Source organism: Hypanus sabinus, chromosome 29, assembly GCF_030144855.1.
Source record: "Hypanus sabinus isolate sHypSab1 chromosome 29, sHypSab1.hap1, whole genome shotgun sequence".
Taxonomy (NCBI): Eukaryota; Metazoa; Chordata; class Chondrichthyes; order Myliobatiformes; family Dasyatidae; genus Hypanus; species Hypanus sabinus.
The window spans coordinates 16,934,234-17,053,197 of record NC_082734.1 but is presented as its reverse complement, the minus strand read 5'-3'; the positions used below and the strand labels follow the sequence as shown (position 1 = coordinate 17,053,197).

The 118,964-nt window shown below is 45.4% G+C and overlaps 2 protein-coding genes across 7 annotated transcripts; one reads left to right on the top strand and one right to left on the bottom strand.

The window, feature by feature from the left end:
- Positions 1–16,747: 16,747 nt before the first annotated feature.
- Positions 16,748–28,059, bottom strand: mb (myoglobin). The gene is made up of 3 exons (XM_059953799.1): positions 27,901–28,059; positions 19,812–20,031; positions 16,748–18,587 (listed from the first exon to the last, which is right to left on the bottom strand). The coding sequence occupies exons 1-3, from the start codon at positions 27,981–27,983 to the stop codon at positions 18,441–18,443; spliced, it is 450 nt and encodes a 149-aa protein (XP_059809782.1). The 5' UTR covers positions 27,984–28,059; the 3' UTR covers positions 16,748–18,440.
- Positions 24,212–105,872, top strand: serhl (serine hydrolase like). 6 transcript variants are annotated; one of them, XM_059953796.1, is made up of 17 exons: positions 24,212–25,311; positions 45,349–45,580; positions 55,783–55,888; positions 58,948–59,076; positions 63,617–63,695; positions 65,071–65,220; positions 66,673–66,786; positions 74,993–75,034; positions 77,820–77,839; positions 79,167–79,241; positions 81,239–81,342; positions 86,931–87,010; positions 90,019–90,053; positions 90,883–90,959; positions 92,296–92,389; positions 101,457–101,577; positions 104,494–105,872. In XM_059953796.1, the coding sequence occupies exons 5-17, from the start codon at positions 63,623–63,625 to the stop codon at positions 104,631–104,633; spliced, it is 1,125 nt and encodes a 374-aa protein (XP_059809779.1). In that variant the 5' UTR covers positions 24,212–25,311; positions 45,349–45,580; positions 55,783–55,888; positions 58,948–59,076; positions 63,617–63,622; the 3' UTR covers positions 104,634–105,872. The 6 variants fall into 6 exon arrangements, with proteins under 6 accessions (XP_059809779.1, XP_059809780.1, XP_059809776.1 ...); XM_059953797.1 differs by having other exon boundaries at positions 101,873–104,633; XM_059953793.1 differs by having other exon boundaries at positions 45,386–45,580; positions 101,457–104,633.
- The last annotated feature ends 13,092 nt before the right edge of the window (positions 105,873–118,964 follow it).

Below are 118,964 nucleotides of genomic sequence, written 5' to 3'. Positions count from 1 at the left end.
ACTACATATGCTTGAGTTCTGTTTGCTTATTCTCTTATAGTTAATTACTAATACTTTTCTATCTCTAGTATGTTTAGGGTTAAGTATCTGGTCAGGCTTGATTCCAACTGTCGCTCATATTCTACATCCAAGGTTCTTTATCTTCCTTGTTAATTGTTGGTCTCCAGAGTTGTAGCTGACAAGGTAATCAATGTTTCTTTTTATGTTCTGGCAAGAGCATTTCAGAATATTTGAGATCCTCAAAACCCTGAGACATAGGGGAGCATGGAATTGATTGCGCATGACAGTTTTCCCATGTTGGGTCTCATGACCAAGTTTTCCTGACAAGTTTACCTCACTGTTTAAATCTAAGCCTCCAGTTATCCTTTATCGTCATAACGCCATACTAATTACCATGGTAACAACAACTTCTGTTGCCCGGTGCTGAAGCCTTGGATGCCATGGAAGATGTTTCAGGATGGACTTCATTATCACAAGATGGCTGCTGTCTTACTGTACTCAATTTACTACGTCTCCTTGAGTTTGGGTACCTTCGAAGCTAGGCAACTCAAGAGACAATAATGAATATTAGATAAAGCTGCTTTGTAAATCTGCTTCTTTGCTTCTTGAAGGTCTCTTTATAGTAAATTATACAGTTTAATTGCAGCAGATGGCTTCTTAAAACAATTAGTGATTCATAATTCTGTGATCAACACTGGAGAACACACTTCCAATGACATTATCAACATAGAAACATAAAAAAACTTACAGCACAATACAGCTGTACCGAACATGTACGTACTTTAGAAATTACCTATGGTTACCCATAGCCCTCTATTTTTCTAAGCTACATGTACCTATCCAGGAGTCTTTTAAAAGACCCTATCGTATCCGCCTCCACCACTGTCACCAGCAGCCCATTCCAAGCACTCAAAAGCTGTGTTTTTTAAAAATATTTAACCCTGACATCTCCTCTGTACCTGCTTCCAAGCACCTTAAAACTGTGCCCTCTCATGCTAGCCATTTCAGCTCTGGAAGAAAGCCTCTGACTATCCACACAATCAATGCCTCTCATCATCTTATATACCTCTATCAGTTCACCTCTCATCCTCCGCTGCTCCAAGAGAAAAGGCAAAGTTCGCTTAACCTATTCTCATAAGGCATGCTCCCCGATCCAGGTAACATCCTAGTAAATCAATGTTTGAAACAAGTGACATATCATGAAATCTGCTTTGCAGCAACAGTACAGTGCAAGACATAAAAATTATTATAAGTTAGAAAATAATTATTGCAAATGACAAGTACCAATATTATTGTCTTTAAGTATTCTTAGAAAACTTCACAGACCACTAACAGCTACATAGCTCCAACGTGAAAAACGATGAGTCTTCTAGGATTGTAAGTCATCTTCATATTGTTCTGATTTCCCCACAAGAGTATGTTGCTTATGTAAAATTGGCTCCTTTTCCCATTGATTGTAGGGGTTTAGTTGTCAAGTACAAGGTTACAGTCATAGTCTTGCTATGTTAATGATAAATTTTCTGCTAGATGCTCTAAACTGGCAAAGCATTGTTAACCTATGCATATTTATGCAGGTGCTGCCGCTATCTAGGCCACTATCTTAGTTTGAACTATTGTTACTGCAGCAGCATGTGTACTTCCTCTCAGTGGATGCTGTTTTCCAGGTGACTGCAGAGTGTACCTATTACGCTGTGCATCTGTAAAGCTGTGGTCTGCGCAAATTGATGTCTTTATTCTGGATCAAAGGGCATTTAATTATTGGTTGAAAACATTTTGAATGTTTGAACTGGGCAATGAGGAATAGAGTATCGACTGAAGCAAATTCAGACAGTAACATTAGCATCCTGGTTACTGAGGCAGTATGCCTTATACACCAGTGGTACCCAAGGTGTCACTTTATATTACCTGAGGTGGAACTGGGAAGAAGTCACCAAAGACCTCCAATCAATTCCAGCAGAATTCCACTCCCTTATTTGTTTGGTCAAAGTTAATAATTTGACTTTTTTAAAAGCCCAGCAGACAAGGGCAACATTGCAATAGTCCCCTCCATTCACATAGTTGGTAGTTGTATAGCTAGCTAGTTCATATAGCAGTCACATTATATAATGCAATCATACACTTAGTGCATCCTCACCAATGTGGTACTCTCAATTCATCCATACAGCTGAGGCAGTGTCTCAGGGCTGTGAAAATCTTCATGAAGAGTTATGACTTGAAGCATCAGCAGTTCCTTTCCTCCCACATATGTTCCTTGACCTGCTGAGTTCCTTCAGCAGATTGTTCATCCTAACAGCTATTTCATTATGGCAGCCATTTTCTATCAACACATTGATAATATAAACAGAAAATCTGCAGATGCTGGAAATCCAAAGCAACACACACAAAAAGCTGGAGGAACTCAGCAGGCCAGGCAGCATCTATGGAAAAGATGAAGGGTCTCAGCCTAAAACATTGATGATATACTCTTGCTGAGTTCCTCCAGCATTTTATGTGTATTACATTGATATTATTCTCCCCTAACCTTTGATGTCCTTACTAATCAAATACGAGTCAACCTGCACATTAAATATACCTGATGAATGAGCAAAGAAGTGTATGGTCATACACATTGGTACAAAAATAAAGGTGCAAACTTTTCAAATGGGGAGAAAATTCAGGTGCAAAAGGGACTTGGGGCTTCTAGTGCAGAATGCCTTAAAGGTTAACTTGCAGGTTGAGTCTAGTAAGGAAGGCATGCAACGTTAGCATTTATTTTGAAAGAACTAGAAAATAAAAGTACGGATGTAATGCTGAGGCTGTGGAGCATAGTGAACAGCTTTGGGCACCTTATTTAAGAAAAGATGTGCTGGCATTGGAAAGAAACAGATACAGTTCATGATAATTATCCTGGGAATGGAAGGGTAAATTTAGAGGAGCATTTGATGGAGTTATGAAGAATGATGTATCTCATTGAGACCTATGTAATAGGTCACTGTTCATCAGTCACTGAAAGTAAGCATGCAAGTAGTGAAGAAAGCTAATGACATGTTGGCCTTCATAACAAGGGGAGTTGAGTATAGGAACAGAGGTCCTCCTGCAGTTGTACAGGGCCCTGGTGAGACCGCACCTGGAGTATTGTGTGCAGTTTTGGTCTCCAAATTTGGGGAAGGACATTCTTGCTATTGAGGGAGTGCAGCGTAGGTTCACAAGGTTAATTCATATGTTGAAAGATTGGAGCGACTGGGCTTGTATACACTGGTATTTAGAAGGATGAGAGGGGATCTGATTGAAACATATAAGATTATTAAGGGATTGAACACACTGGAGGCAGGAAGCATGTTCCCTCTGATGGGTGAGTCCAGAACTAGAAGCCACAGTTTAAGAATAAGGGGTAGGCCATTTAGAACTGAGATGCGGAAAAACTTATTCACTCAGAAAGTGGTGGATATGTGGAATGCTCTGCCCCAGAAGGCAGTGGAGGCCAAGTCTCTGGAGGCATTCAAGAGAGAGTTAGATAAAGCTCTTATAGATAGAGGAGTCAAGGGATATGGGGAGAGGGCAGGAACGGGGTACTGATTGTGGATGATCAGCCATGATCACAGTGAATGGCGGTGCTGGCTAGAAGGGTCAAATGGCCTACTCCTGCACCTACTGTCTATTGTAATGTTGAAAATTCTATATAGACCAGGCATGGAGAGGATGTTTTCTGTAGTGGGGGACCCTAAGATCAGAGGGCTTAGAATTTAAGGATGTCACTTTAGAACAGAAATGAGAAGGAATTTCTTTAGATGGAGAATAGGGAATCTGGAATTCATTGCCATGAGCAGTGTGAAAGCCAAGGCATTGAGTATATTTAAAGCAAAGGTTGATAGATTTTTGATAGTAAGGGTGTCAAAGGTTATGGGGAGAAGGTAGGAGAGTGGGGTTGATTGGGGATAATAAATCAGTCATGATAGACTGGATGGGCCCAATGCCGTAATTCTGCTTCTATGTTTTATCTTGTTCAGCAGCTTCATGCAATACCCTATCACCTTAAAATCCAAGTAAACAACATCCACTGATGCTCCTTTGTCTATCCTGCCTGTTACTTCCTCAAAGAATAACAACAAATTTGTCGGGCAAAATTTCCCCTTCAGAAAGCCAAGCTGACTTTGGCCTATTTTATCATGTGCCACCAAGTACCCCATCCTTAATATTGGAATCCAACATCTTCCCAACCTTTCAAGTCAGACTAATTGACTTAATAGTTTTCTGTCTCTCCTATCTTAAGAGTTGAGTGACATTTGCAACATTGTAGATGTTTGCTTGGTCTTTAAGAGGACTATGATGGGATAAACTCAATGTGTCAGATGCATGGCAATGTGGAGACGGGCAGTAGTGAAAGTACTGTTTGAATAGATTTCACTGATCCCAGCTAAAGTCTGTGCAAGTTCCCTCTGCTCCCAACAGAAGTCTCTTTAAACTGTAGGGCACAGACAATAACATCTCCCTCATTAAATTAATTATTCACGTGGATTTAGCGGCTATGGCAGCAGTGATTTGATCTGACTCAGTGGATTGCAAAGCTGTGGAGACCCACCTTGAAAGAGAATCAGTGGCTACATGAAATAGCAAAGTGCAACCTTTTATGATATGATAGCAGTTTTATTCCAAGCAATCTTTCCCAAACTGCTACTGCTCACTGCAGTATAGTTTAATACCCAAGCAGGCCAGATTAGCCATCACATATGTTTGCAGCTCTAGCACCAAGGACTACAACTACAGTAAGAAGCACTGCATTAGAAGCAAATCATCTTTGAAAGCTATCAGAGAAGAGAGGATAAAAGGTGATTAGTCTTGGCATTTACACGGGGGGGGGGGGTGAAATCCCTCCACCCCTTTTAGGCCTCTCGTTTTATTATCTTTTATCAGTCTTTATATTCTCTAACCCTCAACCATCATGCTCTTGAATCAGAGAGTTGACTTCATGCACCCCAACACTCAACTGTTCCCACAACATAGGACAAATGAGAAAATCTACAGATGCTGGAAATCCAAACAAAAACACAAAGTGCTGGAGGAATGCAGCAGGCCAGGCAGCATCTATGGAAAAAGTACAGTCAATGTTTCGGACTGAAACGCTTTGATAGAACTGCCAACTGAGCCCACAATACATGGAAATAAAATGCTGGCAGAACACAGCAGGCCAGACAGCATCTATGGGAGGAGGTAGTGAGGACGTTTTGGGCTGAAACCCTTCATCAGGAGTGAAGTAACATGGGATGGTCGAGGGGGGATAAGAAGTGGGGGGAGGGATAAAGTAGAGAGCTAGGAAGTGATAGGCTGGAGGGAAATGGGCTAGAGGGAAGGTGGAGAATTATGGGAAATAAAAGAGAAAGAAAGGTAGGGCTGGGAAGAGATAATAGTGAGGGGGGGGGGAAGAGAGAAAGAGAACCAGACTAAAATAATAGATAGGGATGGGGGTAAGGGGAGGGGCAGGGGTATCAACAGAAGTCTATGAGTTGGATGTTCATGCCGGCAGGTAGGAGGCTACATAGGCGGAAGATGGAGCAATACTTTATCTCCCGCCTAGGTAGCCTCCTACCTGCCGGCATGCACAGGTCGATGGAGCAATACCTTATCTCCCTGTCTGGCCTGCTGAGTTCTGCCAGCATTTTGTGTTTTTTTTTATCTCCAGCATCTGCAGATTCACTCGTGTTGCCATAATATATGGACTCATTTTCAAGGACGCTTCATCTCATGATCGCAATATTTACTGCTTACTAATTTTTAATTATATTTTTCTTTTTGTGTTTGCACAGTTTATTCTCTTGCACTGGTTGTCCACCCTGTTGGTGTGGTCTTTCATTGATTCTATTATGGTTGTTGGAACATATCAATGATGGGGTAAGTGAAGTTGAGTAAAGTTATCCCCTTTGGTTCAAGAGGCTGATTGTTGAGCGGTACTAACTGTTCCTGAGGCTCCTGTACCTTCTTCCTAGAAGTGGCAAGAAGAGAGCATGTCCTGGGTGGAGGCGGGGCGGGGGGTCCTTGATGATGGATGCTGCTTTTCTGTGACAGCATTTCATGGAAATGTGTTCAAAGGTGAGGAGGCCTTTACCCATGATGGACTGGGCTGTAATCTTTTTCTAAGATTTTCCATTCAAGGGCATTGGTGCTTCCATACCAGATTGTGATACAGCCAGTCAATATACTCCCCACAGCACATCTGTAGAAGTCTGTCTCAGTTTTAGATGTCATGCTGCATCTCCATAAACTCCTAAGGAAGTGGAGGTACAGCCATGCTTTATTTGTCATTGCACTCATGTGCTGGGCCTGGACAGATCCTCTGAAGTAATGTCACCAAGGAATTTAAAGTTGCTGACCCTCTCCACCTCTGATCCTCCGATATAGGCTGGCTCATGGACCTTGGGTACATGAGGTGAGCTAAAAGGATAAACAAGTTTTCTTTATTTCTCCATTTCTAGCAAAGAGTCTTCAAACATTTTCTGTTTCCATTTCTATGGTTTTCCTGGCTTGAATATTGCCAGCATTTTCTGTTTCTGGTTCAGGTATACTCCATCTGTCTATTTTCTTCAATCCCCGCTGCTACTGCTACTGAAATTAAAATTATACTCCCCAACAGATTTTTCAGTTTGGGGATTGAAAAACTGTTCATCTATCAGTAGCTCAGCAAATCCTGCTCATTATTTATGTCAAGTACAAAATTCTGTGTTGTATGCTTCTGTGGTTCATCTGTTTGTATTCAGCAAGGTCAGCCAAGTGCCTCTGTGACAACAGTTGCTACATTAATAAATAACTTGTGTCACAAGGCCTGCCTCTCCAAATTCTTTAAATTTAGTCAGCGTGCTTCAGGATGAGCTCTCCTTTCCCTGTGTTGGCTGGATAACCTTTGGAGTTGATTAAATGTTGGCCAGGAAAACCTTACTATCTTGTCTACTTTCTTAACAAGCTGTTTGCAGTCTTTGCTTAACAGTTACCTGCATCAGTTTGCACCATTAGTGATAAAAGGAGAGTAAGAAGTGGAAAAATTCTTAAATGCATTTATTTTAATGCTTGGAGCATTGTAAGAAAGGTGTATGAGCTTAGAGCATGGATTGATACCTGGAAATATGATGTAGCTATTAGTGAATCATGGTTGCAGGAGGGGCATGATTGGCAACTAAATATTCCTGGATTTCGTTGCTTCCGGTGTGATAGAATCGGAGGGACAAGAGGGGGAGGTGTTGCATTGCTTGTCAGAGAAAATATTACAGCGGTGATCTGGCAGGGTAGATTAGAGGACTCATCTAGGGAGACTATTTGGGTGGAATTGAGGAATGGGAAAGGTGTAGTAACGTTTAGAGGGGTGTATTATAGACCACCTAATGGGGAGTGAGAATTGGAGGAGCAAATTTGTAAGGAGATAGCAGATATTTGTAGTAAGCACAGGGTTGTGATAGTGGGAGATATTAATTTTCCACACATAGACTGGGAAGCCCATACTGTAAAAGGGCTGGATGGTTTGGAGTTTGCAAAATGTGTGCAGGATAGTTTTTTGCAGCAATACATAGAGGTCAGGTGACAGAGGTATGTGTTGGGGAGCTCTTCGGTCGAGTGATTGCAATGCCATTAGTTTCAATATATTTATGGAGAAGGATAGCCCTGGACCCAGGGTTGAGATTTTTGATTGGAGAAAGGCTAACTTTGTGGAGATGTGAAAGGATTTAGGAGTGGATTGGGACAATTTGTTTTATGGAAAGAATGTAATAGAGAAATTTAAAGGTGAAATTTTGAGGGTACAGAATCTTTATGTTCCTGTTAGGTTGAAAGGAAAGGTTAAAAGTTTGTGAGAGCCATGGTTTTCAAGGGATATTGGAAACTTGGTTGGGAAAAAGATATCTACAATAAATATAGGCAGCATTGAGTAAATGAGGTGCTCAAGGAATATAAAGAATGTAAAAAGAATCTTAAGAAAGAAATTAGAAAAGCTAAAAGAAGATATGAGGTTGCTTTGGCAAGTAAGGTGAAAATAAATCCAAAGGGGTTCTACAGTTATATTAATAGCAAAAGGATAGTGAGGGATAAAATTGGTCCCTTAGAGAATCAGAGTGGATAGCTATGTGTGGAGCCATAAGAGATGGGGGAGATTTTGAACAATTTCTTTTCTTCAGTATTCACTAAGGAGAAGGATACTGAATTGTGTAAGGTAAGAGAAACAAGTAGGGTAGTTGTGGAAACTATGATGATTAATGAAAAGGAAGTACTGGCGCTTTTAAAGAATATAAAAGTGAATAAATCTCTGGGTCCTGACTGGATATTCCCTAGGACCTTGAGGGCAGTTAGTGTAGAAAGAGTAGGTCTCTGACAGAAATATTTCAAATGTCATTAGAAACAGGGATGGTGCTGGAGGATTGGCATATTGCTCATGTTGTTCCATTGTTTTAAAAAGGGTTCTAAAAGTAAACCTAGCAATTATAGGCCTGTAAATTTGACGCCAGTGGTGGGTAAATTAATGGAAAGTATTCTTAGAGATGGTATATATAATTATCTGGATAGACAGGGTCTGATTAGGAACAGTCAACATGGATTTGTGCGTGGAGGGTCATGTTTAACAAATTTTATTGAATTTTTTGAAGAGGTTATGAGGAAAGTTGACAAGGGTAAAGCAGTGGATGTTGTCTATATGGACTTCAATAAGGCCTTTGACAAGGTTCCACACAGAAGGTTAGTTAGGAAGGTTCAATCATTAGGTATTAATATTGAAGTAGTAAAATGGATTCAACAGTGGCTGGATGGGAGATGCCAGAGGGTAGTAGTGGATATCTGTTTGTCAGGTTGGAGGCCGGTGACTTGTGGTGTGCCTCTGGGATCTGTACTGGGTTCAATGTTGTTTGTCATATACATTAGTGATCTGGATGATGGGGTGGTAAATTGGATTAGTAAATATGCAGATGATACTAAGATAGGTGGCGTGGATAATGGAGTAGGTTTTCAAAGCTTGCTGAGAGATTTAGGCCAGTTAGAAGAATGGGCTGAAAGATGGCAGATGGAGTTTAATGCTGATAAGTGTAAGGTGCTACAATTTGGTAGGACTAATCAAAATAGGACATACATGGTAAATGATAGGGCATTGAAAAATGCAGTAGAACAGAGTGATCTAGGAATAATGGTGCATAGTTCCTTGAAGGTGGAATCTCATGTGGATAGGGTGGTGAAGAAAGCTTTTGGTATGGTGGCCTTTATAAACCAGAGCATTGAGTATAGGAGTTGGGATGTAATGTTGAAATTGTACAAGGCATTGGTAAGGCCAAATTTGGAGTATTGTGTACACTTCTGGTCACCGAATTATAGGAAAGATTTCAACAAAATAGAGGGAGTATAGAGAAGATTACTAGAATGTTACCTGGGTTTCAGCACCTAAGTTACAGGGAAAGGCTGAACAAGTTAGGTCTTTATTCTTTGGAGCATAGAAGGTTGAGGAGGACTTGATAGAGGTATTTAAAATTATGAGGGGGATAGATAGAGTTGACGTGGATAGGCTTTTTCCATTGAGAGTAGGGGAGATTCAAACAAGAGGACATGAGTTGAGAGTTAGGTGGCAAAAGTTTAGGGGTAACACAAGGGGGAACTTCTTTACTCAGAGAGTGGTAGCTGTGTGGAATGAGCTCCCGGTCAAAGTAGTAGAGGCAGGTTCGATATTGTCATTTTGGATAGGTATATGGACAGGAAAGGAATGGAGGGTTATGGGCTGAGTGCAGGTCAGTGGAACTAGGTAAGAGTAAGCGTTCGGCATGGACTAGAAGGGCCGAGATGGCCTGTTTCCATGCTGTAACTGTTATATGGTTATATCAGAAGAAAGTGCCTCTAAAAATTAAGAATTGTATTTTCTCCATAGGGTGTTAGTATCCCTTGCACTGAGATTTGTTTAGATGGTCATAGCAAAGCCACCAAAAATCTACAAAGGGACAGTATTTTCTAGTCCTTAGTTTTCTCCATGCTACTACAGTTTCTCATTAGAACATGTACAACACCCACAGTTAATTCAATGTCATGCATGCATTTTTGTATCAGTCATACTGCATGGAAACAGGCCTTTTGGCCCAACTTGTTCACACTAATGTATTGCCCAGTGAACTAGACCCATCTGGACACATTTGGCAATAGCCCTCTTAAACCTCTCCTATTTATGTGCTTGTCTAGATATCTTTTAAATGTTGCTAATGGGACCACTACTTCTGGCAGCTCATTCAAAATCCACACCATCCTTTGTGTGAAAAAGGTGCCCCTGATGTCCCTTTCAAGACTCTCACCTCTGACCTTAAATTCATGCTTCTTATTTTTTATCACCCCCCCATGAAAAAAACTGTGCTTTCACCCTCTATTTGCTCCCCATAATCCTATATACCTCTATCAGGTTACCCCCTCAATCTCCTACATTCCAGGGAGTAAAGTTCTAGTCAACCTCTCCTTGCAACTCAGGCCCTGAAGTCCAAGCAATATCCTGGTAAATCTTTTTTGCATTCTTTGTCTCTCATTCTTTTCTCTATCAGGGTGGCCAACTACTCGCTACTCCAGGTGAGGCCTCACCAGCCTCTTGTATAGTTACAATATGATTTCTGGCCCTGATTGATGAAGACCACCATTTCAAATGCCTTCACTGCATCTACTGTCCTTGTGACACTGTTTTCAGCAAGCTACATATGCATCTGCACATCCATGTCCCACTGTTCCCCTCTACTCCCCAGGGCCCTAACCTAACTTTTATAGTCCTACCCCAGTTATTCTCCCAAAATTCAGTAACTCATATGATCTGCATTGAAAGCCATTTGCCTATCCTCAGCCCACATATCTGATCAAGATACCCCTGTAATTTTTCATTATCTTCAACACTACACCATCATAGAATATTACAGCACAGAAACAGGCCTTCTGGCCATTCTTGGCTGTACTGAACCATTTTTCTGCCTTCTATCAATCTTAGTATCATCTGCAAACATACTAACATTCATATACAAATGTTTCTATAAAGTACAATCCTATTCACATCCAAGTCATTATGTAAATTACAAATTCGACTATAATAATTTACAAACAATCCCAGCCTTTGTATGTGACTTAAAAATCAGTTTCAGACAACAAAAAGCTGGATTTATTATCATTGGCCTATATGATGTGAAATTTGTTGTTTCTGCTGTAGCGGGACAGTTCAAAAATACTATAAATTACTAAGATAAATATTGCAAAAAGAAAGGAATAACGTGGTAGGTTCTTGAGTTCATGGACTGCTCAGAATTCGAATGGTGGAGGGGAAGAAGCTATTTCTGAATCATTAAGTGGGGGCCTTCAGGCTCCTGTACCTCCTCCCCAATGGTAGTAATGAGAAGAGGGATGTACCAGATGGTGAAGGTCCTTAGTGATGGATCCAGTTTCCTGAGGCACGCTTCTTGAAGATGTCCTTGATGATAGTGAGGATTCTACCCGTGATGAAGCTGGCGAGGCTACGCCTTCTGCAGCATCTTGAAATCATGTTCATTGGAGCCTCCATACCAGACTGTGATGAAAGCAGTTGGAATACTCCTCTTTATACTGTATTTAACCATTAATTTTCTATATTTTGTAGCCTCTGCAACATCAGGAACTTCAGGAATTAATTCCATTGTGTTAAGACTTATGTCAAAGGGCAGTGTTACAAATGTGCCATTGAAAATTTGTCTGTCAACACAAGGACTATATTGGTGTCATGATAGATATCCAAGTCTAATTTTCTGAAATCTGCTGTTGAATTACACTACTAATATTAACATTTTGAGACCATGTCTAAAAATTGATGTGTTTTAGAAAGGCATTTATCAAATACAGGGGATGCCCATGTAATGCTGTTCAGGTAATGGAAATTTACCATTGGAAAATTCACAAATCACCCTCCAAAAATTTGAGATGTGAAATAAAATTCACTGTCACAAAATCTATGTTGAAACTAAATAATTCATTGTTTTCACCTCTCTTGAGATGCGCAGATGGCACATACACATCTTCATGTATGACAGAATAGCAATATGGACCGGTTTCTAGGAATGCAACCCCAACCCTGCCTGTTTGTAATGGACTTTATAATAATCATCTATTCTTGTCGATTGTAGTTCACACATTCACACCTTCAGGATTTCACTACTCTTGGAAATTAATTCTTTAGCCACCTTGAATTTAGTAAATTGCTCAGTCATTAATCATTTTTTTTAAATTGAGATACAGCACGGAATAGGCCCTTCAAGACATGACGCCTGGCTACATCCAGATTTAATCCTGGCCTAATCACGGGACAATTAACCCACCAACCGGTCAGTCTTTGGATTGTGGTGAGAGACCAGAGGAAACATGTGGTTACGGGGAGAATGTACCAACTCCTTACAAACAGTGATGGGAATTGAACCCGGGTTGCCTGCATTGTAAAGTGTTGTGCTAACCACTACGCTACCATGTTGCCCCAAGTTCTTATTGTCAACTCTTGAAAATTAAACGGACTTGCAAAAGAAGATTGCACAGTGGCGTTTTTCTTGGACCAAATACAACTGAAATGACTGAATTATGGCACAGGTTCATCCTTTGGCATTATATCATTGCAAAGAATTACTCAATATTATGCTGTCCAGTTGCAGTAGAGTTTCACAAGAAGAACAGTGTGCAAATCCACTAAGCATATAACATGGAAATGTTTCTGAACATATTCACCCTTTCTGGTGACAGCTTCCTTCTCCACTTTCCCCATGGACAGTTTTTTTGTCCTTGCAATGACCGACATTCTATTCAGCCTTTAAACTGGATTTAATTTACAGTCAGAATGAGCCTGGACACAGAGAGAACTTCTACTTTTTGCTCCAATTGCCTGTTTACTCTTTTTGCAGGAAGAAAGTGAAAGGCATTCCATATATAAAAGGAAGTTCTGCTTATTGATATTGTAAACATGTGACTGTACTTATTTATAAAGTTGTTTATTTTTAAGGTCATGGACAATATTAAATTTATTTAGAAAGAGCTGTCCCTGTTTGCCCTCAGCCTGAATACAGTATTTAACTCCAATCTAACTCTGACATATGCAGACTGGTCTTGTAAGGCTCAGGGCATGAAGCCAGGCTCTATTACTGTACAAGAATCTGTCTACCTCAGGCTATGAAGTATGTGATGACTCAATCTCTGAGCCTCTCTAGGGTAAAGAATTCAAGAGATTCATGAACATCAGAGAAGAAATTTCTCCTCATCTCCATTTTTAGTCATAGACCCCTTAGACCAGGGTTTCCCAACCTTTTTATGCCCTTTTTATATTCCCCTCTCTGCTACAAAAGAAGCACTTTCTTGTCATCTATCTTGTCAAGGCCCCTGCTGAACCTTATATGCATTTTTTTTTAAAAAAATCACTTCTCATTCTAATCTAGATTCAGCATAGGGCCAATCTGCTTAAACTTTTCTCATTATCATTAAAGCTTCTCAGTGTAGAAAAAAAAAGTACAAGGATGTTGCCAGGACTTGAGGACGTGAGTTATAGAGAAAAGTTTAATAGCTTAGGACTTAATTCTTGATTGGTCAGGGCATGAAGGGATATGATAGAAGGCAGGAGATTGGGACTGAGAGAAAAAATGGATCAATCATGATGAAATGATTCTTTGGTTCATTGAACTATCTCCAATGCAAGGTAAAGCTGAATTCTAACCAACCTGATGGCACTATTTTGCACCTCTCTAATTTGATGATACACCCTTTGCATGAAGAAGTTATTTCCTGGCATTATCCCTAAACAACCAGACTCCACTTTTAACATTATGGTCCTTTATTCTGAAAGCCTTTACCATGGGAAATATCTCCTCTCTTCCAGCAACATTGCATTATATAATGCCTCCAGAACTATTAACCAAGAATTTTGACTGAGCCAAATCAGTGCCAAGATGGGTGTACAAAGAGTTGATCCAGGAGACTCTTGGAGGAGAAGCCTTGGGGTGGGGCAGTAGCGTAGTGGTTAGCACAATGCTTTACAGTACCAGTGACCCAGGTTCAAGTCTCACCACTTAGTAGGTTAATTATATATTGTCCTGTGATTAGGCCAGGGTTAAATTAGGGGTTGCTGGGCAACGGGACTGGAAGGACTTATTTAATAAGTAGGAAGCAGAAGCTAAGTGAAGAAATTCCAGAGCCTGGTATACAAGTAACTGTAAACATCACAGCTAGTGACAGAGCAATTAGAACTAGCAGAATAACATTTATTTATTAACTTGTCCATTCGTACATTAATTGTCCATCCTCACTTCTGATCCTTATGACTGGTGGTGTGATTGATTGAATCAAGCTGACCCATTAGGAACAAACATGGCAGGTGCAATAAATTGATTTCCTTTCTATGTCTGGCCTATATCCATGCTTCTTCCTGGAATCTGTAGTCAATGTTGAGAATTCCTGGGGTCCATTCCCTCCCGACCATATACCACTCTGCCAGCATATCTTGTGAAAGCCATACAGGAAACTGGACCACACCTTGGTTGCTATGACCTTATCAGGTTAGAGTGTGCAATAGTGCTCCCCCCGTACTATAACGAATTGATGGATGGGAGAGGGGGTACGAGTGGTCTGGCCTTAATTCATCTGCATTGCTTCTAATCTAGCTTTATCCTAATCTAGCTTTAAGAGTCTTGGGGTTATGTATAGATCAGACTGTGTGAGGACTGCAGCTTTTCGGATTTTGTGACAAACTAGGATTACATGGTCACTAATTCCAATACCAGCCTTTTAAAAAAGAATGAACTAAATTCATATCCACAAATTGCTTTGTTAGGATTTTAACTTGCATTTCTGAATTATACATTCAGTAGATTATGAGACAAAAGCTCAGGTATTTTGGCCACATCATGAGAAGACAGGATTCCTTGGAGAAGACTCTCATATTAGGTTAAACAGAAGGTAAAAGGAGAGGATGACATAGATAATATACTCAATGTGTATGACCTTGGAGGAGCTTAGAGAGGCAGTCTCTAACAAGAAAGTCTGGGGTGCAGGTGTCCATTAGGTCACTCGACATAATGACTGAACAACAAAGTGTAGATGTCAACACAATGCTTTTCAGTCGAGGCGACCCAGGTTCAATTCCTGTTGTTGCCTGTAATTCCCATGACTGCATGGGTTTTCTCAGGGTGTTCCAGTTTCCTCCCAGTATAAAGGTGAAATGGTTACTGTAAATTGTCCTGTGATTAGGCTAGTATTAAATCAGGGGATTGCTGGGCAGCACTGTTTGAAAGGCTGAAAGGGCCTATTCCGCACTGTATCTCAATGAATAAATAAGGTATTTGATCAGTAATGGGGAATTAGCTACAGTGTGTAGTAGGTAACAGAACTGACCACACAAATTTGCACTGACCTGGTGATAACCAGCTGAATTCCATGCATTAGCAGTGCAGCTAAAAAGTATGGCAATATACAGATGACGGGTGGTGTAGTGGTCTCAGCAGATGGTCAAGAGTTCGAATGCAGCCGGTTCCCAACCTGGGCGGAGGAAGGCCTGGCAATCTGTATCTTGCCACGAAGACCCTAATGAACAACTACACCGTCCACAAGGTCAGCAGGAGTGGAAGATTCAACAGCACTCAACAACAACAAAGAGCTTGAATGTGACAAAGGTGATGGAGATATGTCAAAGTAACATGAATTACCCAGATTCAACCTTTATTTATGGGTCTATCATCCTAACCAGTGGTGTTCTTACCGCCCAGACCGAGTGAACTGGTTTGGTTTCCACCTTAATAGAAATACTCTGCTATACAACGCTATGCAATTCAGAAAAAAACGCGTTAGCAATTATCAAAATAATTCCAACTGCCTGAAGTTGACCCTCACCAAGAGCTCAAATAATGGTTTCAGCTCTTACTTGGCCTGTGTAGAGGCTAATCACCATTGCTCTTGCTAGTTGAAATCTCTCCCAGCACAAAGACCTGGGCAGCGTATTGGTTAAGTCAAGCACTAAGGCTGTTGAACGATCAGGCATTAAGAAAAGAGTGGATGGAAGTGTACCAGTTCACAGAAATGGAGAGAGTTTGGATGGGAAAACTTGATATTTTATTACACCCTCTCACAAATCCCATTATGATAGAAACCTCCCTGTTTGCTGGAGAAATTGTGGAAATCAAAATGCAAATCATTATCATATTTTTTGGGACTGCCCTGTTATCAAAAACTATTGGAGGGGGATACACAATGCCCTGCAAGACATCTTTAAATGTGAAATACCCTTGGAGAGTAAGACCATATATTTTGGATATATACCTCAAGAATGGTTGAAAAGAGATAAATATTTAATGAATATACTATTGGTGGCTGGTAAAAAGACTCTTACTAGGAAATGGTTATCACAGGAGAGCCCAACTTTAAATGCATGGATGGAAATTACAATGGACATTTACAAAATGGAGCATCTGTTAATCATAAGCTGGAACAATTTGATTCATACTGGGAAAAATGGTTTAACTATATAATGCCTCATAGGCCTGATTCTCACAAATCAATTAATCTGTTGTTTAAAAAAAGGATCTTTCCTTTTGCTTGTTTTTTCTTTCCACTCTTTTTTATAAGTGTATACCCCAGATAAATACTTTGTGGAGATGTGTGATATATATGATTATATGATGTATATGCACAATGTCTGAAATACATGTTATGGAAATGTTTGTTTGATGAACTTCAATAAAAAATAAATTACAAAAAGGAAGAGTGGATGATATTGTGGCTTTCACAAATAAAAATGGCGGAGGCGTTTTATGTTTACGAAAAGCCATAGCAAGTCATTTATTGAACACCAAAAACCGAACACAAAGCGCAGTAAAAGGCCTTAACGTCATTACCTCATCACATCAGACCCGGCTCTTAAAGTGAGCCCCAACCCAACATCAGTGGTTGTGAATTCTGAACGTTTCCACCAATTATATTACCCTACAATATTATATCTATAGCCCAGGCAAGCTACGTGTTTCTTCCTGTAAATAGAGAAGGTAGAATTGGAGTTAACATATTGCGCTGCTAAAAAAAAATTATAAGTTGTACATTACACGACTCGATCTGTTTACATGCAAATAGACGAGCAGAATCAAAGTATCTATTCCCAAAATGTTTTGTTCATTTACTCATTCAGCAAAACCCGGGAGCTCTGCATATGAAGAACCATTCCTGCTTACTTGTAAACGATGACACCAACAGTATGTAAGACTTGCCCAGTGTCTCAAGCGATATCCCCAGAGAAGGTTTTAGGATTTCGATTAGAACTGACTCTGCTTCTGAAAGTGTTAGAAGAATGGCTGATCCCGATTTACTAAGATTTATAAGGAATTAAAATATCTTTTTAATTAATATTTAAAAAGCAATAGCCAAAAAGAAAGGTATTTAAGCGATGAAATTTGAACCAGACATGCGCCTCTCTGTTACACAGTTCTACATCAACTGTCGGCATCAGGTCTATTCTCTAAATCCGGAATAATTTTGCCATATTTGATCATCAGTTTATCCGGGATAGTTAAGGAAAAAAGGACATTCTGCATAATTCCTTTAATTAATGGAAATTAAGTCCTTTTTTTAAGTAGAATCGCTGTTGTTATGTAGAATTCCGTGCAGAGCAAAGTTTCCCAATCGGTGTTAGTGACAGGTTTGTCTTGTTTGTTGAAAGATAAATATTAACCAGCTCCGAGTTTTTACCAACACATGAATTGCCTTATAAATGTTTACCGGAGGGCAAACAGGACTTTGTTACAGCGCATTATCTGAAATGCGACTCCTGCCGGACGTGCACAGGGAGCGTGTCGCCTCAGGTTGTGAGGAGGAAGCCTTGGACCCAATCACCTTCAGACCCAGGCCGATGAAGGACACATTCCTGGCTGGTTCCATGGGTAGCATCCAGTTGTGGGAAATGAATGCACACAGCTTTCCCGTTTATAAGCGCAGGGCGATCAATTCATTCATGAACATGTTGTACTTGTTCATTCCACCTCCAGTTTACAGAGACAAGTGAACCAAGACTTGCCTGATGCCCGCTGCTATCTAATTAATTTAAATTCTACCCACACGCTTAAACTTCACGACCTATTTTGGAGAGCAGTGATCAGATGTTAACTGTGCTTCAAGTATTAGCGCAGGTGGGTGTCCTGCTCCACCCATACTCACTCTGAGTGCAGAATCCCAGAGCTGGGCTCTAGGTTAGCATGGGAATACAGTACTGGCTGGGACATAGTCTATGCAAGAATAATGTTAATTCAGATGTGTATGAATGGGAAAGTAGTTAATGGTCTAACCGCATTTGCATACATTCATTATGTTGTAGGCTCATTCACAAAGAAATCATTATATTGCGAACTAAAACAAAAGATCTACAGTCAATTAAAGGCTAAATAGCTACTTCGCCTGAACTATTATCGTCACACTATTTAATGCAGTGTCGGCACTGTTATTCAGGAGGGCGCCTAGCCTTGGAAGTTAGCCTCCTTGTACAGTTTGTCGAGGTCGGAGCAGATTATCTGAAACGCCTTCGAGAATGATTCCTTTGCAGTTGTGGTCATCTGGCTGGGGTATTTCTCACTGAGGACGCTCAACATAACGCCGGTGATCAACTAGAAGACAATGTAAAGTGAACAAGAATGGTGTTAATTCCATGGGATGGTGCATTGCGTCAGTGCGCGTGTGGGGCTAGCATACCAAAGGCTGATAATTACGGGGTTGGTGTCAACACTGTTATATTCGTGTAAACAAAATCATTCTTTTTAGAGAGAGAGAGCAGGGTTACCCACTGCAGTCAAACAGCTCGCAAATACCTACCGGCTACAATCACAAATTAGGATCGATTCTTTATCGTCGCAGGATGTTGAGTGTTGACAGCCATCAGCACCAGGTTCAGGAGAGGAGAGGGGGGCTCAGGGGCAAGGGGAAGCACCTGGTTAAACAGCTTTCAACTGTGTCTCCACTCGCTAGTGGCGGTTAGGACGGTCGTCACCTGATCGAGATGCATCGTTTGCTTCAAGAAGCAACACGGTCCAAGGGGCAGTTCCGCAAGTGTCGGCAAGCTTGTGGTGCCCACTAACCCGTACGTCCTCGGAATACAACCATATAACAGTTACAGCACGGGAACAGGCCATCTTGGCCCTTCTAGTCCATGCCGAATGCTTACTCTCACCTAGTCCCACCGACCTGCACTCAGCCCATAACCCTCCATTCCTTTCCTGTTCATATACCTACCCAATTTTACTTTAAATGACAATATCGAAACTGCCTCTACCACTTCTACTGGAAGCTCATTCCACACAGCTACCACTCTCTGAGTAAACAAGTTACCCCTCATGTTACCCCTAAACTTTTGCCCCTTAACTCTCAACTCATGTCCTCTTGTTTGAATCTCCCCTACTCCCCTACTATCCACATCAACTCTATCTATCCACCTCATAATTTTAAATACCTCTATCAAGTCCCCCCTCAACCTTCTACCCTCCATAGAATAAAGACCTGACTTGTTCAACCTTTCTCTTAAGTGCTGAAACCCAGGTAACATTCTAGTAAATCTCCTCTGTTCTCTCTCTATTTTGTTGACATCTTTCCTATAATTCTGTTACCAGAACTGTACACAAATCTCCAAATTTGGCCTCACCAATGCCTTGTACAATTTTAACATTACATGTGGGAGGAAACCAGAGCACCCAGAGGAAACTCAGCAGACAGCGGCAGGAATTGAACCCATATTGCTGTAAGGAGTATCGCTAACTGGCATGCTCCCCGTATTCCTTCACGGAGCAGCAGAAGTTGCCGGAAGTAATCAGTCAGGAAGATAGTAGTGTGGTACTCACAGTGAAGTTGGCTGGTGGGATTTTGTGCTTGTGGATGTGAGTCTCGGCCATTGCCTTCACCTCACTGGCATGGTCGCCCTTCTTCTTCAGCATTTTGCCCACCGCCTGGAGCACGGTGTTGCCATGGTTGCGGACAGCGTCGTTGTTCTCCACCTGGTCAAGAGTCAAGTCCTTGAACTTGGGGAAAAGCTTTTGAGTGTTTGGGTACTCCTTGAATAACCTGGAGTGAAAAAAGAGCAGAGAGTGAGAGGGAGGGTTTAAAATGGCCTTCAGGTATTTTCCAACTGAAAGCAAGGAGGAAGTCCTGGAATTAGAAGCGACAGAGTGTACGGTAAATATATGAGAAGGAGTCCTGGGTGGGAGGAGATGGCACAGAGACACAGTGGTTAGTGCTGCTTCCCTCCCAGCTCCAGAAATTCAGGTTCAACCATGACTTTGGCTGCTGCCGGTGTGGAGTTTGTCCACTCTCCCTGTGATACGTGGGTCCCAGACATCGGTGTCTGCTGGTGTGGGTCAGTGGGTCCCAGACATGGGTAGGTTCGGTGTCTGCTGGTGTGGGTCAGTGGGTCCCAGACATGGGTAGGTTCGGTGTCTGCTGGTGTGGGTCAGTGGGTCCCAGACATCGGTGTCTGCTGGTGTGGGTCAGTGGGTCCCAGACATGGGTAGGTTCGGTGTCTGCTGGTGTGGGTCAGTGGGTCCCAGACATGGGTAGGTTCGGTGTCTGCTGGTGTGGGTCAGTGGGTCCCAGACATCGGTGTCTGCTGGTGTGGGTCAGTGGGTCCCAGACATGGTTAGGTTCGGTGTCTGCTGGTGTGGGTCAGTGGGTCCCAGACATGGGTAGGTTCGGTGTCTGCTGGTGTGGGTCAGTGGGTCCCAGACATCGGTGTCTGCTGGTGTGGGTCAGTGGGTCCCAGACATGGTTAGGTTCGGTGTCTGCTGGTGTGGGTCAGTGGGTCCCAGACATGGGTAGGTTCGGTGTCTGCTGGTGTGGGTCAGTGGGTCCCAGACATCGGTGTCTGCTGGTGTGGGTCAGTGGGTCCCAGACATCGGTGTCTGCTGGTGTGGGTCAGTGGCGGGAGGTCTGCTGGTGTGGGTCAGTGGGTCCCAGACATGGGTAGGTTCGGTGTCTGCTGGTGTGGGTCAGTGGCGGGAGGTCTGGGAAAGGGACGGTTGGCGAGAGACAAGAGGAAAAACTGGGTTGGTGTAGATGGACACATTGGCCTGAAGGATAGTACTGCCCTCTATCCAGACGCTCTTTCCTTATGGAGCTGTTCTCCCCATGCCCCTCCAGATCACACAGTCAGAAAGAAGTGCGATTCTGCATTTTTGGATGCAGGAACCGTAACAGATCATACTTGATTAGTACGAGTGTCAGCTGTTCTGCAGAAAAGGCAGAAGAATAGCATTGAGATGGAAAAGTAAATTGGTTAATCTGGCGGGGTTTTTTCTCTTTATTAATAAAATTTCCAGTCTTTTTGTTTTATTTACGATTTGTTAAGAGTTGTGGTTTCTTGTTTATATACTGTTTACAACAGCTTAACATTATACTTAATTGACCTTGACAGTACATATGTTTTTTGTTGTTTCTACGTTCTTTGTACTATGTGTTTGCTAAAACTTCTCCTCTGATTTGTATTGTTTTCTCTGCTGGAAAATTAATTAAAGAAAGACTGAAAATGAAAGTAAATTGGTCGTGATGGAACGGAAGGGCAGGCCCAATGGGTGAAATAATCTAATCCCGCTCCCACAGCCCCTTCCGCCTGCACCTCCGTTCGACACGCTGATCTGCGCACAAAGCTTCGCACCTTTTGGTTTTCTCAACCGACCTCTCAAATGCAAAGTTAGCATCGATTCCTTTCTACAAAAGGGGGGGGGGGGGGTCCATCATCAGCAAGTACGGCCTTCTGAATGAGCCGGTTCTCTGTGTTGCAGTCTGCTGTCTTTTCATTTATTGACATACAGAGTGGAATAGGCCCTCCCAGTCCTGCCCAGTGATCCCCCCAATTTAACCCTAGCCTAATCACCGGACGCTTTATGATGACCAATTAACCCACTAACCGGTACATTTTGGACCGTGGGAGGAAACCCACGCAGTCACGGAGAGAGCGTGCGAACTCCTCATCTCACCAACCAGCAGACACGGCTCTCTCTCTCTCCACGTCTTACAACGTATCACTCCTTCGTCTTTTAAAACGTAAGGAATGTTGTGCCGAGTTGTTTAATCGTTGTAATTATTGCAGTTATTCAGCAGACTAGGCCCCTCGAGCCACGCCGCCCCGCAAACCCGATCACGGGACAATTTATAATGGGTCTTTGAATCGTGGAACACGGAGGACATGGGCGGGGGTCGCACTCCTCCCGGCGCTGGAACTGGACTTTGAACTTCCCCGAGTTGTAATCCCCGTCGCTACCGTGGCGTTTGTGTACCCCTCCGAGGGAAACTGCCCCAGAGACTCCTCAAAGTGCCCCGTGTTTGTATAAGTTCCTCCCCGCGCCTCATTTAGAGTTTCGGGCGGCAGGATTGCCATTTATTTAGTCCATCTTTCGGGATGTCAGCACGGGCGGAGCCGGCCGGATTCGAACCCGCGACCTCTCCGCTCCGAGGTCCCATGTGGATCCGCTACACCGGCACTGACACGGCTTTGCGTAGCCGCAGCGGAATTTAGGCCTTAAATCCGCCAATCTATTCACTTTCTCAATAGTTTCTGTATCGGTCCAGAACAGTTAAATTAACTGTGTACCAGGATCCGCCACCAGACCAGTTTCGGGTGCATCACGGGCTCCCTTTCACCGAGCTGATGGTCTTCCCGCAGCAACTAGAGTCTGTCCCCTGGACAGCCCAGGGTTCTGTGTGAGGGTGGCGGGTGTGGGTGAACCCGCTCCGTCCACGGGAGCTGTCCAGCAGGAAGGGGTGGGGGTTCCTACCACCAAATGCTTGAGATTGGAGCGGCTTTTGAGTGGACAATGTACTTGTGGCAACGCGACGATAACCAGCTCAACTCTCTGCACCACGGAACCGTTCACATCACAACATCCTCGCCCGTTCACACTCCACACAGAATGCCACACTGTGTATGTAATACCGTGCGTATACACAGATCCCAACAGTCGGCCCACTGGGCTCACCGTGGTCGTAGTGTTGACAACAGTCTCTCTCACACACACACACACACACACACGCCAACAGTTTCTCTATATCCCCCTCTCTCTTTCTCTCCCCTCTCCCTCTCTCCCCCTTTCTATCTATAGCTCTCTATCTCCCTCCCTCCCTCCCCATTCTATCTATCTCCCTTACTCTCTTCCCCATCCCTCACCCGATCTCTCATCTCTCTCCCTCTCATCCCCCCGCCATCGGATTTCTAAATGAACATGGAACCCATGAACACTACTTAACTTTATATTTATGTTTTTGCGCTACTTAGTTTAATTTAACTATTTAACAGCCCCCAGAGTAGCTCAGTTTTTCTCTATTTATTTACTATGTATTGCATTGTACTGCTGCTGTAGTGTTAACAAATTTCACGACATATGCCGGTGGTACTAATTTTTTTCTCTCCCTCTTTTTCTCTCTCCCACTCCCTCTCCCTCCCTCTCCCTCTCTCCTATCTCTCTCCGTTAATCTCTATCTCTGTATCGCTCTGTCCTCTCTCCCATCTCTCTCACTCTCTCCCTCACTCTCACTCTCACTCTCACCCTCTCTCCCTCACTCTCACCCTCTCTCTCACTCTCTCACTCTCTCTCTCTCTCTCACTCCCTCACTCACTCACTCACTCACTCTCACGCTCTCCCCTCTCTCCCCTTTCTCTCTCACTCTCACTCTCCCTCTCTCTCTCACTCTCACTCTCTCTTACACTCACTCTCTCTCACCCTCTCTCTCTCTCACTCTTCCTCTCTCTCTCACTCCCTCACTCACTCTCACGCTCTCCCCCTCTCTCTCATTCTCTCTCACTCTCACTCTCTTACTCTCACTCTCTCTCACTCTCACTCTTCCTCTCTCTCTCACTCTCCCTCTCTCTCTCATTCTCTCTCACTCTCTCTCTCTCTCACTCTCACTCACTCTCTCTCACTTTCACTCTCTCTCACTCTCACTCTCTTACTCTCACTCTCTCTCACTCTCACTCTTCCTCTCTCTCTCACTCTCCCTCTCTCTCTCTCATTCTCTCTCACTCTCTCTCTCTCATTCTCTCTCACTCTCTCTCTCTCTCTCACTCTCACTCTTTCAAACGCACATAATTCACAGCAGAAGAACTGCTGGAGGAACCAGGTCAGACTGCGGGATCTGTGACGGGTCTCGTCCTGAAAGGATGACTCGTTATTCCTCTCCGTAGAGTTCCTCCAGCATTTTGCCTGCTGTAATCCCACCATTCGGCACTGGTAACGGGGTGACAGAAATTCGGAGGGTCTGCAACAAGGAAATACAATAACGGGTAAAAAAAAAATCGTCGTGATAGTTCGGAGAATCAATTCAGGGAGTGTCCAGGATCAGTTTTCCTTAACCAGGGGGGTTAAGGAATTGCAAAAAGACTTAAATCGAGTAATGTGCAGCGAGAGACTTCATAAATATTCCGACGGTCAGTGGATACTTAGGGAATAGTGTTCATAGTTCTTAAAACTTTTGGGGAAAAAAACTACAAAAGTTGGTTTTCTAGGTGAGCTTGGGAAACTGTATTACAACTCATTACTGTAAACTGGCAATTGTCAATATTTAATTGATACATTTATGACGGCAATTTAACTTGTCAGCAGACCAGTGTTTATTGCTCATTGACTGCGTTCCATGCTGGGCTGCTTCACTGCAGTTGAACCGACCAGGCAAAGACGACAGACTTTCCATTTTGTTTCCAAATGATGTAGAAAGAAACCATTTCGACCTGTGTTTATTTGCCGACTCACCGAAAAACCTCAGAAGCCCCCCCCCCCACTAACTTTCCGTGTAACCTATTCCACACTCGGATTCCGTTCACCTCATCCCGAGGGGCAACTCCCAGCGGCCAATTAACCCACCGATCCTGCGCGTCTTTGGGATGTGGGAGGGAACAGGAACGCCCGGGGGAGGGGGTGGTCAGCGAACACAACTCCACTCAGGCAGCACCAGGGGTCAGGATTAAACCCGGGTCACCGGAGCTGGAAGCGGAGGCCCCGCTAACCGCGCCTCTGGGCCGCCCGCTGTTCCCTTCCTCCCCCGAGGAACGCGAGGGAACAGGTGGACTTTTTATTAAGCAACAGTCCGCGGTTATTTTTGCGATTATATTGACAAACTGACCTTCCATTAAATAATGTTTTAATTGAATCTAAATCCCACACTGACAGATCTCCGGATTTTTGGGCCAGGCCCCTGAACCATTAATTCAGTACTCACTTGCTAGCGGTGCTTAAGAACATCAGAGGAAAGGAAGCGGCTGACAAGGTGCCAAAAAAGACCGGAGCCCGAACATTTGAAACGTTCGGGAATTCAACAGACGTGGATAAAGTGGAGTGCAAGAATTAACTTAAGTGAAAGGTAAAGGCAGACGGTCTCTCTTTGGTTTACTTAATATTTGAGAATAAGAAATTAACGATACTTGGGACCCGTCCTCACGGAGGAAGACGGGCATATCGCCCAAATATTGCGGGGAAAGTCCAAGTCGAGAGCAACTTGCGCTGAAAGATACTAGTGAAAATGATAGTTTGGGAGAATTTACCGAGGTTGAAGATAATTAAGTTCACAGAACCTAATGACGTGTATCCAATGTTTTGAAAACTATTGCAATGGGGTTAGATGCATTGCTTCAAATCTGCGGGACCAGCGGGGAGAAGGTGCAGGAGACTGATGACCTACTCTCTCTCCATTATTTAGGGACCGCTTCTTCCCCTCTGCCGGCAGATTTCTGAACGGACAGAGAACACCGCCTCGTTCTTTTCTCTATTTATTTTGTAATTTATAATCATTCAATGACTTTGCCACAAAACAGCGCATCCCCTGCCGCCTTGCGCAGTGATAATAATTCTGATCTTCCAAACTTCCGCAGATCCTGGGGCGGTTCAAGGTAGCAAAGACAACTCCATTAATTGAGATAGAGAAAGGGAATAGGTAATCCTGCATCTGCAGTAAAAACAGAAAATGCTGGAAGCAGTCAACAATTCAGCCAGCATCTGAGGAAAGAAAAAGCGAATAATCTTTTCGATTCGGATATCTTCCGTCGGACTTCCAGCATCTATAGTTTTTTTAAAAAATTTCAGCTCAGATCTGTAGAGCGGAAAATGCTGGCGGTAATAGGACACGGAACATAACGAACGAACAGGACACAGAAAAAAAATAATGGCATCAGGCAGCAAAATGGGTTAGTGAAAGGGCAATCGCGTTTGATAAAACCTGTTGGGAACTTTTGAGGTTGGAACTGGCGGAATAAATAAGCAGTTTGTATGTTCTCCCTGTGACCGGCGTGGGTTCCTTCCGGGTGCTTCGTTTTCCTCCCACAGACCAAAGACACACCGGTAGGTAGGTTAATTGTTTATTGTAAATTGTCCCGTGATTAGGCTGGGATTAAATCGGGAGTTGTTGGGCGGCGTGGTTCGAAGTGGAAAAGGGCCAATTCCGCCTTGTATCTCAGTAAATAATCTTAAAAAACAGTTGGCTATCCACAAGGTGACATATAGGTTATTAGAGTGCAAGGTAATGGCGTGGATAGAGGTTAATAAATAGAAAACAGAGTAAATTGGTGGTATTTCAATTGGAACTGCATAACAACAGGGATCAGTGCTGGAGCCAAGTTGAAGTCCGTGCTGCCCTCTGGTGTTCACTCTGCAAAAGACAAGCCTTATTCCAGTGCAGACTGCTGTGTCGTTCATGGACTCAGGGCTTTTTTGTGTGTGTCTGTATTTTTCTGATCCCTTGTATGTGCTGCGTGTGCTTTGTGCTATGTATGACTATTGGTAATGCGTTTGGCATGTTGACCCTGTAGTAACGCTTGTCTTGTTTGGCTGTATTCATGTAAGGTTGAATGAGAATTGATCTTGAATTGAACTGAATTTGGCTGGGGGAGGTCGAGTGTTAATATATCCTGGTTTTTCCAGCAATAAAAAGGCTGTGAGGGGGACGCTGAGAGGCTTCAGAGGGATATTTATTACAAGTTCAGTGTTAGTGACGAACATAAAGTGGAAATATGTGACATCATCCACTTTAGAAATAAAAGGACACGTGAACTTTAAAAAAAAAATAAGGTGAGGGATAGAATGCATCGGTGTTCGGAAGACCTTGGGTGTCCTTGCAGACTCACCACTCAAGATTACATGCAGGCACAGCAAACATTCGGAAGACAAAAAAACCCTTTATTACAAGAGGAATTGAGTGCAAAAGGATAAAATTCTTGGTCCCAATTCCATAGTGTCCTGGTGACCATATCTGAGCAGAGCATACGGGTTTGGTCTCCGGACGTGTGGAAGGATAGAGGAAGTGTAGTGAAGATTCACCAGTTTGGTTCCTAGATGGAAAGCTTTGCCCTTGGGGAGAGATTGAACGCACTCCAGCTTCTGTTTTGAGACTCAGTAATCAATCTGGCGAATCTCTGCTGCACTCCCTCTGTCCTTCCTTGTGTAGAGAATCTTTAGAGAGGTGCCTTTGCTGAGAAGTACGACGTTCTTACAGGGCAGAAGTGCGTTTGTGATTTTGCAAGGCTAGAGTGTCACACTTTCAAAATAATGGACCGGTCATTCAGGAGAGCAGCTGGGGCTGGATTGTTAGAGGGCACGGAGTCAGAGAATTAGAGGGCGCAGAGGTTAGAGAGGACCTGGAACTGGATTGATCAGGGTGCACTCAGGGTAGGGTAATCGGGGGGTGATCAGTCTGGGTAAATGAGAGCATGCAGGCTTGTGGGAGGACACTGTTAGAGCATAGCTACCGAGAAGCACATTGCTGACCGACACTTAGCATGGGGAAATGGGAAAGTGAACTCGGCACTCTATAAGGTCCTTCCACAACCTTCAGAAACATTCACAGCCATTGAGAGCCCGCAGTCCTACCCACTGATACAACTATCACCCGCAGAGACATAGCAAAAAGTAAAATAGAAGTGTTTCTCTGAACGGAAAGATTGCTGCCCAACTGACTTACCTGTAGAGAACTATTTGCCCGAGACTGGGCAGGTCCCCCTCCACACCTGCCCACACCTTATTTATTTCATCCCAGTTGGCCATTATCCAGACTCCTGGAAATACCACTTGCTTCTTGAGAATGATGGCAGAGATGAGCGGGGCAATTGTGGTCGCAGTTACAGCTTAGACCTTTTATACTCCACTGCATTATCTGTCTCCTCCCCTCAGTCAGCTAATCCCACCCACCCAGCCGTGTCTCCCCCCCCACAGCCTATTTTGATCTGCATTTTAGGATGGGTGGAGGGATTCTGGTCAATCCTTAACAGTACGTAACGCCTATGGACGGCTGATGAGCTTGTCCATGTTCAGCCCCCTCCAGGCTCCGGCCCCTCTCTCCCCCTGTGACATTCTGACTGACATTTACTTTCACCAGGCACAGGGCTTTTGGCAAACAAAGGGAACTCAAGTGAACGTTTAGACCTCTGGAATTGAGATGTCCTGAGAGAGTTCTCAGTAAGTGCTCTCTGTGTGGACTGCTTGAATTCTTTATTTTTTTATCTTATCATTGCCTCGCTCCGCTTTGATGTTGGCATTGTTCATGAGAAGACTCAGGTGCCCGACTTTAGTCAGTCCCAGGGAACTGTCTGTCCCGGCTTATTGTGAGAGCAAAGCGAAAGGCCTGGCCAAACCACCCAGGCGACAGGCAGGGGACGTGATCACCGCCACACACAACAGTGGGGAGATGTGGGAAAGGTAAGAGGGTTACTTAACCATCCTGGTATCGGGCAGGGAGCATGATCACCACCACACACTGTGGAGGGGAAGCAAATTTGAGACCGCATCTATTGTCCCCCTTTCCCCCAAACTCCAGGCAAGAAGACACCAGTGGAGATTAGTTTCAGAAAGCTCTCTTTGCAGCAGGAGCCTTGATAAAGCGAATGTCCTTGGACAAAGCTCTCCCAGCGTTCGCTGTCAGCTCTGCCACTTCTACCCACCTGTGAGGGCTGAGAGAGTCACAAGGCAGATTTTCTCCCCCACCCCCACTCACCAAAATATAATTTATTCATAGTATCCACGGTTAAGTACAATATGCCCATTGGCCGTGCTGTCATCGTCGTTATGTTCCGTGTCGTATGACATCAGCAGTCGTGACCGTTCTTGGAAAAATTCAATACACTTCCCTTTAATAAGTGAATGTCACCAGGGTTTCAGATGTCGCACTGGTGAGATGCCCGGGAGACTGTTTTGCCCCCTGGACCTGGTCCCTCATTATCCAGTGACGGCCGGACCCTCGCCTGCGACCCTTCCCCACAGAGCCGAGGTGGGGGTGGGGGGGTGCACTGAGCTTCTGAGCAGCTGCCGATCGGTTTATTATCCTCAGCTGTACTGAGACACAATGAAAAACATTCTTTTGTGTGCTGGCTGCATAGGCCGTTCCCAAATGTAAATAAGCCGAGGCAATACCAAGAGCAATAACAAGGTCATTGAGATTGAGAGGTCAAGGGCTTATCTGTATCATTATAAAATGCGTCTCTCCGTGTACACTCCTGTGCCTTGGAACTGCCATTTGGCCAGTCCAGATGAAGGGCCTTGACCTGAAACATCAACTGTTTATTATAACCATATAACATATAACAATTACAGCACGGAAACAGGCCATCTCGGCCCTTCTATCCCTTGCCAAATGCTTACTCTCACCTAGTCCCAGTGACCTGCACTCAGCCCATAACCCTCCATTCCTTTCCTGTCCATATACCTATCCAATTTTACTTTAAATGACAATATCGAACCTGCCTCCACCACTTCCACTGGAAGCTCATTCCACACAGCTACCACTCTCTAAGTAAACAAGTTCCCCCTCATGTTACCCCTAAACTTTTGCCCCTGAACTCTCAACTCATGTCCTCTTGTTTGAATCTCCCCTGCTCTCAATGGAAAAAGCTTATCCACGTCAACTCTATCTATCCCCCTCATAATTTTAAATACCTCTATCAAGTCCCCCCTCAACCTTCTACGCTCCAAAGAATAAAGACCTAACTTGTTCAACCTTTCTCTTAGGCGCCAAAACCCAGGTGGCATTCTAGTAAAACTTCTCTGTACGCTCTCTATTTTGTGGATATCTTTCCTATAATTTGGTGACCAGAACTGTACACAATACACCAAATTTGGCCTCACTAATGCCTTGTACAATTTTAACATTACATCACAACTCCTATTCTCAATGCTCTGATTTATAAAGGCCAGCATACCAAAAGCTGTCTTCACCATCCTATCCACGTGAGATTCTACCTTCAGGGAACTATGCACCATTATTCCTAGATCACTCTGTTCTACTGCATTCCTCAATGCCCTACCATTTACCATGTATGTCCTATTTTGATTAGTCCTACCAAAATGTAGCACCTCACACTTAAACCCTCCACAGATGCTGCCTGACTTGCTGAGTTCCTCCACCATTTTGTGTGTGTTGCTATGTGGGAGGGAAGGGCTGGGCTGGCCTTTTGGAGTAGGTTAGAAGGACAGCACAACATTGTGGGCCGAAGGGCCTGTGCTGTTCAATGTTCTTTGTTCTGTGTGTAGGTAGAAGGGCTTCTCCCGGCTTCATTCAGTGCGTCCCTCAGCCTGGAACGTGCCAGTCAGCAGCGACCCCCCTGTGCTGGGATATCATCAGGTTGACCAAAGGCTGTCTTTCACCAAGTTGATATATTCCAGCAGCACTTGAGGTCTGTCTCGGTGTGTTTCCCTGGAAACGCAGCCCAAGCTCAGGGAGCCCTCTGTCACACAACTGCAGGGGATGGACCTGGACAAGGACCAGTGCCTCCTTTCCTGGAACATGCGTGGTCTGCTCTCTCCCCCTGCCAGTGCGATAATGCTTCCAGTGCCGTGGGTCTCCGTTCAAAAGCCCCCATGGAAACACCTGGACGACACTGTGACACATTCCATGCACCTGAAGCCCCCGGTGCAGGAGAGGCTGGGCCGTTTAAGCCCCTCTCTCCCAGGCCTGGGGCTCAACACCCCCCCAACTCCAGCGGAGGGCAGCAGGGTGGGGTGATGCCGTGCTGAACGGGAGGGGCGGTGAGGGAGCAGCTCTGCGAAGCAACGCGAACCGTAAGAATCGCAGGGCTGAGAGAGGTCCAAGGCGAAGGAAAACCGACGCTCAGGAGTGCATCGGGGGATGCAAGGGGAAAACAGGAGGGATGGGACAGAGCAGGGGGAGCACAGGAGTTATGGGAGCAGTGAATTACAGAACTCCTGCAGAATGAATGGATACCATTCTGCCCATCAAGTCCAAGCTAGCTGATGGTGGTGCTGACTTCAGAATGTTAATATTTAAGGCCCTGTTGACAGCTGAGCAGTAACATTTGTCTCTGGCTTTTGGCAAGTGAAACGGTCGCCGTTGCCAGTTGTGGGATCTTGCTGTGTGTTTCTCCATTTATTCTCAGTACACAAGACCACAGCGCAGGGGCAGCAATGCTTTGGGAGAATCTGGATAACAATGAGTCAGCTCCCCCTGCATAAGGACAAACGGGGAGGGAACTTTTCAATCTCCAAGCATTTACTTTTGCTAGGGAAATGAATAAGCTGTTAATCTCAAAAACGAGGGTGAAGAGTAAAGCGAAGAATGTTTGCAGGGCGCTGCTCTGCTGTGTGTATACCCTGAGTGCCCTTGATAATGAACTGGAACGTGGGAAAAGCTCACTGGCATTAGCCCCTCTCACAGAGTTAGCTGATAGCTCTGGATCCCAGCCCTGAAGGCACTTGTACTATTCCTCTCTGAAAGCTTCTGCTGGATTTCCATAGCTAGCCCCTTTTACAGTTGCTGGCTATAACTCAGTGAGTGAAGCCTTATCACCGCCCTCCGATTCTTTACGAAGTTGTCCTCACCTGTCCTTCCAGCACAAACATTTCTTCATCAGTTTCCCTGTCTGAACCTCTCCTTGATTTTGGACAGTGTGATAATCCCGGGGGTGGGGTGGGGTACCCGTAGGGGACTGCTTGGCCCCAATTCCCCCGGCCTCCTGCTACCCGAGCCAGAGTCCATGATACACACACGTCATATTGGAATGTGTAACCTTCCAGCCCGGAACGATGCTCTTCAAAACAATGGCCCAGAGATTCTTGTGTGGACATTAACATTCCCAACACCAGCTCCTGTGGACGGGAGCAGCAAGCGCCTCTGGGCGATTGTTATGTCATCACTGATGCACCAAATTCCAATCTATATTCAGACCTCCCTTGGCACATCATGATGAGGGTGGACGGACCGGGCTCCAGGGTCATTGTCCTTGCCCCATCTGAGGACATCCTGGAGCAAAGTACAGCCAGCGGCGGGCGTAAGTGTCCACAATGACGGACAAGCAATCATTTTTGGAGTCGCCGGAGAGTAGTGCTTCATTTCTTCCTCGCCACCTCCCTCCTGCCTCTCCAGCAGAGGGGCACTCCTTCGGGTCTGCCAGCTGACAGTGAAGCACTCTCTGAGGACTGCACTTCTAAAGTGTGGCGCTGCAGGTTGCTTGGGTATGAGGTCCGCTGCCCCATGCCCCCTCCTGCCACTGATCCTCACTGACTTACCCTGGCCTGCATTGACGTAACTAGTCTCGTCTACACTCGTCTACATTGACCTACGGTTGTCTAGAACTACCCTGGACTAATTGATTGACATGGGATCTTTTAAATCTTTTTATTAATTTTCAAACAAACATAAGAAGAAAAACAGCAAGTACAGAGAGCTTGAGAGTACATAATTAATAAGGTTGGAATGCAAATACAAACAGTTAATCACACAGATATAATAACCTCCCAAACTCAGACTATATTACAAAAGTAGAAACACTCCCCAAATAAAACAACAGCTAACCTAACCGACAGGCTATTGTATCCTATCTGGTATACACAGTGGTGTCAATAACTCCACACCTCTATCCAAATAACTAAAGGTGATAAGAAAAAGGTTTGGGAAAGGTCAGTTTAACTCGTATGAAAATGTTGGATAAATGGTCTCCAGGTTTCTTCAAATTTGACCGAAGGGTCAAAAATGACACTTCTGATTTTTTTCTAAACTCAAACAATATATAGTTTGGGAGAACCATTGAAATGTAGTTGGGGGATTAATTTCTTTTCAGTTCAGTAGAATGGATCTCCTAGCCATTGGTGTGACAAACGCAATCATCCAGCAAGCTGAGGGGAATAAATAACTGTTATCCACCATTGGTAAGCCAAAAGTTGCAGTAATAGGATGAGGTTGCAAATTAATACTCAAAACTGTTGAAATGATACCAAAAATATCTTTCCAGTATTTTTGCACGCAAGGGCAAGACCAAAACAAGTGGGTCAAAGAGGCTACTTCAGAAAGGCAACCATCACAAATTGGATTAACATGAGAATAAAATCAAGCAAGTTTGGCCTGAGACATATGGGCCCTATGTACCACCTCGAATTGTATCAGGGCATGTTTGACACAAATAGAAGAGGAGTTAACAAACTGTGAAAATTCCTCCCATTGCTCTGTAGGTAACGGACATTGGAGTTCTTTTTCCCATTCATTCTTAACTTTATCTGACAACCCTGGCTGTATTTTCATGATCATATTATAAATGACGGCTATTAAACCCTTCTGATAGGGATTTGATTTGCATGGGATCTATATTAACCTACACTGGTCTACACGGACTCACACTGGTCTACACTGGCTCACGCTGGTCTACACCGACACACACTGGTCTACACCGACTCACACGGTCTACACCGACTCACTCTGGTCTACAGGGACTCACACTGGTCTACAGGGACTCACACTGGTCTACAGGGACTCACACTGGTCTACAGGGACTCACACTGGTCTACAGGGACTCACTCTGGTCTACACCGACTCACACTGGTCTACACCGACACACACTGGTCTACACCGACTCACACGGTCTACACCGACTCACTCTGGTCTACAGGGACTCACACTGGTCTACAGGGACTCACACTGGTCTACAGGGACTCACACTGGTCTACACGGACTCACACTGATCTACACGGACTCACTGTGGTCTACACCGACTCACACTGGTCTACACCGGCTCACTCTGGTCTACACGGACTCACACTGGTCTACATGGACTCACACTGGTCTACACGGGCTCACACTGGTCTACATGGACTCACACTGGTCTACACTGACTCACACTGGTCTACACTGGCTCACACTGCTCTACACCGACTCACTCTGGTCTACACCAACTCACACTGGTCTACACGGACTCACACTGGTCTACACCGACTCACACTGGTCTACACAGACTCACTCTGGTCTACACGGACTCACACTGGTCTACACCGACTCACACTGGTCTACACAGACTCACTCTGGTCTACACGGACTCACACTGGTCTACACCGACTCACTCTGGTCTACACGGACTCACACTGGTCTACAGGGACTCACACTGGTCTACACAGGCTCACACTGGTCTACACGGGCTCACACTGGTCTACACTGGCTCACACTGCTCTACATGGACTCACACAGGTCTACACGGACTCACACTGGTCTACACTGGCTCACGCTGGTCTACACCGACACACACTGGTCTACACCGACTCACTCTGGTCTACAGGGACTCACACTGGTCTACAGGGACTCACACTGGTCTACAGGGACTCACACTGGTCTACACGGACTCACACTGATCTACACGGACTCACTGTGGTCTACACCGACTCACACTGGTCTACACCGGCTCACTCTGGTCTACACGGACTCACACTGGTCTACATGGACTCACACTGGTCTACACGGGCTCACACTGGTCTACATGGACTCACACTGGTCTACACTGACTCACACTGGTCTACACTGGCTCACACTGGTCTACACCGACTCACTCTGGTCTACACCAACTCACACTGGTCTACACCGACTCACACTGGTCTACACGGACACACACTGGTCTACACCGACTCACATTGGTCTACACCGACTCACACTGGTCTACACGGACACACACTGGTCTACACTGACTCACACTGGTCTATACCGACTCACACTGGTCTACACCGACACACACTGGTCTACACCGACTCACACTGGTCTACACCGACTCACACTGGTCTACACGGACACACACTGGTCTACACCGACTCACACTGGTCTACACAGACTCACTCTGGTCTACACCGACTCACACTGGTCTACACCGGCTCACTCTGGTCTACACGGACTCACACTGGTCTACATGGACTCACACTGGTCTACACGGGCTCACACTGGTCTACATGGACTCACACTGGTCTACACTGGCTCACACTGGTCTACACTGGCTCACACTGGTCTACACCGACTCACTCTGGTCTACACCAACTCACACTAGTCTACACCAACTCACTCTGGTCTACACAGACTCACACTGGTCTACACGGACTCACACTGGTCTACATGGACTCACAATGGTCTACACGGACTCACACTGGTCTACACCGACTCACACTGGTCTACACAGACTCACTCTGGTCTACACGGACTCACACTGGTCTACACCGACTCACACTGGTCTACACAGACTCACTCTGGTCTACACGGACTCACACTGGTCTACACCGACTCACTCTGGTCTACACGGACTCACACAGGTCTACACGGACTCACACTGGTCTACACGGACTCACACTGGTCTACAAGGACTCACACTGGTCTACACAGGCTCACACTGGTCTACACGGGCTCACACTGGTCTACAAGGACTCACACAGGTATACACTGGCTCACACTGGTCTACACTGGCTCACACTGCTCTACATGGACTCACACAGGTCTACACGGACTCACACTGGTCTACACTGGCTCACGCTGGTCTACACCGACACACACTGGTCTACACCGACTCACACTGGTCTACACCGTCTCACTCTGGTCTACACCAACTCACACTGGTCTACACCGGCTCACTCTGGTCTACACGGACTCACACTGGTCTACATGGACTCACACTGGTCTACACGGGCTCACACTGGTCTACATGGACTCACACTGGTCTACACTGACTCACACTGGTCTACACTGGCTCACACTGGTCTACACCGACTCACTCTGGTCTACACCAACTCACACTAGTCTACACCAACTCACTCTGGTCTACACAGACTCACACTGGTCTACACGGACTCACACTGGTCTACATGGACTCACACTGGTCTACACGGACTCACACTGATCTACACCGACTCACTCTGGTCTACACGGACTCACACTGGTCTACACGGACTCACACTGGTCTACACGGACTCACACTGGTCTACACCGACTCACACTGGTCTACACAGACTCACTCTGGTCTACATGGACTCACACTGGTCTACACTGACTCACACTGGTCTACACTGGCTCACACTGGTCTACACCGACTCACTCTGGTCTACACCAACTCACACTAGTCTACACCAACTCACTCTGGTCTACACAGACTCACACTGGTCTACACGGACTCACACTGGTCTACATGGACTCACACTGGTCTACACGGACTCACACTGATCTACACCGACTCACTCTGGTCTACACGGACTCACACTGGTCTACACGGACTCACACTGGTCTACACGGACTCACACTGGTCTACACCGACTCACACTGGTCTACACAGACTCACTCTGGTCTACACGGACTCACACTGGTCTACACCGACTCACACTGGTCTACACAGACTCACTCTGGTCTACACGGACTCACACTGGTCTACACCGACTCACTCTGGTCTACACGGACTCACACAGGTCTACACGGACTCACACTGGTCTACACGGACTCACACTGGTCTACACGGACTCACACTGGTCTACAGGGACTCACACTGGTCTACACAGGCTCACACTGGTCTACACGGGCTCACACTGGTCTACAAGGACTCACACAGGTATACACTGGCTCACACTGGTCTACACTGGCTCACACTGCTCTACATGGACTCACACAGGTCTACACGGACTCACACTGGTCTACACTGGCTCACGCTGGTCTACACCGACACACACTGGTCTACACCGACTCACACTGGTCTACACCGACTCACTCTGGTCTACAGGGACTCACACTGGTCTACAGGGACTCACACTGGTCTACAGGGACTCACACTGGTCTACACGGACTCACATTGATCTACACGGACTCACTGTGGTCTACACGGACTCACTGTGGTCTACACGGACTCACACTGGTCTACACAGACTCACTCTGGTCTACACCAACTCACTCTGGTCTACACAGACTCACACTGGTCTACAGGGACTCACACTGGTCTACACAGGCTCACACTGGTCTACACCGACTCACTCTGGTCTACACCAACTCACACTAGTCTACACCAACTCACTCTGGTCTACACAGACTCACACTGGTCTACACGGACTCACACTGGTCTACATGGACTCACACTGGTCTACACTGACTCACACTGGTCTACACTGGCTCACACTGGTCTACACCGACTCACTCTGGTCTACACCAACTCACACTGGTCTACACGGACTCACACTGGTCTACACCGACTCACACTGGTCTACACCGACTCACACTGATCTACACCGACTCACACTGGTCTACACGGACTCACTCTGGTCTACACAGACTCACATTGGTCTACACCGACTCACACTGGTCTACACTGACTCACACTGGTCTACACCGACTCACTCTGGTCTACACAGACTCACACTGGTCTACACGGACTCACTCTGGTCTACACAGACTCACACTGGTCTACACGGGCTCACACTGGTTTACAAGGACTCACACAGGTATACACTGGCTCACACTGGTCTACACTGGCTCACACTGCTCTACATGGACTCACACAGGTCTACACGGACTCACGCTGGTCTACACTGACTCACGCTGGTCTACACCGACACACACTGGTCTACACCGACTCACACTGGTCTACACCGTCTCACTCTGGTCTACAGGGACTCACACTGGTCTACAGGGACTCACACTGGTCTACACGGACTCACACTGATCTACATGGACTCACTGTGGTCTACACCGACTCACACTGGTCTACACCGGCTCACTCTGGTCTACACGGACTCACACTGGTCTACACGGACTCACACTGGTCTACACGGGCTCACACTGGTCTACATGGACTCACACTGGTATACACTGACTCACACTGGTCTACACTGGCTCACACTGGTCTACACCGACTCACTCTGGTCTACACCAACTCACACTGGTCTACACCGGCTCACTCTGGTCTACACGGACTCACACTGGTCTACATGGACTCACACTGGTCTACACGGGCTCACACTGGTCTACATGGACTCACACTGGTCTACACTGACTCACACTGGTCTACACTGGCTCACACTGGTCTACACCGACTCACTCTGGTCTACACCAACTCACACTAGTCTACACCAACTCACTCTGGTCTACACAGACTCACACTGGTCTACACGGACTCACACTGGTCTACATGGACTCACACTGGTCTACACCGACTCACACTGGTCTACACCGTCTCACTCTGGTCTACACGGACTCACACTGATCTACACCGACTCACTCTGGTCTACACGGACTCACACTGGTCTACACGGACTCACACTGGTCTACACGGACTCACACTGGTCTACACCGACTCACACTGGTCTACACAGACTCACTCTGGTCTACATCGACTCACACTGGTCTACACTGACTCACACTGGTCTACACCGGCTCACTCTGGTCTACACCGACTCACTCTGGTCTACACCAACTCACACTAGTCTACACCAACTCACTCTGGTCTACACAGACTCACACTGGTCTACACGGACTCACACTGGTCTACATGGACTCACACTGGTCTACACGGACTCACACTGATCTACACCGACTCACTCTGCTCTACACGGACTCACACTGGTCTACACGGACTCACACTGGTCTACACGGACTCACACTGGTCTACACCGACTCACACTGGTCTACACAGACTCACTCTGGTCTACACGGACTCACACTGGTCTACACCGACTCACACTGGTCTACACAGACTCACTCTGGTCTACACGGACTCACACTGGTCTACACCGACTCACTCTGGTCTACACGGACTCACACAGGTCTACACGGACTCACACTGGTCTACACGGACTCACACTGGTCTACACGGACTCACACTGGTCTACAGGGACTCACACTGGTCTACACAGGCTCACACTGGTCTACACGGGCTCACACTGGTCTACAAGGACTCACACAGGTATACACTGGCTCACACTGGTCTACACTGGCTCACACTGCTCTACATGGACTCACACAGGTCTACACGGACTCACACTGGTCTACACTGGCTCACGCTGGTCTACACCGACACACACTGGTCTACACCGACTCACACTGGTCTACACCGACTCACTCTGGTCTACAGGGACTCACACTGGTCTACAGGGACTCACACTGGTCTACAGGGACTCACACTGGTCTACACGGACTCACACTGATCTACACGGACTCACTGTGGTCTACACGGACTCACTGTGGTCTACACGGACTCACACTGGTCTACACGGACTCACACTGGTCTACACAGACTCACTCTGGTCTACACCGACTCACACTGGTCTACACGGGCTCACACTGGTCTACACGGACTCACACTGGTCTACAGGGACTCACACTGGTCTACACGGACTCACTGTGGTCTACACTGACTCACTGTGGTCTACACGGACTCACACTGGTCTACACAGACTCACTCTGGTCTACACCGACTCACACTGGTCTACACGGTCTCACACTGGTCTACACGGACTCACTCTGGTCTACACGGACTCACTCTGGTGTACATGGACTCACACAGGTCTACACGGGCTCACACTGGTCTACACTGGCTCACGCTGGTCTACACCGACACACACTGGTCTACACCGACTCACTCTGGTCTGCACCGACTCACACTAGTCTACACCGACTCACACTGGTCTACACCGACTAACACTGGTCTACACTGACTCACTCTGGTCTGCACCGACTCACACTAGTCTACACAGACTCACACTGGTCTACACGGACTCACACTGGTCTACACCGACTCACACTGGTCTACACAGACTCACTCTGGTCTACACCGACTCACACTGGTCTACACGGACTCACTCTGGTCTACACCGACTCACACTGGTCTACACCGACTCACACTGGTCTACACAGACTCACTCTGGTCTACACCGACTCACACTGGTCTACACGGACTCACTCTGGTCTACACCGACTCACACTGGTCTACACCGACTCACACTGATCTACACCGACTCACACTGGTCTACACGGACTCACTCTGGTCTACACAGACTCACATTGGTCTACACCGACTCACACTGGTCTACACCGACTCACACTGGTCTACACCGACTCACTCTGGTCTACACAGACTCACACTGATCTACACCGACTCACTCTGGTCTACACGGACTCACTCTGGTCTACACAGACTCACACTGGTCTACACCGACTCACTCTGGTCTACACGGACTCACATTGGTCTACACCGACTCACACTGATCTACACCGACTCACTCTGGTCTACACGGACTCACACAGGTCTACACGGACTCACACTGGTCTACAATGACTCACACAGGTATACACTGGCTCACACTGGTCTACACGGACTCACTATGGTCTACACCGACTCACACTGGTCTACACGGACTCACACTGGTCTACACAGACTCACTCTGGTCTACACCGACTCACACTGGTCTACACGGACTCACACTGGTCTACACAGACTCACTCTGGTCTACACCGACTCACACTGGTCTACACGGACTCACTCTGGTCTACACAGACTCACACTGGTCTACACGGACTCACACTGGTCTACACTGGCTCACACTGGTCTACACGGACTCACACTGGTCTACACCGACTCACACTGGTCTACACCGACTCACACTGGTTTACACCAACTCACACTGGTCTTCACTGACTCACACTGGTCTACACTGACTCACACTGGTCTACACGGACTCACACTGGTCTACAGTGACTCACACTGGTCTACACAGACTCACACTGGTCTACACCGACTCACACTGGTCTACACCGACTCACACTGATCTACACGGACTCACACTGGTCTACGCTTGCTCACACTGGTGTACATGGGCGCACACTGGTCTACAAGGACTCACACAGGTATACACTGGCTCACACTGGTCTACACTGGCTCACACTGGTCTCCATGGACTCACACAGGTCTACACGGACTCACACTGGTCTGCACTGGCTCACGCTGGTCTACACCGACACACACTGGTCTACACCGACTCACTCTGGTCTACACGGACTCACACTGGTCTATATGGACTCACACTGGTCTACACGGACTCACACTGGTCTACACGGACTCACATTGGTCTACACCAACTCACACTGGTCTACACTGACTCACACTGGTCTACACCAACTCACACTGGTCTACACGGACTCACTCTGGTCTACATGGACTCACACTGGTCTACACCGACTCACACTGGTCTACACCGACTCACTCTGGTCTACACCGACTCACACTGGTCTACACGGACTCACTCTGGTCTACACGGACTCACACTGGTCTACACGGACTCACACTGGTCTACACCGACTCACACTGGTCTACACGGGCTCACACTGGTCTACATGGACTCAGACTGGTCTACACCAACTCACACTGGTCTACACAGACTCACTCTGGTCTACACCGACTCACACTGGTGTACACAGACTCACTCTGGTCTACACTGACTCACACTGGTCTACACGGACTCACTCTGGTCTAGACGGACTCACTCTGGTCTACACCGACTCACACTGGTCTAGACGGACCCACACTGGTCTACACCGACACACGCAGTCTTGCGAAAAGGAAAGTTGAATGTGTCTCTCCCTGCTAGTACATAGCGTCTCCGACAGTAAACCTCATGTCGTGCCTCCTCACTGGTGACACGTGGAAACTGAACTCCTTTCGGACTCAGGCTGAACTACAGAGGACAGGGAGAAGGTCTCTGGCCCCTGCACACACAGCAGACTGGTGTGTGGATACACCCTAGTGGTTGTGATCCAGATCCCCAGCAATGGTTATGGGCAGCCTCGGGAGAGACGAAGGCTATGGGTGTTAACCCAGACAGCAAATCCGGAGTGGAGCCCCTAAGCCAACTGGTCATCATTGAACATCCTTCCAACAGCTCCTGTAGCCAAGCTGGTGCCAAACACATTGCTTCATAAGCTTTCCTTTGGAATACACTGGTGAGGGTGAGAGAGGGATGGATAACTGGGCATCTGTGGACCTCCATACCATCTGCTCAGGCTTGTGATGATGATCATCACCCATTGTCCTTTGAGACAGACAGATGACAATCATTAGGCAAAACTTTCAATTTAAGAGATAATATTTATTTTTGAAAATAGATGGTACTGGAGACACTTTGTAGGGAAGGCAGTGTCCAGTGACAAAGAAACAAAGTTAACATTTCAGGTTGAGGATCATTTATCATGACAGAAAACTGCTAGTTTGAAGTAGCAGAGAAGACGGGGAAGGCACAGGTGAAGAAAGTAATATCTCTCATAGGGCAAAACTAACTGTGTGGCTAGGCATAACTTAAATGCCATCTATAAATTTGCTGATGATACACCCATTGTTGGTAGAATCTCAGATGGAGATGAGAGGCCGTACAGGAGTGAGATATGCCAACTAGTGGTGTCGCAGCAACAACCTGGCACTCAACGTCAGTAAGATGAAAGAGCTGATTGTGGACTTCAGGCAGGGTGAGATGAAGGAACACATATCAATCCTCACAGAGAGATCAGAAATGGAGAGAGTGAGCAGTTTCAAGTTCCTGGGTGTCACGGATCTCTGAGGACCTAAGCTGGTACCAATGTATCTAAGCTAAGGTGAGTGGGAGGACAGATGATTGGGAAATTTTTAAGGAACAACAGAACTTAACTAAAAAGGCAATAGGGGAGAAAAAATGAGGTACGGACGCAAGCTAGCCAGGAATTTAAAGGAGGATAGCAAAAGCTATTTTAGGTATGTGAAGAGAAAGAAGATAGTTAAGAACAATGTTGGGCCCTTGAAGAATGAATTGGGTGAAATTGTTATGGGAAGCAGAGAAATGGCAGAAGAATTTAATGAGTACTTTAGATCTGTCTTCACTAAGGAAGACACAAGCAATCTCCCAGATGTATGGATGGGCCAAGGACATAGGGTAACAGAGGAAATGAAACAGATTGACATTCGGAAGGAAACGGTGATGAGTAGACTGATGGGACTGAAAGATAACAAATCCCCAGGTCCAAATGGTCTGCATCCTAGGGTACTAAAGGAGGTGGCCCTGGAAATTGCGGATGCATTGGTAATCATTTTCCAATGTTCCTTAGATTCAGGATCAGTTCCTGAGGATTGGAGAATGGCTTACGTTATCCCACTTTTTAAGAAAGGAGGGAGGGAGAAAACAGAGAACTATCGACCTGTCAGCCTGACATCGGTGGTGGGGAAGATGCTAGAGTCCATTATTAAAGATGAAATAGTGGCATATCTAGATAGCAGTGATAGGATTGGGCCAAGCCAGCATGGATTTACCAAGGGTAAATCATACTTGACTAATCTATTGGAGTTTTTCGAGGATGTAACCAGGAAGTTAGACGGGGGACATCCAGTGGATGTAGTGTACCTCGATTTTCAGAAAGCATTTGATAAGGTCCCACGTAGGAGATTGGTGGGTAAAATCAGAGCTCAGGGCATCGGGGGGAAGACATTGACATGGATAGAAAACTGGTTGGCAGATAGAAAGCAAAGGGTAGCGGTGAATGGGTGTTTCTCGGAATGGCAGGTGGTGACTAGTGGGGTGCCACAGGGCTCGGTATTGGGACCACAGCTGTTTACCATTTACATTAACGATTTGGATGAAGGCATTAAAAATAACATCAGCACATTTGCTGATGATATGAAGCTGGGTGGCAGTGTGACATGTGATGAGGATGTTAGGAGAATTCAGGGTGACTTGGATAGGCTGGGTGAGTGGGCAGATACTTGGCAGATGGCATTCAATGTGAATAAGTGTGAGGTTATCCACTTTGGGAGTAAGAACAGGAAGGCAGATTATTAACTGAACGGTGTAGAGTTGGGTAAGGGAGAAATACAAAGAGATCTCGGAGTCCTTGTTCATCAGTCACTGAAGGTGAATGAGCAAGTGCAGCAGGCAGTGAAGAAGGCTAATGGAATGTTGGCCTTTATTACAAAGGGAATTGAGTACAAGAGCAAGGAAATCCTTTTGCATTTGTACAGGGCCCTGGTGAGACCACACCTGGAGTATTGTGTACAGTTTTGGTCTCCAGGGTTAAGGAAGGACATCCTGGCTGTAGAGCAAGTGCAGTGTAGATTCACAAGGTTAATTCCTGGGATGTCTGGACTGTCTTATGCAGAGAGGTTAGAGAGACTGGGCTTGTACACGCTGGAATTAAGGAGATTGAGAGGGGATCTGATTGCAACATATAAGATTATTAAGGGATTGGACAAAATAGAGGCAGGAAATATGTTCCAGATGCTGGGAGAGTCCAGTACCAGAGGGCATGGTTTGAGAATAAGGGGTAGGTCATTTAGGACAGAGTTAAGGAAAAACTTCTTCTCCCAGAGAGTTGTGGGAGACTGGGATGCACTGCCTCGGAAGGTAGTGGAGGCCAATTCTCTGGGTGCTTTCAAGAAGGAGCTAGATAGGTATCTCATGGATAGGGGAATCAAGGGATATGGGGACAAGGCAGGAACCAGGTATTGATAGTAGATGATCAGCCATGATCTCAAAATGGCGGTGCAGGCTCGAAGGGCCGAATGGTCTACTTCTGCGCCTATTGTCTATTGTCTATATCGATGCAGCTATAAAGGAGGGAAGACAATGACAGTACTTCATTAGTAGTTTGAAGAGATTTGGTATATCAACAAAAACACTCAAAAACTCTATAGCTGTTCTGTGGAGAACATTTTGACAGGCTGCATCACTGTCTGGTATTGGGGGGGGGGGCGTACTAGCTGCAGAGGGTTATAAATCTAGTCAGCTCCATCTTGGGTACAAAGTACCCAGGACATCTTTAGGGAGCAGTGTCTCAGAAAGGCAGCGTCCATTATTAAAGACCTCCAGCACCCAGGGCATGCCCTTTTCTCATTGTTCCCATCAGGGAGGAGGTACAGAAGCCTGAAGACACACACTCAGTGATTCAGGAACAGCTTCTTCTCCTCTGTCATCCGATTCCAAAATGGACATTGAACCCATGAACACTATCTCACTTTTTAAATAAAAGTTATTTCTATTTTTGCATGAGTTTTAATCCATTCAATAGATTAAACTGTAACTGATTTACTTACTTGTTTATTTTTACTTTTTTTCTGTATTTTTATGTATTGCATTGAACTGCTGTGCTAAGTTAACAAATTTCATGGTATTTTGCACCGAGACCCTTCACTGGGGCTTCGTCTATCATCCCCTGAAAGACAGAGCCACTGAAAGCAGCTCTTGGCTCAGAGGAAGGAAGCTGCCGAATGATTTGTGCATCTCCGCTGCTCTGGAGGAGGCAGAAAGTGTCGGTCCTCACCACAAAACTGCTGCTGCTTACAGGACGATTGGGTCCCGTCCATAAAGTGTGCAGGTCGGGGCTCGAGAATGGAGTCTTCGTTCATGGAATGCAGGTATGACCGATGACCAGCGTGGGGCAGACCCGGTCCAGTCACCGCTACTGTGAATTCACTGCTTAGACATAGCCTGGCCCTGTAAATGCCAACTGTCCTCAATGTCCAGTCCATACCCCTCCACCCTGTTGGGCGACCAGGTCATTTTCCACAAGGAAGTGAATCTCAGGGTTGAATATGGTGACGTATATGTACGTTGATGATAAACCTTGAGCTTGAGATGGCTGATGTGCAGACAAGACCATCATCCACTTCTTGGTGGAAGTCTAGAAAAGCACGTGGCGTCCTCGTCAAGGTCTGCCCCGAGCGGGTACATAATAGCGGACTGTCTGATCTGTACGTACCTGGGACACACACATACGGTTTCTGGTAGATCATCAGCTTGGTGAAAGGCACTCCGTGGCCTACCCAAGACTTCCAGAGGAAGGAGTTGTCCCTGGTGGAAGGAGGCCAAATGGTACATTTCAGGGTGAGGGAGTGCGTGCTGAGAGACTTTATATCTTACTGTATTTATGATTGAGAATGATCTGTATGGATGGCATAAAGCAGTTCCTTTTATTGTACCTTGGTATATGTGACAATAATAAACCAAATATTGATCAGATTCAGATTTATTGATCACACGTTTGATCTAGACTATCTAATCATCTATACTTTGCTCAAAATATGCCCCATCATATTAGCCATGGGAAAAGGTCTCTGACAGTCTACTCGATCTATGTCTCTACCAAGACACCTCTCATCCTCCTTCGCTCCGAAGAGGAAAGCCCTAACTCACTCGTATTTCATGCCCTCATATTGGTAAACAAAGGATGTATTAGTTATAATCATTGATCGATAGGATCTGTTAGTGGTCAGTACTGGTTGATAGAGGATGTATTGGTGGTCATCCTCCAAGATTCCACAGATTATGGAACTACTCCTGTGAAGGAGAGGATGGAGACTTCTATTGCGAAAAGGAGGGCCAGCAAACTGTAGACGTTTACCCTAACACCAGAAGTGAGAAAATTGCTGGAGGCTATTACAAAGGATAACATGACATCACACTTACAGAATATAAAAAGGATCGGGCAAAGTCAGCATTGATTTCACATTCAGATTTATTTATTGAAACGTATCGCTTGTTCAACAACCAACGCACCCAAGGGTGTGGCTGGGGCTGCGCATTCCAGCGCCCACATAGCGCGTCCACCAGGCTCGGCAGAACAAGACAGAACGCAGCAAGCAACAGAACAACAGGAAGACAAGCCCCTTCCTTCCCCCCCCACCCCCAACTCCCACAGACAGTCCTCCAACTCCAGGACAGATCTCTGGGCCTCCAGTCTCCAATCTCTAGGCTTCAGCCACCGAACTTTGACAACCTGATCTGATGACAGGACCCTGTGCTCCATGCTGAAACTCTGGAAGTGCCAACCGCTCGCAAGGACGCCCAATCCTGGGACCTTAGCGCACAGAGCGGAGGCCGAGTCTCTGACGTCCTTCATCCCCCGAATGGGGGCAGTTAGGTAGGACCTTAGGGTAACAGCCTCTCTCACACTTCATGGAAGCATTGTTTAAGGAGGAAACAGGAGTAGTGTTAATGACTTTTAAGAATATGATGTCACATTGAGTTTAGATTACAGGGAGCCTGCGGAGGCTTTGGAGAGGGTTCAGAGGAGGCTGCCTAGTTTGGAGGGTGGAGAAGAGGTTGGAGAAACTGGACTGTTTTCTTTGGAACAGCAAAGTTTGAGGGGAGATTTGATAGAAGTTTATAAAATTATGCAAGACATGGATAGATATTCAGTTTGTTTCTCCCCAAGGAGAAAGTGCTTTGTACGACAAGGCTTGTGTTTAAAGTGGGGGTGGGGGAAGTACAAAGGAAACATGGGGCAAAGTTTTTACACAGAGTAGTGGGAAGGGCTGCATTGCCGGGGGGGTGGTGGAGGCAGAGGCAGATAGCGCAGGACATGCGTTAGGGACAAGGGAGGGATGCAGTCAATATCCGAGGAAGAGGGATGAGATTAATTTGGAGTTATCGGTTTAATAGTGGGCCAAAGGACTGTCTTTTGTTGTGCTCCCGATGTGGCCATTTATTATCCGGTGCTCCCGATGTGGCCATTTATACATTGGGGAGACCTGCCGCAGACTGGGAGACCGTTTTGCCAAACGCCGGCGCTCGGTCCTCCAGCAGTGGCGGGATCTCCCTGTGGCCACTCACTTCAATTCCCCAGACCACTCCCACTCCGACATGTCTGTCCACGGCCTCCTCTACCGTCAAGATGAGGCCACACGCAGGTCAATGGAGCAATACCTCATCTCCCGCCTAGGTAGCCTCCTTCCTGCCATCATGAACATCCAACTCACTGACCTCTGCTGATACCCCTGCCCACCACCCTTACCCCCAACCCTACCTATTATTTTAGTCGTTCTCTTTCTCTCTCTTTTCCCCCCCTCACTATAATCTCTCCCCTCCTACCTTTCTTTCTCTTTCATTTCCCATAATTCTCCACCTTCCCTCTAGCCTATTTCCCTCCAGCCTATCACTTCCCAGCTCTCTACTTTATCCACCTCCCCCCACTTCTTATCCCCCCTCGACCATCCCATGTTACTTCACTCCTGATGAAGGGTTTCGGCCCGAAACGTCGTTATTACCTCCTGCCATAGATGCTGTCTGGCCTGCTGAGTTCTGCCAGCATTTCGTGGTTTTTTAAATTTATTTCCAGCATCTGCAGATTCACTCGTGTTGTTTTGTTGTACAGTTTTGTGGAGATTCGAGTCATACAACACCGAATTAGGCCCTTTGGCCCATCTGATCCATGCCAACCAAAATTCTCGTCGGAGTCAGTCCCATTTGCCTGCATTTGGCCCATATTCTGATCCAAGTTCCTGGGTGTTAATATCTCTGAGGATACAATCCAGGACCCAGCATTTTGATGCAGTTACAAAGAAGGCACGACAGCAGATATATCTCATTAGGAGTTTGAGGAGATTTGATATGTCACCAAAGGCACTCGCAAATTTCTACAGACGTGCTGTGGAGGGCATTCTCAGTGGCTGCATCACCGTCTGGTGAAGGGTGGGTCTGGGGTGAAGGTGCTGCACAGGATGAAAGTAAGCTGCAGACAGTTGTAAACTTGGTCATCTCCATCATGGGCACCAGCCTCCACAGTATACAGGACACCTTCAACAAGCGATGGTTTAAGGGCCCCCATCACCCGGGACATGCCTTGCTACCATCAGGGAGGGGGCACACACTCAACGATTCAGGAACAGCTTCTTCCCCTCTGCCATCAGGGAGGAGGTACAGGAGCCTGAAGGCACACACTCAACGATTCAGGAACAGCTTCTTCCCCTCTGCCATCAGGGAGGAGGTACAGGAGCCTGAAGTCACACACTCAACGATTCAGGAACAGCTTCTTCCTTTCTGCCACCCAGTTTCTAAATAGACATTGAACCCATGAACACTACCTCACTACTTCTTTATTTCTATTTTTGCACTACTTATAGAATATTATGTTTAAGACCATTACGTTTAGAAGCAGAATTACGCCACCTGGTCCATCAAGTCTGTACCGCCATTTCATCATGGCTGATCCATTTTTCCTCTCAGCCCCAATCTCCTGCCTTCATCACCCCATATCCCTTCATGTCCTGACTGATCAGGAATCTATCAACCTCTGCATTAAATATACATAAAGACTTGGCCTCCACGGCTGTCTATGGCAAAGAATCCCACAGATTCACCACTCTCTGGCTAAAGAAATTCCTCCTCCCCTCCGTTCTAAATGGATGCCCCTCTATTCTGAGGCTGGGTCCTCCGGTTTTAGACACTTCCACAATAGGCAACATCCTCTCCAAATCCAATCTGTCAAGGCCTTTCACTATTTGATAGGTTTCAATGAGATCACCCCTCATTCTTCTGAATTCCAGTGAATACAGGCCCAGAGCCATTAAACACTCTTCATATGACAAGCGATTCAATCCTGGAATCATTTTTGTGTATCTCCTTTGAACCCTCTCCAGTTTCAGCACATCCTTTCTAAGATACGGGCCCAAACCTACTCACAATACTCCAAGTGAGGCCTCACCAGTGCTTTATAAAGACTCAACATTACATCCTTGCTTTTATATTCTAGTCCTCTTGAAATGAATCCTAACATCACATTTGCTTTCCTCACCACAGACTCAACCTGTAAATTAACCTTTAGAGAATCCTGCACGAGAACTCCCAAATCCCTTTGCACCTCAGTTTTCTTTTGTATTTTCTCTCCATTTGCATAATAGGCAACTCTTTTATTTCTTCAACTAAAGTGCATGACCATACATTTCCCAACTCTGTATTCCATCCGCCATTTCTTTGCCCATTCTCCTAATCTGTCCTTCTGTAGCCTCTATTTCCTCAAAACTACCTGCCCCTCTACCTAACTTCATATCGTCTACAAACTTTGCAACCAAGCCTTCAATTGAATCATCCAAATCATTTACAAGTAGTGTAAAAAGAATTGGTCCCATCATAGACCCCTGTGGAACACCACTGGTCACTGTCAGCCAGTCAGAAAAGGCTCCCTTTTTCCCACTCTTTGTTTCCTGCCAATCAACCACTGCTTCATCCATGCTAGAATCTTTCCTGTAATACCACGGGCTCGTAGCTTGCTAAACAGCCTCATGTGTGGCTCCTTGTCAAAGGCCTTCTGAAAATCCAAATGCACAACATCTTTTTCTATCCCGCTTGTTATTTCTTCAAAGAATCCCAAAAGATTAGTCAAGCAAGAATTCCCCTTGAGGAAACCATGCTCCCTATGGCCTAAATAAAAAACACAAAATGCTGGCAGAACTCAGCAGGCCAGACAGCATCTATGAGAGGAGGTAATAATGACGTTTCGGGACGAAACCCTTCATCATGCTCTCTATGGTCTATTTTATCGTGTGCCTCCAAGTACCCTTTAACCACATCCTTAACAATCAACTCCAACATCTTCCCACCCTCTAACTGACCTATAATTTCTTTCTTTTGCTTCTCTCCTTTCTTGAAGAGTGGAGTGACATTTGCAATTTTCCAGTCTTCCGGAACCATTCCAGAATCAAGTGATTCTTGAAAGATCATTATGAACGGCCCCATTATCCCTTCAGCTACCTTTTTCAGAACCCAGGGGTATACACTGTCTGGTCCATGTGACTTATCTACCTTCAGACCTCGCAGTTTCCCACGAACCTTCTCCCTAGTTATGGTAACTTCACACACTTCATGACCCCTGACACCTGGAACTTCCATTGTACTGCTAGTGTCTTCCTGAGAGATGCAAAACACTTACTTAGTTCATCTGCTATTTCCTTGTCCACCATTACTGCCTCTCCAGCATCGTTTTCCAATGGTCTGATATCCACTTTCGCCTCTCTTTTACACTTTATGTATCTGAAAAAACTTTTGGTATGCTCCTTAATATGATTGGCTAGCTTACTGATGCACCATCAATGACTCTCGGAGTCATGAGTCGAGATAGGCTTTTATTAGCTGGAAGAAAGCACCGTCAGCAGCAAGTGCCCACCACACAACATCCTGGAGATTGAGGGGGGAGCAGTGCCTCCAATCGCCTTTATACCGGGGTCTGTGGGAGGAGCCGCAGGAGCAGTCAGAGGGAGGGGGGGGGTGTCAAGACAGGTATATGTAGTTCACCACACTTACCTTCATATTCCATCTTTACCTTCTTATTGACTTTTTAAGTTGCCTTCTGTTGGTATTTAAAACCCTCCCAGTCTTCTAACTTCTCACTAATATTTGTTCTATTATATGCCCTTTAGCTTTTACGTTGGTTTTGACTTCCCTTGTTAGCCACGGTTGAGTCATCTTGCCTCTAGAATACTTCTTCCTCTTTGAGATGCATATATCCTGTGCCTTCCAAATTGCTTCCAGAAATTCCAACCATTCCTGCTCTGCCGTCATCCCTGCCAGTGTTCTTTTCCAAACAATTCTGGCCAACTCCTCTGTCATGCCTCAATAATTTCCTTTACTGCACTGTTATACTGACTTTAGTTTCTCCTTCTCATATTTCAGGGTGAATTTGATCTTATTATGATCAATTGCCCCTAAGAATTCTACCTTAAGATCTCTAATCAATTCTGGTTCATTGCACAGCACCCAATCCAGAAGAGTTGACCCCTAGGGGGCTTAACCACAAACTGCTCTAAAATGCCATCTCGTAGGCACTCTAGAAATTCCCCCACTTGAAATCCCGCACCAACCTGATTTTCTATTGAAATCCCCTGTGGCTGTTGTAATGTTGCCTTTTTGGTGTGCAATTTCTATCTCCCGTTGTAAACTACGTCCTTACTACTGTTTGTGAGCTCCATCAAGATCTTTTTACCCTGGCAGTTCCTTAGCTCCACGACGATTCAACACCTTCTGACCCTATGCCACCTCTTTCTAATGATTTGATTTCATTTTTTTACCAACAGAGCCACGCCACCTCCTCCACCCACCTGATGCAGTTTGTATCCTTGGACATTAAGCTCCCAGCAATGATTCAGAGATGCCTACAACATCATACCTGCCAATCAGTAACTGCTATGAGTTCATCGACCCTATTCTGTATACTGGGCGCATTCAAATCTAACGCATTTAGTCCTGTGTTCACCCTTTTTGATTCTCTCCACCTTTTACATTGCAACTCATCCTGTTGACTGCTATTTTGCCCTGTCAGCAGCCTGTCCTTGCTCGGCGTCTCACTATACACTGCCTCTCTTTGTAAACCAACTCCCTCATATTCAGCACTATCACCCCGGGTTCCATACCCTGCCGGATTAGCTTAAACCCACCCAACCAACTCTAGCCAACCAGCCTGCAAAGGTATTGGTCCCCCTCGGGTTCAGGTGTAGCTCATCCCTTTTGTACAGGTCATACCTTCCCCAGAAGAGATCTGGATGGTTCATAAATCTGAACCCCATCCTCTGCACCGGTTCCTCAGCCATGCATTCATCTGTCAAATCATCCCATTCACATATACAGTGTACATATTTTCTGTAATTCATGTTTTTTCCATAATTATTGTACTGTTGTCGCAAGGACAACAAATTTCACAACATATGCCAGTGATATTAAAGCTGATTTTGATTCTGATTCCACTATCATGGACCTGTCCAAGAGCCTTATAAACATATTAATTATACCTGCCGCTAACATTTCCTCGCCTTGTTCCTTGTATTTACTGTGCATAGTGTTAATAAAGTACATTTTTTTAAATGAAGGCCCCAAGCCAATCAATTAGTTCAGAGGTCGAAAAGGCAACTCTGTCACTGACTAGCAATGGGTTTCTGGACTGTGACCTCCCACTGGTTCTGACCCGCAACTGCAACTGTGAGATAGCACTGCCCCCTGGTGGACAGCTCCAGATTACAACAGCTAATGACCTCCAAGCCCTTTAGGGGCTGTTGGCACCTAGTCTCACCAACGTCTGCACACTCACACAGCAGCAGCTCCCAGCTGTGAAACGCAGATGACCAAGCCCCCTCAGGCTGCTCTGCCACTGGCAGCAGGGTCCAGTGCGGGAGCTCAGTCTCTCTGAGGTTCTCCAGTATTTCAGAAGGCATTTGATAAGGTGCCACACATGAGGCTGCTTAACGATTTAAAATCCTATGGCACTACAGGAAAGATGCTGGTGTGGATAGAGGAATGGCTGATAGGCAGGAGGCAGCAAGTGGGAATAAAGGGGGCCTTTTCTGTTTGGATGCCGGTGGCTAGTGGTGTTCCTCATGGGTTAGTATTGGGTCCACTACTTTTCACATTGTTTGTCAATGATTTAGACAGGGGAATTGATGGCTTTGTGGCAACATTTGCAGATGATACGAAGAAGGGTGGAGGGGCAGGTACTGCTGAGAAGCAATGTGATTGCAGTAGGACTTAGACAAATTGGAAGAATGGGCAAAAAAGTGGCAGATGGAATACAGTGTTGGGAAATGTATTTTGGTAAAAGGAACAATAGTGTGGACTATTATCTAAAACCTATCAAATGGTGAAAGGCCTTGATAGAGTGGATGTGGAGAGGATGTTTCCTACCGAGGGAGTGTCCGTGACCAGAGAACCCAACCTCAGAATAGAGGGGCATCCATTTAGTACGGAGATGAGGAGGAATTTCTTTAGCCAGAGAGTGGAGAATCTGTGGGAATTCGTTGCCACAGACAGCTGTGGAGGCCAAATCTTTATGTCTATTTAAGGCAGAGGTTGATAGATTCTTGATTGGTCAGGGCATGAAGGGATACAGGGTGAGGGCAGGAGATTGGGGGCTCTCAACAAAATAGAGAGTACAGAGAAGATTTACTAGGATGTTACCTGGGTTTCAGCACCTAAGTTACAGAGAAAGGTTGAACAAGTTAGGTCTTTATTCTTTGGAGCATAGAATGTTGAGGGGGGTGTATTTAAGGCGGAGATTGATAGGTTCTTGATTGGCCACAGCATCAAAAGTTATGAGGTGAAGGCTGGGGAGTGGGGCTGAGGAGGAGAAAAAAAATCAGCCATAATTGAATGGGGGAGCAGATTCGATGGGCCAAATGGCCTAATTCTGCTCCTATGTCTAATGGTCTTATGGTCAAAGGCACCCCCTCCTCCCTCCCAAGCTGCAGCAGGAGCATCGGCCGTCTCCCCACCCCACCATGCATGCAATAGCAAAAGCCCCCCCACTTCAGAATATACAACATGGAGCAGTACATCACTGTGCAGGCTCTTTGGCCCACAATGCCGTGCTGACTTTGTAACCTACTTTAATATCCAACTGATGCTTCCCTCACAAACAGCCCTCCGTTTTTCTGTCATCCATGTGTCCGTCTTTGAGTTTCTGAAATATCCCATTTGTACCTGCCTTTCCTCTACCACCCTGGCAATATATTCCATGCACCTCTATCATACTCCCATGCACTAATTTCTTCCAATTACTTTTAAATTGTGCCCCTTTGTCTAAGCCATTTCTACCCTCTGGCTATCCACTCTATTAATATCTCTTAGCTTATTCTGGATTTTTTTTTTGTTATTTGTTCTGCTTCAGCGCTCTGTGTAGTGAGTTGAGACGTAGGAACTGTACCTAAGACAAACTTTTCACTGTACCTCTGTACATGTGACAATAATAAACCAATTCCAATATCACAGAGTTGCTCCCCACCTGTGGGCACACTTGAGGCCTGGGTCCCCATTAAGTAGGAGGAATTCCTTGTCTGCCACTTTCTCCAGTGAAGCAGAGCGCTCCATTACTGTCCCCTCACTACAGACAGAAGCTTGGCCTCCATGCCAACATGATGTGGTGTCTGCTTCCAGCTCTCTCCCTACCCTGCTGAGTGAACTCGGCCTTTTCTCCTTGGAGCGACGGAGGATGAGAGGTGAGCTGATGGAGGTACGCAAGATGATGAGAGGCATTGATCGTGTGGATAGTCAGAGGCTTTTCCCCAGGGCTGAAATGGCTAGCGCAAAGGGGCACAGATTTATGGTGCTTGGAAGTACGTACAGAGGAGACTTCAGGGGTAAGTTTTTCACGCAGAGTGGTGAATGCGTGGGATGGGTTGTCGGCGATGGTGGTGGAGGCAGATACGATAGGGTCTTTTAAGAGACTCCTGGATAGGTACATGGAGCTCAGAAAAATAGAGGGCTATGGGTAACCCAAGGTAATTTCTCAGGTAAGGACTTGGTGGGCCAAAGGGCCTGTATTGAGCTGTAGGTTTTCCACATTTCTACACAGCTCCTCAAAGTTCAAAATAAATTGATCATCCATGTACATAAACTACCCTGAGATTTATTTTCTTGTGGGCATTCACAGTAGAACATAGCAATACAATGGAGTCAGTGAAAACTACACAAAGTAAGGACGGACAAGGACCAGTGTGTAAAGAAAAGCAAACTGACAAATACAAAAACATGCATACATACATAAGTAGATAGATAGATAGAAAATAAATAGATAAATAATACTGAGAATATGAGTTGTCCAATACTTGAAAGTGTGTCCATGAGTGGCAGGCTCAGTTCAGTGTTGTGAGTTGGTTCGTTATTGTCACATACACCGAGATACAATGAAAAACTTTGTGTTGCATCTCATCCAGACAGGTAAGTAGGTCGACGTAGAACAAAGGGAAAGTAATAATCGAATGCAGAATATAGTGTTGCATTACAGCGCAAGTACAAAGTTTAAAGTTCAAAGTGCAAGATGCGTCTACATCACGTGAGCTTGTGATTTGTCTCCTTACAGGCAGCCACAAAACAAAGAGACCCAGAAGAATGCATAAAATCAAAGAAGTCCATCGAACAGCCAATGTGCAGAGAGAAAAAAAACACAAATTGTGCATTCATTAAAAGTAAGTAAATAGAAAGTGAGGCCACAGGCATGAGCTGGAGCTGGAGCGGGCCACAGCCACAGGTCGGTGCAGAGCTGAGTCAGTGTTGTGGAGCAGGGAGCAGACGCGGCTGGACCCTCGCCTCTGGTCCTGGCGCCCTGCCGTTTCAATCTGGCCCGCGCTCAAATCATCCAACCATTGGCTCGTTCCTTGCTCTAGGACCCAGGCCCTGTCACTTCAATACGCTCCAGCCCTGTACCCGACCAAGATGTGCTTGGTGATGGGATCCCATTGGAGGTGATGGAAATTTCAAAGAATTATAGTAGCCACCCATTTTAATTTCAATTCCCATTCCCATTCTGATATGTCTATCCATGAACTCCTCCACAGTCATGATGAGGCCACACTCAGGTTGGAGGAACACCACCTTATATTCCGTCTGGGTAGCCTTCTGATGGCATGAACATCTATTTCTCTAAGTTTTAGAGTACCTCAACCCCTCTTTGCCATTTCCCTCTCTCACCTTATCTCCTTGCTCACCCATCGCCTCCCTCTGGTGCTCCTCCCCCCTTTTCATTCTTCCATGGCCTTCTGTCTCTTTCACCAATCAACTTCCCAGCTCTTTACTTCATCCCTCCCCTCCTGGTTTCATCTATCACCTTGTGTTTATCTCTCCCTCCCCCCACCTTTTAAATCTACTCCTCAGCTTTTTACCAAAGGGTCTCGGCCCAAAACCTGGACTGTACTCTTTTCCATAGATGCTGCCTGGCCTGCTGAGTTCCTCCAGCATTTTGTGTGTTGCTCGGATTTCCAGCATCTGCAGGTTTTCTGTTGTTTGTGATGGGACATCTCCATCAAAGCCATTAAATTTCTTAGCCCTGGCCCCTTCCAAGCTGGGCCCTTTCCCTTATATCTGAGGGTGTGGACTTGATCCTTTACAGTAGACATCTGACTTCACTGTTCTCTATCAGATCTGGCTGGATCACAAAGGACTTCCTGCAATTGTTCATGCAAGTGTGTTCTGTGTTTTTTCCTCTGTACACCTTTAAGATCTCTCTTATCTGTTTCCTTCATGCTCAACTCTAGTAACAAGGCCAGTTCAGGAAGGAGTCCTTCTGATTGTCAACCTGTGCTCCCCCTTCACTGCTCAGCTTCAAGGAATGAGTGCTTGTCTTGAGATAGGAGCTCTTGAGCCTGGTGAAGATTCCTCATTGCCCCATCTGTTACAAAACTGAGACCATCTGGCTTCCTGGACTAAACCTCCCCACTATCCTTTCCAAATACGAATGTGCTTCTTATATCCTTCCGCACAGGATTGAAGTGAGTTGCAGAAGGTTGTAAAATTAGCCAGCTCCATCATGGGTACTGGCCTCTATAGTGTCCAAGACATCTTCAAGGAACGGTCCATCATTAAGGACCCCCCACCACCCAGGACATGCCCTCTTCTCGTTATTACTATCAGGACAGAGGTGCAGAGGTCTGAAGACACACACTCAGTGATTCAGGAACAGCTTCTTCCCCTCTGCCATCTGATTTCTAAATGGACATTGAACCCATGAACACTACCTCACTACCTTTTTATTTGTGCTTTTTTTCATTACTTACTTTAACTTAATTATTTAATATACATATACTTAACGTAATTCAGTTGTTTTCTATATTTACCATGTATTGTATTGTTCTGCTGCTGCAGAGTTAACCATTTCATGACATATGCCGGTGATATTAAACCCGATTCTGAATCTAATTCTGATTATTTGACTGTGCCTGCCAGTCTGTTAATGAAACTTGTCAAGGAGCCCAGGTTTGCAGAGGCGAGCATGTCACAAACACTGAATGTTGTGCCCCAGACGTTGCCAGTGAAATGCTGCTTCTTCTAGCAGGAATGTTTGGTTCTCTGAACGCTGGGAAGTGAAAGGGGTGTAAGGACCGGAAGGACACGCGATGCAAATCCCACAGTTGCAGCGGAAAGTACTGGCAGGCGGGAAGTGGCTGGTAGAACTGGAAGAGCAGAGTGGGGAATAGCGATGAGATGACCCTGAGCTTTTCCCCAGTGCCGATGCAAGATCATTAAGCTGAAGCATTAATTCAGCAGGCCAGGCAAAGAAAGTACAGTCCTGCCAAAGGGTTTTGGCCTGATATATTGACTGTACTTTTTTCCATAGATGCTGCCTCTGTGTGTGTGTGTGTGTGTGTGTGTGTGTGTGTGTGTGTGCTGGTTGACCTGGATTTCCAGCATCTCCAAATTTTCTCTTGTTTGTGAAACATTAACTCTGTGGTTCTTTCTGACCTGCTCAGCATTTTTAATATTTTCTTCTGTCTGCAGAAGGACTCCTTCCCAGTTCCTCTGCAGCTGAAAAAAACAACACTCATTCAAGTGTTAATCAGGATCCTTGTGCAGATATTCCCATTAACAGTCAGACTTCAGCCCAAACTCTCTCCTCCTCTTCGGTTCTGTGGGAGAGTGCTATCTGTGGCCTGAGGCATTGTTCTAGGTACATCAGCGACCTTGGCCATAGGTGTTGGAGGCAACCAGCTTCACAGAACCCCTTCTGCTGATTTAAATTGAAGAGCGAATAACTGCTGGTGATGGAAATATGAAATATAAACTGAAAAAAAAACTGTCAGCATCCACAAGTCAGACAGCACCTGTGGGGAGAGAAAATACAGTCTATAGGTAACAGGGAAGTTTTTGGAGTGGGGGCAAGGGGAGATGTGTGTGACAGAGCAGGAGCAAGCAGGTGAAGGAGGGAGTAAATACAGCACACGGAAAGACACGCCGACCATCCCTCTGCCTCCACAGACGCTGTCTGATCCGCTGAGTCCTTTCAGCACTCTCCATGCGTTGCCCTGGACTTCCGGCCTCTGCAGAATCTCTTATGCTTATAATCCAGCAGTTTGTAATTTGTTTTTTTTTAAATACCTCATCTAATTTGGAAAAAGAATGCTTCGAAAATTTGCCCCTCGCTTTCCCAATTCGGCCAGATTACGTGCAGGAGGTGTCTTTCCCCTAACGGAACTAATGCATTCAGTGATTGGAAGGAATAGCTGTCATTCATAGTTGATTCGTGCTTCTACAGGCTGCAAATTCGTTCGCCCCGGCAGAGGACGCCGCCAGCGTGGTGTTTGATTGGGTCCGATCGCTGTCAATTATATGATGGGCCTTCCGGCCTATCTTAGCGCCGCGGGCGTTGGCGATTTTCGCGCAGGTGAGACCGGCCGTGCTGGGCCGGAGCTGGACGGCGAGATCGCGAGTTGGTGGGAACGAACTAACTTTTCCTTCTCGTTCACTTCTGTGGGACGAAATGCGCGGAGCTCCTCCCTCATTTGCTGTCTGACTTACCACTGCGCTCTCTGTAACACACACACTCATCTCACACTCACACACCCACACCTCACTCACACTCACTCTCACACACTCACTCACCTCACACACACACCTCACTCACTCACACACTCACCTCACTCGCTCACTCACCTCACACACACACCTCACTCACTCACACACCTCACTCACTCACACACTCACTCTCACACACTCACCTCACTCGCTCACTCACCTCACACTCACACACCCACTCACTCTCACACACTCACTCACCTCACACACACACCTCACTCACTCACACACTCACCTCACACACTCACCTCACTCGCTCACTCACCTCACACTCACACACCTCACTCACCTCACACACTCTCACACACACACCTCACTCACCTCACACACACACCTCACTCGCTCACTCACCTCACACTCACACACTCTCACACACACACACTCACACACACTCTCACACACACACTCACACACACACTCTCACACACACACTCTCACTCACACACTCTCACTCACACACTCTCACTCACACACTCTCTCACACGCATTCTCTCACACGCACTCTCACACGCACTCTCACACGCACTCTCACACACACTCTCACACACACTCTCTCACACACACTCTCTCACACACACTCTCTCACACACACTCTCTCACACACACTCTCTCACACACACTCTCTCACACACACTCTCACACGCACTCTCACACGCACTCTCACACACACTCTCTCACACACACTCTCTCACACACACTCTCTCACACACACTCTCTCACACACACTCACACACTCTCACACACACTCATCTCACACTCACACACCCACACCTCACTCACACTCACTCTCACACACTCACTCACCTCACACACACACCTCACTCACTCACACACTCACCTCACTCGCTCACTCACCTCACACTCACACACCCACTCACTCTCACACACTCACACACTCTCACACACACACCTCACTCACCTCACACACACACACCTCTCTCACACACACTCACTCTCACACACTCACCTCACTCGCTCACTCACCTCACACTCACACACACACCTCACACACTCACCTCACTCACCTCACACACACACCTCACTCACTCACACACTCACTCTCACACACTCACCTCACTCGCTCACTCACCTCACACTCACACACACACCTCACACACTCACCTCACTCACCTCACACACACACCTCACTCACTCACACACTCACTCTCACACACTCACCTCACTCGCTCACTCACCTCACACTCACACACCCACTCACTCTCACACACTCACCTCACTCGCTCACTCACCTCACACTCACACACACACTCATCTCACACTCACACACCCACACCTCACTCACACTCACTCTCACACACTCACTCACCTCACACACACACCTCACTCACTCACACACTCACGCTCACACACTCACCTCACTCGCTCACTCACCTCACACTCACACACCCACTCACTCTCACACACTCACTCACCTCACACACACACCTCACTCACTCACACACTCACTCTCACACACCTCACTCACCTCACACACACACACCTCTCTCACACACACACTCTCACACACACACCTCACTCACCTCACACACACACACCTCTCTCTCACACACACACTCTCACACACACTCTCACACACACACTCTCACACTCACACACACTCTCTCACTCTCACACTCACTCTCACACTCACTCTCACACTCACTCTCTCACACACTCTCTCACACACTCTCTCACACACTCTCACTCACACACTCTCACACTCTCTCACACACTCTCACTCACACACTCTCACACTCTCTCACACACACTCACACACTCTCTCACACACACTCACACACTCTCTCACACACTCTCTCACACACACTCTCTCACACACACTCTCTCACACACACTCTCCCACACTCACTCTCCCACACTCACTCTCCCACACTCACTCTCCCACACTCACTCTCCCACACTCACTCTCCCACACACACTCTCCCACACACACTCTCCCACTCTCACACACACTCTCCCACACACTCACTCTCCCACACACTCACTCTCACTCACTTCGCTCGCGCTCTCTCTCTCTCCCCCCCCCCCCCCCCCGGAGGAACTCAGCAGGCAGGCCTGGCAGCATCTATGGAAACAGGAACAGTGGCTATATCGGGCCAAAACCCTTCCATAGATGCTGCCTGGCCTGCCGAGTCCTCCAGTATTTTGTGTGTGTTGCTCAGATTTCCTGCATGTGTTTTTGTTTACTTCACTCTCTGTACTCAATTCTGATTTTGGGGCATCGGAGTTGCTGTTAAATGACTCATCCCACAGTGCCATGCTCCCTTCCCCCTCCCTCAGTTTGTGCCTCAAGTACAGCGGCTCTGCTCCTTCGTTATGCCTTCTCTAAGGTGCTGAACCCCCAGCAGATAACTGTGGCGAAGAGTTTCAACGAGAATGTCTTATCAGCAGCCTGGATCACAGGGGCAGTATAGTGAAGAGGCAAATGAACATGGGGTGTGGGGGTGGAAGTTGGCAAGTTCTGTCTCTTTTTCTTTTTGTGGGGGGGGGGGAGAGTTGATGTCTTTCAACAACCCCCATGGTCTTCCTGGCAATCTGGAGAAGACAAATATCAGAATTGTATACAGTACACACACTTTGACAATGAGATGAACTTTTGAAAGTAGCGGAAAATAAAGGGGATGTGGGGATAAGAATCGGTTTTATTATCACTGATACATAGCATGAAATTTGTTTCCTGTCTGCACAAGACATTGAAAGTTGCAAACCATCTGAAGGAGGATTGGTGAGGTTGTGTGATGGCTTCATGAAATCTGACAGCAGAGAGGAAGAAGCTGTTCCTGTACCCACTCCCAGGCAATAGGAATGTAAAGGGGGCATGTCCCAGATGGTAGACAGATGCCAGTTTCTTCAGGCATTGACCTTTGAGGATATCCTCGATGGGGATGTGGTGGGGGGGTTGAGGGTTGTGTCCGTGATGGAACTGGCTGAGTAGGCAGAAAGTGATTCAGAGTTAAGTTTTTTAAAAATTGTAAAATGTCAAAGATAATAAAGGCCATTTATCTGAATGCTTTTGTAAAGAAAGAGATGATTTGCGGTCTCGTTGTCGGTTCTGATAAAGGGTCCTTAATCTTAATTGTTCACTATTTCTCTTCACACGGATGTTGCCTAGCCTGCCGAGAAATTCCAGCAATTTGTATGTTTAGATTAGAAGCATAAAGAAGTTTGGGTGGTATTGTTAACAAGGAAGGTCAGGGAGGGTTTAGAGGGATATGGGACAAACATGTTCAAATGGGACTAACTCTGGTAGAGTCATAGAAAGCTACCACAGGCCCTTTGGCCCATCTAGTCCATGCTGAGCTATTTCAACGGTCTGCTCCCATCGACTTACACTGGCACCATCCATGTACCTATCCAACAGACAATGTGGTCAGTATGGATGTTGGGCTGAATGGCCTTGTTAGGTCAGCATGGTGCTGAGTAGTGATACCATGCCAGTGAATTGTGTTTGGAGATTGTTAGGGTGTTAATAAGGAATAGAAGGCATAAGAAGACATGGGTGGAATTGCTCACAGACACGAAATGTTGCCTTTCCAAATGGAAATGGTGAGCTATTAAAAGTGTGTAGTAGGGAAACTCCAGTTATCATGGCTGATTTTATTCTGGACATTGGTTGAATCAAACTAGTGGTGGATACTTGGAAGAGAAATTTGTGGAATTGTTTCTTCGAGCAATAAGTTGTAGAGCCCTCGCAGAAGCAGGGTGTTTTAGGTTTGGTTGTATATAATAAGGTATGATGAAATAGATCTTGTAATCAAGGGGTCGGGCCAGCGGGTCAAGCAGCATTTATGGGAGGAAAAGAATTGTCAATGTTTTGGGTTGAAACCAGTGAAATCATGACCCCAAACGTCAACAATTCCTTTCCCCTCAGTGAGGTTGCTCAGTCTGCTGAGTTCCTCCGGCAGATCATTCATTGCTCCAGATTCCAGCATCTTTGTTGTAATCGAAACCTTGTGAAGAGTAGTGGTCTCAACATGATAGAGCTCAAAGATTCGGAGATTAATTTATTATCAAAGTATGCTTGCAGTATACAACCCTGAAATTTGTCTTCCCGATGGGCAGTCACGAAACAAGGTAGAACTAACCTGATCCGCCCCCCCCCCCCCCCGTGCAAAAGAAGTGTAAACGGCAACAAAAAAAGAGCAAAGACACAGAATATAAGACATAAAAGATACAGTTCAAGGGTGAAAATCCCAAGGGTAGCAAGTTGGGAATTGGGGAATGGTTAATGTATTGTAACTTCCTAATATAGTTCACTAGCATACAAGTGGAATGAAATTATTTTTTTTCTCTATAATTTATTGATGTTTGCATTTTTTTTCTTTAAATAGGTTTATATGAATCTTTTCCTGGTCTCTGTGAAGGAAATACATTTACTTTCAAAGTGGTTTTCGAGTACTGCCATGCGTGGTAAGTCCTAACTCTGGCAGTGAGTGAACATTTGCCTCCTTCCCCTGTGTAAAGCAGCAGCAGAAACTGTGTTGTGAGGCAGAGACGTGCACGCAGTCTCTCAGAGCCTTACTCGTGTCAGTGCCATTGAATATTGAGAGCACAGTTCTCTCTCCGTGTACCTGAGGTGGCCTCCAGCTGGCAGTTTTGTTTTTTTTTGTAATTTTTTTATTGTTCATCATCAAACAGACATTTCCATAAGATGTATTTCAGACGTACTCACACACTCACTCATGTCACAAATCTCCACATAATATTTATCTGAGGTATACACTTATAGAAAAGAGAGGAAAGAAAGAACAAGCGAAAGGAGAAAACTATGTACAAGTAGGGAGTGAACTTTTTTTTAAAATATTGATTTGTGAGAATAAAATTTGGCCTATGAGGTGTTATGTGGTTGAACCATTTTCCCCAGTATGAATCAAATTGTTGCAACTTATGATTAACAGATGCTGTTATCTTCTCCATTTTGTAAATGTCCATTGTAATTTCCATCCATGTATTTAAAGTTGGGCTCTCCTGTGATAACCATTTCCTAGTAAGAGTCTTTTTACCAGCCACCAACAGTATATTCATTGAATATTTATCTCTTTTCAACCCTTCTTGAGGTATATATCCAAAATATATGGTCTTACTCTCTAAGGGTATTTCACATTGAAAGATGTCTTGTAGGGCATTGTGTATCCCCCTCCAATAGTCTTTGATAACAGGGCAGTCCCAGAAAATATCATAATGGTTTGCATTTTGATTTCCATAATTTCTCCAGCAAACAGGAAGGTTACTATCATAATGGGATTTCTGAGAGGGTGTAATAAAATATCTTATCGAGTTTTTCCATCCAAGCTCCCTCCATTTCTGTGAACTGTTACACTTCCGGCTGGCGGTTTTGCGTCCAGAGGTTTTGGTCACGTCTCCTAAGAATTACAGTAGCTGTGGGCATGTTTGTACCAGACCGCATTCTGGGATCGTCGCAATTTCGACAGTGCTAAACCATAGAAGAGCAGTCTCATTGGCCTGTGATGTCAAATCACACATGACGTCCAATTTAACTAAATCTCTTCTTCCTGCTTGTGATCCATATCCTTCCATTCTGTGCATGTTCATAAGCTGCTATTGTGTCTGCCCCCTTAACCACCTTTGGAAGCCCATTTTAAGCATTCGCCATTCTGCATGTGTTTTTTTTAAAAACAAAAGCTTCCCGCACATCTCCTTTAAATTTTCTCCATTTGCCATGAAGTGCGTGTTTCCTTCAGTGGGTTGCTTCAATGCAACTAGTTCCAAGAGACTCACTTCGATCACAGGCAGGCCTGACGACACTTCCGTTCCTCCCTCGCAGGTTTGTGCCGTGAGCTGTGGATTCCAGTTCCCTGGGGCCACATTGCAGCCAAAGTCTGGGGGAGCCCCGATGGGCGGCCTGTGCTATGCCTGCACGGCTGGGCAGATAATGCAAACTCTTTCGATCGGCTCATCCCTCTGCTCCCGGACGGTGAGTATTCGACCGAGTTTCACCTCACCTTGTTCCCTAGTCCTTTAGTCATTACTAGTCATTACTTTTATAATCAGCATTGAAGTGGAACATTGGACTCCAAAGTGAGGAGGTGATAATTCAGATATTCAGAGGTTTGGTGGGACCCCATTTGGAAGAACTGTTTGCTTTCAGGTACCACAGCTCAGGAAGTGTGTATCTGCCTTTGACAGGTGCAGCGCTGCTTTAACAGAACAATTTAAGAGGAAAAATGTTAAGTCATGATGGCAAGTTGTAGAGACAAGGTTTGTGTTCCATGCCAATGTGTAATGGATCTTGCCCTCAAGATTTGCGTTTTTAACCTCAATTGTTGTTCTCCTATGCGCCTTGTGGCGCATCAGGTGCCAAACCTTACTGTTTCTTTAGCATTTTTGTCTTTTTTTTGGTCTATTTTGTTACAAGGCTAAGTTGCCAGCTCAATGGCACGGATGGAAAGCACACAAGGAGATGGCCAGATTCTAACCTGGAACCACTTGCCTCAAAGTCCAGAGTGGATTCCTCTACGCCGGCCGGCCTAATCTCACTATTGGTTCCAGTAAATCTGATTTGGACAGTCAATGCATTCAGTAGAGAATTCAATAGGGACTTGGTGAGAAGCCCTTTTTTTCAGCAGTGGCATCTAAGACCTTAAAACCTCCTGAGTTTGACTTGGTAAATATTATTTCAACAAGATAGGACACTGAGGCCATATATGCTGTGGAACGGCAGAATGCCAGCTGCTGAGGTGGTGAACTTTACTTCATCTGGAAGGTGCCAAAAGAGTATAAAAAAAATCGTACTTGGAATTAAATTGCACAAGAAGTGACCAAACAGCTTGTAGTGGCTATACCAACTCTGGAAGAGCTGTTCAGTTAATCATAACCCTTTCCTTTGCAATTGCCTATTCAATCTCTGCTAGAAGTTGCAACTCAAAATATTTCTCATCTTCCTTTTTCGCAGTGCATTCCAGACCATAACACATTAAAAAGAAATCTCTTCCCTCTGGTTCTTTTCACCTTCTATAGGATACAGATGCTGCAGCCAAGGGAGAGCAATTCTCCTTATTAACTCTCTGCACAGCTTTGTAATTTTGAATGACTCTTATTAAATTCCTCATCTCCAGCAAGAGCAATTCCAGCTCTGGTCTTATTCATAATAACAGAAGCTCACCCCAATTTTATTCCTGTTAATCTCCCATTGTATTCTCTACCCGGTCAGTAAGTTGTAAAGGTTTAACATAACTAAGTTTTGTCTTCTTGACTTGTGCAAAAATTTATTAGCTTGAAGTGTTAACTCTGTCCTCTCTTCACCTAATTTATTTTGCCTCCGAATGCAGCTATTGTTTGGTTCACCCTGGGTTTCCAGCTTTGTCTGACAAAGGAAGTGGATGGTTCCACAGAGATGATGCCCACTGACTGCTCTTTCCTCTTTCAGATTTCCAGTATGTGGTGCCGGACTTTCCAGGGCATGGGATCTCATCGCACCGGCCCCCTGGTATATCGTACTACATGTCCGAATACGTCTTAGATGTGCGGAGGATCACAGAGAGTAGGTTTCACTTCTGTGATTGGGGGAGGAACAAGTTGGCAGCAACAAATGGTCCCAAGCTTTCCGAGCCTGTGAAATTTAAGAGCTACCGAACCCACGGTCGCTTCCCGTCCTTCATCCGCATTAGAATGGAGTTTCTTTTGATATTTAATCCAGTGAAGTCGTAGTGTAAAACGAAGAATTGAGAACCAGGGTTATCGTCACTGACGTAAGTCATAAAATTTGTGGCAGCAGTACAGGCATAACAAATCACTTGGAGTTACAGTAAGTAAGTACTGCAAAAGGATTGCCATTTAGTGTTCGTGAGTTCATGGACCATTCAGAAATCTGATAGTAGAGGAGCATTAACTGTTACTAAACATTGTCTGTGGGTCATGTACCTGCTCCCTGATGCTAGCAGTAAGAGGACACATCACGTCACTGAGGGTCCTTTATAATGGACGTGGCCTTCTTGCGACACTGCTCTCTGAAGGTGTCTGTAATGCTAGGGATGCTGGTGCCCCTAAACGAGCTGGCTGAGTCTGAAACCCTGTGGAGTCCTTTGCGATCCTGTGCAGTGGAGGCTCCATACCAGACAGTGACGTAACCAGTCAGCATCCTCTCCTTGGTACGTCTGTAGAAGTCTCCTCAAATTCCTAGAGTATAGCAGCTGGTGAGCCTTCATTGTGATTGCACCAATAGGTTGGGCCCAGGATAGGTCCTCTGAGATGTTGAAGCCCAGGAACTTGGAACTGCTCACCTTTTCCTCTGCTGCCCCCTCGATAAGGATTAATGCATGTTGTCCCAACTTTCCCTTCCAGAAGTCTACAGTTCTTTGGTCTTGCTGGCATTGAATGCAAGGTTGATATTGGAGCATAGAAGTTTGATCATTTTACTGCAGAGAAAGTGTTTGCTTTGATCATCCAACCTGTCCAGTTATCCCCATCAGTGTAACACACACTAAATGTTGGAGGAACTCAGTAGGTCAGGCAGCATCTAGGGAAAAGCGTACAGTCGACGTTTTGGGCCAAGACCTTTTTTTTCCTTATTTTTTTCCTCCAGTCCTGTTGAAGGGTCTTGGCCTGAAATGTCGACTACTCAGAAAGTCAGACACAGCTGGGGTGCACGCTATTGCCCATGGCTGGACTTTGGGGTTGTAGAAAGTGGGAGGAGCCAAAGAAGACATTGTTGAGTGTGGGGACCAGTTCCGCCTGACAAAGGTAGAGGAGGAGAACTGGTTAGGCCTGTTGTTGAAAAAGAAGTGGAGAGCTTTAAGGCCTCCTTGATGGTGGGGTAGAAGTTAAAAGGGTCGGACATCCATAGTGAAAATGAGTGTCAGGGAACTGAAAGTTGTTGAAGAAATCGAGAGCATGTGAAGTGTCACAGATGTAGGTAGGAAGAGACTGAAACAAGGGGGATAAAATAGAGTACAGGTATGAGGACATGAGTTCAGTGGAGCAGGAGCAGGCAGAAGCAATGGCCTACCCAGACAGTCAGGTTTTGTGGATCTTGGGGAGGAGGTAGAAACGAACAGTGCAAGGTAAGAGAATTGAGGTCGGTGGCAGTGGATGGGAGATCTCCAAAGTTGATGAGGTTGGTGATGCAGGAGACAATGGGCTAACATTCCTGAATGTGGTCCCATTCAGGGGATAAGTAAGAGGAAGTGTGTTGAGGGTTGCTGCCTGGCCTCAGTGAGATAGCAGTCTTCCTGAGGTAGAATCCTATGCTATCCTGAAGTTGAATTGTAGGTTAATCCAGTTAGTATTCTTCCCAAAGTTTCCATCAACCTCCCCTAGATCCTACTACTCCCTACACATGAGGGACCATTAACGGTGGCCAATCAGTCTACAACCCTTCGTGTCTTTAGGATGAGGGAATAAACCAGAGCACTAGTAGGAAACTTGCGCAGTCACAGGGAGAAAATACAGAGTCCTCACAGATGGCACTGGAGGCCAGGATCAAACCTGGGTCTCCGGTGCTGTGAATGTTGTGTATCTGAGAGCAAGAAGAGTGTAGGTGGAGAAGGAATCCCTATTCCCGATGCCCACCATGGGTATGAGGGTGAGTGTGGGGCCTGCTCATGGTCGCTGCAAGATTGTTCAAAGTGGCCAGTAAAAGATGCTGAGAGTTGTCCGAGAAGTCTGGTTTCCTATTTGCATGTGATTAGTTGTCAGACTTGTCTATCATTAACCACGCTGATTTACCAGAATGGCGTATGTGAAAGTTTCATCTTGCAGATAGTGCTCTCATTCACAGCTACACCCGAGGAACCTGCTTGTTTATTATCTGCAGTGGCCGGGTGACATGGGCAGCCGTGGTCTTTCCATGACCATGATTGTCATTGGCATATTTTTCTACAGAAATAGTTTGCCACTGCTGCCTTCTGGGCAGTGTCCTCAGGACTGGTGACCCCCGCAGTACATATGCTCTTCAGAGATTATCTGCCTGGCATCAATAATCATATAACTAGGGCCTTTGATATGTCACCGGCTGCTCATACGACCATTCCCACCTGCTCCCATGGCTTTATGTGACCCTGATCAGGGGCTAAGGGGCGAGGGGTGACCAGCAGGCTAACGGAGGGAAGGAGTGCCTTCCACCTCCTTTGGTAGAGATGTTTCTCCACCCTGCCCCCACCCCCTTGAGAAACTTGACAGGTACAAAACCCTGTGTTCAGCAGGTTTGAGAGTCCCCAGCATTTTCTGCTCTTGCTTCAGGTTTCCAGCATCTCCAGATGCTTGATTGGTTTCAGACAGCACGTGGTTGGGTGTGGGGTTGATCTGGTCTCCCTGGTGGTGTCACTGATCTCAGAGCAAGTAGGTTAGTGATCAGCAAGTGCATGGCTGTGGATGCTGGATTTGGACAACGATATGTTTGAATGAAGTGCTAGGTGAAGCTTGTCTGCTTTGATAAGATTGTGGAGAATGACAAGAACTGTGCGTTGGGGTACAACAGAACAGGAAGTACTGGAAATGAATGGCGGGCTAGAGGTGCATCTCTTCTGAAGGAGGTATAAGGGTGGGTGCTCCTTTCCCTCCACTAGCCTGCAGGTCACCCTTGGGCATGGTGTGGCAGCTCCAATCAGGGTGGTGTGAAGCCATGAGAGCAGATGGTAGATGGTCTTAAGAGTAGTTGGTGCATATCACAAGTCCTGGTTATGCAAACATGGACGTCAGGCAGAGAATCAAGAGTATTGATGATGGCTGGGGTCACCCGTCTTGTAAAGTCACTGCCCAGAAGAGGGCAATAGCAAACCACTAGGCAAAAGCAATAGAAAAAGTTTCCAAGAACAATCATGGTCATGAGACCATGATCGCCTAAGTCATACAACATGGCAGGTAATGATGATGATGCTGGAGATATTCAGCAGGTCAGTTAGCAACTGTGAGGAAAGAACCATGCTTAACTTTTAATCAGTTCCCATTCTTATTGGTTGGGCCAACTACCCAGTAACCTAGAATAAACAGACCTGCAATTAATTTTTCATTAATTTTGGTAGTGTTAAGTGTTTTACAGCTATTGTGGTGCATCTGCAATTGGTTTTCTTTCTTCAAGCATGTTAGAACCTTAAAATATTGCAGCACAGAAACAGGCGTTTTGGCCCTTCTTGGCTGTGCCAAACCATTTTTCTGCCTAGTCCGACTGACCTACGCCTGGACCATATCCCTCCATACACCTCTCATCCATGTACCTGTCCAAGTTTTTCTTAAGAAGGTTGAAAGTGAGCTCGCATTTACAACTTCAACTGGCAGCTCATTCCAGACTCCCACCACTCTGTGTGAAGAAGCCCCCCCCCCCATGTTCCCTTTAAGGTTTTCCCCCTTAACCCATGTCCTCTGGGTTTTTTTTTTCTCCATTAGCCTCAGTGGAAAAAGCCTGCTTGCATTCACTCTATCTATACCCATCATAATTTTATATACCTCTATCAAGTCTCCCCTCATTCTTCTGTGCTCCAGGGAATAAAGTCCTAACCTATTCAACCTTTCTCTGTAACTCAGCTTCTCAAGTCCCAGCAACATCCTTGTAAACCTTCTCTGCACTCTTTCAACCTTATTAATATCCTTCCTGTAATTAGGTGACCAAAACTGCACACAATACTCCAAATTCAGCCACACCAATGCCTTATACAATCTCACCATAACATTCCAACTCTTATACTCAATACTTTGATTTATAAAGGCCAATGTACCAAAAGCTCTCTTTACTACCCTATCTACCTGTGATGCCATTTTTAGAGAATTTTGTATCTGTATTCCTAGATCCCTCTGTTCTACTGCACTCCTCAGTGCCCTACCATTTACCTTGTATGTTCTACCTTGGTTTTTCCTTCCAAAATGCAATACCTCACACTTGTCTGTATTAAACTCCATCTGCCATTTTTCAGCCCATTTTTCCAGCTGGTCCAAATCCCCCTGCAAGCTTTGAAAACCTTCCTCACTGTCCATAACACCTCCAATCTCTGTATCATCAGCAAATTTGCTGATCCAATTTACCACATTATCATCCAGATCATTGATATAGATGACAAATAACAATGGACCCAGCACTGATCCCTGTGGCCTCCACTCAGAGTAGCAATCCTCCACTACCACTCTCTGACTTCTCCCATTGAGCCAATGTCTAATCCAAATGTTGAAGAGATATTGTTGGGTGATTCAGAATAGTTGGTTTTAGAGAGGAACTTTAGCACACAGAAGATCCTCCTGACGTTGCTGCCTTCATTATTGTAGGCGATGGGGATAGAGGGGAAGGTGATCTCACCCTCCTGCATGATTGAGCACTGACGCTCACTCATCAAATTCACTGGAAAGAAGTTTGATTTGCCATCCTTGGGTTTTTCCCCAGGTCAGCATCTGCAGAAGAGGCTGAAAGCTGAGGAGAAATAATTTTTTTTTAAAGTTTGCTGAGATGTTAGAAGTTTTAACCACTATTCATTGAAGGTGAGGGGGTGAAAGTTTAAAATGCTAAAGGAACTCAGACAGCAGCTATGGAGGGAAATGTGGTCTTGGTTTAGTTTAGAGGTACAGCACAGTGACACAGTTCCAGCCAGCAAGCCCACGTTGCCCAGTTACCCCTCTGTGACCTGATCAATTAACCCATACAGCTGGAGAAACTGGAGCACCCAGAGCAAACCCATGTGATCACAAAGGGAATGTAGAGTCCTTACAGACGGTGACGGAATTGGATTCTGGTTGCTGGCGCTGTAACAGTGTTACATTAAACTCTACACTACCATGCCAGTAATGAGAAGTCATTGTTTCAGGTCAAGAGTTTTGGAACGTTTGGAACGCACTGCTGAGGAAAATACTAGGAGATAAGATAGCAACACTTAGACACACCCAAACAGGCAGGGAATAGAGGACTATGGATCTTGTACAGGTTGATGGGATTAGCTTAGATCAGGGGTCGGCAACCCGCGGCTCCGGAGCCGCATGGGACTCTTTCATCTCCGTGCTGCGGCTCCTTGTGGCTTTGGAAAATAAATGATGAGTATTTAATTAAAATGTATTTTATGTTAGTTTGTTAGTCTTTGAAATGTAATTCTAAATTTGAAGATTACGGTGATCTTGTACAATCTAAATAAAATGTGTTTTTTGTTGCTATTAATATACGTCACCACTGCCAATGCCTGACACCCGCCAGTGCGCGATTACTTTAATTTTTCGATCCAAGGTAGGCTAACTATGGAGAATTCTAAAAAAAAGTGACTGAAGAAAACAGAACGTTTAATGATACGTGGGCAGATTCATTTGCTTTCACTGCTGACGAAACTAGTTTACCGGTATGCTTAATGTGCAATGAGAAACTAGCAAATAACAAAAAGTCAAATGTCACAAGACATTTCCAGAATAAACATGCAGCCTTTGCTCAAAAATATCCGGATGAAGATGAGAGAAAAAAAGCCTGATGCAGAACTGGAACTGATGCAGAAGGTTGATCTGAGCAAAAATCATTTCAAGAAGTGGATGAAGTCTGGAAAATCAACTACATACGCTAGTTTTGTTGCCACTCAAGAAATAGTCAGGCATGGGAAGCAGTTTACAGATGGTGAATATATAAAAGAATCTTTCATTAAGATTTCAGAACATCTATTCATGGACTTTAAAAACAAGAGTGAAATTATGCAGAAAATCAGGGATATGCCCCTCTCTGCAAAGACTGCGAAAAAAAAAACCATAAAAATGGCAAAAAAAAAACAAAAAAAAAAAAAAAAACAAAAGAAACAAAAAGAAAAAAAGAAGGAAGCATCGCAAGACAGCAAATTAAAGACATCAATTCAGCTGTGGCCTACTCGATTGCCTGTGACGAGACTAAAGACAAAGGTGATATTGAACAAATAGCGTTGTTCTGCCAGTATGTAAACTCTGCCGGGCCACAGGAAGAAATGATTGAGTTGATACCTCTAAAAGGCCAAACACGGGGGGGGGGGAGGACATCTGTGAGGCTGTCTTGAGTTGTTTAAGAGCCAAAGGAATAAAGACCACCCACCTGGTGTCAGTAGCTACCGATGGGGCACCAAGTATGACAGGAGCGCACAAGGGATTTGTGGCTTTACTGCAGAAGTTGCTGGACAGAAAGCTGCTGACTTTTCACAGCATCTTGCACCAAGAGGCACTGTGCGCTCAAACATTTCCTCCGGAATGCACAGAAGTAATGGATGTTGTCATTCAGATTGTCAATAAAATAATGGCAAAAAGTTTAAATCACCGTCAATTCCGTTTGTTACTGGACGAGCTAGAAAGCGCATATTCTGATCTCCTGCCGCACAACAAAGTCCGGTGGCTGTCAAGAGGGGAGGTGCTGAAACGCTTTGTCGCGCGTCTGGAAGAAGTGAAAACTTTCCTGGGCAGCAAAGGTCTCACCTTTCCTGAGCTGGAACAGCCAGAGTGGCTGGAAAAGCTACACTTCATGGTAGACATGACAGCGCACCTGAACACGCTGAACACAGCTCTTCAGGGGAAAGGACGTACAGCCCTGCACATGTTGGAGGATGTTTTGGCATTCGAGCGCAAGTTGACAGTGCTTGCCAGAGATTTACAGAAAGGCACATTGTTTCACTTCCCCAATTTGAGAGAGTTCAAACAAGCTCATGACATAATAAGTTTGGAGTATTTACATTCTGCAATCATCGCAATGCAAACATCGTTTGGGAAACGCTTCTGTGAGTTCAGAGAGGAAAAAAACACATTATGCTTCCCGGTCACTCCCCTAAGCATCGATCCATCCCTACTGAATACGACTGCATTGGCAGGTGTGAGTCAACCTGATCTTGAGATGGAACTGGCCGACATAGCCGACAAAGACATATGGGTGTCCAAGTTTAGACGCTTGACAGCAGACCTTGAAGATGTTGCCTGTCAGAAGGACGTTCTTGCTCAGAATCACAAATGGAGTGATATTGAAAACCTCCCCAAATCAGACAAACTTGTGTTCGAAACATGGAATGCTATCCCCGACATTTATGTAAACATTAAAAAGTATGCGCTTGAAGTCCTGTTGATCTTTGGATACACATATATATGTGAGCAGGTGTTCTCCAACATGAACTTTATTAAAAACAAACATCGCGCACGCCTCACAGATGACAGTTTGCGATCCTGTGTAAAGATGAAGGTGACGTCATACAGCCCTGATGTGCAGACTCTGTGCGCTAAGGTCCAGGAGCAGAAATCCCATTAACCAAGTATGATAAATATTTTAATTGCCTATTATTTTACGTATATTCATATTTTTTCATTGTTCAGTGAAATAGTCCTTTTATTTTTCAGGTTGACAGCTGGCTGACGTTATTTTTGGTTTGCTGCTGGCAGACAATTTAAGTTCGGTGTTTTTCATAAATACAAGAAGGACTCAAATAGACATTGAGTATTTTACTTAAAAGTAACCTTCAACCCAACGTCTTTTTTTCGGAGTTCAAAATGTTTTTGTTGCATGCAGAAATGTAATTTTGTTTTCTCTGCAGGAGTTCATCGGTTTCATAAATGCAACACATTATAGTTTGTTTATTCATAGCATAAAGGCAAAAAAAAGCATTGTATGCAGTGTTATTTCATTTTAAATGTCAAATGGGTTTTGTGGCTCCCAGTGTTTCCTGTGGGAAACGGGTCCAAATGGCTCTTTCAGTGGTAAAGGTTGCCGACCCCTGGCTTAGATTGACATAGCTGGTGCAGATATCGTGGGCAGAATGGCGTGTTCCTGCACTTGACTGTTCTGTGTTCTATTGCAGACTTAAACTGGAAGAAATTCACCATCATGGGCCACAGCATGGGTAAGCAAGCATCCTTTGACTTGATGTTGCTAAGCTGCATGAACACAGCTCAGATCAAGTGTAGCAGGGCTGGAGACCAGTGAGTAGTCTGTACCTGTTTTCTGTTTTCCAGTCACTTCCACCTCCAAGTATAGAGCCTTGAGGACAGAATCAGTGTTAACTTCCCCAATATACATAGAGCTGGGGGGAGAAAATTATAATGTAATGCAAATTACGGGCTGATAAGATCAAAAGGCTTGAAAATTGAAGGGCATGGGATCTGATGTCACTAGCAATGCCAGCATTTATTGCCTATCCCTAATTGTGCTTAAGGTTGTAAAGTGCCGTTGCTCTGAACTGCAGCAGTCCTTGCAAGGTACTCTTTTATAGTCACTCAAGGTATGGCTGAGCTAGCTTTTAATAGCCCTCGAAGGTAATGATGAGTTGCCCACTTGAGCGTGACAGTTCTTGAGGTGTGGGTGTACTTGCAGTGCTGTTGGGGAGCGAGCTGCAGAGGAGATGCTCTCAGCAGTGACAATTTTCCGGCGATTGTGTTTCCAGGTTGGGATGCTGTGCTTACTTTGGTGTAGAATCTGTGGGGAGTTGTGTACCCCTACAGGGGCTGACCTGGTGTTTGGGTTTGGGAGCCCCTGGCGGAGTAGTTTGGGTGAGTTAACTGCGGGGTATTTTGTAGATGACGTGCAGAACAACCATGCACCGCTGGCTGAGGGGAATGAATGTTCAGGATGGTGATCGAGCACCAACCAAATGGGCTGGTTTGTCCTGGATGATGTCAAGCATCAAGGTGTCGATGCTGCGCTTGTCCAGACAAGTGGATGGTGGACAGAATTTTGTAGTGTGTGGAGGTCAGACACTTGTCATAGCCCCTGACCTCCTATTGCAGCCACGGTATTAATATGGTGCTCCATTGAGTGCCTAATGCGTGGTGACACCTGGGCTTTTGGTGGAGGGGAGGTTGACCATTGAATGTCAAAGGTAGATCCTTGTTGGCAATGGTCATTATCATTTTTGTCATGCATGTTACTACCCACTGTCAATCTGTGCTGAATGTTATTTTGGTTATACTGCTTTCTGAGGAGTTGGAAGTAGAATTGAACAATGTACTGAAGTTCCCACTTCTGACATGCCAATTCATTAATAAAGGTGTTTGGATTAAGTGCTGTCCTGAGGGCCAGTTACTGCCATGATGTCCTGGGCTCAGATGATAGGCTTTCTAACCCTATGCCCCTTTTCCACGGTTAGTATTGCCTCCAGCCATTGGAACACATTCCCTTTGGTGCCCACTAAATTTACTTTTGCCAGGACTCCGTCTTACACTTAGTCAAACGCTGTCTCGGTGTCGAGGCAGGGACGGATTCCTGCCTTTACTGATCAGAGCATAGCTGGATAATTTCCCAAAGTTCGGCAAGTTGCCAGAAGTTGAAACAAGTCAGCTAGAGCCATAGTTAGTTCTGGAGTGTGGACCTTTATGCACCAGGCTGAAAGGTCACTGTATCTGAATGTCTCAGCAGTTCCTTCAGGTTATCAGGAGTTCAGACCACCTTGTGTGAGTTTGGGGAGCTCAGAATTAACCAAGATGGATCATGCGCTCATTGAACCTACTTGCACGTGCTCTCATCTTGGTGTCACCACTCATTAGCTGAGCCCTATTTATCGTAGGATAAGGAGATTCTTGGAGCCTCCGCTTCCCATTCATGATTAGATATAGTAGGACTATGCAAGTTTAGTTACAAAAGTTTGAAGTGAATTTATTATGAAAGCCCGTATGTTACCATATACAACCCTGAGATTAAGTTTCCTGCAGGGATGCTCAATAAATCTATAATAGGATAATAAAATTAACAGAATCAGTGAAAGACTACATCAACATGGGTGTTTAGACAGAATGCAAAAGACAGCAAATTGTGCAAATACAAAAAGAAATAATAATAATAATAATAATAGATAAGCAGTAAATATCGAGAACATGAAATGATGAATTCTTGAATATGAGTCCATAGGTTCTGGGAACATTTCAGTGATGTGGTGAGTGAAGTTATCCCCTTTGGTTCAAAAGCCTGATGGTTGAGGGGTTGTAACTGTTCCTAAACCAGGTGGTGAGAGACCTGAGGGTTCAGTGAAACGAGAGAATGGCCTGGGTGATGGGGGTCTTTGATGGATGCTGTTTTCCTGCAACGACACTCGAGATGTGCTCAGTGGTGGGGAGGGCTTTACTGATGATGGGCTGGGCCATATCCACTACTTTTTTGTAGGGTTTTCCCACTCATGGGCTTTGGTGTTTCGATATCAAGCTGTGATGCGACCAGTCAATATATTCTACACTACACATCTACAGAAGTTTCTCAAAGTTTCAGATGTCGTGCAGAATCTTTGCAAACTCCTAAAGCTCTCATGCCTTCCTTGTAATTGCACTTGCATGCTCCACCCAGATCGCTTGGGTCTGCCTTTTGCGTGCCGCTTCTCCTGTTCAGCTTGCTGTTGCAACTTCACTGAGCTGGCGCAGCTCATCTGCAGGTATTGCCCCCAGCCGTCCTGTCTCCATTGAATTTGTGCCAAATTGCCACAAGGTGAATAGTTGAAATCCTGTCTCAGAGATCCTGATCAAGACATGAGGCTGGGGGTTGGTGGGGAAGGAATAGAAGTTATGCTTGTAGGTTGAGGTGCAGAGGGTGTGTGAAAGCTTGCAGAATATAAACAAGCATGTTGTCTGAATCACTTGTTTCTGTTCTGTAAGAACGACGTAGTTCTTCATCAGGCATTAATATTTTCCATGGTTTTCCTCCAGGGGGCAATGTCGGAGGACTGGTGAGTACGTACTGCATTTGATTTCATTCCATAGTCAAACCCGGCTGGTGGCGCAGTGACATCAGCGCCGGACTCCGGAGCGACGGTTCCCGGGTTTGAATCATGCTTTCCATCCGTGCCGGGTTGAGTGTCGAGCTCGCAACTCGACTGCAAAAAAAAAACACTGTTCTGTAAGAAGGACAGAATCTTTCCACCAAGACAACCGCTTGAAAAAAATAAGTGGTTGCCGAGGCTCTGGCAGAGTATGGCACACACAAAAAAAATGTCATAGTTAAATATTGACATCCTTTGGTAGGGATTTTGACCGTCAGATGTAGCAGGAGTAAGTGTGGTTTGCTTGGACTCTTGGCTGTGGATTACCCAAGTGCCTTTGACCTAGGAATGACAATATTGGTGTGTCCTTGCTGGAGGGTTTGACCTTGGTTCCAGTGATCACTCTATGAACCGTGACGAGGCTGTATGTTGGCTCACCCATCTGAAGCAGAAGACTGTGTAGTAATCCTCGCACTGTTACCCAACAGCGCTGTGACATCAGTGTCAATGACCCAACGCTGTCAATAGATGCCAGTTTTGGGAGTAGGTCTCTAATTCCTGACATAGGGCTGTTATGGATTATAAACTGTGGGAGAGACAAACCCAACCTTACAAATGCTTAACGTGTTATAAATTTGTGTTGGAGTTTTATGGGAAGTGGAACATGATAGAAGTCGATGTCCTGCTATTGAGAGGTTTCTCATTACAAGTGTCAGTACCAGACGTGCTGTCACATAAAGCATAAACTGTTAAATATTTTGATATGGGCAGGATAAGTAATGGAAAGAAATGGGAATTTGAATGCAGGTAACTGTCAATAAAATAAATTTTATGGTTTCTGGTATACACATGACTCTGAGGTTGGGTAATTAAGAACCAGGGGGCATAAGTTTAAGGTAAGAGGGGAGCAATTTAATAGGAACCTGAGGGGCAACATTTACACCCAAAGGGTAGTCATTATACGGAAGGAACTACCAGAGGAAATGGTTGAGGCAGGTACATTTACAACTTTTCAAAGGCAGTTGGACAGGTACATGTGTAGGAAAGGTTTGGAGGGATATGGGCCAAATGCAGGCAAGTGGGACTAGCTTAGATGGTGATCTTGATTGGCATGGACTGGTCCATAGTTCTCATCATTTCATCTTTCTTGTCTGACAATGTTATTAGTTATTGTTGAGATACGGCATGGAATAAGTCCTTCGAGTCACACCGCCAGCAATCCCCTCAACCCTAGCCAGATCACGGGACAATTTACGATTACCAATTAACCTACAATGCTTACTCTTGGTTACAGTTCTGCTCAATTTTCCCAGAGATGGTGGATAAACTGATTTTGCTGGATTCTTATGGGTTCCTTCCGCTTACTAAAGTAAGTTTTATATTTTTAAATTATGCATAGCAAAAATATGTCACCTGATGCATAAGCTAACAGATGATTTACATACATCAAACTTTATAGTTTAAATAAACCCATTGTGACTTGCTTACTGCCCATTACACCACTGGCATTTGAGGCAGCAGTGAGGGTCCTCCATCTCTGGTAGTGTTCAGGCCTTCCTTTATCATGTCGGTAATTTTCACTACTGTCAGTTCTGGGTGGAGACTCAGGAATACCATCACACTCTAGAAGGATTCTTCATTCTTTCCTTAACAATTTTGTTTTACCAGTCAGGGTTGTTGGCCCTGAGCTGAACCCCGAACCTGGAAGAACAATGGACCACTCCTGGTCTGGTCTTTACCCTTTGACTTGTTTGGCATGGGTGACCCTACCAAGAGCCAAAGCATAAAGCCCTGACTCCAGCCAACATAGTTCTCCAGGTCATTGAGGCACACAAGCTCTTGGATAAACCCACTGTGACCATCATTCTAATTAGGTTTGCAGAGCTCCACATATTGAGTTCCCTTTCCAGAGATAAACTAAAGCAGCTCTTCTTCCAGTGGAATGGGGTAATTAAGGAGTTTGAGCACTGTTGTAGACGTTCTGTGTGCTTCCACTCCTGACAACACAGCTTTAGTCCATGAAAACCCAAAAGGTGTAGTTGCTGGAAATAATGAAATAAAAACTGAAAAGTCTTGGAAACACTCAGCAGATCAGGCAGCATCTGCGAAAGAGAAAAACGATTAATGTTTTAGATTACATTAACTCTTATCACCTTCCACAGATGCTGTCTGACTGCTGAACATTTCCTTCAATTTTCGGAGGTTCACTTTGTACTTCCACACAATTAGCTGAGGGCGCAAGACACACTTTGGGTTCTGAAAGTCTGAAGCAGAATGTGTGAAACACTTGGCAATGGCTACAGAGAGGGAAACAGCAGCCACCTTCTGAGTTGAAGATCTCCTTCAGAACTGGGGCAAATTAAAGAGCAAGTCTTACGATGCAGACCTGTGAGACAGAAAGTATATGAGGGATAGTAAAAGCAGAAAGATAGAGAAGTGAGGAGACACAGACCAAAGCAAATTGGGTATAGAATATCTGAAAATAAAGTGGGAGATGAACGTTGGATTGTGATCCTCGTGTTATATTGTACACGTTTATAATATATTGTATATAATATATACAATTATATTTCTAAAATCAATTTGCTTCCAGAAGGGTTTTAAGGTGAGCTTCGTCCCAGTGCACTTGCACTCAGATACTGTAGCATGGAGTGGGGTTAGCGGGAGTGATGGAAACTTGCTGCAGGGGTAGTGTTGGGGACCATTACTTTTAAAGCAGAAGAGCAAGATGGGGAGAGACTGAAGAATTTGGTTAGTAGCCCCAGGAGACTGAAGGGTTAGCTGCAAATGGTGCTGGTCGGAGAGCAGCCACAATAAGGGGAATGACTTCAGGGTAAACCAGAGCTTGGGGCATTGGTAGGAATAGAGAAGAAGAAGAAGGGACTTAAAAGATGGGAGCTGGGATTTATTGCACAAGTGGAGATGACGGACCTGGGTGATGTCATATCAAGGCATTCTAATGAGGCGTGCACAGAAAGCTGAGCCTTGTACAGGCTGGAGTTTGCTCCATGTTCCCAAGCAGGTTGCTAAAAATAATCGGACCAGGAGGTGACAAAGGCTTAACCAAAGTTTGTTTCTTACAGCACTTTACACATTGTGGAAATGATATTATACTTGTGAAGGTGGATGATTTTACAGCTTGGTAAGATGTAGAGCGTGGGGAGGGGATGAGAGATTAATGATAAATCTACCTGAAACAAAAACAATTCGACCAAATTGCATTAGTCAAATACCTGTTTAAAAGAATAACCAAGTACTGACAGTGTTACATGTTGCAGGAGAGCAGGAAGCATGATTGTCTTTTAATTGGTTGGAATTGCTTTTCCTAAACTGAATTCCTATGAAGAAATGTGTTTTAATTACTAGCACACGCAAGAAGAACAACTTAAGAAGGCATTCGATGATCTTATAAAGCTGGAGAAGGAGCAGGGATCGCCCAGAGTTTATACTCCAGACACAGCTCTAAAGAGGTAAGCAATGATATTAGGTCTGATGTGATCTAGTATGCTTCGAGATTTCCCAGAAATCTCCTGTTACCTTATGAATGCAGTGCCTGTAGTCCTGTAAAAGCTCGTGTGAAATGCCACAAAGAACGAGGCGGCAGTGTTGGCAAAATACAATCCCTGGGAAGTGAAATCTGATCTCCCTGGTCTTTTATACATTTATGGAATTTGGGCATCGCTGGCAAGGCCAGAATATATTGTTTGTATTTAATTGTCCCTGTTGAGATGGTGTGGGCTGCTGCTTTGAATAGCTGTTGCCTTTCTATACAAGGTACTTCTACAGTGTAATGGAAAATATTTTTCTTTCTTTCTTTTTTCAATCTTTTTATTGATTTTTTAAAAAAGTGTGTATACAAACAGGAGAATATCTCTGGTATATACGTCAACAGCAGTGCATACAGAAGTAAAATGAACTATCAGAATCACATAGTGTTGATCTACAAAGTATAAATTTGATCTAGAATGTACAATTCTCTTTTTTAAGTACATTCCTCGTTCTTTTCTGATTCAGAAGTGAGAAGTTTCTGCAGACAAAGGATGAGATAGTAAATTGGATTAGACATTGGCTTTGCAGGGGTAATGTGTGTGGTTTTGATCACCTACCTACAGGAAAGATGTCAATAAGATTGAAAGTGCTGAGAAATAGTACAAAGATATTATTAGGACTTGAGGACCTAGGTTATAGGAAAAGGTTAACAAGGGTCCATTGTTATTTGTCATCTATATCAGTGATCTGGATGATAATGTGGTAAATTGGATCAGCAAATTTGCTGATGATACAGAGATTGGAGGTGCAGTGGACAGCGAGGAAGGATTTGGACCAGCTGGAAAAATGGGCTGAGAAGTGGTAGATGGAGTTTAATATAGATCTAGCTTGTTCGTATGTGTTGAGCATAACACTACGGGTGCTTCATGCGTGATGAGACCTGGGTGGTGGTAGGGAGTTCAGTAGTCTTGTGGCTTGGGGGATGAAGCGGTTTCCCATCCTGGCAGTTCCTGTCGGAATGCTGCTGTCCCTCCATCCTGATGACAGTGGGTCATAGAGATTGTTGGACAGATGGGAGGGGACCATTGATCATGCTACGTGACCTCTGTAAACAGTGCTCTTGATGGAAGGGAGACTCTGATTGCCCTCTCAGCAGTCCTCGCAATCTTTTGTAGGGTCTTGTGAGATGCCATACAATTCCCGTACCAGATAGTGATAAAGCTGATCAGGAAACTCTCAAGGTGCATTTCTAAAAATTGGTTAGAATTGGGCTTCAGTTATCTCAGGAAGTGGAGACTCTGCTGTGCTTTCTTGACGAAAGAGGTGGTGTTGAAGGACCAGGTGAGATCATCCATTGTGTGTACTCTCAGAAACTTGGTGCTTCTAACGCTCTCCATGGAGGAGCTGTGAGGAATGGTCACCCTGCACTTTCCTAAAGTCTGCAATCATCTCTCCGGCCGTGCCCATATTGAGACTCAAGTTGTTGTGGTCACACCAATCTGCCAGCCACTCCACCTCTCTGTAAGCCATGTCATCACAGTTGTTGATCAGGCCAGCGGCTACTGTGTCATCAGCGAATTTGATGATTCAGGTTGAACTGGATCTAGCAGTGCAGTCACGCATGAGCAACATGAACAGCAGCAGGCTTGAGCACACAGCCCTGGGGGGGCACCGGTGCTCAGTGTGATGGAGCTAGAGATGTTTCTGCCAACACAGACTGATTGTGACCATTCTGTCAGGATCCAGTTAGAGAGAGAGAGTGACGTTGAGACACAATGTTGATAGCTAGCCACCAGCTTCTGGAGGGGGATCATATTAAACACCGAGCTGAAGTCGATAAACAGCATCCTGGCATATGAGGCAGCATTCTCCAGGTGAGATAGGACGGAGTGGAGTGTGGAGGCTGTGGCATCATTATTGGACCGATTTAGGTGCTGAACAAACTGGAAGGGGTTCAATGTAGCAGGAAGATGGGATTTAACGTGGATCACAACAACGTCATTATTGTTGTGATCAGTGCCACTGGATGGTAGTGTTACGTGCTCACAGTTTGATCACAGGACAGTGGGATGATGTAATTGTCTCTTGACTGTGGGGTGATGTGATGTCATGTGATGGCATATTCCAAACCGTATTTAAACCAAGCCACGATCTGGGACGCAGTTCTCATTTTTATTTTTGGGCAACGTTGTTGCCGGTCGGGGGTGTGGAGGCTCCACCGGTTTTGTTTGTTGCACGTTTATTTTTCCCTTACAGACCAGTATCGGAGAGCGAAGGCATTACCAGAGTTATCCGAGTTCGAAGGATTGGATAAAGTTAATGTCATTCAGCATTTTGGGGAATGATACACCTTTGTGACTTTGTTCAGGAATGGTGGCATGCACATTTGAGTTAAACCCCTGCAAGGTCAGGAAGGTTTGTGCAGTGACTACCCTCCAGTCAAAAGGTCAGTTCCTTTTACTTCCTTGTGATTTCTGTGAACAAAGCATCTCTCAGCTGTGGGATCAGCAGATTCGTCATTACTTTGAAGGAATCGTTGTTTTGGGGAAGTCTCTCCTTAATGACTGTATAAATCACATGGACTTTTGAATTTACCACTTGAAGTCTGTGCTTGGACGAGAACTCGTTAAGAACCGTTTCTACGTTTGTTAGATCTTGCCGCCTAACTTTAACTTCCGGTTAAGTTAGTCGTTTGTTTACTCTTCGATGTTTTTGAGCAGAGGTTAATAAATCTTGGGATTTGTTTATGAACCCTGTCTCAGCTTCATATCGATTGCTGCTGGTTCATAACTGTAGACATTGAGGAGCCGGGTTACTGTGGCCCTCTTGGGTATTGGGATGATTGTCACCACCTTGAAGACTGAGGAGGCAGTGGACTATCCCAGAGGGATGTTGAAGATGTCTGTTAGAACTTCTGTTAACTGGGCTGCACGGTCGCTCAGCATCCGACCAGGTACCGTACGTTATCAGGCTCCACTGCTTTATGTGTGTCGACCCTGGTTAGGGACTTCTGCACATCAGCTGTGGTTGGTCAGAGTGCCTGCACCTCAGTGGGTGGGGGGGAGCTTCCCCGCCGGCACATCGTCCTGTGCGTCAAACCGAACATAAAAGACATTCAGCTTATCAGGAAGAGAAGTGCCGCTGTTACTGACGTGCAGGGTGTATCTTGTAGCCCTTTATGGTCTGAGTGCCCTGCCACGTGTGCCTGATGTCTCTGGTGTCACAGAAATGGCTGTATATTCTTGGTGAGTAATCCCATTTTGTCTTCCTGATTTTGCGGGAACATGCAGCTCCTACTGACTTGAGAGCTGCTTCACCTGCCCCATCCGAGGACAGCACTCAAATTCTCAGCTGTGTCTGAACCTTTGCTGTCAGCCATGACTTCTGATTTACCCTCACACAGTTGAGCTTAATAACAGTGACACCTTCTACATGCATTTCTGTTTGTAGCCAGTCACCGATTTCATATATTCATTGATGTTGATGTGTTCCAGTCCGTGGTTTATTAAAACAGTCCTGCAGTGCTGTGGTTTCTCCTTCTGGCTTGGTTTATTTCCCTTTGAACTGGCTGAATCGGTGGTCTCCTATGCAGGAACGGAGAAGTGGTCAGAGAGTCCCTCTTGGGGACTGGGAGCAGTTTTGTATACACCATGGACGCTGGTAGATTTCCAGCATCTGCAGAATTCCTTGTGTTTATGAACCAGGTCTAATGTGCTTTCGCCTTTAGCAAAGTCAGCACGCTGATAGAATTTAGACAGGGCTGTTTTCTAGGTTAGCGTGGTTGAAGTCACCAGCAACAATAAAGAAACAATTCATAGTGTGATTTGCAGATCACTGATGGCACTATAGAGGTCACCTAGTGCTTCCCCAGCATTAGCACAAGGTGGGGGGGATGTATACAACCACAATCACAATAGCAGTAGACTCCCTCGGAAAATAGAAGGGCCTGTACTTCACCATTAAGGAACGCTACCATTGATGACCCACTGTTCACCTTTACTGAAGTGTTCACACACCAGTTCTTATTAACATTGATACATACACCTCCAGTGTGGGTCTTGCCGGGGATGGTGGGAATTCTGTTGGCTCTAACTGGATGGCCTCTTCAGGGATGCATCTTAGAGCCACATTTCCATCAAAGTTCAAAGTAAATTTATTAACAATTCCATACACAGTATGTCACAATATACAATCCTGAGATACATTGTCTTACGGGCATACTCAATTAATCCTTAATAACCGTAACATAATCAGTGAAAAACTGCACCAACTTGGGTGTCCAGTCAGTGTGCAAAAGACAACAGATTGTGCAAATACAAAAAGAAAGAAATAATAATAATAATAAATAAATGTTAAGTATTGAGAATATGAGATGAAAAGTCCTTGAAAGTGAGTCCTGAGGTTGTGGAACCATTTCAATTATGGGTCAAGTGAAGTTGATTGAAGTTATCCCCTTTAGTTCAAGAGTCTGGTCATTGAGGGTAATAACTGTTCTTGAACCTGGTGGTGTGAGTCCTGAAGCTTATGTACCCTCCTCCTTATGGCAGCAGCAAGAAGACAGAATGTCCTGGGTGGTGGGGTCTCTGATGCTGCTTTCGTGTAATAGTGGTTCGTGTAGATGTGATCAGTGGTGGGGAGGGCTTTACCCGTGATGGACTGGACTCTATCCACACTTCGGTAGGATTTTCCATTCAAGGCCATTGGTGTTTCCAGACCAGGCTATGATGCAGCCAATTAACACTCTCTGCTACGCATCTATAGAAGTTTGTCACAGCTTTAGATGTCACCCTGAATCTCCGTAAACTCCGAAGGAAATAGAATGGAGGCATAACTGTCCTTTATCCCACTCTGATGCAGATGATCTGGTTTATCTTATAGCAATTGAAAGCGGAATCGATAGGAGGGCTCACCTGTAAGGTTCTTACGAATACCAGCACGCTTGATGCACTTTTGTTTTTGTCATCTTAGCTGCTCTAAAGAAAGTCATCGGACAGGGACTAGTCTCACACCACCATGCTGAAGACCTTGAACCAACCTCCACAACCCTAACTATTATCTTGGTATAGCAACACTGTGACAAGTTTGCACTGTAATTGAATTTGTTCTAGTTTTTTTTCTAATTATGTTCTTTCATGCAATTCTTGTATAATTTGTTTTTCCTGTGAATGCTTTGTCTTAACACTCTGTGCCTGTGCTGTTGCTGCTAGCAAGTTTTTCATTATACCTGTGCCCCGATGTATTTGTGTATATGATTATAAACTCAGCATTGATCTAAATGTCCTTCATCCCTTGTACCGTTTTGGTGAGTCTCACTACAGTATCTGCAAAGCCCTTTCCAAGTCAAGATGCCCCAGTTTGTAGTGAAACTGATGTGCCATGAAAGTTTTGCTGTAACACCGAAGAACTGAGTGAGTACAGGTTGTGTTATCGGTGGTTAACAGTAGTAGTGCCTCCAGCAGCTTGGTCGCTCAGACCCTGCAGTACGCTTGGAACTAAGTAAAGGCCAATCATGAGATTCCTTCCTTTGCCTCGATGTTGTCCAAAGTTTATCTAATCTTTTATTCTTCAGGCTCTTGCAAGGAAGTGGGTCGCTATCAGAGGAAAGTGGCCGACTCCTGCTTCAGCGTGGATCCAGGGAGGTACCTGAAGGTACGGTTTGGCTGCAGGATGGGAGTAGCTATTGTCAACTTCTTGTCTGATTTCAGAATGACTTAATTCATAATATATCTTGTAAATACAGCCAGGTCACACCTTCCTTTACATTTCTTGTACCATCAGTTCCATAGGTACGGTGAATCAACGCCACTCCTTAAACACTGCAGCGGTGAAGTGTTTGAGGGCTGTTTCCCAGGGCCAGTCCTTCATTGTACGGAGGCAGCAGGTCCTTCCCTACAGAACCTCTGGGCTTCAGTCTTTCCCTCAGCACATACTCCTGCACTTTTATCTGATTATTATTGCTTTTTGTAACTTCGAAACATTAAACTAATGTAAAGGAAGACAAGGGAGTATGAAATGTAAGTCTAACTTTGAGTTTAAGTGAGGCATAAGCATGTCATGTGGTAGTGTGATGTATGTGATTCACAAAGGAGATGGTGATGGACTTTAGGAAGACTAAGTCTGCACTTCTCTCTGTTACTATTGATACGGTGGATGCGGGGAGGACCTACAAGTACCTGGGGTGTACCTGGATGACAGACTTGAGTGGAGCACCAACACGGGCTGTGTACAAGAAGGGCCAGAGTTGCCTCTACTTCCTGAGGAGACTGAGGTCCTTCGGAGTGTGCAAGCCTCTCCTTCACATGTTCTACCAGCCTGTTGTCACCAGCACAATCTTCTATGTGGTGGTGTGCTGAGGCAATGGCATCAACATGGGTGACGCCATGTTGAACTGATAATAGGAATCAAGCTAGACACACGCAGGCTGTGGTAGAGCAAAGGACCCAATAGAAAATCCTGGCAATTTTGGGCAGTGTTTCTCACCCTCTGCATGCCACCTTGGCTGAACACTTTTAGTATTAGACCAAGGCAACTGCACTGCTCCATAGAGTGCTATATGAGGTCATTTTTACTCTCAGCCATTAAGTTCTATAATGAGTCAACCTATAGCCAGGGAAGTGATGAACCCCCTTCTTCCCCCCCCCCCCCAGTTGAGGTAACTTATTTTTTACTCTTTCTTCTAATATTTGTATATCTGTGCACTTGTAATGCTACTGTGACACTATCATTTCCTTTGGGATCAATAAAGCATCTAATTATATACATATATCCCAGAATGAACTATTTAAATCAACAAAATTGCTTAAAAACCAATATATATACAATATTACTCAAATAATGTCCAGTTGACCTTCACTAATCCAACTACCTGTAATCCGGTTCCTTTGATAATCCGCCACTGATTTCAAATTTTCCGCACAACTGTAATTTCAAATTTCTCGGGTCACTGTACCAATCTGCTGCGCATTGTTTTGGTTGCACTAGATCTGTTCACGAGTTGGCGCACTCCTGTAAACACAGACAGGCGATTCCTGCTTGTTTTCCTGCATTTATATCATTTGCTCTTTTTTAGCCCCAGTGAGCAAAGGAAATGGACCTCGTGCTGTGAAACAAAACACTGCACATTATCCATTAAAGATGAGGTTGAACTCTTTAAAAAACAACTGGACAGTGCTGTATCAGTGAAAAGCTTGTTCGAGTGTTACAACATTGGCTCTTCCACAGCGCACGATATAAAGAAACAAAGAAAAACTGCTATGTTTTTTTGCTGATAGTGGCTCAAAGAAACAGATGTGCGTATACAAAACAATTATGCTTCTCGATGCTTGACTAAGGCAGTATCAAAAGGAGGTGCAATTTTGAGAGGCTGGGAACCAAGTCCATCATTACTTCATGGGCCAAGTGGCCTCTTTTTGCTGCAGCAATTTTATGAATGTCTTACATGTGGAGGGAAGCAAAAGAGAAGAGTTTTAGCTCCTTTCTAGTTTGAGATTTACACCTAGCAGTAGACAGGACAGTATGCTTCGGAAACGAAGGGGAATAGAACCTCAAACGGTGTAAAATGTTGTAGTGGTAAATCACAAAGTCAATTGGCCCATCAAGTTGATTGCAGCGCCCAGGAAACCAATCTCATTGGTTCCACTTCCACCTCTCCTTAATACTCCTGCAGCCATGGCAGTGTTAGCAGTTAGCATGACACTGTTACGGCTTGGAGTGTTCCAGAGTTCTGAGTTCAATTCCGGCGCTGTTCTATAAGGAATCTATACATGTCTGCCCCATGGATGTGTGGGTTTTCTCTGGGTCCCCTGGTTTCCTCCCACAGTCCAAAGACATAGGTTAATTGGTCATTGTAAATTGTCCAGTGGTTAGGTTACGGTTAATCAGGTTTGTCAGTGGTTGCTGGTGTGTGGCTCAAAGGGCCTATTCCTAAATAAATATTATCTCTCTATCTCTTTCTTTCTCTCTCTATCTCTCTATCTTTCATCTTTCTATCTCTCATCTCTGTCTCTCATCTCTCTCATCTCTCTATCTCTCTCTCTCTTTCACACAGCCCCCAATGTCCCTTTGATTCCCTTTCCCATTAAAATATGTTACAGTAGCCCTTTAACCTACCAGTGCATCTTTGTGATCTGGGGTGGGGGGAATCCAAACATCTGGGTAAACCCCACGCAGTCACAGAGAAGTCGAGTGAACTCCGTGCAGACAGCACTGAGGTTAGGGTCAAACCTGGGGCACTAAAGGTGAGGCCGCAGCTCTGCCTGTGTGCTGCCAAGGTATGGGCGAGCCAGTAGAAAGGGCATTGCTTCCCAGTGCTTTCTGCCACAGCTCAACCTGTCCCTAGGAGAAAGAACTTCCGTTAGAAACAGGAAGTATCAGAAGTGGCTTTCGAATTTCTAAAGGGACCTATTACTAATGACCATAAAGTGTGATAATGTTTTCTTAGAGAGAAAAACACGCAAATGGTACTCGAGATGACTCTTCATAACAGATTTCCAGATCTGAAACATAAACTGCGCCTCCTTCCTTAGAAGCTGCCCCGCTCTGATGAGTGTTCTCAGCATTTTCTGTTTTTGTTTCTGATTCTGAAGATTGATCTTTTTTCATTTCCAGTTGAGAATTTTTTTTTATAATTCTGTTTACTTCTGTTTTCTCTTCTCAAGGTATTGTGTTCACTAGAGATTTGAGAATCAATCTGGTGAGTTCTCTGTTGATTCCAGCTATTGTAATTAATCAGTGCACCACTTCCTTCCATTGTGATGCTAGATAGGTCAGAACAGGGGCGGGATGCAGAATTAAAGGGACAGGCAATGGGAGCCAACACCTCACTAAATACACCATCACCCCTCTGACATTTATGAGTGACTTTCTTCTGGTAAATGATTTAACCAAACTTCGCACATATCCCTGTGTAACCTTGGGCAAGGCCAAGGAGAGTAGTTCTGGGCACCTGTGGCCAGTGGGGTATTTCAGGTCCCACAGATCCTCAAACTTTAATCACCCTTGCGTGCACACACATGGGGATTGTGTCCACACGGAGTATGGAAACATAAGGCAATACATTACTTTTTATGAGAGGGAGATGTTGGGGATTTGGGGTCTGATATTCTGTTGGTGTTTCTTCTTTGTAGGCAAATCTGCTAGTCTTTGTGTCTGAGAGAAGAGGTTGGGGTGTCTGTCACTGTTCTTCTCTGTGCGGAGGAGGCTGGGAATTTCATGTTATCCTCGCTGTTCTCTTCTGGTGGGATGGCTGGGGACTTAATGTTAAAATTGTCACGTTTTTGTGAGGGAGGGGTGGGGGGGTTTTGGGGTTTGTGAATTTTGTTTCTTTTTCGTGTCAGGGAGTGATTTCTTTTCAACAATGCCCGTGGTTTTTCTGTATTTCATGGCTTCTGGAGAGGATGGAGATCAGACGTGTACCTGAACAATAAAATGAGCCTTTGAACCTTTAGACATTTGATCAGATAGGATAATACAGAACCTGATGTTTTTTTTAAATCATGTTTTTATTTCTTATCGAACCAAAGCTCACTCCTGTAAGGATATCCATTGACCAGTGTCTACAGTTTCAGAAGAACGTAAGGGCAGCTGTACTTCTTATTTTGTAAGTATATCACCCATCCTTCAATCCTCTGTGTTGGGTAGTTGGTACCGCTCTCACCAGAGCAGTGAAGTATTGTCTCAAAAGCGGTAATAAGCACCCTTGCCTTGGAGTATTGCCTTTTCAATGAGACTAAACTGAACTGGCCGAGAAACCTCACTAACACCTCTACTGCCTCAGGAGGCTAAAGAAATTCAGTATGTGTGGTAAACCATGTATACCTGTCTGGACACGCCCCTCTGCTGACTGCTCCTGTGGCTCCTCCCACAGACCCCTGTATAAAGGCGATTGGGGCACTGCTCCTCCCTCAGTCTCCAATACGGTCGTGCCCATTTTCGCTGTTAGTAAAAGCCTATCATTTTGTACTCTACTTCCAGTCTCCTAGAGTTATTGATAGCGCATCAGCATGTCCCTGTAGACTCTTGCCGGTTTTTATTGATGCGCTATAGAAAGTTGTCTGGATTAACAACACTTGTGTGTGGCAGCTTCTCTGCATGTGACCGCAATAAGTTCCAGAGTTGTGTACACAACTCAGGTCTCTGTCTATACTTCTCACTACCTCAGTAAAGCAGGCAGTGTAATCAAAGATCCTGCCTACCCTGGACACTCTCTTTTGCCCCCTCTCCCATCAGGCGAAAGATACAAAAGCCTGAAAGCACATACCCCAGGGTCCAATGACAGCTTCTATCCCACTGTTATCAGACCTTTGAATATAACTGCACTTTTTTGGTATCTTTTATAGTTTATTCAGCATCGTTTATTGTTTAACCTTATTCTAGCTCAATGCAATAATGATTTTATCTGTAGAACATCAACGCAAGACAAGCTTTTCACTGTATCTGTGACGATATTAGAACAACCAGAACAGGTGGGTGAATGACCCACTGAATTCTCTCAGAGTTCCAGACAGTATTTCTCTCTCCCCCCCCCCCCCAAACCACATCACAACCTGCTCATCCAGTCACTTCACTCTTCATTCTTTCTGAAGAGTATTGAAGTGTTCTAGTTGGATGTTGAATTACTCAAGTACCTGAACTTCAGAAACACCACAAGGGCTTTGGGACCACTGGAGTTGATGAAGGTGCTGTAGAGATTGAGGCCTCTACTTTTTGATGTTTTCGGTAAAGCCTGGGAGAGGGAAGCTGACTGGGGTGCCTTTGGTTCTGGGCCTGAGTGGCGGTTACTCTAAATCCACTCAGTGGTTTCAGGCATGCTGTGGGTTGGAGCAGGAATCGCACAAGGGCTATTAGACAGATGTTTCTTGGGGGCGGGTGGGGAATGGGCATCTTGTCACCCCCTGGTCTCTCCATATTTACCAGCTGCTATTCATTCTCCTCAGGGCAGAGAATAGATTGTCTAAGGACGAAAAGATAAAGCCGGATTGCCCGCCGTACAGTCTCTTAGTGGAGGGATACCGGAATGTCGTAACGAAGGTAACAGTCAGGCTGTGAAATAGATTTCACTATTAGAATCTCTGGATATTACTGATGTTAAACAACAGGCATATATATACTTGATTCTTTCCCTAACGCAGGGATGCACGGACCCCTCAGTTAGTGTTGGGGGTCCATGGCATAAGAAAAGGTTGGGAATGCTCGCCCTAACACATAGCAACAGAATTAGGCCATTCAGCCCATCAAATCTGGACTGCTTAATCAATAATGGCTTTTTAAACTCCACGCTCCCACCTTCTCCCTGTAACCTTTAACCCTCCTACCAGTCAAGAACCTGTCAATCTCTGTCCCAGTGACTTGACCTCCACAGTCCTCTGTGACAACAAATTGCACAGACTGGCCACCCCGGGGCTGAAGAAATTCCTGTCGTAGTAATTATGATTGCACGTGGGTAGACCTTCATTCAAGGATTCAGGAAGGTCTTTATCCTTTGAATAACATATTATGATTACTTGACCAGCTCTGTGTCATTTGGTGATAAACAAGATTGTGGGGTTTTTTTGCATCATTCTCTTGGGTGTCTGCTGGAGACGCATGGCTTTGGTTACACCTCCTTCATCATGTTCGTGATGTACAATTAAGAATGCCACAAACCTGCATAGAGACATTTGCCTCTCGTCAGCATAATTTGTAGTGATCTGTTTGGTAGCTGGGTGACGCACTTGAGTAGAGCTTCTGCTTTGCGACTCCAGAGAGCCAGATCCAGTCCTCCCCGACTCTGGATGCTGTCTGTGTGGAATCTGCTCGTTTTTCTTGTAGCCAAGTGGATTTCCTCCAGTTGCCCCAGTTTCCACCAAAGGCGTGCAAGTCGATAGGTTGTTGGCCAATGTAGAATTGCCCCTAGTTAGTTTGTGGGTGACTGGTAGAATTTGGGGGTGGGCGTAACGAATTAACCTTCCAACTGGCATGACTTTGGAGTGTGGGTGGAAACTGGCACACCTGTGAGAGAATCTGCATGTTTTCCACATGCAAACCCACACGGATTGACAAGACTGGGACTTTTAATAGAGTGCATCCCAGGGTCTTAAAAGTAGTGGCTAGGAAGTAAGTGGAAACATTGATTGTGATCTTCCAAAGTTCCCCAAATGTTTGAATGGACCCAGGATGGAAAACTGGAAATGCAGCTCACTACTGAATACAGAAGGGATACAGACCACAGGAACCATTCATTCTAACAGCTCTCATTAGAAATCCCTTGCAGGAATGCAGTAGCAAGAGGTTTAAAAAAAAAGTTGTCATTCTTCAGCAGAGCTAGCATGCTTATGAAAATAAAATCACATTTTAACAGATTTGAGATTGTGATGATCAGAATGGACGAACGTGAAACCTGTACGTGTGAGGTATCAGGATTTCCAGAGGGCCTTTGATAAAGACCTTAACAACACATTCCCAAACTTGCTAAAGATTCTGACTTGCCAGGTGCTGGCGATGTTAGTGCTGTCAGCCACTAATAATACAACACAACCTGATCTCAGTACAATGGCTTCGTGGTAAAAATCCAGTGGAAAATTGCAGCCTGAGTCCGAACTAGGGCACTAGAACTTTGGAGCTACTGTAGTGAGATTGATTAAAATGGTAGGCGGGGTGAAGGACATCAAATTCACGTGCACAAGTGCAATGAAATTAGAGAATTAGAATTGGAGTGTACCCATTTAAAACAGAGATGAGGAGAAATTTTTTTAGCCAGGATCATGGATTTATGGAATTTGTTGCCACATACAGCTGTGGAGGCCCAATCATTGAGGGTGTTTAAGGAGGAGATTGATAGGTATCTAATTAGTCAGGGTATCAAGAGATATGGGGAAAAAGCCAGAAATTGGAACTACATGGGAGAATAGTTTAGCTAATGGTGGAGTGGTGGAGCAGACTCGATGGGCCAAATGGCCTACTTCTGCTCCTTTGTCTTGTCATCTTGTCTTGTGAAAAGCTTAATTGCAGTGGCATCAAATGCACAAAGCATTAGAGACATGACATTCACAAAAATACATAAATTAAACATAAAAGAACACAGTCAGAGCAAACAAAAGAAAAGGAACAGTCAGCCGTAGTGCAAAGTGGTCATGGTGTTGCTATATTGAGGCGGTGGTTAGGTTGTGCAGGTTGGTTCACAATGTGAGTGGCTGAAGGGAAGTAGCTGTTCTTGAACCTGGTGGTGTGGGACTTCAGGCACTGCACCTCCTGCTTGACGGTAGATGGCAAAGATGGTGAGGAACTTTGGTAGGTATTGCCTTCTTGAGGCAGCACCTCCTGTAGATACTACTGATGGTAGGGAGGAATGTGCCCAGGATGTATTGGGCAGAGGGTCCACTACTCCGCAGCCTCTTGAGTTCCTGTGTATTCGAATTGCCAGATGGACTATTATGCAACCAGTCAGGATATTTTCAACAGTACATCTGTAAAGTTTGTTAGTGTTCAGTGCCATACCAGACTTCCTTAAACCTTTAAGAAAGTGAAAATATTGCTGAGCCTTCCTTGTGATTTGTATCTATATGCAGGGCTGAGAACAGGTCATCAGATATGTTAATGTCCAGGAATTTAAAGCTGCTGATGCTCTCCGCCATTAATCCACCAGTGCTGATTAGTGCATAAAAGGTTTGTTGCTAAAGTCAGGAACTCCGGCAGTGGGGGACAAGATACTGCCCTTGAGAGAAGTTTTCCTAACAGAAAACAGAATGCAATAATTTTTCAGGTTGGTAAGTTTTAACCAGAGATATTAATGACTTGGGCGATTATGCAGAGTTAGGTGGGGAAGCAGGATGCAAGTAGGCAAAGGTAAGGCAGGAATAATGGAAGAACCAAATATAGTTTAAATGAAGGGAGACTGAGAATGCAATCAGACAGAGAGGTCTGGATGTCCTTGTACGTGAAGGCTGAATATCCATGTAGGACCAGCAGGTAGTTAGGAAAACCAATGGAACGTTGGCCTTTGCGGAAAGGGGACTGGGTACAAAAAGAGGGTCTTTCTACAACTGTACGGGCGTTTGTAAAGTCACACTAGTTGTTCCTCTCGTCTTGGTTCTATTTGATGTACTTGCATTGGGAGGCATTTCAGACACTTGGCTAGGTTTATACCTGGGATAAAAGTGATTGGGCCAATACCCTCTGGAGTTTAGCAGAATGAGGCAGGATCTTACTGAAGCATGGCATTCTGTGGAAGACTCATAATGAGATAATGTTTCCCCTGAAGAATCTGTAACGTAATTTCAGAATAAGGCAGAGATGAAGAAGAATTCCTTCTCTGAGCATCGTGCACCTTTGGAATTTTTGACATCAGAGAACGGTGAAGGTTTAGTTGCTGAAAATACTCATGGCTGAGACAAATGGATCACTGGCCTTGAGTTGTAAGGGCTGTGGGCAATGAAAGGATTGACTGGCAGGGTAAAGTCTGCTCTTGTTGTGGTAACGTGCATTCCTCTCCTCTGTATGTACCCCCATCTTTGTTCCTGTGTAATATTCCATCTTACCCCATTCCTGCCTTCTTTCATTGACTTCATTGTTGTCTTCCTCTAACTCCATCCTTAAGTTTCCTGCTCCTTTTCCTCCGTGCATGTCCTTCACTCTCTTCCCTTCTCTCTCGTTTTGCACAGTTCCAACTGGAGAAAGTGGAGGGAACTCACCATGTCCATTTGGATGAGCCAGAGCGAGTCGCAGGAATAATCAATGACTTCCTGAAGATGAATATCACTTCCAGACTATGAGGATAGACTGTTGCGAGTTTGAGAGAGGAGGTCACTCACAGCAGACACTACAAGATCAGTTACTTGCCCACCGGAAGTATAGCTTGTCGATATCTAGCTGAACGCACGAAGAAATGTTAATGGCAATGATGTGAAATTAATCGGTGGTTTAAGAAGATTTTAATTATCCTGGGGTACTTGGGCAATGAAGACATCATCCAGCAATAGTGAGGATGGTGGTGAATGGTCTGGGGTTTTGACTTGTTCAAAGATTAGAAAAATTCTATCCTCAATCTTTCACATTAATTTCAATCAGTGTTTTAAAAGGTATTGATGATTCTCTGACTGTTTCTGAGGCCACTGTTACAAAAGCATTGCAGTCCGTTTTGGTTATTATCTATTACAGCACCCTGACTACACCAGCTTGTTTAAAAACTGAATTCAATAAAATAGCTTGCAGATCAACGTACACTTTTTCACATGGGAGCAGGTTCAACTGAGCTTGACCAATGTTTTAGTTCATTTCTTAGACCCCGACTGCAGACCCTTTTCTGTTTTAATGAGCAAAGACCCTACAACGTGTACACAGTACTACTCCCCACCCCATCAAAATTATCCGATCCCCAGGAGAGGCAAGACAACCCCGAGCAGTTTGAAGACAATAAATTGGAGAAATCTTTCTTTGACTCAGCTACCCACTCAAAGCTAACAGAGGCTCATGAAGCAAGACTTTGAACCCCACCAACTGGGAAGGTCCCAGTTAGTCGGGGGGGGGGGGGGGAGATGAAGATGATCAGACTCAATAGAACTGCCCTGTGGGCTGTGTTCCCTTTAAGTTGTGAGTGCACGCACACAGGTTTGTCAACCAGCGCTCAAAGGAAATTAATGTGCTCATGAAAGGTTAGTTACCTAAGATAATGTAGTAATCAATAATTATTGAAAATAATCTTTTAGCTAAATGTTTCTGTTAACTAGTTGGTTTTTCAAACACCAGAATGCACGTCACTAATTTACATCACCTCACCTTCCCTGTTCGGGTTTGTACAGTATCATGGCATTCAGTGTGCACGTACTTCTGCCACAGGGAAAATAATTAGCACAAAATAAGATTTTTGCGCACACTGACTACTAAAAATTAGGGGGAACATTGCCTGTGGGTAGTCATTGTTAAAATCATTTGGCACATTTTATTTATTTTTAACCAGTGGGAGATAGTTCCAGACACTGTGGCCCAGTGTCTCCTTCACGGAGTGGGAAGGAAACCCTGGGCTAAGGCAGGAGAGCGCTGAAGGGAGATAACAGAGACTACAAAGCAGGAGCTTAGTGAAAACCTCCCAGAGACTGAGGCAGAGGTAGGGCTGGAGGGAAGAAAGTGTCCCCTCTCCAAGTCAGCAGGCTAAGAACTCCCTGCCCAACACTCAAGACGTTGGTCCCAGACAGATTGTCCATTTGTTACTTGAACTCGCTAGGAACGGAGCCTCAAACACCATTCAGTTAAATCATGGCTGCTTGTAATCTAACAGCAATAATAATGGATAGCTCACAGTCTCCAAACTAGCTCTGCAGTACACAGAACCCTCATTAGCATCAATCTGTTTTCCCAATTTTAGGTTGACCTGCAGCCTCTATTTGTTTTAGGGAGACAAGTTGCAAATTTCTACTGCCTTCTGTGTGAAGAGGAGCTTCCTGACTGGGCTGGCTCCTGTCCTAAGACTGAAGTGCTTGATTTAATCATGGTTTTTTTTTTCCTGATAAAAGCAAATGTTTTGATACAACACATCCCCGGTAACACTCTAATCGTGTCCCCTGGCAGATGAAAAGCACGTCACCCTGAGCTCATTGTTGGGTCACGGCCATTTGACTGCTATTGTTCAAGCAGTGACCGTGAAGAGCAGGAGAAAGAGGGGTGACCAGCAACGCAGCAGAGAATGAATAGAGACATCTGAGAAACAGCAGCAAGGAAAGATTGTGCTTAGTCCGTACGACCGTAAAACACAGGAGCAGATTAGGCCATTCAACCCATCGAGTATGTTTTAGCAATTAATCATATCTGATTTATTTTCCCTCTCAACTCCATTGTCTTACCTTCTCCCAGTAACCTCTAACAGCCTCACTAATCAAGAACCTATTGACCTCTGCCTTAAATATACTCAGTGACTTGATATCCACAGCTGTCTGTAACACTGAATTCCACACATCCAGCACCCTCTGGCTAAAGAAACTCCCTCCTCATATCTGTTCTATGTCCTATTCTGAAGCTGTGCCCTCTGGACCTAGACTCTCCCACTACACTGAACAGCAAAGATTTAGCTTCCTGAATGCTTTTGAGTGTATATTACAGATTTTGGGTTGCTAATCATGAAAATCACCATGAAATCACACACCATTTTTGTGAAATTCCCTATATTTGTTATTTCAGTTCATAATTCAAGTCAAATTAAATGTAAGCTGAAAAGTTTTCTGTGTTGCCCAGGCATGCTTAGGCAGAGCGGATGCTATGAAAGCATCACACACATACCGTTTTATGCATTGCGTTTAAATGTATATTGGTTTGCAATCCAGTTGATTTGCAAGCTCTTACATACAAAGCATATGTAACCCCCTGGATCACTTCAGGCTCGCTCAGCTCGTTCTCGTCTAGGGGGAGCAGCCTTCGCCCCCACCAAACTGGGTAATCAGCTGGTGTGGATGCTGTGTGATGTCCCTGCCTCGCCCAAAAACAGACAGTACACCAGAAGCGATTAAATGAGTACAATTTATAAAGGTTACTATAACTAAGTGATTAATAACGATACAGTATATATGAAGAGAAAAAATAAAAGGGGCCAAACTGATCAAAGTCCAAACCACTTCATGCACAACCGTTGGAGCTCAATTACTGAAGTCTTCTGGCCACCATTCGATCCCCTCCGAACTCCTCGACTTGCAGCTCAGGACCCTCCGAGTGGTCAACCAAGCACATCTAGCTTCATCCCCCCTCCTCAGAGTAACTCCTGGCCTCGGACCCCCGCTTGGGGTCTGTTCCTCGCCCAGCTTACAGCATTGCGTCCTCTCTCTCGACCCCTTCGCGCCGATCTCTCCCAAAAGCCCGTCAACAAAAGCTTACAGACTCAGAAGAAAGAACATTAATCCCCATTTGGTTTACAAAGGAATACAATTCTCGTTATCAGTAAATTTTAACCCAAACAAGCTTCCAGCACTCTCTCGCAACAAAGAAACATTCCTGCTTTTAACAAAACAAAGAAGCCCTTTCCCAACAGTAACAAAGAAAAAAGAAGAAACCCCCTTTACACATATTATGTGTAGTCATTTTTTAAAAATTTAAACAAAATATACTTTATTCAAAAAATAATGAACCATTCAATGACTCTCAGTCCTTTACAACTGTTTCCATTACAGTCTTTACATTTCCACACTTTTGCCACCCAGGTGGCACTCTGTTACTTTATATTAACATACCCTTGTTGAGGGGTATACACCCTGCCCCCCTACCCTCCACTCCCGCAGGAGAAAGACCCCAGACTGTGGTCCTTCCCCACTGGGCCCTTGCAGTGGCTGCACCGAGTTTGAGTGCGTCCCTCAGCACGTACTCCTGCAGCCGAGAATGTGCCAGTCGGCAGCATTCCCCCACCGACGTCTCCGTGTGCTGGTAGACCATCGAGTTTCGGGCCGACCAAAGAGCATCTTTGACCGAGTTGATGATCTGCCAGCAGCACCGGATGTTGGTCTCGGTGTGCATCCCCGGGAACAGCCCATAGATCAGAGAGTCCTCTGTTACGCAGCTGCTGGGGATGAACCTCGACACTGCCCCTTCCATCCTCCTCCACACCTTCTCCGCGAACCCACAGTGTGCAAAGAGGTGGGTCACCGACTCCTCCTCACTGCAGTCCTCCCGTGGGCAGAGGGGTGTGGAGACGACGTTCCGGGCATACAGGAGGGATCGGACTGGGAGGGCCCCTCTCACCGCCAGCCAGGCGAGGTCTTGGTGCCTGTTGGAGAGGTCTGGCGATGAGGCATTTTGCCAGGAACTGGACGGTCTGCTCAGGGAACCACCCCACTGTGTCCATCTCGTCCTTGTCCTGCAGTGCCTGCAGGACCTTACGTGCTGACCACTGCCTGATGGCCCTGTGGTCAAAGGCATTGACCTGAAAGAACTTCTCTATGAAGGACAGGTATGGCAGCAATGACCAGCTGACGGGTGTTGCACGGGAAAGGGGCCAGACCCATCCTTCGTAGCCAGGGCGACAGGTAGAACCTGGGCACATAGTGGTACTTGGTGCCCACGTATCTGGGATCCACACACAACCTGATGCAACCACACACGAAGCTGGCCATCAGGGTGAGGGTGACATTGGGGACGTCTTTGCCCCCGTTGTCCAGGGACTCGTGCATGGTGGCCCGTCTGACCCGCTCCATCTTGGATCCCCAGACGAATCTGAAGACGGCTCGGGTGATTTCTGAGCTGAAGGAGCAGGGGATAGGACACACCTGCGCCAAGTACAGCAGCCCTGAGAGCCCCTCACACCTGATGACCAGGTTCTTGCCCACTATTGATAGGGAGCGCCCTCCCCACAGTCCCAGTTTCTTTTTGACCTTGGCAGTCCACTCCTTCCAATTCATGTTGCACGTCTCGGCCCCTCCGAACCAGATCCCCAACACCCTCATTTGATCAGCCCTGATGGTGAAGGGGATGCTGGATCGGTCAGGCCAGTTGCCGAAGAACATGGCTTCACTCTTTATGCGGTTGACTCTGGCCCCCGATGCCTGCTCGAACTGTTCGCAGATGCTGATCAGCCTGCGAACTGACCTCGGATTGGAGCAGAAGACAGTGACGTCGTCCATGTACAGGGAGGTTTTGACTTGGGTCCCTCCACTGCCTGGCAGCGTCACCCCTCTTATGCCCTCATCCCTCCTGATGGCTTCGGCAAAGGGTTCTATGCAGCACACGAACAAGTCAGGAGAGAGGGCAGCCCTGCCTGACTCCAGACCTGATGGGGAACCTGGACTGCGTTACAGATGTCCGTGTAGAGCAGTTTGATCCAATTCCGGATTCCCTCCCCAAATCCCATTTTGGAGAGTACCTCCGCCATGTACGTGTGCGATATCCTGTCGAAGGCTTTCTCCTGGTCCAAGCTAACCAGGCAGGCGTCCACCCCCCTGTCCTGCACGTAGGCGATGGTGTCCCTCAGCAGCGCGAGGCTGAGATCTTCCTGCCCAGTACAGCACAGGTTTGGTCCGGGTGGATCACCTGCTCCAGTGCAGACTTGACCCTGTTGGCGATAGCCTTGGACAGGATCTTGTAGTCCACATTCAGGAGTGAGATGGGCCTCCAATTTCTAATGTCCTCCCTCTCCCCCTTCTGCTTGTAGATGAGGGTGATGATGCCCTTCCGCATGGATTCTGACATGCTGCCTGCCAGGAGCGTAGCATTGTACACTTCCAGCAGGTCGGGGCCCATCTGGTTCCACAGAGCCGAATACAACTCAACCGGTAAGCCATCACTTCGGGAGTGTAGTCATTATAATGAAGTAAGAGTATTTTCAGAAATACTCATGATAGCAAAATGTCTTGCCAGTGTTGCAACAGCTGCAGTACTTCCTGTTGTATTTGTGGCAAGTATATGCTTAACTGTCAAAGATGGAGCATGACTCTTAAGAAAGCCTATGAGCTCTATTTGGGTGTAAAATTTGCGACCAAGACAAGTCTGGGCTCCTTGTATCTGTTGCACAACATGTGCTGTTGATCTTAGAGCTACTCAGAAACTAATGCTATTCATTGTCTCGAGGATGTGGTGCGACCAGAAGGATCATGTGACAAGACTTACTTTCGTCTGATTAGTGGTTTCTCTGCTATGAACAAGAAATCTCATTGAATACTCCAGTCTCCTTTCACCATGTGACCTGTGACAACAGTCTTCCAGTACCAAAGCTACCAGAAACATGGAGTCTAGAGGGGGCAGACAAAGTTGCCATGATGCACGAGCCAGGAAAGGAAAATGACGCTGATACAGATTTCGAACTCTTTATGTCAAGTGAGCCTCATCTAATAACTCAACTACCTGGTCAGAGACTTGGGTTTGTCAAAGGTGTAGCAGAATTACTGGGTTCAAGATTACCAGGATAGAATCTGCTGTCACTTGGCACAAAAATTTCCATGAAGGATTTCAATATTTGAGACAGGTTTTTCCCAGATGCCAAGATTAGGAAGGTATTTTTGTTGGTCCACAAATCAAACAGGTCATCAATGACTGGCAACTCGAACCTATAGTGGAAACGGAGAAAATCACACGGAAGGCATTCAAGGATGTTGTTGGAAATTTTCTTGGCAGTGACAGAGCACCAAACTGTTCAGCTAGTTGACAATGTGCTTCAAGCATACAAAACCGTGAAGTGCAATGTGTCACTAAAGATCCACTTTCTGCAATCCCATTTAGTCTTCATCCCTGCAAATCTTTCTGCTGTCAGAGAGGAACATGGTGAATGGACTCACCGGGGCATTGCAGTCATGGAGAAAGGGCGTCAGGGCAAGTAGAATCGATCAATGTTGGCTGGTTATTGTTGGACACAGGCGAGAAGTCTCAGGCACTTGAGTACAAATAAAGATCATCAACAAAACAGTTTTAGTTGAACCATTGCAAAGTGTCAGCGCCGTTATAAATGCATTATGTTCAATAAAAGTTAATTTATTGTTTCACCGAATTCCTTTGTGATACAAGTAGTCTGAAATTGTGTTCAGCTTCAAGTGATGTATCATAACCACAAAATGTTTCTGAGGAAGCAATGCTTCCAAAAAAAATTGATGCCCAGTGTTGCTGGAAGCATCCTCTCCACATCCACTCTGTCTAGCCCTTTCAATATTTGATAGCCTTCAATGAGATCCTCCATCATCCTACCAAATTCCAGCGAGAGGTGTCAAAGGCCCAGAGGTGTCAAATACTCCTCCCATGTTAACCCTTTCATTCCTGGGATCATTTACATAAACCTCCTCTGGACCCACGCCAATGCCAGCACATTCTTTCTTTGATATGGGGCCCAAAGCTGCTGATGGTACTCCAAATGTCTTCTGACCAATGCCTTATAAACTCTCAGCGTGATGTCCTTGCTTTTATATTCTAGTCTTTTCTCAAAATTGATGCCTATATTTTATTTGCCTTGCTCACTGCCAATTCGGACTGCAAGCTAACCTTTAGGGAATCCTGCACTAGGACTCCCAAGACTTTTTTGCACGTACAATTTCAGAATTTTCTCTCTGTTTAGAAAATAATCTACGCCTTTTATTCCTTCTATCAAAGTGTATGACCATACACTTCCCTACACTCTATTCCCTTTGCTACTTCTTGGCCAGTTCTCCTAATCAGGTCAAATCCTTTTGCAGACTCTCTGTTTCCTCAACACTACCTGCCCCTCCATCTACCTTTATATCATCTGCAAACGTGGCCACAAAGCCAGTAATTTCAGCTTCCAGATCATCAGCGTATAACGTTAAAAGAAGTGGTCCCAGACTGACCTTTGTGGAACACCATCATTTACCGGTGGCCAACCAGAATGAGCTCCTTTATTCTCACTCTACCTTCTTGCTGGTCAGCCTATTTTCTGTCCATGCTGGTAACTTTCCTGTAATACGACGGGCCCTTACCTTGGGTTAGCAACCTCATGCGTTATCAAAGGTCACAGGCGGCTGGCTGAACAATGGAAAATGCTCATGGACTGAGTCATAAGGTCACTCTGCTCTTTGTTATCAGAAAGTCCCAACACAATTCAAGGCCATGCTGATTAAAGTACTTGTGTCAGCTGTAGTTTGGCAATTTGAATTCCTCAATTACAAGGTTATTTATACTTCCAGGGAGTTATTTCTGAACTTCTTCCAGGTGTCGCACTTAAAATTCTGTGATTATCCGGACCTGGTCTTTGTCTGTTAATAGTGAGGTTGATAAATAACTTGAGCTTTTTGCTCAGGAACTTCATAGGTTTCCTTAAAAAGGTCACTGGAGCCATTCACTGACCCAAGAACTGCTGCTGGAAACAAGGCAGCAGATAACTTGCTCCATGTTGCCTGGCCAATGAACCTACTTTCAATTGCTGTTAATTGGAATGTTATCACAGAACTCCCCACTTCTGGTTATGCATTACAGGATGGTCTGTCTCTCTGCCAGAGCAACCAAGTGGTGGACAACATGCCCAGTGAGAAGCCTTGAGGAAATGGTAGAGGTGTATGAGAATACCTAGGAAAGGAGCCCCAGTTATATGGAGCTGAGGTTGCTCTCCTAGAGCAAAGAAGGTTCAAGGGAGATTTAATGGAGAACAGAATACTTGTGGATTTACGTTTAGAGAGGAAATGTTTGCAGAAAAGGGTGGTGGAGTTGGTCTTTTTCCTCTGTGTTCAGCTTCTCGGCACATCTCTCCCCAGTCTCTGCCTGTCTGCATCGTGCTGTTGTCATCTCCGTACCATACCAGTTCAGTGCCCCCGTCCCAGCCCGAGTTCGCCTGAGATACGAGAATGACTGTGGGTGTTGTGTGGAAAATGCAGAAGCCTCGTCTAATCCATGAACCTTCATTCTGAGAAGTTGGCTGGATGGCGATTAGAAGGAGAAAATGCTGGAAGCACTCAGCAAGACGGGCAGCAGCTGTGGAGAAAAAAACAAGATGAATGATAAACAGGAATGATAACACTGGACAGCAGCAGATGAAGTCCACTTGGCCCATTCACTGCTGTGCAATTTGCCAAGATCGTGGCTATCACTTTCCCTCAGTTCCATTTTCTTGCTTAGTCCCCACATCCTTAATATCCAGAAATCTCTCCATCTCCGTTTTAAATGAGTTAAATGACTGAGTCTCCACATTCCTAAAGGGTCGAGAATTCCAAAAATGCAGACTTTTTGTGGTACAAAGAAAGAGCCGCAATAAATCTCACAGAACACCACCACATATGAGAAACTTCTCAAATTATTCTGCATTTGCTCTGTTCTTCCCATTTGCCAATATTTCCCTGAAGCCTCCTCCCTACATCCGCCTTCCTGAGTGTAGTCCTGCCTGGTTTTGTTTCATCAGCTAACTTACAAAGATAACGTTTGGTCTCCACGGGCAAGATGTTGTTGTTCTCCCCTTTGGGTGGAGCGATTTTGGTCTGGTTCAGCTCTTGTCTGCCTGCTTATAGCCAGAGCATCACAACCAGTGGCATCTCCTCTAGTGCCCACACATTCATCTGACTCCGGTTTCACCCTGTTTCATCTGTAGTGCATGCACAGCACCTGCCTCTGCCTCACCATCACCCCCCTCAACTCTTCCATTCCGATATCTATCCCTGTGTGGTGGGAAACTCCTTCCGGCTGAAATGAATGAACGGAAATGCAGCAAATACTCAACATCATCAAAAAGGCTGGATCTGTCCTTGGCTACAACCCGGACTCTTGTGAGTTAGTGGTGGAGAGGAGGTCACTAAACAGTTATCCATCATGGTCAATCCGGCAGATCCCCCCCACGACCGACTGAATAAGCAGCGGAGCATCCTTTCGAACAGACTCATTCAGCTCCACTGTGACAAGGATTGTTGCAGAAAATCTTTCCTACCAAATGCAATAAGCACAGACAACAGTTTATCTCTGTGTGACAGGAGAACACGCATCATAGTGCAATAGTCTCTGTTTTATTGTTGCATGTTGGTAAATTATTATTGTGTACATTACCATTAGTTAACTCTGCACTCTGCAAAGTGTGTTTTTAGATATTGCTGCTGTATGAAAGAATTTCCCACTCGGGATCAATAAAGTATTTCTTCCTCCTCTTCTTCATCCTCTTGTCATTATTATTATTGTCTGTGGAAATGTCCATGTTGTTTTTCTCTCCTCAGATACTGCCTGCCATGCTGAATGCTTACAGCATGTTGATATTTCAGATTCCCAGTCGCTGAGTATTTGACATCTGTCAACAACATCAGTCTTCGACTCGATCCGCATTCCCGCTGCCTCCGTTCCTCCTGCAGTCACTCAAGAAGGTGGCATCCATCATTAAGGACCCTCACCATGAAGGGCGTGCTCTCTTCTCAGGGAGGAGGTACAGGAGCCTGAAGACTCACACTCAATGTTGTAAAAACAGCTTCTGCCCTTCTGCCATCAGTTTTCTGAGCCGTCCATGAACCAATCCTCTTTTACTCTTCTTCTAATCTGTCCTGCTCAAAGTTCAAAGTAAAGTTATTATAAACGTACATACATGTCAGGTTCCAGGGTTGTCAAGCCAACAAGCTCCCACTACCTAAAAGTGCTCCTCATGTGCCTCAAGTAGCCTCTGACAACCAACTCCTGGCCTTCTCCTGTGGCTTAGCCTCGAAGCCCGGCAGAACTGTTTCTACTGACAGGAGAAGGGGCGAAGGTAGGTCCTGGTGCCTTAAAACCAGTGCTTCGGGCAGATGGAGCTCGTCAGCCTGGGAAGGCAGTCCATCCAGGAAAGGGAAATCTCTGATTTCAAACCTCCGCTGCCTTCCGGCCATACCCACTCATGGGAAAGGCTTCGGGAGTAAACCCTGAGGACAAATCCGGAGCTGGAGTCCCTAAGGCAGTCCAACGTTACCTTCAACCTCGTTCTGGCAACCCCTGCGATGACACTGGTGCCAAGCTGTATCGGCCCTTGCCCTTCCCTTGGGCAACATCGGTGGCATGGAGAGGGGCGACTTGCTCCCCTTTTGTCCAAGAGCTTGATAGTTAAGGGGTAATAACTATTCCTGAATCTGGTAGTGCAAGTCCTGAGGCTCCTGCACCTTCTGATGGTGAGCATGACCTGGATGGTGAGGTCCTTGATGATAGATGCCTCTTTCCCATGAGAGTGTTTTGTGTAAATGTACACAGTGGAGACTACGCCACAACGGTGGGGAGGACGTTACCCATAATGGACTGGGCCACATCCACTGCTTTTCGCAGGATTTTCAGGTCAAGGGCATTGGCGCCACGGAACAACAAATTTCACGACTAATGCCAGTGACAAAAACCTGGTTCGGATCCTGATTCTGTTGCAAAGAGTGGGTGAACCGAAACGCAGGACACTAGCACTGAGATAGAGTTAGGATGCAGACGAGGGCGTGAGCATGCCTGGAGCTGAAAGGCAAACAGGACGATGAATGGAAAAGCAGAAGGCAGGCAAAACTTAACTTGAGACAGGGCGTTTCTGGAGCTGAATGGCAAACAGGAGACAGACAGCAGGCAATACTTATCTTGACACAGAGAGACGAGTCACACAGGTAAACCTCAGTACTGACATAAAACTTAGAATACACAATCCTAAGCAGCCAGGAATGTGAATTACCACACTGGCTAAAACAACGATCTGGCGATGAGTGGATGCAAAGCCGGGGTATTTATGCTGCAGGTTTCCGTGAGAATCAGGTGTGCCACAATCAAAGGGAATTGGGAGAATGTGGGGAATTAAAGGTTGGAACTGTGACAGATTTTCTCTGCCATCTGTCAAAACTGAACCAGAGTGTTCATTCCCTTGACCCACAGATTGATTTGGGACATCATAGTAGTGCTCTGTGACTCTAAGTTCTTCCCTCCATGGCTGCTGCCTGTCCTGCTGAGTATTTCCAGAAATTCCTGATTTTGTTTCATATTTCCAGGGACTGACCTTTGCTGTTTGGACACTGCCTAAGGAGTTAACAGGCACGGACTGTTCTCCATCATTGGTATGGGAAATATTCTTTACTGTAAGGAGTTACCAGGCATGGAGTGCTCTGCACCGTCTGTGTGGGAGACATTCCTATCATTTTTATTTTCTTCTGAAATAAGCCATTGGTTCTCTGCCAGCTCTCAGACCAATCCCATTGTTGTTTTTCTCCCTCTAACCTCTCTCACATATTCGTCCACTCCCTCCTCATTCTGGAATTGAGAGCAGATGATCGAACCACACAGCAGGCCCCTGGGAGGAAGCCAGAGCTACGAGAAAAACCCACATGGCCATGGAGACAGGGTACGATCCTGAATGAACCCAAATCGCTGCACCGTTTGGCAGCAACAACCTCGCCACAAGGCCTGGGCTTCGGCAAGTATTATATTTCTGCTTGGCCTAAGAGAGGGGAGTACTCACTGTGTTGGACAAGTCACTGTGACCCCAAAACCATTTCCCAGTTTTTGATTAGTTAATAAACATTCTGTAAAAGTAACCTGGAAAAGAGTTTCAGATCAGAAAAAGACAGTTATGTCCCATAGTGCCATGCCTGCCAACTGAGGTTAAGTTAATTGTCTTTTGTGTGGATGAGATGTGAAAGCAGGCTCCCAGAGGACATTATTATGGAGGAATGAACGTGACTGAAAACTGATAAATCCCCAAGGATAACCTGATTCTCAGAGCCAAAAGGAGGGAGACAATTAGAGAATATACCAGTTGTCATCACTGGTCGGTAAAGGATGTACCAGCTGTCATCATTGGTCGATGAAGGATGTACTGGCTATCATCATTGGTTGATAAAGGATGTACCAGATGATATCATTGGTTGATGTGTCGGTAGTTAAGGATGTATTAGTTGTCATAATTGGTTAATGGAGTATGTATGTGATAATAGGTTGATAGAGAATGTATTGAACAGAGACGTAGAACACCAGAGCACAGTACAGGCCCTTCGGCCCCTTTAACCTCCACCAAGATCAATCTAACCCTTCCCTCCCATGTAGACTTCCATGTGCCTATCTAAGAGTATGCTAAATGTCTCAAATGTACTTGTCTGCACCACCAACCCTGGCAGTGCATTCCACACACCCACCACTCTGTGAAAAAAAACTTACCCCTGACATTTTCCCCATAACTTCCCCACAAACACCTTAAAGTTATGCCCCGTCGTATTAGCCATTTCCACCCTGGGAAAAAAATCTCTGTCCACTTGACTTAAGCCTCTATCAAAGCACCTCATCCTCCTTCGCTCACAGAGGAAAGCCCCTGCTTGCTCGACCAATCTTCATAATTCATGCCCTTGTATTGGTTGACAGATTAGTTATCATCACTGATCAATAGGATATATTGGTGGTCAGTACTGGTTGATAGAGGACGTATGGGCGGTCATCCTCCAAAATTCCACCGATTATCGAACTACTCCTGTGAAGGAGAGGATGGAGACTTCTATTGCGAAAAGGAGGGCCAGCAAACTGTAGACGTTTACCCTAACACCAGAAGTGAGAAAATTGCTGGAGGCTATTACCAAGGGTGAGATGACAGCACACTTACAAAATGTAAAAAGGATTAGGCAAAGTCAGCATTGATTTCAGATTTATTAATTGCAAATACATCGAAACATACTGTGAAATGTGTCATTTGTCTTAACAACCAAGACACCCAAGGATGTGCTGGGGGCAGCCTGCAAAAGAGTCACTGCACTTTCCGGCACCAACAATGCAGAACCCAACAAAATGAAACAATGCGAACAAAAAAAAAGAAGCCCCTTTCCTCTCTCCCACACACACGCACAGACAGTCCTCCAACCCCCTGACAGGCCTCCGGGTCTCCAGGCTTTAGCCACCGGCTTATAACTTCCAGGCCTCCGATCAACTTTCGGGCTTCGATCTTCGCTTTCAACTCCTGGACTCCACGGCTCGAACTCCGAGCATGTTGACTGACCGGCCCTCGAGCCTCTCCTTCCCTCTGGAGCAGCCCGACTTCCACAGATGTGCTCCGTCCGCATTGCTGGCCACCAGAAAGGGATATTGTGCCTGACAAATCCGGCTGAAATACTCCGAGGAAGTAACTGTGGCACCAGCTGAATTCAGTTTTCCAGACGACTATCAGTGGAGCCCCACGTAAGGTGACAGCGTGGCGAATTCAAACTCGTTGTATTAGGGGTGTCCGTGAAATGTGGAGATGCCGGGTGGAATGGTCTGTCCCTGGGCTGTAGTTCTGGTGCCTAAAGAAGGAGCAGTGTTCTGGCTGAAGGAAGACATCCTGTCCAGTCTGTCCCTCGGCCAACTGGAAGTAAAATCCGCTTCCAAAGCCCAGGGGAAGAGCTTACAGGGTGGAGAGGATACCACACACGTACGTGATGGATGTGCTTTCCAGAATGGGCTTTGGGGAGGGAATCAGGAAATGAATCCAACTATTCTACATGGAAATCAGTAGTGAAGTCCAAATCAGTGGGTTTGAGGCAAACAGCTTCCCTGCGAAGGATGGGACCAGTCAAGGGAGTCCACTCCTCCCCCACCTTGCTCCTGTATCGCGGGGAGCCCTTTGCCGAATCCATCGGGAAGAACGAGGGCACAAGAGGGGTGGCATGGACAGGCAGTGCATGCACGCAAGTCAAAACATCTCGTCCATGGAAGACATCGCCATCTTCTGCCCGCATCCATGGTCAGGTCACAGATAGGTTGACATCTGTGACTGATCAAGTCAAGTCAAGTTCATTGTCATTTTGACCATAAACTGCTGGTACAGTACATAGTAAAAATGAAACAACGTTCCTCCAGGACCCTGGTGCTACATGAAACAACACAAAACTACACTAGACTATGTGAGACAGTGCAAGGCTACACTAGACTACGTAAAAACATTAAAACTGCACTAGACTACAGACCTGCACAGGACTACATAAAGTGCACAGAACAGTGCAAGGCAGTACAATAATTAATAAACAAGCCAATAGGCACAGTAGAGGACAAATTACAATATAATAATAAATGACAGGATAGTTTTTTGCAACAATGCATAGAAGTACCGACTAGAGATGGGGCAGTGTTGGATCTCCTGTTAGGGAATGCGATAGGTCAGCTGACAGATGTATGTGTTGGGGAGCACTTCGGGTCCAGTGATCACAATAGCATTAGCTTCAATATAATTATGGAGAAGGACAGGACAGGACCTAGAGTTGAGATTTTTGATTGGAGAAAGGCTAACTTTGAGGCGATGCGAAGGGATTTAGAGAGAGTGGATTGGGTCAAGTTGTTTTATGGGAAGGATGTAATAGAGAAATGGAGATCATTTAAGGGTGAAATTATGAGGGTACAGAATCTTTATGTTCCTGTTAGGTTGAAAGGAAAGGTTAAAGGTTTGAAAGCACCATGGTTTTCAAGGGATATTAGAAATTTGGTTCGGAAAAAGAGGGATGTCTACAATAGATATAGGCAGCATGGAGTAAAGGAATTGCTCGAGGAATATAAAGAATGTAAAAGGAATCTTAAGAAAGAGATTAGAAAAGCTAAAAGAAGATACGAGGTTGGTTTGGCAAATAAGGTGAAAGGTTTCTACAGTTATATTAAAAGCAAGAGGATAGTGAGGGATAAAATTGGCCCCTTAGAGAATCAGAGTGGTCAGCTATGTGTGGAGCCGAGGGAGATGGGAGAGATTTTGAACAATTTCTTCTCTTCGGTATTCACTAAGGAGAAGGATATTGAATTGTGTAAGGTGTGGGAAACAAGTAAGGTAGTTATGGAACCTATGACAATTAAAGAGGTGGAAGTACTGGCGCTTTTAAGAAATTTAAAAGTGGATAAATCTCCGGGTCCTGACAGCATGTTCCCCAGGACCTTGAGGGAAGTTTGTGTAGAAATAGCAGGAGCTCTGACAGAGATCTTTAAGATGTCATTAGAAACGGGGATTGTGCCGGAGGATTGGCGTATTGCTCATGTGGTTCCATTGTTTAAAAAGGGTTCTAGAAGTAAGCCTAGCAATTATAGACCTGTCAGTTTGACATCAATGGTGGGTAAATTAATGGAAAGTATTCTTAGAGATAGTATTAATAATTATCTGATTAGGAGTAGCCAGCATGGATTTGTGCGTGGAAGGTCATGTTTGACAAACCTTATTGAATTTTTTGAAGAAGTCACGAGGAATGTTGACGAGGGTAAGGCAGTGGATGTAGTCTATATGGACTTCAGCAAAGCCTTTGACAAAGTTCCACATGGAAGGTTAGTTAAGGATCAGCCGTTAGGTATTAATGCTGGAGTAATAAAATGGATTCAACAGTGGCTAGATGGGAGATGCCAGAGAGTAGTGGTGGATAATTGTTTATCGGGATGGAGGCCGGTGACTAGCGGGGTGCCTCAGGGATCTGTTTTGGGCCCAATGTTGTTTGTAATATACATAAATGATCTGGATGATGGGGTGGTAAATTGGATTAGTAAGTATGCCGATGATACTAAGGTAGGAGGTGTTGTGGATAATGAGGTGGGTTTTCAAAGCTTGCAGGGAGATTTATGCCGGTTAGAAGAATGGGCTGAATGTTGGCAGATGGAGTTTAATGCTGAGAAGTGTGAGGTTCTACATTTTGGCAGGAATAATCCAAATAGAACATACAGGGTAAATGGTAGGGCATTGAGGAATGCAGTGGAACAGAGAGATCTAGGAATAACAGTGCATAGTTCCCTGAAGGTGGAGTCTCATGTAGATAGGGTGGTGAAGAAGGCTTTTGGAACGCTGGCCTTTATAAATCAGAGCATTGAGTACAGAAGTTGGGATGTAATGTTAAAATTGTACAAGGCATTAGTAAAGCCAAATTTGGAATATTGTGTACAGTTCTGGTCACCGAATTATAGGAAAGATATCAATAAGTTAGAGAGAGTGCAGAGATGATTTACTAGGATGTTACCTGGGTTTCAGCACTTAAGTTACAGAGAAAGGTTGAACAAGTTAGCTGTCTATTCATTGGAGCGTAGAAGGTTGAGGGGGGATTTGATCGAGGTATTTAAAATTTTGAGAGGGATAGATAGAGTTGACGTGAATAGGCTGTTTCCATTGAGAGTAGGGGAGATTCAAACGAGAGGACATGATTTGAGAGTTAGGGGGCAGAAGTTTAAGGGAAATACAAGGTGGTATTTCTTTACTCAGAGAGTGATAGCTGTATGGAATGAGCTTCCTGTAGAAGTAGTAGAGGCCAGTTCAGTTGTGTCATTTAAGGTAAAATTGGATAGGTATATGGACAGGAAAGGAGTGGAGGGTTATGGGCTGAGTGCGGGTAGGTGGGACTAGGTGAGATTAAGAGTTCGGCACGGACTAGGAGGGCCGAGATGGCCTGTTTCTGTGCTGTGATTGTTATATGGTTATATGATGTAGATGTCAGTCTAGACTCTGAGTATTGAGGAGTCTGATGACTTGGGGGAAAAAACTGTTGCACAGTCTGGTCGTGAGAGCCCGAATTTCCGAACCAGGCAGTGATGCAACTGCCCAGGATGTTCTCAATACAACCTCTGCGGAATGTGGTGAGGATGGGGGGGTGGGAGATGAATTTTCCTCAGCCTTCGCAGAAAGTAGAGATGCTGCTGGGCTTTCTTTGCTAAGAAGCTGGTGTTGAGGGACCAGGTGAGATTATCTGCCAGGTGAACACCAAGAAATTTGGTGCTCTTAATGATCTCAACTAAGGAGCCGTCAATGTTTAGCGGAGAGTGGTTGCTCCGTGCTCTCCTGAAGTCAACAGAGTTAACTGTAGGAAGAGTAAGGCCATGCTCTTCGGTAACAAGCCCGATTGATCCAGGCCGACTACCTGAAGGTGTCGGGGTTCGGCAGGGCTGAGGTGAGTAACAAGAATTGTCTGGAGCAGATCAAGGAGGTCAAACAAGAACTGAGTTTGTGGAAACGGCATTCTCTATCGGTAACTGGGAAGAATTTGGTTATCAGGCGCCGTACTCGGCCCAGGTGAGGCCTGTTAACTTGCTCTTGGTAGTAACCCGGGAAATTTTCCAGTTTATCTGGTGTTACGTCCGTAGCCCCCTCCTTTGTGAGAATCACCAGATCACTGTTGGGTTGAGTCAAACGGGGGGCCCAAGATGTCACGTTTCTCCCCCCCCCCCCCATAGCGATGTAAAGCTACGGGACATGGCCATTGTCTCTTGGAGACAGATTTGTGGATTGAGATGCTCTGCTACGTGAATGCCCTCTGGCAAAGTGGGCTGGTTGAGGGAGAGATTGCATCATCCCCAACCTGATTGACATTCTATGACCCTGCGAGTCAGAATAAAAGAGGGGCTGTAGGAACAACCTCTCAGATGCACCAGAAGAAACTCTAGCGATCCCGTAATAGTGGGAAGCCATTTGAAGGAAGCCACGTGCGTTCGGTTCCCTTGCCTGGGGGCTGGTGGCTGGTACCAAGGAAACTGACTTGGAACTAACAACGGGGAACTAACTCCCCCGACGCAACGGATTGGCCTCATAAAAGACCCGGGCAAGTTTAAAACCGTCTCTCTTAAACCCAAAGAGCTGCAGCTTGAAAGGACAGTGACTTTTATCTTTCCATCGGACAACACAATATCCCCTAGACAAATGATAGAGCTATTGCTTATTGATGACTATTATTATACCAGCGTTTTTAGATTGAGTATCGACAATGTATATTATCTGTATGTTTGCATTAATCTTCTTTTTGTGCCCTATATCAATAAAGACTTTTAAAAATAGTACCATCAGACTTCAATGGACCTCTGTATCTTTGCTGGTAAGTGATCCAGTTACGGGAATTTTGAAACACTGGGAGAACAGTATAGAGTGATATCCTGGGAATGACTCTAAACTGCAACCGGTGATGAGGCTCTGATTGGGGTCTTTCAGAGCTTTTGGGAAAGTGGAGTTACCCCTTAGTCATTCATTTCTCCCAGGGCCGCTCTGACCCGGAACGGTAACACCTGCGAGAGTTCCTGCTCAGGACACGAGCGAAGGCCAACGGCAGATCCGGCAGGTTCAGTAACCTGAACTTATGACAGAGAAGGCGGATGAACTACGACCTCAGGTGACAATGGCTACAGTACAGGCGGATGAACATTTGGGAAGAGGAATGGCGATATCTTCAGTTCGCCCAATGGAAGGCAATAGCAAACCACCGTCGCTAGATACCAGGTTTCCTAGAATCTATTTGCTAAGAAGACCATGGCCAAACTCACGAAATGTATCGCACAACAACAGCAGCAAGAGGATCTTCAAGACAATTTTGAAGATGTTTCGCTCGGGGAGGGGGGGTTGATTCTGGGCAGCAGGGGGTCCCCAACCGTCATCAAGCTACTCATAAAATTCAAGTAACACAAAAGAAAATTATTGCCACTTGGAATGTAAGAACCCTATATCAAGCAGGAAAATTGGACAATGTGATAAATGAAATGGAAAGACTAAAGATTAGCATGATGGGAATTAGCAAAGTTCGTTGGACAGGTGCTGGAACACGCCAGAATAGAGATACAACACTAATTTATTCTTGTGGAACATCCCATACTAATGGAGTAGGAATTCTTATGGATGAAAACGTGGCAAAAAGTGTTTTAGGACATTGGGCAATATCAGAAAGAGTGATCCTTGTTAGATTCAGAGGACAACCTATTGATTTAGCAATTATACAGGTATATGCACCAACAACAGATGGAACCAATGAGGATATAGATAAATTCTTTGAAGAGCTTGAACAAAGAATGGATGCAAATCTCAGGATATTGTTATTGTCATGTTCGAATCCAGTCGGGCCACTCCCGGACACGCTTTCCATCCGTGCTGGGTTGAGAGACGAGCTTGCAACTCGGCCTTGTAAAAAAACACTGTTCTGTGAGAAGGACGTGGGGGACCGCTCACAGAATCTTTCCTCCAAAACAACCGCTTGAAAAAAAGAAGTGGTCACCGAGGCTCTGGCAGAGTATAGTACACAAAAAAAATTCATAATGACCTGATTATTCATCTTGCACCATTCTACCCATTTCTCACCTCTTTCGTTTCTTTCCCCTAGTCCAAATTTTCCCATGTTATTTCCATCAGCACCTTGTCCTACTTTAGATCCCCCATAACAATAACAATATCTTGAGATTTGCATCCATTCTTTGTTCAAGCTCTTCAAAGGGCCGAATGGCCTAATTCTGCTTCATGTCTTATGGTCTTATCAGTACATCAAGGTTATACAGAAAGGAAAACAGTAACAGAACGCAGAATATGGTGTCTACAACCCAAGACAATGAGATCCATGCTTTCTTTGCAATTCATGAAGTTGGCTTCTCAGTTGTGCAACTTGCACCTTATTGTCTGGCCACACCGCTTCTACCAACTGGAGCAGGTATTCTGCACGGATGATATGACTCAAGTCAACTGTACAATTCCAAAGACAGTAAAATTATACAGTGCAAGATGTCAAACTGTTCTCACTTTCATCCCCCACCTCCTTTCCCGATTGGGTTGTCATATTTAGGGAGACGGCTGTGAAGCTGATCCCTGATGCCTTGCGTCCAAAATGGGCAAGTTCATCTATTGCAGGATTCTGAACCAAGTCGATCTAAACTGAGCCTTCAGTTGCTGCATTCTATCCACTACCCAAGTGTGTATGATCAATTGCAGGTACGCTGTGATACAAATTAGTCAACCACCGCATCTCACGTTCGTGGCGAGCAGGAGGTCAGACTGTCACTGTGAATACTCGGTCTGTAGCTTTCCATTTTGCATTGGACCTAGACACCATATTCTGCATTCTGTTACTGTTTTCCTTTCTGTATAACCTTGATGTACTGATAAGACCATAAGACATGGGAGCAGAATTAGGCCATTCGGCCCATTGAGTCTGCTCCCCATTCAATCTTGGCTGATTCTTTTCTCCCTTCCTCAACCCCACTCTCCAGCCTTCTCCCCATAACCTTTGATGCCATGTCCAATCAAGAACCTATCAATCTCTGCCTTAAACACACCCAACGACCTGGCCTCCTCAGCTGCCTGTGGTAATAAATTTCACAAATTCACCAACCCTCTGGCTAAAGAAATTTGTCCACATCTCTGTTTTAAATGGGCGCCCCTCTATCCTGAGGCTGTGCCCTCTTGTCTGAAACTCCCCAACCACAGGAAACATCCTTTCCTACTTCTGTCTGGGCCTTTCAATAGGTTTCAATGAGATCCTCCCCTCATCCTTCTAAATTCCAATGAGTACAGACCCAGAGCCATCAAACGTTCCTCATGTGCTAACCCTTTCATTGCCAGAATGGCAGCAGTGAGAAAGGAGCATGGACTCGGTGGTGAGGATCTTTGAGGATGGATGCTGCTTTTCTACAGCAATGTTTCATATCGATGTAGTCAATGGTTGGGAGGGCTTTACCCGTGATGTATTGGGCCGAATCCACTACCTTTCGTAGAATTTTCCACTCAAAGGCATTGGTGTTCCCATACCAGGCCGTAATGCAGTCAGTCAGCACACTTTCCACCACACATCTATAGAAATTTGTCAAGGTTTTTGATGATATGCCAAATCTCCGCAGACTCCCCAGTATTAGAAGCATTGCCATGCTTTCTTTGCAATTATGTTTATATGATGGGCCCAGGACAGGTCCTCTGAGAAAGTGACACCCAGGAATTTAAAGTTACTGACCCTCTCCACCTCTGATCCTCCAATGAGTACTGGCTCATGGACCTCTGGTTTCCCTCTCCTGAAGTCTACAATCAGTTCCTTGGTCTTGTCGACATTGAGTGAGAGGTTGTCATTAATACACCACTCAGGCAAATTTCAATCTCCTTCCCGTATGATGATTCATCAACCCCTTTAATACGGCCCACAACAGTGGCATTATCAGGAAATGGGTATGGTGTTGGAGCTGTATTTAGCCGCACAGTCGTAGTGTAAAGTGAGTAGAGCAGGGGGCCAAGCATATATCCCAGTGGTGCTCCTGTGCTGATGGAGATTGTGGAGGAGATGTTTTTGCCAATCTGAACTGACTGGAGTCTACAAGTGAGGAAATCCAGGATCCATTTGCAGAAGGGGTAATTAAGGCCCAGATCTTGGAGTTCACTGATCAGTTTTGAGGGGATGATGCTGTTAAATACCAAGTTATAATCGATAAAGAGCATCCTGATGTATGCATCTTTGCTGTCCAGATGTTCCGGGGCTGTGTGAAAAGCCAACGAGATGGCATCTGCTGTAGACCTGTTGCTTCGGTAGGCAATTTGGAACAGATCCAAGTCGCCATTCAGACAGGAGCTGATGTGCTTCAATACCAGCCTCTCAAAGCACCTCATCACTGTGGAAGTGAATACCACAGGGCACTTAGACAGGTTACCACACTCTTCTTGGATACCGGTACAAATTAAGCCTAGTTGAAGCAAATGGTACTGCACACTGCTGAAGTGAGAGGTTGAAGATATCCATGAATACACCAGCCAGTTGGTCAGCACAGGTCTTCAGTACTCGGCCAGGTACTCCATCCAGGCTGGATGCTTTCCTTGGATTCACTCTCTTGAAGGCAGCCCACACGTCATCTTCGGATACTGAGACCAAAGGATCATCAGGAGACCTGGGGTGTGCAATGGTCCCTCCCTGTTCTGGTGGTCAAAGCAAGTATAGAAGGCATTGAGCTCATCTGGAAGTGAAGCTCTGCAATGTGCAATCTCACAAGATTTAACTTTGTAGGAGGTTATGGCATTCAAGCTCTGCCACAGTTGTCGAGCATCCCTCGTTGGTTCCAGTCTAGTCTGGAATCTCCACCTTGCCCAAGAGATGACTTTCCAGAACTCATATCTGCACCTCTTGTGGTGGTCTTGATCTTCAGGCTTGAATGCCTCTGATCTGGATCTCAGCAGGTTACGGATTTCATTCTTCATCCAGGGCCCCTGAACAACTTTGTGAGGACACACTCATCCACAGCTGTTTTAATAAAGTCTGTAAAGACCCTGGTGTGATCATTAATGTCTTCAGATAAGTTCTTGAACACAGCCCAGTCCACTGACTCAATGCAATCCTGTAACTGTTCCTCAGCCTTCTGTGACCACTTCTTAGTTGTCTTGATATCTGGAGCCTTGCTGGTTCGGCTCTGACTGTATGGAGGAAGTAGGAGTACAGCTAAATGATCCGACTTGCAAAATGTGGTTTTGGGAAGGAATGACGGGCATTCCTTATCATAATCTAGTAGTGGTTTAGTGTGTTGGGACCTCTGGGGGGACAAGTGGTGAAAATTGTGCAGGGTTTCCTTTAAACAGACCTGGTTA

What these genes read in the sequence shown, in the direction of transcription:
- mb (XM_059953799.1), bottom strand. Translation starts at nt 27,983, where the DNA reads ATGGCCAACTGGGATGAAATAAATAAGGTGTGGGCAGGTGTGGAGGGG. An exon ending in GGGCAAATAGTTCTCTACAG is followed by an intron (nt 20,032 to 27,900) that starts GTAAGTCAGTTG and finishes TTTTCACTCCAG; the next exon opens with GTTATTCAAGGAGTACCCAA. An exon ending in TCCCACCAGCCAACTTCACT is followed by an intron (nt 18,588 to 19,811) that starts GTGAGTACCACA and finishes ATTGTCTTCTAG; the next exon opens with TTGATCACCGGCGTTATGTT.
- serhl (XM_059953793.1), top strand. Translation starts at nt 63,623, where the DNA reads ATGAATCTTTTCCTGGTCTCTGTGAAGGAAATACATTTACTTTCAAAG. An exon ending in CATCCCTCTGCTCCCGGACG is followed by an intron (nt 65,221 to 66,672) that starts GTGAGTATTCGA and finishes TTCCTCTTTCAG; the next exon opens with ATTTCCAGTATGTGGTGCCG. An exon ending in GCAGCTGTACTTCTTATTTT is followed by an intron (nt 90,960 to 92,295) that starts GTAAGTATATCA and finishes CATTCTCCTCAG; the next exon opens with GGCAGAGAATAGATTGTCTA.